The following is a 104,157-nucleotide window of genomic DNA, read 5'->3' as shown; positions in this document are numbered from 1 at the left end:
AAAAACGTCCACAACGGTCAGATCTGAAGCACCTACTCATATAAATAGCTATCTTCTCCATTGGAACAAGTTTCTCAATCATTTGCCAAGTTCATCCACCATTAGAGGCACCTCAAGAAACACAAGATTCACAAGATCTCCTCCTCCAACCATCCAAAGCTCTTGATCTTTGAAGATCCGAAGGAGAAGACCCCGATCTACATCCATCACCGAAGCGATTTGCATTTCCCCCTCATATGCTTGAGGGCCCCTTTGCTAGTGTTCCTCTTTTTAGCAACCCTAGTTGTTTGTAGTTGATATTGTTCTTGTTGTTGTTGTTACAGATTTGGGAGCCTCCAATTTGGTTGTGGATGTGTGCCCCAAGAACCTTGTAAAGGCCCGGTTTCCGCCTCGAGGAAATCCCTTAGTGGAAGTGGGCTAGGCCTTCGTGGCGGTGCTCACAGGAGACCTGAGTGAAGCCTTTGTGGCGTTGGTCTGGCTTTCGTAGCGACCACACTCCTCCGAACGTAGACGTACCTTCTTGCAAAGGAAGGGAACTACGGGAATCAACTCCGTGTCTCCGCGTGCTCCACTCTCGGTTACCTCTATCCTATTATCTCCCCTATATATTGTGTAGCTATATCTTGCTTAGTAGTTGGCATTGTCATATAGGTAAATTCACATAGTTGCATATCTAGATAATTTACCTTTGTGTCAAGCCTAAATTGAATAAGAACTAAAAATTGGTTAGAACCTATTCAACCCCCCCCCCCCCCTCTAGGTGCGGCATACGATCCTTTCAATTGGTATCAGAGCCTCGGCTCTTATTTCAGGCTTAACCGCCTAAGAGTATGTCGTACGATGATGTTATGGGAGGGGCCGCTAAGGCGGTCTCCATGGATGATCTCAAAGTAATGGAAACATCTCTGAGATCCGCCATGGAAGCTCAAATGGAAAGCATGATGAACATGATTTCCGATCATTTGCTGTCGGCTCCCTCCATCATCCCCGTCATAGAGGAAAGGGACAAGAGTGCGTTAGAAAAGGGAGATGCTTTGGGCTCACCCTCTTCTAGCCCACTCTTGGATGAAGATAACTTAGATAAGAATAAAGCCCCCAATGCTTCTCCTAGAGCATCTAGTGCGGATGTGAGCTACCATAATGTGGCCCCACCTTTCCGCTCACCTGACATCCCGGTTCCCCATCCTCATATAAACACTAGGGGCGACCCACCCAAGTTTAATGATAAAGATTTTTCTACTTGGCAATTTGAGTTTCGCTCTCATGCTTGCAGTGCCTCCAATGAACTATGGAGAATCATCTTGGAAGGGTACAAGCCTTACAACCCCAACAAGTTGACTAGAAGAGAAGAGGTTGACAATCAACTCAACTCCATTGCCTTGCACATGATTCAAACTAGTGTGGGGACAAAGGACTTGGCCCTTGTTCGGAACTTCACCACCGCCAAGGAAGCATGGGAGGGTTTGGCCATAAGCTTCATGGGAAGTGAAAGCATGAAGAGAAACAAGTATAGTGCTCTTCAGAATCAAGCCGAAGGATTCATGAGGTTGCCGGATGAAGATCATCAAGTGATGTATAGAAGGCTCATCTCTGTTGCCGATGCATTTCGGAATGTGGGTGCCCAACATATTGATGATTTTTGGATCAAGGACAAGTATATCGATTGCATGATGCCTTTTGAACCCGTTGATGTCAAGAGTCTCCTTGGAAGAGAAAGCTACCTCTCTCTCACCTCTCAACAAGTAGTGCACGAGTTGCAAGCTCTCAAGGTGGCCGAACAAAACTCTCATGATTCTCGCAATCGTTCCATTGGAATGTCTAGAGGTACAAACCTTGCTTTGACGGTCAATACCGTGGAAGAGGTGAACTCTCAAGAACCATATAGGACATCCTGGAGTATGTCCTATCCGGATGATTTGGAATACCACTAAAATGACCACATGGCATTCCATGCAAAAACCTTTTGGGTTGATCCATCCAAGGCCAAGGAAGACAACATCAAGAGAAACAACTCAAGTGGGTTCAAGGGTTTGGGCTCAAAAACAAGATCGTGCTACAATTGTGGTGACAAGAATCATTTCATCGCCCAATGCCCCTATGAGCATAGGGAAACTCGCGGTGGAAGGCTCATTCCCAAGGACAAGAGCAAAGATTCAAAGGCTCCCAACAAGAAATTCTACAACAAGGCTAAGAAGGACAAGAGTCCTTCAAGGATTGTGCTAATGACTAAGGAAGAGTATTCTTCCGATGAAGTTGAGAGTGGTAGTGATGAAGAACAAACCTCAAAGGAAGTGACCGCGGATGACCCACAAGTATAGGGGGTGTATCGTAGTACTTTCGATAAATAAGAGTGTCGAACCCAACGAGGAGCAGAAGGTGTTGACAAGCAGTTTCGATGAAGGATTCACTGTAAATGCTCACAGACAAATTTTGAGGGGGGTTTGATATAGCAGATAAATAAAGTACAAGTAAGTAAAATGCGAGAGTAATAATTGCAGCGAGTGGCCCAATCCTTTTTAGCACAAAGGACAAGCCGGTTTGTTTACTTATGATGACCAAACATTCTTGAGGACACACGGGAATTTAGTCTAGTGCTTTCGCTTCATATAGTTGATTAATCTTCATTGTTTTGATAAGTGTTGTGTGGGTGAACCTATGCTAATGCACCTCCCTTCCTAGGACTAATACATACTTGTGATTAAACCCCTTGCAAGCATCCGCAAATACAAGAAAGTAATTAAGATAAATCTAACCACAGCCTTAAACTCTGAGATCCTGTTATCCCTCATGCATCGATATACTAACGGGGGTTGAGGTTGCTGTCACTCCGGCAACCCCACAATTAGCAAACGAATAAAAGATGCATTCCCCTAGGCCCATAAAGGTGAAGTATCATGTAGTCGACGTTCACATGACACCACTAGAAGAATAACACCACAACTTAAATATCAAACCATTAAATATTACTCAACATAGTTCACTACTAACATTTAGACTTCACCCATGTCCTCAAGAACTAAACGAACTACTCACAAGACATCATATGGAACATGATCAGAGGTGATATGATGGTGAATAACAATCTGAACATAAACCTTGGTTCAATGGTTTCACTCAATAGCATCAATAACAAGGAGTAATTCAATACCGGGAGAGTTTCCCCTATGAAATAATCAAGATTCAACCCTAGATGTTACAGCGGAGACGAGGTGCAGCGGCGGAGATGATAGTGTCGGCGGTGGAGATGATGGTGATGATGATCCCAATGAAGTCCAGCTCGATGGCGGTGACGATGGCGACGATTTCCCCCTCCAGGAGGGAATTTCCCCGGCAGATTTCAGCTTGCTGGAGAGCTCTTTTCTCTCTGGTGTTTTCCGCCCCGCAGAGGCGGCTGTGTCTATTCTCGATGTCCTCCCTCGCCTTAGGGTTCTCGGGAGATGAAGTACGCGAAGGGGAGACAGCCGAGGGGGATCGTGGGCCCCCTCCCCGCAAGGCGGCGCGGCCAGGGTGGAGCCCGCGCCGGCCTATGGGGGGCCCATGGCGGCCCTCCTCGGTCTCCCCTTTTGGTTGGCTCCGTCATCTGGAAAAATAGGAGTTTCGGTGTATTTTCCGTCAATTGTTGATCTTCAGAAATATTGTATCCTGACGGTGCTATTTCCAGCAGAATTCTGACTCCGGTGAGTGATTCTCCAATAATCATGAAACATGCAAAATAGGTGAAATAACATAAGTATCATCTCTAAATATGAAATATATCAATGAATAACAGTAAATTATGATACAAAATAGTGATGCAAAATGGACGTATCAACCGCCATTGCCACCACCAATATTCCCTCTTCATCTCTCTTTGAATCCCCCAACGAGAACCCTCACATCAAGAATGCACATTGCTTCATGACAAGGTCCTCCTTGGACACATCTATTGTGCTATCAACTCAAGAAGAATATACCTCCGGAGATGATGATGATGATGAAGAAGAAGATGAAACTTCGAATGGATTGATTGCTCTTGCTTCCCTCTCCACCAACTCTTCATCACCAAGTGAATTCCCCAATGAAGACAATCACATGGAGGAAGAAAGTTGCCTCATGGCTAAATCTTCCGAGGTATCATCCCCTAACCCCTCAATGCCTAACATATCAAATGATCTAGGGGTTGATCATGCTACTTTAAAAGTGAAACAGGAAATGCTTGATTTTGATGAGTTCATTCTCAACTTGAAAGGTAACACTAAAAACATGTTTCAAATCTCATGGTTCGACTAGCACAACTAGATGATACCATTGATAAAAGGGATTTCTATTTTTGTGCCCTCGGGTCCTTAGTTGTGCTCAGTTTTCCCCAACTCCTTAGTTTTTCCTCAGTTTTCCCCAAGACCTTGTCTGAAACCCGCAGAAGGAGCTCGGACGGAAGGAATCCGTTAAGTTGGCCGTTCCGTGCTGACGAGTGGGGTCGTGTCGTTTGTGGGGCCGCGTCGTGTGGGGCTGGTAGGAAGGAACCGCGTGGGACAGGACGAGACCATGTTTGTGTGGCCGTAGCGTGTGGGGCCGTAGCGTGTGGAGCCGTAGCGTGTGGAGCCGTGTGGGTCCGGGATGTGGGCACGAGTGGTTTCTGTTTCTTTCGCCTAGATTAGCAGTTTTCAATGTACCTTTTTCCTCTCTCTCGCTCGATCTCATTCATATTTGATAGCCCAAATTGGTAGCAAATCTAGAGCAGCTTCTCCTTCTGTTTTTTAACGACATTCATTTCTTTATGCCTTCGTTTTTACCCAATCAGGTAGGAAATCTAGGGCACAAATCCAGAAAAAATATAGGATAAGCTGCATACAGCAGCCAACATAGCATAGATATACGATAGATCCAATAGTAGTACCGATAGAACCCTACAACATAAGCTACATTTTACATGAATTTAAGCTGCTCTACAGATAGAGCAGTCACATACAGAGAGTGCAGTAGGCATGTTCAACGCATCCCCAGGTTGCGCCTGTGACTCGCTTGGAGGTTGTGCAGGTGAATCTCAAGTGCTTTGTGTTTGGCCATGAACGCATGCACGTTCACCGTCGTTCCAACTCTAGCGCCGCATCTGCCAATGGATTCAGCATGGTTCACCAGGCAGTGGAAGTCGGTGGCGCAGAGCTTCCTGTTGCAGAAGGGGCACTTCTAAATGCCTCGAGCAAAGGGGCCATCATAATGGCCGGACTGCAGCCTCCTGAGTACGTGACGAGTCTTGGTGTGGAAGGACTCGTCGTCGTTGTCGACGTCGCTGCTCTGCACCTGTCACGTAGCACCAAAGATCGTGCAAAAAACACAGAGTCAATTGTAACGATGATGGAACAGAGAGTGAACAAAGATCATGCATGATAATATGGGCTCGAAAAAAAGAGGTAGCCTCAGTTACATTGGACACACTTATATCCAGAATTTGAGTCAGTAAACCAAAGATCATGCACAACAAATTTGTACACACCAATTGTTTACTGACCAAACCCTGAATCAATTTGTGCCCAAATATTCATCATCATCGGCACAAATCTTAAACAAAAGCAAATCACAAGCACTAATAACGCAAGATCTAACACAAAAGGATTGAACTAGGGAACAGACGCACCCTAATAACGCTAGATCTAACACAAATGGATTGAACTAGGAACAGACGAACCCTAATAACGCTAGATCTAACACAAAAGAATTGAAATGGGATAAGAACAAGGGATCAAAGGGTTACCTCCGGCTCGTCGTCGACGATGCTGGTGTCGTAGGGGTTCTCCGGCGCGACGTACGTCGCTGGTTCGTACGGGTCTCAAGCGACGGGGGCCTGGACGGTGGCGGCAGCCGATGCGCCGGCGGCTGATGCGCCGGCTGCTACGTTGGAAGCAGCGACAGGGGCCTGGACGGGGGCAGCGGCCGATGCGCCGGCGGCTGATGCACCGACAATGGGCATCTCATTCTTCTCCATCGCCGGCGGTTTTCTTCGGGGTTTTTTCTTCGGTTGTGGAGAAGATGATGGGGCAGGAGAGGCGGTTGCAGTGAGAAAGTGCATCGAGGGAGAGAAAAAGGGCTCTATAAAGACGAAGGTGGCGTGTACCGCAACACGCGTCCGCTATGCACGGCTGCAGCGTGCACCGCGACACGAGTCTAACCCTGGGACGTTTGGTGTACTCAGTTATAACCTCGGGCCTTATACAGAAATTTTATCTGTACTCAGTTTTCCCCTCGAGTACTTAGACTGGCAAGTGCAATATACTCAGTTTTACCCTCAAGTAGCTAGTCAACAGAGAGTCAACAAATGAGATTAACATATCTAATTGAGTCATTTCATGCGCAAAAAAATTCAAAAAAATAAAAACATAGTGGCACCTACTCATGGAGTCTTCCTACGCAACCTGCCACCAAGAAAACCTTAACAAACATATATAAATCAAGTTTTACCACAAATTGCCACTTCTCAGAATCACTAGTGTAGCTATGAAGATGCATGGTTTTCCACTCAAACCCCTTTGCAAAACATCTTCCCCAAAAACATTGTTTGTCTAAATGATGCCATAATTGTCACACTCATGTATATTTGAATTGCAAATAATTTGATGTAGCCCAATATGAATTATATTGTACAAAACACGCATTTTTCATTTTGTAATTCTTTTTGTTTGAATCCCTTAGTCTATTTACTATTTATGTGCCCTTGGATTGTTAGTACTACTCAGTTTTGCCCTCAAGTTCTGTCACAAATGCTCTCAGAAGCCCAAACTTATCCTGATTGGTTGAGCCATTGTCACACGGATCGACTCCACGAACCGTTGATCAACTGATCTAACGGGCAGTATACCCCTCCCCGTCTCTTCGTGGCCACCCCTCTCTCTCTCTCTCTTCGTGGCCACCCCTCTCTCTCTCTCTCTGTCGGTGGATGCATTATTGTCACCCCTCTAACAATTATCAACTATCTTTCGCTTTCCTTTTCTTTTAGGGGATATAGTTTTGGCATATAGTTTTAGTAATTTGAAACGGCCCAAAAGTGGTATAATTTCGGTATAAACATGAGGCATACATATTTGCGGATTTCGGTGAATGCATTATTGTCACCCCTCTAACAATTATCAACTATCTTTCGCTTTCCTTTTTCTTTTAGGGGATATAGTTTTGGCATATAGTTTCGGTAATTTGAAACGGCCCAAAAGTGGTATAATTTCGGTATAAACATGAGGCATACATATTTGCGGATTTCAGTGAATGCATTATTGTCACCCCTCTAACAATTATCAACTATCTTTCGCTTTCCTTTTTCTTTTAGGGGATATAGTTTTGGCATATAGTTTTAGTAATTTGAAACGGCCCAAAAGTGGTATAATTTTTGTATAAACATGAGGCATACATATTTGCGGATTTCGGTGAATAGATTATTGGGAGCCCTAGATTATTTGTCACCCCTCTAACAATTATCAACTTTCTTTAGCATTCCAATATAGTTGGTAATTTCGGTGAATGCACACACTAACTATGAAAACAACTACAAGTACATGTAACTGAATAATGAATTTGTAACAAGGTATCCCTTGTAACAACTTCTAGCGCCTAGTGAGCAATGATAAGAATCCGATCGCAATTATACAACAGAAAAAACAACCAGCCATCAGATTAGCTTGCTTCTTCAACTCGATCAGCTGCCTTAACTGCTTGTTCATTTTCTTCATTTCTCCCTTCACTTCCACCAGTCCTACATTGGGAGCATTAGGCATAATCGGAACGGCTCCTCTCTCCGCCGCATTCTCTACAGCAAGTCCCCCCTCCCAAATTGCGCTCCCCAATAGCGCCAATTGATTCCTGCAATTGAAGCCTCTGAACGTACACATCGATCCACTCGAAATGCCTACAGGGAATCCTAAATCCCAAATTCGAGGGAATAGCAAGAAAATCGAGAGAAAACAGAGAAATTGGAGCGAGATCTAACCTTGTCCCCCTCTCTATATGGCAAGCTCTCGCATGCAAGGAACTCACGTCCACGGTTGCCGTTCTCGTCCGTCTTACAGATCGACCGCTTCAAAGGCTCCTGGCGTGGGCAGTCAGGGCATCTTGTCAAAGGCACGGGTCCATACTGCGGCCATGAAGAACGGGAGGTCGAAGAGAAACTAGACATCACCTGCCTGCCGGAGAAGGGCTGCCGCTGGCGGAGAAGAAGAACAATGGGGCGCGGGGAAAGAAAGGGGAAGCAATGGCACGGGCACGGGCGCGGGGCTGGCTCGGGCTCCCATTTTGCAACGGTCACCTGGGTAAGCTGTGGGTCCGGCTCACTAACGTGGACAAGTTGTGGGTCCCACGATGATCTGGATAAGTGAAGACGTGTCCACTGCGGGGCACCAACAACGGCCCCACTTGCCAGCACCAACCAACGTCAACTAAACGGGATTCCTTCCGTCCGAGCTCCTTCTACGGGTTTCAGACAAGGTCTTGGGGAAAACTGAGGAAAAACTAAGGGGTTGGGGAAAACTGAGCACAACTAAGGATCCAGGGGCACGAAAATAGAAATCCCTTGATAAAAATGTCAAATAGAGAGAGATGATGCGTGTAGTTGACACGTTGTTATCACCAGAATTTGACCGAGTTAGAGGTGGGCCGCGATCAAGATGGGCTTGAAGAATATACATGGAAGAATATACGTGAATCGGCCTTATATGCAAAGTTTGGGCTAGTTTGCCCATGTATCTGTAATATAGTAGGATACGTGTCGGTTAGTTAGAGTTTGGCTCGTGCACGGTTGGGATTATTCCCACGTTAGAAAGTCTACGGACTATAAATATGTATCTAGGGTTTATGAAATAAACAACAATCACGTTCACCACAAACCAATCCAGGCGCATCGCCAACTCCCTTGTCTCGGGGGTTTCTTCCGGGTAAGCATCATGCTGCCTAGATCACATCTTGCGATCTAGGCAGTACAAGTTTATTCGCTGTTCATGCGTTGTTCGTACTGAAGCCTTTTTGATGGCGAGCAGCGTAGTTATCTTAGATGTGTTAGGGTTAGCATTGTTCATCGTATCATATGTTGTCGTCGTGCAACCCTGAGACATCTAGCCGCCCTTACACCTATCTTAGGTGTAGGGGCGGCACCCCGCTTGATCATTATTTAGTAGATCCGATCCGTTATGGTTGCTCCTTGTTCTTCAAGGATTAGTTTAATATCTGCATAGTTAGGCCTTACAAACGGATTGAAGGATCCAGTGGCGCGTAGGGTGTAGTTTGCTAGCCCTAGACAGGATGTTCCGGGGATCAACCTCGTGTTGGTTTTTAGGCCTTGTCTAGGGACGGTTTACGATCACCGTGCGTGGCCGCCAGGCTCAATCACGAGTAGGATGTTCCGATTATGTGGTGAAAACCCTAAATCGTAGTAGATCGTTTTAGCTTTATATTGATCAAGCAGGACCACCATATATTCGTACACCTCGTGCGAATCATGGGTGGATCGGCTCTTTGAGCCGATTCACATGACAACCTGAGAGCCGATCGAGGCTCGTATTTAATGTTTACGTGTATGCCATGCAGGAAACTAAGCGAGGCACATCCATCACCTTCCTGACCAGGTATAGGTCAGGTGGCACGCCCTTGCACCAGCATCGGACGTGCGTGCGGAGGCTGTGCGGGCCGTCGCTCGGAGGGACCAGGGCCAGCCGCGATCTGGGAGCCTCCCGGCTCTCTTGTGTTGCCCGTCGCTGCTCGCCGGTGGGTTTCTCGGCCGCAACACATTCTCGCACGCCCGTTGGGACCGTCTTCGAAATCAAACGCATCGCCATCTACATCCGAGATGGCGGACGGCACCCCGATCACGTACGAGGATCCGACCGAGGAGCTCAAGAAGAAGTATGACGAGGTCAAAGCGATCCTCGAAGCCGACCTCATCGGCTCTTTTCACGTAACCCGCTCACATGGCATCGGGTGGAAAGGGTTCTCACCTGAAGGCGCTCAATGGAGTGGACCTGTCCGCCCCGTCGAAGAACGCACCAGGGTCCTGCGTCGAGAGGTTAACTTCATGGTAGCTCATTCGCTACACCGCCATTACGAGAGCCTGGTGAACACTTTGGAGCGTGTCGCTCTTCGGGTGATCCAGAAATCATGAGGCATCGATACTCTCCGTCGGGACCAGCTCTCGGGACTTACCAAGGAGAGATGCCACTCCGATCCCGTCCGCCGCTGCCATTCGCGTTGGCAGCACCCGGAAGTGCCGAGTTCACCGGCATACGTCGTCTACAAGATCGGTGGTGACCCTAGTGACTACCGGTTCTTGCATGAGGCGCCGAAGGAGATCCCTCACGGATACACGTGCACATACGTGCCAGGCTCGCGAATCGGGCACTCACAAACCAGGCCTGTGACGGGGACCTCTCGGAACAACGGGAGGAACTTCGGGAACAGATCTTGAGAAGCGAGACGTGGCTAGCTAAGTATGCCACTCCGACAAACCTCCGAGCTCAGCTCTGCAGTTGGCTCGAGCTGGAAAAGCAAGTATGGCTGGCTAAGTATGCCACTCCGGCGAATCTTCGAGTTCGACTCCTGCAGCCGGACCGCGGATCGATCGATACCATCCTGAGAGACCAGTTCGGCATGGTGCCGAAAAGGAGGACAATCGGCTATTGCAAGCCGTACCCCAACGAGTACGAGTTGATCCCGCTACCACCCAAATATCGGCTCCCTGATTTCTCCAAGTTTAATGGATCAGATGGTTCCAACTCCATCGAGCATGTGAGCCGGTATTTGGCACAGCTGGGCACGATCTCAGCAGCAGATGAGCTGCGTGTGAGGTTCTTCGCACAGTCCCTCACAGGTTCGGCTTTCGGGTGGTACACATCGCTGCCACCAGACTCAATCCGGACGTGGAAGCAGTTGGAAGAGCAGTTCCACATGCAGTATCACTCAGAGGCTTCCGAGGCCGGCATTGCCGATCTAGCACAAGTACGTGAGAAGCGTGGAGAAGCGTGGCAGAATACGTCCGGCGCTTGAAGCTGTTAGGAACCGATGTTATTCGGCTCGTGTGACTGAAAAAGAAGCAGTCGAGTTGGCAGTGGTGGGCCTTGCATCACCAATCAAGGATATGGCCTCCCAAGCAGACTACCCTTCACTGGCGCACATGGTTCAGAAACTATCGTTATATGAACAACGCCACCCAGACTTGTACCAGGACAAATTCAAGCGTGCGGTAGTCCTGGTGAGGCGGATGAAGACGAAGGCTCTGCGGGAGATCAAGAGGTAGCAGTGGCTGAATGGACTCGGGGGGCAACCCCCGTGTCCTGCAAATGGGTTAAGCCACTAGGTCCGCCCAGAGGGTTTGATTTTGACGTAACTAAAACTGAGCAAATCTTCGACCTCTTACTTAAGGAGAAGCGGTGAAGTTACCGAAGGCCTCAAAATCCCCACGGTACAGGAGCTGAACGGAAAGCCATACTGCAAATGGCATAACTCGTTCTCCCATACCACCAACGACTGCAGGGTGTGGCGTCAGCAGATCCAAGTGGCGATAGAACAAGGACGTCTAATTTTCAACCAGTACGCCATGAAAGTCGACACTCACCCCTTCCCCGCCGTTAACATGGTGGAGTGCTCTTACCCTGGAGGGTGCCAGCCAGGATTCTCGTTCAACATCAACATGGTAGCACCTGGACACCACTCTGGTAAGGACGGAGACGAGGCGCCTGCTCTCGTAGCAAGGACACAGAGGAAGCCGTTCCACGCGATCGGCTCCGTCACGATGGCAAGCGCTACATCACAGAGGGAGAAGTGAGGAACGTGAGATATCAGCGACCTCTCTCTGATCACCTCCTCAACAAGTATGTGAGTCAATATGACCAACGCCGACGACCCAACGACGATGGTGAAAGAGACCATCTGGCTAGCGATGCCAGGAGACATCGTCGGCATGATCGCGATGAGGAGAAGTACGAGCGCCGTGCCAAGGAAAAGTCAAGGGAGCAAGACGACGAGGATAGGCACTGGGACTGTCCCTTCTTCAGACACTGCTGGGATTCAGGAATGAGCCGATTGCCTACCATCGGCAACTGCCCAGAATGTAGACAGAAGAGGAAGGATGCAGCTAACGTGTCCGTGTTCAAACGTCTAGGGCCTCTCCCGCCTCGGTACAAGCACGCTGAGTCCCCTCGGGTGGAAGATCTCGAGGATTTGGAAGACGATGATGAAGAAGAAGAAGAAGACAGGTACCACCGGCCAAGGTGGTGCCCTGATGGACTCAGCCGTTCCCAAAAGCGTAGGGTTCAGCGACTGCGTGGCTTGGAGGAAGCCGAAAGGTTATACCTGCACACGCTAAGGAAGGCGCGGCCTGATCTGGCCGCGAAAATTCAGCGAACCCTGGATGAAGAGGGTCGACCACAAAAAATGGAGTGGCGCCCCAAGCAAAGGAAAGCCGATGATGAAACATCGGCTGGCACAAACATGGTGTTCATCCTTCCGATGGAGTTTAGTGCTCCAGGATTAGACGAAGCACCTGTGGCACAACTTGACTGCGGCCCACGGCCAGTTATCTTTGAGAAGCCACGAGAAAGAAGCTACAGACATCTGAAGGCCCTGTACTTGCGAGGTTATATCAATGGGCAGCCTGTCAACAAGATGCTGGTAGACACCGGAGCGGCAGTCAACATTATGCCATACTCCATGCTACGTCGGTTGGGACGCTCTAGCTCGGATCTGATCAAGACCAATGTGACATTGAGCGATTTCAACGGCCAAGCGTCTGACGCACAAGGTGTTCTGAACGTGGATCTGACCGTAGGAAGGAAAACCATCTCTACGACGTTCTTTATTGTCGATAGCAAGAGCACCTATGCTGTCCTGCTGGGAAGAGATTGGATCCACGCCAACTGTTGCATTCCATCCACGATGCACCAATGCGTAATACAGTGGGATGGAGATGAGGTAGAGGTCGTCCATGCAGATGACTCAGCCGAGATTTCAACGGCTGGCATGAACGCTTGGGAGACAGCAGGCCAAGAGCCACTCTCAGGCATCAATTTGGACGACTGCGAGCGCATCGACGTGACAAAGGATGGGGTTAGGCTGGTCTTATCCACCGGCCCGACCGTATAGCAAGAACAAACCTATGGACAAACGTGGCGAGGCCGACCCTTGGGATCGGCCCCAAAGATCTACGGAGGAATATTGCAAAACCTTCATTGAGCGATTCAATCAACGTGGAGGCCGATTCCAGCAATCGGCCAAAATTATCCTCACCACACATTCTGCCTGTGTTCAACGTCTATCTAATGGGCAGCGGTTTTACGTCGGCTGATGAGCTAAAAAATCAGTATTGGTCCTACTGGAGCCGACGTTCAAATACAGTGCCTTGGCTAACTACAGAGCCGATATCCGCAGTTACCTGGCAGATTCGGCTCGGGGGGCACCTAGTCAGACGAACATGTGCAGATGAACATGTGTGCAGTGAAATATTGGGGGCCGATAGAAAAATCGGCCAGTAAAAAAAATATTCATGGTATACAGCCGATGCACGGACATCGACTTTAGAGCTAAGAAACAAAGCCGATGCACAGCCATCGACTCTAGTACAAATTACACGAGATCTACCAGCGGCGTGTTCAAGACACGGATTTCGACCAAGTCGGTTTTCAGTTCAGCCTCAAGGCCAACCTCCAACTTTTTACTCATTAGGCCGTCGGTGTTTCGTCTGCAATATCGGCTTTCAAAGGAAGAAAAGGTGATCGGCTCCGGTGTATCTACCGTCGGCCTGGCTAAGTTGGCCACTTTCTCAGCTACGCTCGTAGGAATGACTAGGACCTCTGCATGGTGGCTGTCTCAATTGCCTCGCCACTGTTCTCACCTTAACTGAGGCTCGGGGGGCAGCTGATTTGGTAGACACTCTGTTTTTGGGAGCCGATTGGAGTTGCATCGGCTGACCCTGCATCATAACCTTCTTCGAGAGCGGTGAGGTGTTGCAGAAGAAGACTACTAGAGCTGCGGAAAGGAGCCTGAAAGGGAAGCCGTCGTCATCTACAGGGTTTGGACCGTCCTGTTGCTGCAAGAAAATGAAGGAGACTGGATTCTCAAAACAGCCGATGAACAGCCATCGGCTATAGGATTGCAAAGTATTATGGTCAGATATCAAATTACAGTCTGAATTTGAGAGGTGCTTGACTGACGGTCTAATTGGTATCTGAGTCTGGCTTCATGGGCGTCTGAGGCGAAAAGTCCGATATGTTGCTATCGGTCTTGGTGCGGCAAATGGAAGACTTGAAATTGGATTAATTGAGAGTCAAATTGGAAGAACAATTCTTATTTATTCAAAGGAGCGGCTTTACAAGAAAGAGCCGATGGCTCTCAAAAGGGGGATCCGATGCCTAGTGTACTGCTACTACTAGTCCTACGCTAATTGGCCCCTGTTCTAGGGGTCGTCGCTGTCCTCATCGTCGCCATTGTAGCTACCGTCGGCGCTGCTTCCAGAGAGTTCCTCGTCGCTGCTGCCCCAGCCCTCGGCCGGAGCCTCTTCTTCCTCGTCATCATCATCATCCTCGCTGTCCGCCCAAGCGCGGAAGCGCTTCACCGGCGGATACCCGGCGGAGGAGGAGGAATCATCCTCCTCCTCTTCCTCTTCTTCCTCTGCTTCTTCTTCCTCCTCCTCCTCGTCGGAGGAGGTGGAGTTCGCCCAGGAATGGAGGTCGTCTTCGCTCTCGCTCTTCAGTTCCCCTTCGATGAGGAACTCGAGGTCGTCTTCCCCATCGGTCAGAGGTAAGTCACCATCTGACCCGACGAGTGCTTCGGGTGGGCCATCTGGCACAGGATCAAAGTTCCACTCCTGCTCGCTCGAAGAGGAAGATTGGAGAGAGAGGCCTGAGGAGATGGAGGAAGAGGAAGACATTGCTACAGGGAAAGAGGGTTTTTTAGGTGCCGATGACCGGAGCAGAGCAAGGGGACGAAGTGGCGAACCGTTCGGCACGGTTAAATAAAGGGGGTATAGTGGAGATTTAATGCCACAGCAGTTTCCGAGGAAGTGGTGCCCAACAAAAAAGTTTTTGCCAGGTCACGCGGAGAAGTGGAAAAGGCAAGGCATCATGATGAAGGATACTGCGACGGTTCTGCCACGACATGACCCGACGAAGAAAAAAAAGCGGAGTGATTTTGGAATTATCAATTCCAAAACCAGGGGGCATGTGTTATCACCAGAATTTGACCGAGTTAGAGGTGGGCCGCGATCAAGATGGGCTTGAAGAATATACATGGAAGAATATACGTGAATCGGCCTTATATGCAAAGTTTGGGCTAGTTTGCCCGTGTATCTGTAATATAGTAGGATACGTGTCGGTTAGTTAGAGTTTGGCTCGTGCACGGTTGGGATTATTCCCACGTTAGAAAGTCTACGGACTATAAATATGTATCTAGGGTTTATGAAATAAACAACAATCACGTTCACCACAAACCAATCCAGGCGCATCGCCAACTCCCTTGTCTCGAGGGTTTCTTCCGGGTAAGCATCATGCTGCTATCTTGCGATCTAGGCAGTACAAGTTTATTCGCTGTTCATGCGTTGCTCGTACTGAAGCCTTTTTGATGGCGAGCAGCGTAGTTATCTTAGATGTGTTAGGGTTAGCATTGTTCATCGTATCATATGCTGTCGTCGTGCAACCCTGAGACATCTAGCCGCCCTTACACCTATCTTAGGTGTAGGGGCGGCACCCCGCTTGATCATTATTTAGTAGATCCGATCCGTTATGGTTGCTCCTTGTTCTTCAAGGATTAGTTTAATATCTGCATAGTTAGGCCTTACAAACGGATTGAAGGATCCAGTGGCGCGTAGGGTGTAGTTTGCTAGCCCTAGACAGGATGTTCCGGGGACCAACCTCGTGTTGGTTTTTAGGCCTTGTCTAGGGACGGTTTACGATCACCGTGCGTGGCCGCCAGGCTCAATCACGAGTAGGATGTTCCGATTATGTGGTGAAAACCCTAAATCGTAGTAGATCGTTTTAGCTTTATATTGATCAAGCAGGACCACCATATATTCGTACACCTCGTGCGAATCATGGGTGGATCGGCTCTTTGAGCCGATTCACATGACAACCTGAGAGCCGATCGAGGCTCGTATTTAATGTTTACGTGTATGCCATGCAGGAAACTAAGCGAGGCACATCCATCACCTTCCTGACCAGGTATAGGTCAGGTGGCACGCCCTTGCACCAGCATCGGACGTGCGTGCCGAGTCTTTGCGGGCCGTCGCTCGGAGGGACCAGGGCCAGCCGCAGTCCTGGGAGCCTCCCGGCTCTACTGTGTTGCCCGTCGCTGCTCGCCGGTGGGTTTCTGGCCGCAACACACGTCCGTTGGGAACCCCAAGAGGAAGGTGTGATGCGCACAGTAGCAAGTTTCCCTCAGTAAGAAACCAAGGTTTAATCGAACCAGTAGGAGTCAAGAAGCACATTGAAGGTTGATGGCGGAGGAGTGTAGTGCGGCGCAACACCAGGGATTCCGGCGCCAACGTGGAACCTGCACAACACAATCACAGAACTTTGCCCCAACGTAACAGCGAGGTTGTCAATCTCACCGGCTTGCTGTAAACAAAGGATTAGATGTATAGTGTGGATGATGATGTTTGTTTGCGAAGAATAGTAAAGAACAATTGCAGTAGATTGTATTTCAGATGTAAAGAATAGGACCGGGGTCCACAGTTCACTAGAGGTGTCTCTTCCATAAGATAAATAGCATGTTGGGTGAACAAATTACAGTCGGGCAATTGACAAATAGAGAGGGCATGACCATGCACATACATGATATGATGAGTATAGTGAGATTTAATTGGGCATTACGACAAAGTACATAGACCGCTATCCAGCATGCATCTATGCCTAAAAAGTCCACCTTCAGGTTATCATCCGAACCCCTTCCAGTATTAAGTTGCAAACAACAGACAATTGCATTAAGTATGGTGCGTAATGTAATCACTAACTACATCCTCGGACATAGCATCAATGTTTTATCCCTAGTGGCAACAGCACATCCACAACCTTAGAACTTTATGTCACTGTCCCAGATTTAATGGAGGCATGAACCTACTATCGAGCATAAATACTCCCTCTTGGAGTTAAGAGTAAAAACTTGGCCAGAGCCTCTACTAATAACGGAGAGCATGCAAGATCATAAACAACACATAGGTAATAGATTGATAATCAACATAACATAGTATTCTCTATCCATCGGATCCCGACAAACACAACATATAGCATTACAGATAGATGATCTTGATCATGTTAGGCAGCTCACAAGATCCGACAATGAAGCACATAAGGAGAAGACGACCATCTAGCTACTGCTATGGACCCATAGTCCAGGGGTGAACTACTCACTCATCACTCCGGAGGCGATCATGGCGGTGAAGAGTCCTCCGGGAGATGATTCCCCTCTCTGGCAGGGTGCTGGAGGCGATCTCCTGAATCCCCCGAGATGGGATTGGCGGCAACGGCGTCTCAGTAAGGTTTTCCGTATCGTGGCTCTCGGTACTGGGGGTTTCGCGACGAAGACTATATGTAGGCGGAAGGGCAGGTCAGGGGGCCACACGAGGGCCCCACACAACAGGCCGGTGCGGCCAAGGCTTGGGCCGCGCCGCCCTAGTGTGGTGCCACCTCGTGGCCCCACTTCGTAAGTCCTCCGGTCTTCTGGAAGCTTCGTGGAAAAATAGGCCCCTGGGCGTTGATTTCGTCCAATTCCGAGAATATTTCCTTACTAGGATTTCTGAAACCAAAAACAGCAAAACTTGACAAGCGGCTCTTCGGCATCTCGTTAATAGGTTAGTGCCGGAAAATGCATAAATATGACATAAAGTATGCATAAAACATGTAGATATCATCAATAATGTGGCATGGAACATAAGAAATTATCGATACGTCGGAGACGTATCAAGAGAGGACTCTTGAAATACACGCTCTTAAAAATGCTCTTGAGGAAGGACAAGAAACTATAGCTTCTCTTGAAGAGAAGCTAGAAATTCTTGAAGAGCCTCAAGATGAAATTAATAAGCTTACTAAAGATAGAGATCTTGCTAGGGCTAAGGTAAAAGTGCTTAAAAAGGAAAAAAGCCAAATTTGGTATTGATCATGAGAAACTTGTGAAGGATCTAGATGAACTAGACAAGGCTCACAAAGCTTTGAAGAGTGAAAACTCTCTCCTCTCCAAGTCTAATGAGAAACTTCAAATTAGGCTTGCTAAATATGACGTGCCTAGTTCCTCTACCCCCTCTTGTGATCATGCAAATCTTGTTGAGGAAAATTCTAGGTTGAAGGATGAACTTGCTATGGCCTCCTCTCCCCAAAGTAAACTTTCTTTGGATGACCTTTTGAGTAAGCAAAGATCAAACAATGGGAAGGAGGGCATTGGCTTTAATGCCAAGGCAAATAAGGCAAACAAGAAGATGGCCAAGCCCGCACAAGAAAAGAATAAAGTTATCACTAATGGTGAAGCCTCCAAAGGCAAAACTATTAATGATGATAATGCGGGAATTGCTAACCCTCACTATGTTTTATTTAAAGATTATTATGGTTATGTGTATGCAAAATATGTTGGCCCTTATGATGGTTATGTTGCTTGGTCTATTTGGGTCCCTTTATTATCCGTTTCAGCCCTTGGCAAGATGGGTTTCGCCGTCTTTATTGATAATGATATTGTGGTCCTCTTGTGGAGCAAGACTCTAAAAGTCGCTTTCGTTGGGTATCGCGAACACAACTTGTATGTGGTGGACTTCTCGGGGGCCACCACCTCAAGTGCGATGTGCCTATTCGAAAAGGCGGATGTGGGTTGGTTGTGGCATCACCGCTTGGCCCATGTCAACATGAGAACTTTGCAAAGTCTTCACAAGGGGAAACATATTGTGGGACTAATGGAAAATATTTCTTTTGCCAAAGATCGTGTTTGTAGGGCTTGTGTTGAAGGCAAAATGCATGACTCTCCGCACTCAAGCAAGACTATCATCTCTTCCAAGAGGATCTTGGAGCTCCTTCATGTGGATCTCTTTGGTCCTACCACTCATGCAAGTCTTGGTGCCACTACAAGAAGACCCCCTCTACAGCAACAGATTAATGCGTATCTAAATGTCCATATAGGCGTTGCTAGGGACTCTACCAACGAATAAAAATGCGTTGCGTTTTTGGGTGTTGCAAAGGTACAATGCAACGCATATACGGGCGTTGGTAACCAATGAGATAGGCGTTGTAAAATAGCTACAGAATCAAAGCAACAACCGTATGCGTTGGTAGAGTTATCTAGTATGTAGAAAATTCCGTTTCACATAAATATTGGTCTGGTCGCTCTAAAAGATGGCAAATCATTTTTCTCAACATGCCACATCACATACCAAGATGCACAAATCAGATAATATGACAACATTGCATCACATAAAATAAATCACTGTATTTATTATTTTAACACAATTCCCATACACGAAATCATAGTAGACAATTTACATTCTTGCATCAACTAATATATTGCCTTTTTGGAACCGAATCAAATACATAGATAATTTACAATTTTGCATCAACACGATATTGTACCTAATCTATATATGTTATTTCTAAATTTTGGTCGAACATATCCAGAGCTGATATCCAAATAGCAAGTCTTGCTGATGTTTGTGACCTGCAAATGAATTTTGTTTTCAGTACAAAAGTGGTGAAAAGAGTCTGAAGGGTATAGTGGATTCTACCAAGTAATTACTTAAAAAATTGTAGGTATACCGACCTTGATGGCATGCCAAAGCTAAGTCAGCATTTTACACATTTTTTATATCATGCGCATTTAGATCATCCGACCAACATGTTGGAGTGGGTTACGGATAGACTGAAATACAAACAAAACTAGATTGTCCATCTAACAGCATATCAAAGTTATTAATTAACCGAGAAAGACAATGGTCAATCACAGTATCAGTACCAAACTGATGTTTGTTACCTGCAAATAAATTTTGTTTTCAGTATCAATGTGGTGAAAAGAGTCTGAAGGGTATAGTGAATTCTACCAAGTACTTAAAAAATTGTAGGTATACTGACCTTGATGGCATGCCAAAGCTAAGTCAGCTTTTTACACATTTTTGATATCCTGTGCATTTAGATCATCCGACCAATATGTTGCAGTGGGTTACACACAGACTGAAATGCAAGCAAAACTAGATGGTCCATCTAACAACAGATCAAAATTCATAATTAACTGAGAAATAAAATGGTCAATCATTGTATCATAAAGCAAAACAGTTAATCTAAGGAGCATAAGTAGAAGTTCATACAGTCTTGGAATATTACAGGAGTACGTACTAGCTAAAGGTCAAGAATATGGACAATACATAAATAATTGTGCACTGGTTGACTGCAGTTTGCATCAAGAGAAACAGAGGCACAATATGATTTAGGGATACAAAGTATTTATCATGTTGCTAGTATGATCGATCATGCACTAATAATATTGAGAGAGACAAAGACATGGGAGGTAGTGCTTGGCAATCAACGTGACAGCTTTATCTGACATCCTTGGGTCATTCCCAATGTCCAGTGCGGCCAAAGTTTTGTTGATGGCAGACTCCCGCACCGCAGTGAAGCTATGCCAGTGTTGCCGATCCTTCTTCAGCCTATTAATCACAGGGAAGATATTTGATGATTTCCATTACTAAGTGTCCATAAATCTGCATCGGTAATGTTAGGTTTAGCACTATCCAATATCGTTAACTTGGAAAGCTGCAAGATGGAAACCAAGCTAGAGTCTGCAATGCTCCTAAGGCATCTATCCAACCCAAACAAGCAATATATAGCTGCACGACAGGAATCGGCACGGATGTTAAAAAAAAACTGGAAAACTGAAGAACACAGGTCAAGGCAATGGAAAACGAGAGAGGGGTCTGAAGTCTGATAGGGGAAAGAGAAATTGTGCCTGAACCCTGAACCTCTGACGTCCCAATTCTCTGCCGCAACCCCCGTGCTCCAACTCGCGGCCGTCGCTCTTTCAGAAACCACTGCCTCGTGGAGTTTCCCAAATACATCTTGCCTGCACAGGTAGCGTTTCACAGATTTAGGGGATTACTTGGTACACGAAAGCGAATTTGTGATCGATTAATCCATTCGGCACATCCTCGATCTGAATCCCTATCTATCAGAAGATGGAAGGGCGATGTTGCTGCATGAGCCGGATCACCAGCGATGGATGCCCTGCTCGCCAATTGCGCCTTGAGGGAGAGGAGGGAGGCGGCTAGGTTAGGGGAGGGGAGGAGCGGAACTGTAGGTGTGGTGAGGTTAAATGATGAGACGTGCTTTAGTGGGCTGGGCTCATAAGGCTTTTTCTATCCATTGCAATTAGTAAAATCGACAACGGAATTAGATTGCAACGCGTACATGCGTATCTACCACAATATTTTACAACGAATATTGAAGGCGTTGCTAAGTATGTATTGCTTTAGGGGGGTTCTTGTAGTAGTGTGCGAAAAAATATTGCTTGGTAATTGTTGATGACTATTCAAGATACACTTGGGTCTACTTTCTCAAGAAGAAAGATGAGACTCAACAAATCTTCATTGACTTTGCTACCGTGGTGCAACGTCAACACAACCTCCTTATAATGGCAATAAGTAGTGACAACGGCTCCAAGTTTAAGAACTACAAACTCAATGATTTTCTTAGTGATGAGGGGATAAGACATCAATATTCCGCTGCATACACCCCTCAACAAAATGGTGTTGCGGAGAGGAAGAACCAGACTCTTATGGATATGGCAAGATCTATGATGGCGGAATATAAATCCCGCTATAATTTTTGGGCCGAAGCCATTTCCACCGCTTGCCACTCTTCTAACCGGATCTATCTCCGTAATGGCTTGAACAAGACTCCATATGAAATACTCACCGGCAACAAGCCTAATATCTCATACTTAAGGTGTTCGGGTGTAAGTGTTTCTATAAAATCAAAGGAGTTCGTTTATCTAAATTTGCTCCTAAAGCTTTGGAGGGTATATTTGTTGGTTACAGTGCCGAATCTCACACTTATAGAGTCTTTGATATATCTTCTAAGATTATCATTGAATCTTGTAGTGTGAAGTTCGAGGAAAATGATGGCTCCCAAGTGGGGCAAGTTGATGTTTGTGCAGGTGATGAAATACCTCAAGATGCCATAGTAATAATGGGTGTGGGATTTTTCCGCCCATTGAGGGACACGGTGTGGCATCTCGGGAAGGACTATGCTCTACCATGGTGGAGCCCTCATCTTCTCAACATCAACAAACTCCATCTGTTGAAGCTAATGATGCACCAACACAAGAACAAGAACAAGACCCTCCCTCTAGTGTGCAAGTCAAGGACAAGATCAATCTAGGATTCATGATGGATCCGATGAGTATCAATTCAATATTCTCCTCTCACCGAATAATGTACAAGATTAAGCACATTATGTTGAGCACTCTCAAGAAATTGAGGAAGCTCAAGTTGAAGGTCAAGACGGGTACCCAAATGATCAAGTTGATCAAGTGATACCTCCAAGGCCAAGAAGAACCAAGGAGGAGATCGAGATCCGTTGTCTAGCAAGAAGAGATAGGAACTTGGAAATTCTTGAACACACTCATGAGAAGGTCCTAAGAGATGTAAGAGGAAGATTTTCCACAAGAAGGCAATTGGCTAACTTTAGCAATCATCATGCTTATATCTCCTTAGTAGAACCCAAGAAAGTATTTGAAGCTCTTGAAGATTCGGATTGGTTTGAAGCTATGCACGATGAACTCAACAACTTCAAGTGCAATAAAGTATGGTCTTTAGTAGAGAAGCCAAAGGAGTGCCGCAATGTTATAGGCACTAAATGGATTTTCAAGAACAAGCAAGATGAGTTTGGAAATGTTGTGAGGAACAAGGCAAGATTGGTGGCTCAAGGTTTCTCTCAAATTGAAGGAATTGACTTTGGAGAAACTTATGCTCCCGTGGCTCGCCTTGAGTCCATCAGTATCCTTCTTGCTTATGCATCACATCATAACTTTAAGTTACAACAAATGGATGTAAAAAGTGCATTTCTTAATGGTCCTTTGCATGAAGAGGTTTATGTTAAGCAACCCCCGGGGTTTTAGGATCCCAACTTTCCTAACCATGTCTATAAGCTTGATAAAGCACTTTTTACTAGAGCTTGGTACGAGCACCTTAAAGAATTGTTGATAGACCGTGAGTTTGATGTTGGGCTAATCGATCCCACTCTTTTTACTAAGAGGGTCAATGGGGAGCTTTTTGTTTGCCAATTATATGTTGATGATATTATCTTTGGCTCTACTAACAAAGCTTTCAATGATGAATTCTCAAAGCTTATGACCGATAGGTTTGAGATGTCTATGATGGGAGAGATGAGGTTCTTTCTTGGTTTCGAGATCAAGCAATTGAGAGAAGGGACTTTCATCAATCAAGCAAAAAATCTCCAAGACATGCTCAAGAGGTTCAAGATGACGGAGATGAAGGGAGTAGCCACTCCAATGGTTACTAAATGCCATCTTGCACTTGGTCCCAATGGTAAAGAGGTGGATCAAAAGGTATATCGCTCCATGATTGGATCCTTGATTTACCTTTGTGCATCTAGATCGGACATAGTGTTGAGTGTTGGTGTGTGTGTAAGGTATCAAGATTCTCCTAAGGAGAGTCACATGATGGCTCACAAAAGAATCTTTTGATATTTAGTTGATACCCCAAGATATGGTCTTTGGTATCCTAAAGGCTCAAGTTTCTTTCTCAATGGATACACCGATGCGGATTGGGCGGGAGACAAGGATGATAGGAAATCAACCTCCGGGGTTTGCCAATTCCTTGGTAGGTCCTTGGTGTGTTGGTCTTCTAAGAAGCAAAATTGTATATCTCTCTCCACCGCCGAAGCCGAATATGTTGCCGCCGCAAGTGGATGCACTCAATTGTTGCGGATGAGGAAAACTTTAAAGGAATACGGTGTCACTTGTGACAAAGTACCTCTTTTGTGTGACAATCAAAGTGTCATCAAGATTGCTTATAATCCGGTGCAACATTCAAGAACGAAGCATATTGAGATTCGGAATCATTTTATTAGGGATCATGTTGCCCGTGGTTATAATGAGCTATGCTATGTTCCTACCAAAGATCAACTTGCCGATATATTCACAAAGCCTCTTGATGAAGCAAGGTTTTGCTATTTGAGGAATGAGCTAAATATCATTGATTCAAGGAGTATAGCTTGACCATCTTGCAAACACACCTTCGACTCAAAACTTTATTTGGTTTAGATGTACGCATGAAAATAGGGGGAGTGCGGTTTAAACTATTGAGCTATCCCTCCCCCCATAATTCCAATAGTAAGAAATCATTCTCTTTATATCATATGTTGATATGTGAGCTTCAATGACGAGTATTGGTTTTGGACCCAAGATATATCTTCGCGGTGCCATACCATAACACTCAAACATGGTGGCCTTGGCCACCACACTCTTCTTTATGAAGAGTTGGTGTTATTTGAATCTTATGGATCTTTATTTGCCATCTACATGTTCTTATGGGAAATCGCTCATTTTTTGTCTTCATTTGCATTGCTTGCAAAAATGAGTGATCATGTACCTTCCTACAGTTTGGATCATTTGTCCTAAGCCTATCGCATCTAAGCCCTATCCTTTCCTACTCCGAAAGCACACAGTTCTCTTCAAGTTTCCTATTCTGGCCCAGTTTTCTGCTTCACCGGAAGTTCCGGTCGCTCTGGTCGGTACTTTCGGCTGGATTCCCCTGGCCAGCATCTGGTTCCCGCGATGCTGTTTTGTCGGTGGGCTCGTTCCGCTGGGACCGGAAGTTCCGGCCCCAGCGAGCGGAACTTCCGCTCGTACCGTTTCCCACATATTGGGTCGGGAACGGGGAGACAGTTTTGTCTCCCCACTTGTCCCCCAAATCATCTTATGTTCGTGGCCTCCCTCCACCTGTGGTGCCGGCGGCTCCCCCGGCCGGATCTCCCTCCTCCGGTGACCTCCGCCGGATCGGCTTCGTGGATCTGCATCCTCTCCCTCTCCTCCACCATGGCTCCCCCCCCCCGGTTTGTGCTCTTTCCCTCTCTAGGTGTGGGTTGACCTCACTAGATGAAATTTAGGGCATATTTCTAGGCCAAGCCTTGGTAGATTCTTTCTATATGCATATCCCCTGCTAGATCTAGTCTAGAACGTTGGTGTAGAGCGGTTCACCTCGCCATTACCGCGAATCCGAAGGGAAAATTGTGCTGTCTTCGTGCAGCCAGAAGTTCCAGCGCAAGCCACCGGAACTTCCGCCCGGGCGGAACTTCCGCCCGTTCCCTGCGGAACTTTCGGCCTGGCTTGTTTACTGTTCTGTACTCAGGGTTCTGTCCAGGTTCTGGTTTTGGCCTCCTCTTGTTTGTGTGCACTCATTTATCTTCTACCATCTTCATATATGTATCTCATGTGGTTCCAAGAAGAGAGGCAAGGGGCATGTTGAAGATGAAGTAGAAGAGCTTGAGCTTACTCGTCCATCCAAGCTCACGGCCCGCCAACTGGCGGCACAAAAGAATGTCAAGTCACCCGCAATACGTGGCAAGAGGGTTCATGTGTCAGTCAAGAACATGCCATATCTTGAGTACAAGGAGCTGCGGCAAGGGAACCCTTATCTCATCCCTCAGAACAATAGGGTTGCGGATAAGCGCTTCCACAATAATTCCCAAGAAGAAATCTTTTATGAGATCTATTCGACCTTCAAAAAGGCTATAATCACTCAACACTCAATTGACACCGCCAAGATGGCCGCCACAAGGTACTTTGATGAAGCCTATGCATTGTGTGGAGAGTTTGGGCTCTATCCCATTATGGAGCTCAACAAGGACTTCGACATTAGGTTGATCCAACAGTTCTATGCCACCGTTCACTTTCAACAAGATGAAGCCAGAACTTTCCGGTGGATGACACATGAGACTCTTCTTGAAGCCAACTTGGCAAGCTTTGGTGAAGCACTTGGATACCCCTCGATCTCCGGTTATGAATGCAAATGGATGGCGGTCTCATGATAGCTCGTTTGCTCTCACCAAGGATGCGTTGGAACCTCTCTATATTAAGGGATGGGGTATTCCGGGCAAGAGTGCGGATTTTCTCCCTACTTGGGACATCATGCTTCGTGTCTACCGGGAAACAATTGGACCCAAGGGTGCCAACCTTGATGAATTGCATACCTATGAAGTGGATCTTATGGCAAACTGTCATGCTAAGAAGGGCACCGGTGAGAAGCTCGATGTGATGGACTACATCTACAATGAGATGTGGTCATGTGTGATGGAGAAGAAGCTTCCTCTCTTTGCTCCTTTCATCATGAAGCTCATTGAAGACACTTGGATATCTACCCGTCAGGCTCCTCTCGCTCACTCCATTCCTCTCAACATCACAGCTCATGAAGTGAAGAGCCTCCGGGTCAAGCGTCACAATTCGCCCATAGAAGATGTTACTCCCGTTCATGAGAAGCCACCAAGTTGGGTCTCCAAGCTTGCCCACCGCATGCAACAGATCTTTTGTCTCACCTCAGCTGTCAACCACCGTCAGTATCAACAGCATTTTGAGGCCAAGAAGTCTCGGGTTCGTCAGAAGAGCATCATGAGGGCTCTCAATGTGGACGTGTCTCCTCCCGGATCCGAGGAGAACATCACTCCGGAGGCTGAGTGGGTTTCTCAGCATGGCATTCCTCTCCCAGAAGATGGTCTCGAGATCGAGTCCCCTCCTCATACTCCACCTCACCCCGGCGCTCTATCTGATCTCCCTCCCGGCTGGGCTAACGCCGACCCTTGGGACGCGTAGTTTCTCCTGTCCCTTTTTTGTGCCTTGGTGCCAAAGGGGGAGAGTGATCCCTTATTAGGTTGCTCTCCGTTGGGTATTTGCATGGGGGAGTCACAAGCTCGTGTGTTCTTTGATTTCTATCGCTTGTGATTCCATTTTATTCTCTATTTGGTGTCGAACTCTGTTTCTAGATATTATGTGGTGTGTGAACCTTATCTATGTGTATGGTAAACTCCGTATGTGAGTCTTCTATGGTTATCTATGTGTGTATGATCTGTCTATCTATATGCTTATCACTATGTTTATTGTTAACCCATCGAAGATAGATGCAAGATATAGGGGGAGCTTTGTTTCATATATGTGTACCTTCGCTTTCGGAGAAATTTTCTTCGTACATGCTCATATCTAGGGGGAGCTCTTATATATCTCTCACATACTTGTTGTTTACTTTGATTATTCCTTCCAAATACTTGTGTTGTCATCAAACACCAAAAAGGGGAGATTGAAAGAACATTTCCCGCCCTTTTGGGTTTTGTGTGTTTGATATCAACAATAGGTACCTATTTATGTGTGTTGATGTAGACAGGTACATGGTTTCATTATACATACATGGCTGGTGAAATGGATTGACAAATCTGGAGACAATGCTGCCTTTTTGCTCCAGGCGGAAGTTCCGGCTCCTGCAGGCGGAAGTTCCGCCCAGATGCTCCTGTCAGCAGAATCTCAGCGCCTCACACGGTGAAGCTCATCGGAAGTAGGCCGAAAGTTCCGGTCAGCGGAACTTCCGCTCTACTTCCGGGCAAGTTCCGAAATCAGCGTTTTTTACTCACAGTATGTTCCAGTATGGTTTTCGCGCAATTCCGGAAGTAGGCCGGAACTTCCGGTCGCCGGAAGTTCCGTCCTAGTTCCGCCTACTCTCAGTCCATTAGCTTCTCATGTGCAAAGGGATCCAGCCGGAACTTCCGGCCCCTGTGGCCGGAACTTCCGGTGTTACACAAAAACATCCACAACGGTCATATCTTAAGCACCTACTCATATAAATAGCTATCTTCTCCATTGGAACAAGTTGCTCAATCATTTGCCAAGTTCATCCACCATTAGAGGCACCTCAAGAAACACAAGATTCACAAGATCTCCTCCTCCAACCATCCAAAGCTCTTGATCTTTGGAGATCCGAAGGAGAAGACCCCGATCTACATCCTCACCGAAGCGATTTGCATTTCCCCCTCATATGCTTGAGGGCCCCTTTGCTAGTGTTCCTCTTTCGAGCAGTCCTAGCTGTTTGTAGTTGATATTGTTCTTGTTGTTGTTGTTACAGATTTGGGAGCCTCCAATTTGGTTGTGGATGTGTGCCCCAAGAACCTTGTAAAGGCCCGGTTCCGCCTCGAGGAAATCCCTTAGTGGAAGTGGGCTAGGCCTTCGTGGCGGTGCTCACAGGAGACCTGAGTGAAGCCTTCGTGGCGTTGGTCTGGCTTTCGTACCGACCACACTCCTCCGAACGTAGACGTACCTTCTTGCAAAGGAAGGGAACTACGGGATTCAACTCCGTGTCTCCGCGTGCTCCACTATCGGTTACCTCTATCCTATTATCTCCCCTATATATTACGTAGCTATATCTTGCTTAGTAGTTGGCCTTGTCATATAGGTAAATTCACATAGTTGCATATCTAGAGAATTTACCATTGTGTCAAGCCTAAATTGAAAAAGAACTAAAAATTGGTTAGCACCTATTCACCCCCCTTCTAGGTGCGGCATACGATCCTTTCAAGTTCACAAAGCGGAATTCATGATTGCTTACCATACGACGAGATCACTTGATCCCACCTCATACAACATATATGCTTTGTGTGTTGGTCAACTTGAACCCACTCTTTGAATTTTTGTGTTGATCTCAAACTTGTACCATTTCTTATTTCTTCATTATGATCATGTCTTGAATGTAAATATGAATTCTATCAGAATCTTTTTCAGAATATACTTGTTCTAGGATCAACTCTATGTTAACCAATCTTTGGACCACCCCTTGAATAACACCCTGGTCATCACTTGATCTTCAAGCAATTCCTATTGAAAACCATTCAAGTACAACTCAATGCAAACATTAGTTATTTCGTAGGGATCATTAATTGGCAAAACCACACACAGGGGCTCCATGCACTTTCAGATGTTGGATACTGGTGAATATCACCAAAAAAATATTATCTTTGCTTGCCATATTAGCTCCAACATATTTCATTAGAGAATTATCTTATTTTTTCTACACCCAACAAATTAAACAAGATTATCCACAACCACCATTGAAAAGAAACAAGATAAATCAAAATCCACATACGCGCACTCTTCTTCAAACTAGAGTCAAACTTCTCATTTCTCATGCAAGTCAGCGACTATCTTACATGCCACACCAAACAAAGCATGATGTCACTACAGTCTTAAAATGACATTCATGATAGTTTGAAAAACACCGAGTACAAAGCCATATCAAGACTAGAGTAATGATTCTGAAGATTGATGATGTAACCACATTTGTTGTCAACTACTACATTGTCTATCATGAAAGAAAATTCCAATTTTGGTGAGACGCACACAAGACTGAAAAATCGACATTTCCATCCTCAGTAAGTCGAGGACAATTGTCTATAGTAAGTGCTAACCAGTCGGGCATCATCTTGTTTTTTCAACTACCAATAACATAACTAGTTGTTGCAAAAAACCATGCATTTTCAGAAAACACTAACAACAAAATTTGAGACAAAAAGTATCACCTATTGAACAATAATTCAAAGGAAAATAATAAGGGTTGATTCTATTTCAATAGAAATATTTATCCTAATTAAACATGACTGGGTTATAGCATTTTTTAATTTTTCTGTTTTATACCCTGCATAAAGAGGTTTGCATATAACTATGTTGTGCAGATTTATATTTTAAGAGTCGAGGGGACCTTTACCACTTAGTTCGAGATATCTTCTTAACAACATTGAGTACATGAGTCAGAAATTAGCCGTCCAAGTTGATATTGAGATTGGTTCAAATGTTGATGTTTGTTTTGGCTTGCAATATCCATTGTATATGATCAAGTAGGGGCGAATGATTCTCCTATCTGTTGTCTAGTTGACTTATAAAGGATCCCTATGTGTATTATATTGTGTTCTACATACTGCAAATGTGTGTTTGCCTAGTTTATATGCTTGCACACTTTTTATTCGTGGAAGTAAAATAAGATATGATATGTGATGAGCAATATCAACTGACAATTAATTTCATTCTTTTGAATTGTAGCATAACTTGCATCTCCAAACTAACATCTATGCTCTCATCCAAATCACAAGAGCACAAATTTTGCAACTCCTAAATGAAATATGGGCCCAAAAGAATGTTTGATGTGATATGTCTTATACTACAATGCCTTTTTTATGGTGGGAGTTGAGTGCTAACTTGTCCATTGTGAATCTGTTTCCAAATGCATTTGACCGGTGTGTCGATGTATATCTACGTCTGCACACGAAAATAAAATTATATAGCATGATACAATTAGGAAGAATATCGATAAATATTGCTAACTTTTGCTAACATTGTTACCATATCACTTTGAGGAGAGAATTATATTCTTTGACTGTGTCTAGCAAATTAATAAGCATGATCAGACTCCATTGATTATCTTTGTATTATAGTGGTAGAGGTGATTTCTTCCTTGAACTCTCACCAAAATTTACCATGGATATAACTTTTTGTTTACCGTGCATCTCATATCCTCGTCTTTGCTCACTCTTTTGAAGTCATACTCCTCATTCAGTCAATTGTCACTATATTGTGTGACACAACAAAGGAAACCATGGATGTTAGTTCAGTCTTACATTTGGCATTGATGATCGTTTTCGCAAGCACCAAGTGTAAACGTGCATGATGTCTTCCTCTCCCCGCCACTCTTTCTCGAACGCAAAGAAACACCCACACAACGCTAGATAAAGGTCGGGGTCGTGAAGCTCCATGATTGACTAGGACACCATGTCGCATGCCAACAACTACTCGTCTCACAAGTCACAAGAAATCCAACGAGACACATACCACGCTAAATCAAAACTTTCCTTCTCGGTAACCCAGACTAACTATCATTTGTCTTGGTTTTCAAATTTCAAGGATTGAACAATATGACTAGTTTCCTCCAAGAAAAAACCCAGCATCATTAAAACACACTGGCACAAAAAAAAAAACAGAGAAAAAAATCCCATCCAGATAAACTCGGATCTTTTCTTACCTCTGACCAGGAGGAAGGTGAAACAGAACGATATCCGAAAGACCCCGGAATCACGGAAATACCCTCCGCCTCCACGTCATCGCCTACACTTCATCCTCTTCCTCCTCCGCCCCGGTTATAAAACCTCCCACTCCTCACACCTCCGCTCCTCTCCCCTCTCCCTCCTCCCTCCTCCCGTGCGCTCGCAGCAGTTCCGTCAGACAAATCCTAGCGCGGTTCTGGTCTCGCCGGCGGCGATGTCTGCGTCGGTGATCCTGCCGGACCTGGCCACGCAGGTCGTGGTCCCCGTGGCGGCCGCGGTCGGCATCGCCTTCGCGCTGCTGCAGTGGTTCTTGGTCTCCCAGGTCAAGGTCACCGGGGAGGGGGGCTCCGCGGGGAAGGGCGGCGCCAGCGAGGCCCTCATCGAGGAGGAGGAGGGCCTCAACGACCACAACGTCGTCCTCAAGTGCGCCGAGATCCAGACCGCCATCTCCGAAGGTGAGCGGCACCAGGGCTCTCTGCCCGTGGTTTACTTACAGTTAGCTTGTGAATCTGAGGGTGGCTTGGTCCTAGATCTCGGCTGTTTCGGTTGGTTCGGAATTGGGCGCTAATTTTTGACTGGTTTCGTTTGTTTTTCTTCATTTGCGGCGTGGAACCCTGCCAGGAACTCTGCTCTCTGAATTCGCTCCGGCGCGTAGCGTGTACCGTAGTGGAACGCGAGGGATTAGATTCCTCTCTTCTGTTTCTTATTAAGCATTTCGTGCTAAAAATCGGCGCTCTTGATCAAACAAGCCGAGCTTGGTAGAATTATCGGTAATTATATGCGTGATTTGTTAGCTTAGTGTAATGGGTTTCATGATTTTTTTTTTCTGAATTTGTTATGCATATCAACTGCTTGTATTAGTCCTACGCTTCATCTGGATCTACCCAAACATTATAATATCGATGTTCCCGCTTTGTGCAGCACATGTTATAATACTCCGTAATTCTTGGTTCAGCCTGGGCTAATAGCAGTTATTTAATTATTCATCCGTCGCGCGCGCGCAGATTTTTTTTTTTTTTTGGAGATATTTCTTGTGGGGAATGGGTAACAGTAGATCCGAGGTGCTCTTCTAAAAAAATCTAGAACTGGAAGTTCTTGCTTCTTGCTTGAGGAGGCGGTCCCATAAAGCCCAGCAGTGACCACGCTGCTGCAGCGATAGATAGGATATAAGTTAACTGCGTGAAGAGGGACAAGTTGTTATTGCACCTGTGGTCCTCCCTGCCGCTCGTTTAAGATAAGACGACAAATTTTCTGCGTGCCTGCATTATTGTAGCGGGTAGGAATTAGTTGCATCCTCACATGCATGCATATGCTTAACTTGGAAGGGATCCTAGGAACACACATGGACCATACTGCTGATTGGCGTTTCCTGTGATACAGTTGGGCTGTTGGGGAGGAATGTTACTCCGATTGTTCTGCTGATTTAGTACTCTTGGTCTTGCATGAGGCCCTTGTGTTGTTGTTGTTAGTTTATATTCTTAGTGGTATTGGTTAGTTGTAAGATGTTGCTGGAGATTTAGATAATGTAAGAATGTGTGTTGGGTCAGAATTTGTTGCTGAGATAATTAGAGATTGCTGTATGACCCGCAACACCTCAGACCTGTTGAGCTGATGTGCACAGCTGTACATTGTTATTACTTCTAGCTTTGGTGCTTCATATCGGTGCTGACGTTTTATTAGTTGGGAAATTCTTAGTGTCCACTTTTCTGTATGTCCATTCGTGGTCTGAATACTCTTGCATTTGCTGTAAACAGGAGCAACTTCCTTCCTTTACACCGAGTACAAGTATGCTGGAGGATTCATGACCGTTTTTGCTGTTCTGATCTTCGTCTTCCTTGGGTCCATCGAGGGTTTCAGCACAAAGAGTCAGCCTTGCCATTACAGCGTGGGCAAGACATGCAAGCCTGCTCTTGCTAATGCCGCGTTCAGCACGATTGCTTTCGTGCTAGGAGCAGTCACCTCTCTTGTATCTGGGTTTCTCGGGATGAAGATTGCAACCTATGCAAATGCTAGGACAACCCTTGAGGCAAGGAAGGGTGTTGGGAAGGCATTCATCGTTGCTTTCCGCTCTGGTGCTGTGATGGGCTTCCTTCTTGCTGCCAGTGGCCTTTTTGTTCTTTACATTATAATCAACTTGTTTGGAATCTATTACGGTGATGACTGGGAAGGTCTTTTCGAGGCTATCACCGGTTATGGTCTTGGCGGTTCTTCGATGGCTCTTTTTGGCCGTGTTGGTGGTGGGATTTACACTAAAGCTGCTGATGTTGGTGCTGATCTTGTTGGGAAAGTAGAAAGGAACATCCCTGAAGATGACCCGAGGAACCCAGCTGTAAGTGTTTATTCTTTTTTGTTGATGATTGTATTCATATTTTGGTAGGATTTTTATCTACACGTGAGAATGATCATTCCTTCCTTGATGCAGGTCATTGCCGACAATGTTGGTGACAATGTGGGAGATATTGCTGGAATGGGATCAGATCTGTTTGGTTCCTATGCTGAGTCATCTTGTGCTGCTCTTGTTGTTGCGTCAATCTCTTCCTTTGGAATTAACCATGAATTCACCCCTATGATGTTCCCACTCCTAATTAGCTCTGTGGGTATAATAGCTTGTTTGATAACAACTCTCTTTGCAACCGATTTCTTTGAGGTCAAGGCTGTCGATCAAATCGAGCCTGCCCTAAAAAAACAGCTTATAATTTCCACTGCTGTGATGACCGTTGGCATTGCACTGGTCAGTTGGTTAGGCCTCCCCTATACCTTCACAATATTCAACTTTGGTGCCCAGAAGACAGTGCACAGCTGGTATTGCCGTCTTTATAATTCGAATTTCCATATTTTTGTGCATTTCTTGCTCGTTCGTCATCTCAGTTTGCTTTAAATTTTGCAGGCAACTATTTTTATGTGTGGCTGTTGGTCTCTGGGCCGGCCTAGTCATCGGATTTATTACAGAGTACTACACAAGCAATGCATACAGGTACTTGCAATTTTGGCCATTCATTTAATTGTGCTTGTAATCTACACAGTTGTTTCAAGTTCCTGACGATTCGACCCCTTCAGTCCTGTGCAGGATGTTGCTGATTCCTGCAGAACTGGAGCTGCTACCAATGTCATCTTTGGGCTTGCTCTTGGATACAAATCAGTTATTATCCCCATCTTCGCTATCGCCTTCAGTATTTTCCTCAGCTTCAGCCTTGCCGCGATGTATGGTGTTGCTGTGGCTGCTCTTGGAATGCTAAGCACAATAGCCACTGGTCTTGCCATTGATGCCTATGGCCCTATCAGCGACAACGCTGGAGGCATTGCTGAAATGGCTGGCATGAGCCATAGAATCCGTGAGAGAACTGATGCTCTTGATGCTGCAGGAAACACTACTGCTGCCATTGGGAAGGTACACATGCTTATCTTGAGTTTGATGCCTTTCACTTAAAGAGTTAAATGACCCTGAATCACATTTAGATCACATTTAATAGAGTGCATTTCATTGCAATTGCAACTGTATGGATGTTTCTTCGTTTTTCTTTTTCTTTCAACAAACTTCATTTCAAACTATTGAACTCCATTAACCATGCCTAATACTTGTAGGGTTTTGCCATTGGCTCCGCTGCCTTGGTGTCCCTTGCTCTCTTTGGTGCCTTTGTGAGCCGTGCTGGGATCACAACAGTTGATGTTTTGACGCCCAATGTTTTCATTGGACTGCTTGTTGGTGCTATGCTCCCATACTGGTTCTCTGCAATGACCATGAAGAGTGTTGGCAGTGCGGCTCTCAAGATGGTGGAGGAAGTGCGGAGACAGTTCAACACCATCCCTGGGCTCATGGAGGGCACTGCCAAGCCTGACTATGCGACATGTGTGAAGATATCCACTGATGCATCCATCAAGGAGATGATCCCCCCGGGTGCTCTTGTCATGCTCACACCTCTTATTGTTGGGACCTTCTTTGGTGTTGAGACCCTATCTGGAGTCCTTGCGGGTGCTCTTGTTTCCGGTGTTCAGGTTGGTGGAACATTATTTTTTGGGGGATTATACTGCAGCTTTGTATTTTCGTACCATGTTGTGTTCATAAATTTGTAATGTTCCATCCATAACTATGTTGTTTTTATTCAGATCGCCATTTCAGCATCGAACACTGGTGGTGCCTGGGACAACGCGAAGAAGTACATCGAGGTAAAAATCACTAGCACCCATCGGCCATGAGGCTTATTGTCCCCCACATTTGCCGCACGTTATTAACTGTAGTTTCACTTGGTTTCAGGCTGGCGTATCTGACCATGCAAAATCCCTGGGGCCAAAAGGCTCAGACTGCCACAAGGCTGCTGTGATTGGTGACACCATCGGGGATCCTCTCAAGGACACCTCAGGCCCCTCGCTCAACATCCTCATCAAGCTCATGGCGGTTGAGTCCCTCGTGTTCGCCCCCTTCTTCGCCACCTATGGAGGCATCCTCTTCAAATATATTTAGACGCGGAAGATCCAAGATATGATCGATTGTTTAATTTTGCTGGTCAGAAGCGTGCTACTTCATCTTTATGTCGCCGAGCTCCTTCACGACCCATTGCGCGCCCTCTTTATGTTTTCCATTTAGTTGTCCCTGATCTTCCACCATCATGTTGAACTTGTCTAGTTTTCGTTCTGTTAGCTGTAGAGGTAGCAGAGGGTGGCAAAATCAACGGCCAGTGGTTTGGGCAAAGTGTGTCTTGGAGAGTTCTATTTTGCCTCTTGATGGATGATGACGATGACGATGATGAGTCTTGTATGAAACTGGGGAATGTTTGTCTGAATTTGGGTAATGTTTTATCTGAAATTGGGTAATGTTCTTTCTCTGGCTGTGCTTTTGTTGTGACCCCCAACTGTTCGCTTCCACAGCCGACTATTTGTTGTGACCCCACAAGTTTGCCATTATCAGATTAGTATTAAATAGTGCAAGTCAGTAAATTCGTCATAGATGGACATCATGTACACAGCAATAATCTCATGCCTTATCAGAGCTTACCTACGACAAGAATTCCCCTACGACATAATATGCTCACATGAAGCTGTTAATTTTCACTACGGAAGCGCCAACAATACTGAAAAGCAAATATGAACCAACTCATGATGAATTCTGAGATGAACTAATTGGTTGTTGTTGAAGAATAAAAATACGGGGTAACCTATCTTGTATGTCCCTTCATTAATTTCTGTCTCTCAGCATGCTTGTGGAAGATTAAAAAATTCAAATCAAATTGCAAACAATGAAATAAAAGGAAAACATATATCATACAAAGAGAGAAAATTGAAATATATAAATACATTCCATGTATTCAACCGGGCCTGTCACTGCATAAACCCATCAAATCTATCTATCTGTGGCAACGAGAGGGGAACAAACACTCAAAACAGGCGAATGAAAATGGTGCACTGGGAGGAAAGCTGAGGAGTGTTCATACCTCGTGGGAGTGCAACATCAACTGCTGATGGTTTCGTTGAAACCTCTTATGAACAGTTGTGTTATTTTCCAATGCACAAACAATTGCAAAAATATCTCCCTAGACATTGTAAAACAGTTTTAGCAGCTGAGTGTCAAACAGTTGATATGGCATACACCAAAGAATGAGGAATGACTGAAAACGTGAAACAAGTAATGCTTAATAGTTGATAACTATATATTAATTAATAAGAATATATTTTGTATACTCTTTTCACTTGCACACTTAAGATATATCACAAAAAGTATACTATTGTTAACTTCTTTTGAATATGAATCCAATGGTATATTTTTTTTGGCACATATCTCATATTTTGTTGATCAAAATAGTGGTCAATTTTTTTCTCAAAGTGTGTAATACCACCAACCGGTATGGTACCCTATCCGAAAATGATGTAGTGGCATGGGCGGAGCTTTATCCCGGCATCCTCGGGAAGCTGCCCGAGCTCCGCTTCGTCGGGTAGGCAGGAAACATCGGGTGATTAGGTGTAAATTCTGGATTATATTTCTATCATCTGTTCATCTCCTTGATCAACTTTTACGAAATTATAAAGTTGACTACCATTAGCTAACCTTTAGATCTCATAGATGTAATGCAAGTATGGTGAACGTTCTTGTGGTGTACCCTTAATAGTCAATAGAAGCAGGGTAAAATATGAATCAATGATGACCGGAAGTTGGTTATGTTGAAGAGATAGAACCAGACCTTCAACATTGCAAGACTCTAAAAATCTGCATGCCGAGAAGATAAAATTGCCCATCTCATCGCGGAGACACATGTCTATCCCAGCTGTACCATCCTCCGTACAAAAAGAACCATCAACTGCATGCTTGACATAACCAGTCGTAGAGTTTTTGCAGGATTTTTTTAGAAAATTTCTTTACGTAACTCTCCTTGACCTGATCACCAGTGTCGATCAGCGAATGTTTACCTTTGAAAATTTGATTAGTTGGCACATTCTTGATGTCACGGGGAGTCTTGATGTAGCTACACAAAAATCTCTTTGAATCTCCTGAACTCCTTGTACATGTGCACGACGGCTGCAGTAGCGGGGAGCGGACGCGCGCACATGCAGAGGCAGGCAGGGCCGCAGCGGCAAGAATGCATAAAGGTGAGGTCCGCATACTGGCTAGCTGCAGGTTAGGACAACGACCTGCGTTTCCTGCTCGCCATCGCAGCGGTAATTGTAGTATGCAAGTTGTTGACATAACACCAATAAAACACCGTTTAACTAGTATTATCATTTAAAGTGGTACAACTGAAGGTCCAAGATATGTCTATAGAAGTACAATAAGGTAAAATTACAAATAAAACTCCATAAGAATAACTTGTTGACTAAATTTATCAGTAGCTCTACCTATTGAGTTACTTGGCATGCTAAAAAAACTATAATTGAACTCTAGCTATTTAGGGTCTAGGAGTAAGGAATTGGTTTCCTCCCACTCTTAGTCTAAGTTTTCACCATCATTGATGTAGAAGTTGACTTCATTGACTTTGCTGATCGAGCACTTATAATAGTTGACTCCTTCATCTTTGAGTTCCCCTTCACCGATCTCCTAATCTAAGCAAGGAATTTAAGAGGGAACATATGAGTACTCAACAAGTTTAATATATATGAATAGGTGTTTTATGCACTAACTACATCCATGGACCAAGAAGTCCTAGGCTAACACATGTTTTTTCTAAACATTTTTTCAATTTTTTCATTTTATTATGAAAAGCTATGTTTGTCAGCTTTCACAGGGTATGCAGTACTTCATAGAGTTTCCTTCATGCCACGTTCATAGTTCCTTCCTGGAACAAAAGTGACAAGCCACAGTTTATACACTAGGCGGTTACTTTATCCATAAGAGAATTCATCCTTGTTGCCAATCAGGTTTGGTATTTCCGTTCACACTTCCTTGGTACGAGATCTAATATAAGATCCAAGCCAACTTCTGCCCTTCTCTGTGATCCCGCATACCCATCCCTTTGTAGCCATGACTGAGTTTAGGTTCTACCTTCACCTTGGTCGCTTACCACTGAACTGAGCTTAGGATTTAATTCATTTGCTGATCCAATATTCATTTGTATTCTTTCCCACTTGTAATATTCAATTGTAAGATTGCAATATATGCAAGTTCTTATTTGGTAAAGACCTGTAACATTCAATTCACATTTGTCATAATTATTCCTACGTGATTTGGATTGTAATTGATGTATGGTGTATGGTTTCTTTGAAAATTTTAACTTGCCAAGTTCGGATTCTACTTTGAAGTGCTAACAATTTAGAGTTTGATTCTTGAAGGCTGTTATCATATTAGGTAACTAAAATGTTTAACTTTATCGTAAGTTTTGCACGTATATAATATAAGATTATAACACGCAATCGCATGTCAAACAAGCAAGGTTTGCTTGAAAAAAATTGAATTCCCCATTTTATTAGATGCAATTATGCGCAATCAGCTCTCCTAAAACTATTTATCTTGTGCTACTAAAAAACCTCATGATTGATCCAATCTGTTAAAACTATTTAAAAAGTTCATTTAGATCAAACCTGTACGCTTTATAATCTGATGACGAAATTCCACATTCAGTCCCCTTCTGGCCTTGTCACCATCCTTCCTTCCCTCTCGTTCTCCGCCCGCCGGCCCCCACCCCACCAGAGAGGAGACCGGACCAGCTCGCGGTCGCCGGCGAAGTAGCCGCCGCCACCACCTCCACCCCCGCCCAGTCAACCCCTCCAACCTCTCCTCCTTCCCTGCGCCAGGACGCAAGCCAAGCTCTCCCTCCCTATCCCCACCTCCCAAAACCCCCGCCCCGATCCCCACCGCACCCATGGCCTCGGAGATCGAGGTGCTCGAGGACACCACCACAACCACCGCCACCGCGGCATCGCCGCCGCCGCCTCTGGCGCCAGCGGAGGAGGACGCGCTCAAGGACGACGTGTACACGGCGGCGGCCTACGGCGATCTGGAGAAGCTGCAGCGGCTGGTGGAGGCCGAGGGCCGCCCCGTCGCCGACCCCGACGGCAGCGGCTACCACGCGCTCCAGTGGGCCGCCCTCAACAACCGCGTCGCCGCCGCGCAGTACATCCTCGAGGTTCGCTTCGATTCTGCCTGCGGGGACTCGAGATACGCGGTTGGTAGGTAGGTAGGCAGTTGCGGCGTGGAGCGTCAATGTGCGTGCCTCTGGTTTCTGAGCTACGCTTCGTATGTCAAGAGCGGTGGGTTGCTTGCTGCCGAGCTTGCTTAGTGTTTGTTTGTTGGGGATGAAGCTCTGGGTGGTTTTGTCAATGGTCTGTGGATGACGCCTCCTGGTGCGTGGACAATTATGCGGCTGTGGGCTGTGAACTGAGTGCTCATCGTTTTTCAGGGCCTCAGGGGAGTAGGTTTTAGAGTTTGGTGTTGCTTCGTGTAGAGATATTTGGGTTCATGTAGGTTGAGTGTCACAGTTTGATTTTCAGTAGTTAGTACTGGGTAGATATGGGCAGCCATGGTAACAATGAGTTGACGGCCAGTAGCGAGTACTGAATTTTCTTGAGCCCTTATGCTTCAGTTGGTTTGCTGCATCGAATTGTTGCTTGTGGAATCGTTTTGGACATCAGCTCGCTGATTTGGCATTCACCATTTGTTCCTGTTTAACCCTCTACAGTTTCTGGTTTAAGCGTATGAAGTATGGTATAGGCTTGAGATAGTGTTTGCCCGTACACTGTTGTGGACACCGAGATGATCGATAGTATGCATTTTACCTACTTAAGTGCGTGAACGGGTTTTCTTGTGCAGTTCTTGTACTGTGACGGTACCGAGTATGTCTATTTTGATATTCATAGTAGACAGTCAATACGTTATTGTTTTCGGATAGTTGTACTTGAGACATGTATAGCTGGTTTTGTTTGGTGGCTCCTGGTGCTGCCAACCGCATTCTGTGAACGCACTTTGTTTGGCTGGGTGGTGATTTTGTGCTCTTTGTACAGCATGGTGCAGATGTAAATGCCGTGGATCACACTGGGCAGACAGCACTTCACTGGAGTTCTGTACGTGGTCACGTGCAAGTTGCTGAACTACTTCTGAAAGAAGGAGCTAAGGTGGATGCTGCTGATTTATATGGCTATCAGGTCTGTATACTGACCTCTCTTCTTTGTCTTTTGACCCCCCTGTGTTTACTTTTGGGTCTCCAACGTTGGTTCACAACTGATAAAACTATGTATTGTTGAATATTTCATATTTGTCTGCCCAATTGATCAATTATTATCATCTTGTCATCTGCGAGTTACAGGAGATTTGCAATAAACTTAATTTGACATACAATTTTTCTTTAATAAAACGTGTGTCGTGTGGCATCGATTTTTTTACAATTTGTTAAATCAAAGTACTGCTCTTTGTAGGCTACACATGTTGCAGCTCAGTATGGACAGACCACATTTATTTATCATGTTGTTGCAAAATGGAATGCCAATCCAGATGTCCCTGACAACGATGGAAGAAGTCCATTGCACTGGTTTGTAACATGTGCTCTTGTATTGCTCATTGGCGTATTGATAATTTCTGCTGATGCATATGTAGCCTATGGCAGCAACGGAACTTCGGCATCTCCTTTTACACTTACATTTTTGTATGTATTACCTAATTTCCTGGCAGGGCTGCTTACAAGGGGTTTGCAGATTCTATACGTCTCCTTTTGTATTTGGATGCTTACAGGGTGCGGCAGGATAAGGAAGGTATGTGCTAAATTTAATCACTACTCTTATTGTCTGCACATTCACGGATTCGGCCACACCCATACCCAGTTACCCACATGCGCATGCACACAGACCCCAACTGTATTGGTTCACTCTGGAGCTTGGGATTTATTTCATTATTACAAATTACCCTAGGTTGTACTCCTTTACATTGGGCTGCTATTCGGGGGAATCTGGAGGCGTGCACTGTGCTAGTTCAGGCTGGTAAAAAGGAGGACTTGATGGTGAAAGACAAAACTGGTTTAACTCCGGGACAACTTGCTGCTGATAAGAGTCATCGGCAAGTTGCATTTTTTCTTGTAAGTGACATGGACTACGGGATCTATATTTTCTAGTCTACTTGAGCTATTTGTTTGCAGCACCTCAGAGTCTCAGTGCACTAATAATATCATCTAATAAGAACTCTTCGTAGGTAGATTTGCATAAATACTTACTAATGGGAAATACTTATTTGCATCATTGCAGATTTTTTATGCCTGCTCTCTAATTAGTTGAAACTGATAAGGAAGAATTGAGTTCGTGAATTTATTGAATGAGGCATACATATGATCCATAGACCTGGTAATTTACAATTTTGCATGTAAACTCGATATAAGTACAGTCAAATGACGTGGATATACTTGCAACAAAAGGTAGGTAGGAGTACTATTTTGTCCAGAAAACACCACAAACCAGTACAAGCACATACATAGATGTAACCAAGGAGGAAAAATACTTCCCTTTGTTGTGACCTTTCTGATATTTAAATGCTCTTACATATATTTTGTAGATGAGCGAGCTAACTGTGTGTGATGGTTATGATTGCCCTGTAGATTAATATCTCCTCAGTCTAGTATTTTACAATTTTCCTTGTAGAGAAATGCTGTTTCACTATGTATATTCCTGCAATAGAGTGATCATGTTGACCTTGAACTGAAAGAACTTGTGTTGCTATTGTTTGGACTGGGAATACCTGTCTTGAACTTGATTTTTTTTTTGTTTTCGAAAAATAGGACTTGATTTGCTTGAGTCCTTACAGGACAATGCTAGAAGGGTATATGACAGAGGATGTAATGGGAATGCGACTTTTGTAAAGCTATCAAAATTAGGGCTTGCTCCTCTTCTTTGGTGTATTGCTATTGTCTTGCTTACTACATATATACACTCTGTTATAGCAGGTAAGTAGCACTCTTAACGTCTTTTCACTCACTCCGCTCTTCCGTAGTGTGGTGCTTACTATATCTTGTTTTTCAGGACAATATATGATAGGTATGACAGCATCATTTGGGCTGTTTGCGTGGTCAGGAGTTTTCCTTGCAACTGCTGGGTTGGTCATGTTCTATAAATGTAGCAGGTACTTCTGAAAAAAAAATCATTTGGCTAATAGTCATGAAAAAACTATTCTTGCCACATTGTTCATTTGTATATTCTAAGATGGGAATCCATTTTATGAGAACAATCCGTATTCAAATCATAAATAAGTCTGACACCCCACTTTTACACGACATCTATATTGGTACTATGTCCGTCCTGGTCCTGTCCTGATCAGTGACTTCGACTCGGGTCCTAGTCTTTTCGTGTAAGGCTTAGCTTAAAAAGACGAGTGTGTTTTTGCCTTGCTGCGTCATACCCAATCTCTTTTCCGTTTCCACGCTCTGAAATCAGAGCTGTAGCCTTCGCCATTGGTGGAAAAAGGTCTTGCATTGGTGGAACAGAGCAGAGGGTTGCCACCTTTGTCCACATATTACCTTCGAGAGAACCAAACTATGCGCAAGGACATATTGCCAGCATGTTGATCCTTGCCAGTTAGTACTTGACAATATTTTGAGATAGTAACGCAGTTTATTGTGTCTTCTGGCATATTTGTATAGATTTGTGTCATCTGACCTCCTGTTTATCCCACCTCTTATATGTGTTAGATACATTACAAGTTATTTAAATCATTATGCTGTTGCTATTGCCATGTATATGTGTTGAAATTTGCTCTTTTAAACTGCTTCTACTCTGTTTTACCACCCAGTTCGAGATATGCAGCATAATTATCATTTAGCAACACCATACTGATATGAAATTGGCTTTTCCATTCTACAGGAAAGATCCTGGCTACATAGGTATGAATATACGAGACTCACAGAATCAAAGGGATGATGTAAGTTTGAAATATTAGCAGAGTTAATTTTTTTTCTGCAAAGCACCTTTATCTTCATTTTTTATTTTGCCGATTCTAGATCAATGCGTTTCCGACCTTAATGTTGAAACATCATTAAAAATTTGCAATCCTAATCATGATCACTTTGCCTTTAGGAACCTTTGTTGAAGACGGAGTTAGACAATCCTGCACTTCTGGCTGGTAACTGGTCACAACTTTGTATAACATGCAAAGTAAGTAGTACATCATACTGTTTATTTGTCCTCTCTTTCCTATAATCATATTCTTAGACCTCCGATTTCTAAATTTTCCTTATACAGATTGTCAGACCTGTTCGTTCAAAACATTGCTCTACATGTGATCGCTGTGTTGAGCAGTTTGACCATCACTGCCCCTGGGTATCTAATTGCATCGGCAAGGTACTTGGATGTTCAGTTATTTTATATGTGCTTACTTATGATCCAATGTAGTTATCAACTCACTATCTCTTCTGGAATTGCGTAGTTTATGTTGTTTGATGATTTTATTCAGATAGAAGGTTTATAGCATCTCTCTTGTACGAAAGTAACGCTATGAAGAGCCTCCTAACTTGCTGATCTTTTTATATTTACCTTTTGTTTGAATTTTTCTCTCTTGAATATCTGCTTGTTCTTCAGTCTGATCTATAGTGGAATGTGATTGCAGAAGAACAAATGGGAATTCTTCATGTTCATCACTCTAGAAGTTCTTGCAATGATCATTACTGGTTCTGCTGCCATTATAAGTATTGTCTAAGTCTTTTGTGGCTTTTCCTTATAACGTGGACAGGAACTTTTTTCATAAGATTCGTTGCTGTTTTTGTCGCAGGGACTGTAAGAGACACAGCATCTCCAGCATCCTTTGGCGATTGGCTTGGCTATTCTGTTGTTTACCATACTGGGGCTGTTGCTTTTTTCATGATGGACCTTTTCATTTTCTTTGGTGTTGCATGTCTAGCAGTAGTTCAAGCATCTCAGGTATTTAAAGTTTGATATTTTAAAATTTTTTTTTTTACCTGAGAAAACCAATTTATTTTATACCAAGTCCTGATGTCACCGAAATGCTTGTGTATTGTGTGTTCAAGCACAATATTCAACAACGTTTGATTGCTAACTACACTAAAACATAAATTTTTATAAAGTACTCTGAACTTTAAAAAAGGGAAAAATACGCTACCGCAGTAATGCCTTTACTAGGGTTTACCCAGATATTTGCGCGATTGCGCCTTGCTAGATCCTATTTTTATAGAAATTGCTAGATCTGTCAAATTTGCAATTTGTTGTCAGCTCATTCATGAGTATGTATGTCCTAGCAAGTATCAACATAACATTATAAGCTAGGTAATAAAATTAAACACCAGTCAGTAAATTGCACCATGTTTGGAAAGTTTAGAATCAAACTACTTAACAGAGCTAAAATCAAGGGTGGATGTGAAATTGTCTGCTTATTTGATTTATTAAGCTATATCTCTGACACTTGTGTGTGGGAAATGTTTTCCATCCAGTAGCTATAGCCTTTCTCGCTATATGAGGGGGACATGTTTATCTTACCATGCATTCTTCTCTCCCTTATAGATAGCAAGGAACATCACAACAAACGAGATGGCAAACTCCATGAGATACAGCTATCTAAGAGGTCCAGGTGGCAGATTCAGAAACCCGTTTGACCATGGGGTGCGTAAGAACTGCTCAGACTTCTTGTTGAATGGATACCATGAGGACGTCGAGCGGCTCCAGCATGCATCACACGCTGATGAGGAAATAGGAATGATACAGATGACAAGTGCAGTCACTCAGAATGGCGAGGGCCATTCACATCATGGTAATGGCACTGACCATGCCTGTGTTGATTCACATGCCAGTTCAAACTCTCAGAATCAAGCAGGTTCCTCTCAGTGCTGTGACCACAGTAAGAAGAATGATAAGACACCGTTTGGCCTAGGGATGGGCCTTGGACGAAACAGCGCTTCCCGGCAGTATATTCGATCTCTTCTCCCGTTGTGATTCCATCAGTTCATGTGAATTTTCACTGTGTACTGTACGTGTTCAGTGCTCAGGCTCCATCGATTGTTTAGCTGCTTGTGGCACAATTGTACACTATAGCCTTCACTAGTTTGTGTTCATATCGTTTAGCGCCAGCTATGGAGGAGTCGGATCTGTTCAGCCCCCAGTATTTTTTTGTGGTGAATACATAGGAGATGGATGTAGCAACGGGGCCACGCATATCCGCTGATCTGCATTTTGGAAAAGTCACCCAGATACCTGCTGGAAAGATGTACAGCCATGTCTCTGCAGATGCAGGTATGCAGCAGCATGATGTGTCTTCAGCTGTCACCATGCCTGTGGGCGGGAGTCCAGTTGTTCAGCACCAGACTGCTTTGAAAAATTGCAGCGGTAATTTGTAAATTCAGAGAAACTGTAAATTGAGTAGTAGCTTCACTGTGGCATTAGTGACCTTTTATCTTCTTTGCTGTTTCTCATTCAATTTTCTTAGGATATTCTTACAGACCAAGTAGGTGTTTGTAAAGATTACAATTGTTTGAGTGCGTCAGCGTTCATATATACACTTGTTAGGGTGTGTGCTTCAGAATGGCAATATGATGCTATGTAATTGAACTTCTGGACTGGTGATGGTGACCGAGGAAAGTTGATTTTGTAATGAAATATCTCTACTCGTGTGTTGTTACTTGTACCTCAGCCCTCAGGAATCATTCTTGGCAATATGTGCATGTGACTAATTAATTGGGATACATGTGAGTCAGTGAGTGACATAGGCATCCCCAATGGGCCTGCCAGAGATAGTACCCGGGGTTTACTGAAGGCCCAATACCCGAAGAATAAGAAGACTCGGAAGCCCAAAGATGTTGTTAAGGAAAGCTAGAGTTGTAATAAGAAGTGTTGTATGTAATCTTGCGGGACGAGTTAGAAACCTCCCCGAACTCTGTAACTTGTACAATACGAATCCCTCGGCTCCGCCTCATATATAAGGGGAGGTCGAGGGACGAGAAAGATCATCGAATCATTGTTGAGCAAACCCTAGTTTTATTTCGTCGGGTACTTTTCGGCTGATAACCTTCGAGATCTACTTGCCCTCTACATTACACGAAACCCTAGTCTACTACTTGTAGGCATTGACAAGTTAATACCTTGTCAATTGGCGCCGTCTGTGGGATTTAGAGGAGACAAGGAGCTGATCTCGATGGCACGTTCAGAATCGTCGACTTCATCGGCAGCAAGCAACATCATGGATAGAGGTAAACAGATCGAAACTGGTCTCGTTGATTTTGTGCCTCACCCGCCCTCCCGTTTGGATGCATATACATATCCGGAGGAGCCCATGGAGATGACGTTCGGGAGGTTCCACTTTCGCGTCGGAAAGGAAGGAAGTTATCGTCTCGAAGTTCCGACCTTCCCGAGGTTTCCTGTGGAGCATACTGAATCTTCGAGCTCGGCGTCATCGATCGAGTCAGGCGACGAAGAAACATCTTCGCCACGCTTTGTCGGCATCAATGCAAGCGAAACACTCGCCAAGATCTTCAGTGACATGTCTTTCAAGTCGTCTGCAGACTCCTATATAAGCAGCGATTTTGAAAGCGTCGACAGCTTCGACTTCATCGACAAATCTATCACCATTGGAAAGGTCTTCACCAATCTCTATGATGGTGTCACCGAATCCAGCAAGGCGCAGAATTCAAAATATCATCAAGTCTACGTCATCGGAGAAGCAAGTCGTGACCAGGATGAAACGTCGGAGGCTTTCGACGATTTGGGAAACCCATACGTCGATCCCTCTGACTTAAGGCAAGGATTGGGCAACAAATACGTCGGGCCTACACCACGTATGAGAGTTCAGTTGCCGCAAACAGCGTGGGACAGAGCCGCAAGAGCTATGGATGGTTCAGAACCAATGGCGACAACCGCCACGGTCGAAGAATTGCAAGCATACCAATACAGACTTGCTCGAGCTGGAAGAGAATTAGAAAAACAAACAGAGGCTCTGAACAAAAGAAGGGAGGCAGCCTCTGCGTCAAGCAGGCGAAGGGCAGACCTCAGTCGGCATTCAGGAACTTCGGGAGATAGTCACAGAGAAGCTCGGAACAGGGCAAGGTCAAGGTTGCAAAACATACCTGAAGCAGAAAGAGAGAATCTAGTTCAAAACCTCGACATGTCCTTTATGTCGATAGACACAAGAGGAAACATTATCCCCAAAACACCGGAAGCTGGGTACATGGCGACACAAGCCTATATCCTCGCCTCCAGGCCACCTCCTGGAGATCCAAGGGAAGCACTGTACAACATGGCCATGGCAGGTGTTGGAGCCATGGGAACAGCGTTTGCATCAACGCCTCCCGAAGGATCAGCAAGGCAAAATAGTCCACGACCTGCGGTTGTAGCAGCAGCTCCCGAGAGAACAGGCGACGCAAGGGACGCAGAAACCCAGGCAAGGGTAGACAGGGCACGACAACAGAGAAGGGAACATCGACACTCTCCAGACTTAGCTGAGGAGGATATGTGCGGGTTACCATGCTTTACCAGAAGGATCCGAAAAACTCGGGTACCCTCAGGGTTTAAGCTACCCGACAATTTCAAAAAATTCGACGGACTGCAGGATCCCGAGGATTGGTTGGTAGATTACCTCGAGACAGTAAAGCTAATCGGCGGTACAAGGGCGACGGCAATGCAGAGCATTCAGGTGCACTTGAGTGGAGCCGCAAGATCTTGGATAAAGAAGCTCCCAGTAGGCTCCATCGACAACTGGACTGATTTCGAGGAGATATTCATCAAAAACTTTCGGTCTACTTGCAAAAAGCCTGCAACACTCGAGGAATTGAGATCATGTCGACAAAAACATGATGAATCAATGAGGAAGTATATCCAAAGATGGAATATTATCAAAAACTCGGCAGAAAACATATCTGACGAGAGAGCCATAGATGCGTTCGTTGCAGGAGTCCGGCGAGGAGATTTCGTGGAGGATCTGGGAAGAACTAACCCAAGAACAGTGTCAGCATTGATGGAGATAGCAAACAAGTGGGCAGATGGTGAAGACGCTGTGCACAACAAGCGACACAGGTCACCAGAGGATGACCGCAGCCGAAACTATCAAGGCAGGCGAAGATTTTCTCGATTCTCGAGTTATGATCCACCTGGCCAAATTTCGGCTGGGTTTCGGTCAGGCGCTGGAGGAGGCAATAGAGATAATTATCAACGAAGCAACGAGCAGCGAAGCGACAACAGAGATGATTCACGAAATAGCAGACCAAACAATGGACCTAGGAGGCCCTTTGTGACCCCTGAGGATATGATGAACGGCCCATGCCAGATGCACTTTTTCGTCGACAACAATGGGGTAAGGCAGTCAGGACATCTACAGAAGGACTGTCAAAATTTTCAAGCAATGATGAGGGTTGCCGCGCAAGCCCACGCTCAGGCAGCAAGTCGAAACCCCCAAGGACCCAGGAGTGAGATCCACCTACCACCTCCTCCCGCAATTACGGAAGAAAATCGGCACCAGCTCAGAATTGCGGCAGCACCAGCACCACCACCATATGTCGATCCCAACTCACATGGAGCGGTCTCGATGATTCAGAAAGGAAGACCATCCAATAGAGCTCAGAAGGTAATCTCGCGACAGGTGTTCATGGCAGAAGAAGATGCCTCCACCAACGATCGAGTATCTCAATTGGTCGGGGACGGGACATCGGTTTCACAATTGCGGATCACCCCAGCAAGTTCCTCGACTGTGGCAGCCAAGACTTATTCTCGCCTCGCAGAATTGCGTGGATTCGACGTGTCTCGAGTTTTTATCGACGGAGGAAGCAGTCTAAACCTTATGTATGCAGATACATTAAGGAAGATGAACATATCCTTGGCAAACCTCAAGCCAACGGATACACGTTTTCACGGCATCACACCAGACAAGCCAAGTTACCCATTGGGGAAGATCAACCTCGACGTTCAGTTTGGCACCCGAGAAAACTACAGGATCGAGAGGTTGGAGTTCGAAGTCGTGGATTTCCCATCACAGTACCATGCTCTGTTGGGACGCCCAGCGTACGCTAGATTCATGGCAGTACCACACTACACATACCTGTTGTGGAGGATGCCTGGACCAAAGGGGCCAATCACGATCAAAGGAAGCTTTTCGCTTGCCGATAAATGCGATAAGGATTTCCATCGACTATCAGAAACCTTCGGGATGCAGGCAGAGTACATGGAGTCCAAGCTCACGACAGACTACGACGTACTACCAGATGTAGGGAGGCCCAGCAACGACTCAACCTTCAACACAGCAAAGGATTCCAAGGAAGTACAGATCCACCCAACAGACCCGAAGAAAACGACGTCCATCGCAAATAACATGGACCTCGCATAGGAAAGCGCGCTCGTCGAGTTCCTCCGTGAGCACTGGAAAATCTTCGCATGGTGTCCAGCTGACATGCCAGGAGTACCCAGGGAACTTGCCGAGCACCACCTACACTTGGATCCAATCGCGAAACCAATCAGACAACCTTTGCGACGTTTTTTGGAACCAAACCGCAAGGCTATGCTGTCAGAAATCAACAGACTCAGAGAAGCAGGTTTTATCAAAGAAATACATACAGAGGCCACATGGGTAGCTAACCCAGTGTTGGTGCCGAAGAAAAACACGAAGGTCCTTCGCATGTGCGTCGACTTCACGTGTCTCAATAAACATTGTCCAAAGGATCACTTTCCCCTCCCAAGGATCGATCAAATCATCGACTCCACGGCAGGATGCGAACGTCTTTCCTTCCTGGATGCTTATTCTGGTTATAACCAGATTCGATTGAAAGAAGATGACGAAGTGAAAACAGCGTTCATCACCCCTTATGGCGTGTTCTGCTATCGAACAATGCCCTTCGGGTTGAAAAACGCAGGAGCAACGTACCAGCGGATGATGCAGAAGTGCCTAGCAGAGCAAATAGGAAAAAATGTACAAGTATACATTGACGATGTCGTCATAACATCCAAAAAAGGCGACACCCTAATTGAGGACCTGAAGGAAACTTTCGACAACCTCGACAAGTTTTGCCTTAAGCTGAACCCGACAAAGTGCTCTTTCGGTGTTCCTGCAGGGGAACTTCTTGGGTTCCTAGTATCAGCAAGAGGGATTGAAGCAAACCCTGAGAAAATACAGGCCATCGTAACGATGAGGAAGCCGACAAAATTAAAAGAAGTACGACGGTGACCAGGGCGAGTCGCGACTTTAAGCGTATCGTCGCCAGGCTAGGAGAAAAGGCGTTACCATTTTACGCCTTGATCAAACAGGGAGACAAGTTCCAGTGGAACGAAGAAGCGGACAGAGCTTTTGAGGATCTTAAGCGCAAAATCTCGACACCACCAATCTTGGTGGCGCCAAAGGAGAAGGAGCCGCTGTTGCTCTATATCGCGGCCACACCCCAGGTGGTAAGCACGGTACTTGTCGTCGAAAGGGAGGAAGAAGGAAAACTCCATGGAGTACAAAGGCCAGTATACTTCGTTAGCGAAGTTTTATCGCCTTCAAAACAGAGGTACCCTCAGTACCAAAAGCTAGCATATGGAGTGTTCACAACCGCACGAAAATTGCGACACTATTTTTCGGCACATCCGATCATAGTGGTCAATGAGGCTCCTTTGTCAAACATACTCAACAATCCAGAAGCTACAGGTCGTGTCTCCCTTTGGGGAATAGAACTTTCCCCTCGGGACATCACGTATGAAAAAAGAAAAGCAATCAAATCACAGATCTTACCATACTTCATCGCAGAGTGGATGGAGCTGCAAAATACAGGACCACCAGATTTATCGAGAACTTGGACCATGAACTTCGACGGGTCCAAGAGATTGGAAGGAGCTGGTGCAGGCGTGATACTGATATCACCTGAAGGCGACAAATTAAAGTACGTCCTGAGGATGACTCGCGGACTCGCGGTGCTGCAATATAGCAAAGATAGTTGAGACATGCATTTCCTCAGCAGGCTCGGGGGCTCACGCCTCAGACTTGCAAAGAATATTCCTGACAAAATCTCGCCTTGGTATAAAATACCTCGCGAAATAAACGTTCTCCACAATTTTTTCGCCTTGGTATAAAATACCTCGCGAAATAAACGAAGACAAAAATAGCAATCAAAAAAGGCACGGGGGCTAACACCCGCAAATATGGCATGCTCATCACTTCGACGCTTTGGTTTAAAAACCTCGCGCATACAATAAATAAAGTCAACACCAAGATACTTGAAGTATCAACGAAGAAAGAACAGTTTATTCGCTATACAATATAGAAAGTGATCTCAATACACACAAGAATTCTGAGAAAAAAATCAAGGAAAAAATTAATGACGACCTAGTATGTTATCTATGTTCAGTCGATTTGAAGAGCGAGTACTATGTTCAGCATAGCTGCCCTTAACGAAGAATTCGGAGTCCATCCGAAGAAGCTCATCCATCATATCTTCGGCAACGGGAGTCACATGATCATCAATTTTTCCGACGTCCCTTTTCTTCTTCGCCATCTTGGCCAAACACTTGGAAACAATTTGGCTCATGTCAAATTTGGGATGGCAGATCTTGATCATCATCATAGCAAATCTAGCGCCAGCAGAAAGTTGTGCCCGAACAAATCCATGGATTTTGGGAGCATCTCGAAATTTCTCCATCAAACCGAGAAGTGTATCAGGTGCTTCGTTGCGAGGAAACATCGTCTTGTAAACAAGAGACAAGGTCCTAGTGCAGAAGTCCAAGAAGTCGCGAATCTGGGAAGCGCGGTCCTGAAACCTGACAATTTGTCGGGTCCGTTCTGGGGTAGCCCAGAACAAAGAACCATGGTCAAGGGAAAGGTTAACAAGGAGGTTAGTCCTAGCATTTACCCTTTCCTCTTCAGAAGCAGAGTCAAGAAAGGAACCTATCAAAGAAACAGTGTACGAGCTTTAAAGACAGAAGAAATGGCGAAAGGACAGAAGGCGTCGTGAACATCTAAAGAGTGGCAGCAAACATACCCGACATATCTGCGCTGGCCTCATTCATCAACTCCAGCATAAGATTTTCTCGAGCGGTCGCTTTTCCAACTTCAGCAAGGGCGGTCTCTTTAGCATCCAAGGCTTCTTGAGCTTGTTGAAGTGCAGTTTTCTCGGCTTCTAATGCTTTGCGAGACTGCTCCATCATCACAAGCGTTTGTCTCTTCGCATACTGAAGCTGCTGCCGAAGATCATCCAATTCTTGCGACAAGGAACCTTCGACAGGTTCAGCATCAGCAAGATTTTTCCTCAAGCAAGAAGGAGAAGGCAAAACATCGAGAGGAGCAGGAGACGGAGTATAGTTATCAAACACCAACTGAAAGTTAACAGAGAGTCGACATCAATCAACAGGAAAGACAGGATTTTCATTGATTGTTCATCATATTTACAAGGCATTACAGGTGGAGCTAGTGAGATAGGTGTCACCAAAAAGCTACTTCGGCGACAGCATCAAAATAATAAAGAAAAAATAAAAGAAGAAGCTTTCGACTAGACCTCCGGCCTTGATGAGCTGGGAGTCGGAGCTGGCTTGATCCCGAGATAAGCCAGGATTTTCTTCGCATTGGGCTTGGCTGCCTTGATCAACGAACGCCATTTCGTTTGTTCTATTTGCTCGGTGGCGCCAACTTTCGTCCAGTCAACAGTTTGTTGGCTGTCCGCGACCAAGGCAACAGTGCTCTCGACAGCAACCTTCATATTCTCCTGGCGCATCTTCAGTCCAAGATCTTCCGATGAATCAAATTCTTTGGCAAGAGCAAGAAACATTTTGGGTTCCTCTTTCCTGGGGAAGAAGTAAGGGAACAACTTCGAGAAACCCGCGTCAGCATGTTCTATGCCCTCGCGAGCTTCAGTTCCGTGGAACTCCAGGATAGAAAGAGCGTCTAGGAGAGGATCATTATCGGGATCTTCAAGCTCAAATTCTTGATGCGTCTTGGCTGCCGAGGACAACAAATGTTGGTTGACAGCAGGAAGGAAAAATTAATCATAAAAAAGAAAAATATAGAAGGTTACGGTAAAATTACCGATAAAGCGCCGATTCTGCGCGAGTAAGCGCTTGGTGATTGCCTTTTCGCGAGCAGCTTGGGAGGCCTTGTGTTCATTTAAAGCAGCTTCGGCATCAGCCAGCCTCTTCTGTAGATCTTCGACACCAGAAGCTTTGGCTATGGCCTCCTCAGCCTCTGCTTTAGCTCGGCTAGCATCAAGATCAGCCTTCTTGCGAGCCATTTCACTCTGCTCTAGCTTCTGAGCAAGAGCGTCGGCAAGCTTGTTGGCTTCAGCAAGTTTTTCTGCCACAATAGTCAAGAAGTCGTTAAAAAGCACAAACAAAGCAGGAACAGGAAATCGAGGAAAAATGAGGTGTCATAAAAAAAAGTACTACCTTCAGTCTTGCTAGCATACTCACGATACCCGACAAATTGGGCACCGATTCGAAGAAGTTCTTTGACCATAGGCTGTCAAAGAAAGAAAAAGGAAAGGAAAACGTCGATACGGGGAAAAAATTAAAGATATTGCAGCGAGAATCAAGAGGGAATATAGATGAGCAAATTTAGAACTTACGTCATCCAAAAGAGAATTGGAGGAGCTACCCAATTCAAGGGTAGGCTCCACGATCGTTTCTACTCTTGTCCTTTTTGGTGAAGGGACAAGAGGGCTTGAAGGTGGAGTGGGAGCGTCAACATTCAGGAGAGGAGGCGAAGATTTCTCTCCTTCAGCTGGCGTCTCCGAAACAACTAAAGTACGCGACGAGCTCGTTCGAGCAGCCACGTCAAGAGTTGGTGGTTCTTCCTCATCATCACTGTAAATAAAAAGACGACAGCATAAAAAGCAAGACAGACAAACAAAACTTCGAGTACAAAGATAAGGGAAAATAAAAACTTACGAGCTGATGAGGGATGAAAGGTATGGATCATAAGCTGCCTTTTGACGTGAAGGATCAACGTCTTCGGCTTTGGAAGTGCCGGAATCTTCGGCGTCAGTCCTTTTCCTTTTGTTCCTTGGAGAAACAGCAGGAGGAGGAGATTGCGCCGACGTAGTATCCTCGGAGGCAGCTTCCTTTTCAGAGGAACCCGCAGATTTTTGAGAATCCACGGGGTCATTTACAGAAGAGGGGGCGTCTTGGATGTCATCGGTGAAAACAGCCCTTTCCTCGACTTCTCCACCTTCAGGAAGGGGAGGAAGCGAGACGAGGTTTGGATGGTTCTATAAAAGGAAAAAGCAGAGGAGGATGTTAAAAAAATATAAAGTCAACAAAACAATAGTAAACCAAGTAAAGAAGCTAACCTTGGGAAGTGGATTGGTGGCACTGAATGGTTTCACGCGGCAAGAAGAAGGGACAGGATCTTTTTTGCTGAGAGACGAGATTTTTCGGACAAGCTTTTCCAAATCCTTGACCTCTAAATCCGTCGACAACCGATCAGAGTCCGTGTCGCCAGAATATTTCCAGAGAGGGCGTTTGCGAGCTTGGAGAGGCTGCACTCTGGTCCTTAGAAAATAGGCTGTGATTTGGATGCCTGATAATTCTTGGCCACGAGTATTTTGCAACTCGTGGATGCGAGTCATCAGGGCCTCAGTCGCAATCCTTTCTTCTTCGGTAGCCTCTGCGTCCCAGGAGCGGCGGCGAAGAATTCTCTCGGCACCATCAAAAGGAGGGATATTGTCCTCAGCACATCCGTCGTTTTCTTCCTGAATGTACAGCCACTTCTTGCGCCATCCTTGAACTGAATCAGGAAGCTTGACGTCGAAGTAGTCGACAGTGGGGTGAACAGAAATTACAACGCCGCCTATATTGTAGGCGACGTTGGGAGAGCCATTGCGGCGACAAAAGAAAATGCGCTTCCATAGCGCCCAGTTAGGCTGGACGCCGAGGAAGGCTTCGCAGAGGGTGATGAAGATGGAAATATGGAGGATAGAATTGGGGGTCAAGTGGTGAAGTTGCAGACCATATACAAAAAGCAGTCCGCGAAGGAAAGGATGAATGGGAGCGGAAAGTCCGCGGATGAGATGGTCAATGAAACTTACCCGGTACCCCATTGGAGGGGTTGGGTAGCTCTCTTCATGAGGAAAGCGCAGTGAGTCGGGCTTCTTGTTGAGCCCTAGCTTCTTAAGGAGGTTGATGTCCTGAGTGGAAAGCTTGGATCTTTCCCACTCCGAAGCTCCCAGATCCGCAGCGGCCATGGAGGATTCTGGTGTGTTGTGCCTGGTCAAGCGGCGCGGAGGCATTCACAATGGCGCGGGAATGCAAAGCTTGGAGAATTGGGGAAGTGCAGGAGGATTTGCGGAGGAGAGTACAGCAACGGCGCGAGCGGAGGTGTCCGAGGAGGAAGAAGGAGATCTTATATAGGGGTGCGGCGAAACGGCGGACCATTGGATCAAAAAATGCGTCGCAGATGATAAGCCACGTGGAAGCAAGGGTAAAAAAGTATTTTAACATTGAGGAGTTATGGTACGTGCGCCAGGAAAAGCGGAGAACGTGTGTCCCCCACTTGCACGACGAGTCAACGTGGTGAAAACAGAGGACCCACAAGGCAGAAAAATTACGACTATTAACAGCAGCAAAGTAACTTTGGCCAAGGGAGAAAATGTCGACAAGAAAAATAAAAGAAGATTGGCGACAGAAGAAGTTATTGAATATTTCGGGAGCCTTTGATCAAATACAAGTTTTTGCCCAAATGCTCGGGGGCTACTTCGAAAAAAGTAAATTGCGGGTATGACAATATAGAAATTGCGGGAGCCTATGATCAAATGCAAGCTTTTGTTCATAGCCTCGGGGGCTACTCCCATCGGGAGCGCTGTTCGCGCACCCGAGAGATAAAAAGAAGAAAATATCGACAAGAATGACAATATAGCGACAAGGTGCACTAGAATGTTGAGCCTACAACCAAGCACAAGTCCTTGGTTGTAGCCTCGGGGGCTACTCCCATCGGGAACGCTGTTCGCGTGCCCGATGAAAATTATCAAGAAGAAAAAAGAGAAAGAAGGAAAGAAAAAGAAGAAGGAGCATATTTCGAGTTATAAAGATAACTCTACATATACTCCCATCGGGAGAACAATATAAGTCAGAAATTGACTCGAGAAAAGGTGCTATTCCAACAGCCGAATAAGCACTCGACAATATATTCTCAGAACGCCAAAAGTTGCGAATTCTGAATGCCGCAAAACATTGCGAAGGTAAGACCCCAGATCCGTTCTGTGTGGCGTGGCATCGCCAAAGACTGCGCTCTGCTACTTTTTTCCACATCAACAGATGTGAAGAAATATCCCAGCGGACGCGCTGTGGACTCGATAAAAATGACTGGGACTTGCCAGAATGGTAAGACCTTAAGCGGCACCTGTCGAAGTTTACACCAGTATCACCGAGATCATGTCCAGGGACGTGATCTTGAAGTAGGTTTTTGCGGATTGCCACTAGAGCAGTTAACTAGTACCTGATCCGTCAGATGAACTAGCCCCAACTACCGTTATCCCTGCACAAGTATAGAAATTCATGTGAAAAATATAGACAAGTTAAAGTTGTTGAGTAAAAATAAAACAGGGGAGATTTTCCCTGACTCTACGATTCAAGCAAAATCTCGGGGGCTACTGACATAGGCATCCCCAATGGGCCTGCCAGAGATAGTACCTGGGGTTTACTGAAGGCCCAATACCCGAAGAATAAGAAGACTCGGAAGCCCAAAGATGTTGTTAAGAAAAGCTAGAGTTGTAATAAGAAGTGTTGTATGTAATCTTGCGGGACGAGTTAGAAACCTCCCCGAACTCTGTAACTTGTACAATACGAATCCCTCGGCTCCGCCTCATATATAAGGGGAGGTCGAGGGACGAGAAAGATCATCGAATCATTGTTGAGCAAACCCTAGTTTTATTTCGTCGAGTACTTTTCGGCTGATAACCTTCGAGATCTACTTGCCCTCTACATTACACGAAACCCTAGTCTACTACTTGTAGGCATTGACAAGTTAATACCTTGTCAGTGAGTGTGTTTCTAGTGCACAAATGACCATTCGTTAGGCTATGGACATATATGTGGGATTTGACGCTGTCTCTAGGTTAGGCGGATGGGGTTATCTAAACGGGATGTGTTTGATTGAAGAGATAGATGAAGTGAAATGTGTTAATATTTACTCCCTTGGTCTCATAATATAAGACGTCATTATACCCAATATACTCCTATATTGCTTGTAACAACATTTATAATGTTGGACAGAGGGAGTACAACATGAAATATATAGCATGAAATATATTTTGTGATAGATAATGAAACTAATTTGATTTATAGAGTTGATAAAGAAAGTTTTTGTAAATTTGGTTTAACATTTAAATATTGACTTATGGCAAAGCTAAAACTTTAATTAATATGGAACGGAACGAGTATACTAATTAAAAGCTCATCCAACCTTTTGCAATCTTAGGGAGTCGATTTTTTTTGATTAACATGAACATCTAGTATAACACTAAATTCATAGTAAATAGATCCTTTATAGATATGGGAAGTAACCTGTGATTGGATGGTTAAGAAGGCAGTGGAACCAAGGAAAAAAATAGTGCGGCCTTCCAAAATACGCTATGCACGCTATAACTTGCTAATAGCGCACTATTTTACAAAGTAGCGCTTCGCAAAAAAATACAAAAAATAACAAATATACTAGAGTTTCATGTCAATGTTATTTGCTCTCAGGAATTATTTCTATGCACATATTCACTCCATTTAGTAACTACTAACTACAACAAAGATCCATAGCTGAGTAGCTCCCGATGAAATCTTCCTCTTCATTAGTTCTCGCGGGCCAAACCAGCCAAGAGCCTACCGGCAAGCAGCAACACCAAGCAATGAAAACTTCTGAAGTCCTCTAACACCTAGAAAAAGATGTGTCGAATCGATACTTGGCACTGTGACAACTGGCAAGATGAGGCAGATTAGCAAGAGGCGGTGGCTCGGCAGCAAGAGGCAGCCGGCCGTTGCTGGAGTAGACGAGGGGGGTGCCAACCTGGGTGCGTGTCTAGGTTAGAAATAGGGTTTTGGTGTCTCGTGGGCCGAAATAGGTAGTGGGCTCGCTTTTTTTTTTACAAAAAATTTAGCGTCGTTATGACGTAACGTCAAATAGCGCCGCTAATAGCGGGCTTAGCATCGTAGCGCGCTATTATTTTCGTTGTTGAACCCCTAACCCACTAAAGTTAAAATTCAGATTTAATACTTTGACTAGTTGAATGCCCGTGCGTTGCTACGGACCCTATTTTTCTTCACGGTATGTTAATATAATAGATGCCAAAACTCATGTATATGAAAAAGAGTGTCACACGATATTCTAAAAATCCATAAAATTCTACCTCGTTTTAAGTAAAAAAATATTACCAACATATTTGACATCGTTTAAATATAAAATAAGCACTCAACACACTATTTTTCATTAAAAAATATGTACTCCTTGATGCTCCATAGATATTGTTGTACAATGCTAGAGATATATTCTTCAGCTTTATATTCATGGTACTTGAGCAAGCCTACCAAAAAATCTTCCTCATCCCGTAAACATCCTACATAACTATACTTGTCATTAGCATATATAATTCACGTGGCAAACTTTCACCGTAGAATACCCATCATGCATATTGGATTTACCACTTCTTTACCATTCCATGAGAGAATAATGTAAATATAAACTAACCAGATATTCGTCTAGATGAATGCCTTATCCTTATGCTAAATAGTAAAGAAATGTTAATAAAACATTTTTAGAGATATTCACCTGTATGGACTTTCTGAAGTACCAACCCGTGGTCTAGTTGAATGTTCGTGTATTGCTACCAAAAATAAATATTCAAAAGCAACTATATTTTTATTAGAAAATATTCATGGAAAAATATGTAACACCAATATAATGATGTGCTAAATACGACTATTATGGATTTCATCATCTAAGAGTGAAATCCATCATTGGCTAGCTATGTGTACGACAGTAAGCTGCATGATCCAGCTTGCTCTAAATCCATTATGTACTCCAATATCATGAAGTTAGACATTTCATAAAAAGAAAACTATAATTCAAAAAGTATATAGAGATTCAATTGAATAGATACTTACCTTTACAAACAACAAGAGCAAGTGGACCGCCACATGAATTTCCGTCACGAAACAAAAAGCTCTACGAGGGACTAAATTCGTCCACAAACAATTTGCATATAGATAATGTAATAAAATCACTCACAAATAAGTTGTGTTGTCTACACATAAAATTAATAAAAAGATATTGGTATTGTACTTTTTTAATCTGACAACCAATTGAGTTGGTTCCTATCTGGTTATGTAGACAACTCAATCTAAATTTGCACAAATATCTCAGACAATTCAGTCTTTGGAGTGTTAACTGCTGCATAGACCACTTCTTAAATGACCGTCGTACTTTTAAATTATTAACAACCCAAACCGCATCCTCTTTCTGGCGCCGCAAGAGCAACCACAGATTCATCGCATCCTTCTCCACCACCTTACCTGTGGCCTCCCTTTGCTTTGGTGCCACTGCTCGAGACCAGCTTCTCTTTGTCCTTCCACACAGAGCGAGTCCATCACTCCACGGAGGCCTTCCAGGTGCATAGAATTTTGCTTCCGCTGTAAATGCATTCGCCATTATGTTGTATACCACTTCGGTTCTCAAGCAAGAAATTCTTCCGTGCATATAGAGTATAGACATAGACAATGCAACAACAATCGGAGTGATGTTTTGGAACATGGGAGCATATGCTCCCTATATTTTGAAATGCTTCTTACACATATTTTAAATTTCAAAAAAATTGAAACAAAAAATTCGCACGTACGTCTTCATGTGCTACGCGCTGACAAAGTTGTTTCATAAAAAATGAACTTATCATGTGACGTGTGTAAAAAAGACAAAATTCAGTGCTAAAAACAATGCTTTTCACAGGATAAGTTTTCTCTTTTTTACATAGGCCACAAAAAATATTATTTTGTTGTGAAACTTGACGCATACACATATATTATGGAGATATACATGTAGAATTTTTGGTCAAAAATTTTCCACACTTCGAAATATGTTTTGTTGGTAGAGGGAGCATACGCACCCGGGAGCCGAATTGAATTTCTGACAATGTAATTTCTAGTTAGTCTATAACATTCTTCCAACAAAGTATCAAACTTAACTGCATATTGTCATATCAAATATATTCGAGATACCTGTCAGGCCACCACTGTATACAAGTTGGTCCTCCTTTTCGTATATGATGTTATCCTCATAAACATTTTACAAGTGGTATATACAAAGAGAGGAACATGATCCTTATGTGGCATGCATTTCTGGCATGCATAAATATCATAAATTGCTAGCAAATGTTCGGTTTCTTTGAAATTATCGATTATGTATGGTGCAAAAAATTTCCCTATTCGAAGAAATATTCTTATAGATGTGCATCGACCTACCCATTTTCTGTGCTCCAGTAATAGCCCCTAATCATTTTCTCTGCTCCAGCAGTAGCTCGGCCTAGTCTTCCGTGGAGCCCATCTAAGTGAGATGTTTTTCTTTCACCTAATAATTGACGAGAGTAAGAACCCCAAGATAATACAATGGCAAATAAATAACTCTGCATATAAAATCTTGAAGAGAAATCAGAGATATAAACATGTTATGATAGGTACATACGTGCAAATGAATCGCAAAAGCATGAATATGTGTGGAAGGCAAAAAATGTTAAACTTTGTAAATATCTTTTGTATCAACCAGGAATTGTGCTCCTCAACACTGATTTTCCATCAGACCAGTAGTCAAGAAATGTCAAAGGATCTTCGATCTTCAGAAGAAGATATAGTTAGAATACTTCCCAAAATCTATACTACCCTACAGTAATCTACAACACTTCACAGAGCTGAAATTCATAACATTTGTAGTTACACATGTGAGAGAACAACATGAGTAAACTGAATCTGAGCAGAGATTATATCGATATGTGCGAAATCAAATCAAAAAATCAACCAGAGAAGATTTATGCAAAGAATAAAAAATTTGCCAGCAACACAAGCATTATCAATTATACATATACATATTCTATAGTTTACTCCAATTCGCTGAAGTGGTAAGAATCAAAGATACATCTCCTATGCCCATACAATGGTTGCACCATCTTATATTAGTGAACAAAGAAATTAACTTTTTTAGAGGATTAATAACTCATTGTACCCATTCTCATATATACTTTAGTTTGCCTAGAACTTCCACACTTGGTAAGATCAAACTTTTAGAAAAAATAACAACTAAATTAGACACGGGTCCTTGAAACTAATAATTGATAAGCTGACTCGTATTTTCCTATATTGGGAGTTCAATCCACAAACAATTATATTGTCCAAAGGAGAACATCAAATTGCTTTACCAATGACAACCCTGAAATTGTACCTTTGCTTCATCGGGAAAGTGCAAGCAATGAAAAATCTCACTCCAACATCAGGCTCACATGCATCAGCTCATTTGGTAGTGTGCACACCTGCTATAGCACATATCTGCAGTTACTTATTAGTTAATTGGACAAAGATCATCTAGAAATCCATCCACGATCTTACTCAATATTCAGGGTGTTCATTTCATGAGCAAACAAAAAAAATGGAAAATAGAGATCCGACATTTAATCTGTTATCATCTGCCGTGTTTGGCTTGGAAAAAATAGAAGCAGACGGGAGTGGAGAAGGGGAAGAACTTGGATAAATAAATTCAGCCAATTGGAATCCTGCAACGTATTCCCTGGGCTTGGTCGATCAAGAACAAGATCCAGAACATAAAAGGTAGGACTGTGCATGAACTTGTGTACCTAAAAAACGGATCTTACCATAAGCAAAATGCCCTTATGAAGAACGTCATCCAGAATATCTTTGCGCGTGACCAAAAGTTGGAATTGTCATCTATACAGGATCAGATCAAGAATAAAAGAAGTACAATATCAAAGATACACAAATCCCTATCGAAGAACCACCCTGATCTCCATCCCCATGCATCCAGGAAAACCCTACAAGAAGAAATGAATGAAGAACATCCATCCAGGCCATCACCTAAATTCCCGTCGCCGGCTGCCGGCTCATGCTTTCCCTTGAGTAGTGCGGCTGCCGCGTCGAGGAGCAGCCGGTGCTTGTGGTGTTGCGCTGCTTCACCGGTCGCCCGGCGCTGGTAGAGGTGTTTCCTCGCTGGCCTAGACGCTGGATCGACAGTGGCTTGGGGAGGTGGCGGCGATCGCATCTAGATGGAACTCAGGCTCGATGGTGGGGTGTCGCAGGTATGTATGTGCGTGGCTCCTGGGGTGGGTTGTACTGATTGACCCAATTGGATGAGGGATGGAGCACAACTTTGTTTAGGTAAGTAGAGATTTGTATTGATTCGGATTTAATAGGTGATTTAGTGGTAATAAGGTAAGATGGAGGAGCGATTTACCTTGAAAGTGATCAGAGGCCGTAAGATTAAATTGGACGGTCCGGATTGTTTTAATGACGATCACCAAAGTGCGTTGAGTGTCAAACGACCAACTCCCATTTAATAGTAAAGATGTCTAATTTAAAAGTAGAATATTCGGAGGCGATGTTCCTGTCGATAACAAGATGCCCGTGGTGATTTCGTCAATCTCAAGGCCCGCCAGATCAATTCTTGGACTCGGTTTGTCGGAGGGGCAGGATGTGCATGCGTGCGTTTATAGAAGTGAGTGTATGTACGTATGTGTAAGCGTCTACGCTATGCACGCTATAACTTGCTAATAGCGCACTATTTTACAAAGTAGCGTTTCGCAAAAAAATAAAAAAAATAACAAATATACTAGAGTTTCATGTCAATGTTATTTGCTCTCAGGAATTATTTCTATGCACATATTCACTCCACTTAGTAACTACTAACTACAACAAAGATCCATAGCTGAGTAGCTCCCGATGAAATCTTCCTCTTCACTAGTTCTCGCGGGCCAAACCAGCCAAGAGCCTACCGGCAAGCAGCAACACCAAGCAATGAAAACTTCTGAAGTCCTCTAACACCTAGAAAAAGATGTGTCGAATCGATACTTGGCACTGTGACAACTGGCAAGATGAGGCGGATTGGCAAGAGGCGGTGGCTCGGCAGCAAGAGGCAGCCGGCCGTTGCTGGAGTAGACGAGGGGGGTGCCAACCTGGGTGCGTGTCTAGGTTAGAAATAGGATTTTGGTGTCTCGTGGGCCGAAATAGGTAGTGGGCTCGCTTTTTTTTACAAAAAATTTAGCGTCGCTATGACGTAACGTCAAATAGCGCCGCTAATAGCGGGCTTAGCATCGTAGCGCGCTATTATTTTCGTTGTTGAACCCCTAACCCACTAAAGTTAAAATTCAGATTTAATACTTTGATGTCTAATTTAAAAGTAGAATATTCGGAGGCGATGTTCCTGTCGATAACAAGACGCCCGTGGTGATTTCGTCAATCTCAAGGCCCGCCAGATCAATTCTTGGACTCGGTTTGTCGGAGGGGCAGGATGTGCATGCGTGCGTTTATAGAAGTGAGTGTATGTACGTATGTGTAAGCGTCTACGCTATGCACGCTATAACTTGCTAATAGCGCACTATTTTACAAAGTAGCGTTTCGCAAAAAAATAAAAAAAATAACAAATATACTAGAGCTTCATGTCAATGTTATTTGCTCTCAGGAATTATTTCTATGCACATATTCACTCCATTTAGTAACTACTAACTACAACAAAGATCCATAGCTGAGTAGCTCCCGATGAAATCTTCCTCTTCACTAGTTCTCGCGGGCCAAACCAGCCAAGAGCCTACCGGCAAGCAGCAACACCAAACAATGAAAACTTCTGAAGTCCTCTAACACCTAGAAAAAGATGCGTCGAATCGATACTTGGCACTGTGGCAACTGGCAAGATGAGGCGGATTAGCAAGAGGCGGTGGCTCGGTAGCAAGAGGCAGCCGGCCGTTGCTGGAGTAGACGAGGGGGTGCCAACCTGGGTGCGTGTCTAGGTTAGAAATAGGGTTTTGGTGTCTCATGGGCCGAAATAGGTAGTGGGCTCGATTTTTTTTTACAAAAAATTTAGCGTCGCTATGACGTAACGTCAAATAGCGCCGCTAATAGCGGGCTTAGCACCGTAGCGCGCTATTATTTTCGTTGTGGAACCCCTAACCCACTAAAGTTAAAATTCAGATTTAATACTTTGATGTCTCATTTAAAAGTAGAATATTCGGAGGCGATGTTCCTGTCGATAACAAGACGCCCGTGGTGATTTCGTCAATCTCAAGGCCCGCCAGATCAATTCTTGGACTCGGTTTGTCGGAGGGGCAGGATGTGCATGCGTGCGTTTATAGAAGTGAGTGTATGTACGTATGTGTAAGCGTCTATGTCTGTACTGTGTTTCGGAAAAAGTTCCCTTTATATATATATACCTTTGCAATGTATTTTTATTTAAAACAATATTTTCCGTCAAAAACTGATGAGTATCTCAACCTGAAAGAGAGAAACCTTTAGTATAGCAAATAAAAAGAGAGAAACCTTTTTTTTGCATGGTGCGTCTTGTAAGAGCATCTCCACTCGTTTGCCCTCCCCACGCCGAAATCCGGGGAAATTTACGTCCGGATTGGACGTAAATTTGGCGTGGGGAGGAGTAGTTTCCCAGCCGCGTGCTCAGGCGAAGACGGCGATCTAAATTTGAAAAACGGAAACTTAACAAAATACGGCAAAAACGATTGGATTTAGACTAAATTTAATGGTATTTACTATATAGAGGGCGAAGTTCATACATAGAGGCCGAATTCGACTATATTTCGATTCGGCTAGGGGAATACAACTGTAAATATTAAAACACGGCGCTCTACATGCCGAAATGGCGGTAGAACACCGTGTAGTCGTCGTCGTCACCGACGCCATCGTCGTCGGAGCCGTCGTCGTCGAACTGCGGCGGCGCCGAAGCCGCCTGGCTGCTGCCTTGGCCGGTGTCTCCCCACCGGCCACTGGTGCGAGGCGGGGACGGCGATGGCTTGTACCAGTCGTCGTCGGACGCCTCGAGGTCGACGACGGGGACGACGGCGCCGGATGGAGGAGTCGCAGGCCGGCGGTAGCGAGCGACGTCCTCGAGGAGGCTCGCATGCCGCTCGGCCTCCTCCTTCTCGCACTGCTCCCTCGACCAGGCGCAGGCCTGGTCGAGGGGCATGGCGTTCTCGGCGGGGATGAGGTCCTGGAGGGACCTCGCGATGACGGCCTCGAGGATGACGGCGTCCTCGGCGCTTTCGGCCTCCTCCACCTTCACCTTGCGCTTCCGCTCGCCGGAGGTGCCGTGCTCGCGCTTGGGGTGGAGCAGTCATTGTGCCGTTGAGGGCTCGCGGATGACGCCACCGCCGCGCGCGCGGTTGCTCGGTGGGGAAGCCGCCTCCTTTTTCACCGGCGCCAAGGATGGCGCCGACCTGGAGAGCGACCTCGACGCCGATCCGGAAGACGACGAGCTGGCAGCCATGCGCCGTGGCTGCCAGCTGTTTCCCCGGCGGCGGTTGGCCGATGCCCTCGATGGAGGGGGCATCGTCAGCACTGGGAAGTTGCCGCCCTCGATGTGCTCGAGGACGTTCTCCAGCGTCCTATTCGGCGCGCTCCACCAACGTCGGCGACCCGCGGCGTTGTTGCGTGGAGGTGGAGGCGGCGGGCCGTCGTAGGCCGCCAGCTCCCGCTCCCACCGCCGGAGGAAGAACGAGTTCCAGCTCGTGTAGTTGTCGGGGTGGTGCCGCGGGTCGGCGCGCTCTTCGTCCGTCATCGTCATCCGAGCCTCCTCGATGGCGACGTCGAGGGCGTGGCCCCGGGGCGGCGGCGGGATTGGTACGCCGCCAGCACTTAGCCGCCACCCGCCGCCGGGAGGCCTCTTGTCCGGCGGGCAGGGGTACCCCGCCTGGTGGAGGAGGTGCCCCTCCCTCGCGTGGAGCGACCGGCGGGGGAAGCCATTGTTGGCTGCGCCGCCTTCGTCGTTGAACGCCATGGATCGGGAGAGTGGAACGGGGATACGCGTCGCGGCGAGTGGAGCGGGGTATATAGGCGCGGCTGGTGCCGACGATTAAATGCTGCGTGGAATGCGATGCGTCCGCGGCGAGCTGATCGGCGACAGCCTTTAGTGCGCACGGAAGACGATACGCGCGGAAGACGATGCGCGTGTTGCTGACCGGTCGGGTCCACCTCCGCGGCGAAGACGAAGCGAAAAGCGCGGGAGAAAGGTCGGTCCCCGAGCGCTCCCCGGAAGGCCGGGGTTGGCGTGGGCTCGCCGGATGGATGAAAGCCCAAATCCGACGAAAAACGAGGAACCGGGGACGTGGCTGGACCATTTTTCGCCGTCCGGATGAAAAAAAGGCACGCCAGGAGCGTGTTCGTGGCGACGAGTGGAGATACAAACATCCGAACGGACAGTCGGTCCGGTCCAAACATCTGGATGGACTGGACCCGATAAATCTGGACCCGACCCACGCCGCAGCCCAGCCCACAGACAAAAACCAAACTGACCTATACCACCACTACGGCCTCCTGACCCTTTCCTTCCTCCTCGCGCCGCCGCTCCAAACCCGCTCCAAAACCCTCGCCGCCGGCGCGCCCCCGGGAAACCCTAGAAGACGCGCCGAGGGCGGGATGGGCATCTTCGAGCCGTTCCGCGCGATCGGCTACATCACCACCGGCGGCGTGCCCTTCTCCCTGCAGCGCCTCGGCACCGAGACCTTCGTCACCGTCAGCGTCGGCAAGGCCTTCCACGTCTACAACGTGAGCCACAGCCACCCACCCCCACCCTCTCGTCTTCTAGCAGCTGCTTATCGTTGTAGGGAGCTCGCAGGAGCGGAGCCTGCTGCTCATTTTCTCTGCCGGTATTTAGGTAGTATCATGCATTAGAAGCAGTAGTGAGTGTTGTAGCTTGTGCTTGGAGCTCATGGGGATTTCAGTGCTGAATCGCCGATTGCAGTACCGGGGTTAACCCAATTTGCCTCTGAACTTGCCTGGCCTGCGTCGAGTCAGTAGAGCTTACGGTCCAGACCGCCTTGTTCTGCCCGTATTTTACTGCTTTTCCATTTGCGTCTACTAATAACATGTTTTTGCGCTCTTATCGTGCAGTGCGCCAAGCTGAATCTGGTCCTTGCTGGTGAGCCCGCTACATGGTATCGCTTGGTCCCTCATGTTCATTGCGTTTTTTTTTATGCTCACGTTGCGTGAACTTTGTATGTGATCCAAGGACCTCAACTGCCCAAGAAGATCCGTGCTCTCGCATCCTTCAAGGAGTACACGTTCGCTGCGTATGGAAGTGATATAGCGGTCTTCAAAAGGACCGATCTGGTATGGGAATTTCTGTGCCTCAGATTGCTGAATTAGTCTTACCAGGGCATGTTAGTTAACGGTTAAGGCTTTCTTCCGTGCCCTCATAACCTTGAAACTTTGTAGCTACAAGATACAGTGGATGATTTGCATGCATCAGTTAGTTCGGTACCTGCTGAATGAACTTATTTCAGACTTCCCAAATAGAGTTCCAGATCAGCAAATACCTTGTCTTGGGTGTATTTTTAGCTCTCTTGTCAAATCAGGTGTAGATTGTGGAATAATAGGTGCAATTGTAATACATATTGCAAAAAAAATGTCTATTTGTGTGCTGTACAGGAAAAAAGACAAATTATGGACACCTCATGTTGCTATCTTAGCTAGCTCTACTTCCCTTGTTTTTTCAGCACTCAAAAGGACATGTTTTTTTTCAACTGCACGCATCAATCTTGAATTGACATATATAACTGTTTCTTACTTTTGAGACTTTGTGAATGCTTGTTTGGAAAAGAAACCTGGGAGCAAATACACCGAGAAGGAAAATATCCGCTCTTGATTCAGACCTCCACTATATCATGTCCATCGACTGCAACAGAGGGTTCTTATTTACGTTTTCTCTTAAAAATTCAGGTGGTTACCTGGACTAGACATGAAGAAAAGGTCAACAAGTTGTACCTGTTTGGAGAATACATTCTCAGTGCAGATGCTAAAGGTGATATATTTATCTGGGCCTTCAGAGGAGCTGACCCAAGCAGTGATCCTGTTGGTAACATATCATTGGGAGAAAAGTTCACTCCAACCTGCATCATGCATCCGGATACTTACCTAAATAAGGTGCCTGAAATTATTGATTCATTTGGAGATAGTTTACGTTCCAAACTTCTTGTGCGTTAACATGTCTGATTATTGTCAATGCATCAGGTCATTATTGGTAGTGAAGAAGGACCCTTGCAGCTGTGGAATATCAGCACGAAGAAAAAGTTATATGATTTCAAGGGTTGGGAGTCACCGGTACGTTGCTGTGTTTCTTCACCTGCTCTGGATATGGTTGCAGTCGGTTGCTCCGATGGAACAATTCATGTTCACAATATACGATATGATGAAGAGTTGATGTCTTTCAACCATCAAATTCGTGGTGCTGTAACTGCCCTGTCATTTCGAACAGGTGATTTGCTCTAACATGCCATACACTATTTTTTTATAAAGTTGATGTTTGCTCATCCTGTGGCTAATAGGCATCCAAAAAACATCATGGTTGATTTAAGTCCTTAACTTCGGTTCTTGGTTATTAATATATCAGGTTTATGGTGTCAAGTCCGTTATTTTGAGATCCAGTTCAGAAAATTAGCTGACACATTCTTTTTGGCTTATGAATTTTCCTTGCATGATATCTTTTGGAGTTTCAACTTGACAATAAAAACTGTACTGAGGAGTGTTTCCTAATTCAAACAAAATAACCATTATATTTTGTTATGCGTGAATAAAATTGTACAGCTTGTGTAATTTGTTGTGGAAATATGGATATGGAGCTGGATTTTATTTCCAGTTGGTAGATATTTTATTGCCACCAAGGTGTTCTTCATGGTTATAGATAACTTTGTCTCTCTTTGTTAGAAACAAGAGGTGCATTATTTTCATTCCAATAATAAACATTGCCACGCTTCTACTTGTCAACCTGATTTTTTTTTGCTTTGTCTGCCAGATGGGCAGCCCCTTCTAGCTTCTGGAGGTTCCTCGGGTGTTATTAGCATTTGGAATCTTGAGAAAAGAAGGCTGCACTCTGTGATTAGGGAGGCCCATGATGGTTCTATAGTATCACTTCATTTTTTCGCCAATGAACCTATTTTGATGAGCTCAGCAGCTGATAATTCAATCAAAGTAAGTGTTGTTTTCTTGTCTTCTTTTCTCATATTATGATGGTGACGGACAAAACAGTGGAGCTTAGAGCATCTCCACTCGTCCCCCCGACGAGGCCCCCGGCGAGCGTTTTTTCCATCCGGACGGCGTAATTCGGCCCAGTCGCGCCCCCGGTTCCTCGTTTTCGTCCGGATTTGGGCCTAAATCCATCCGGCGATCCCACGCCATCCCCGGCCCCCCGGGGAGCGCTCGGGGACTCCGGACGAAACGAAAGCGCGCGTGGCCCCAACTTGTCGGCGACAATGGCCTCCGATCTACGGCAAAACCCTCGTCTTCCCGATCTACGGCAAAACCCTCGTCTTCCCGATCTACGGCAATACCCTCGTCGAACGAAAGCTTTGAACTCTCAAGTGGTGCAACATAGATAGATTATATATATATTTCGAATATAATTCGAATAAACATAAAAATTACATATAAAAACTTTAAAACTAAACTACTTCTTCTTCTTAGAAGGCCCCGCCTCATCGTCGTCGCGGCGACGCTTCCGGCTCGTCACCTCCTCGTCGGAGGAAGTTGAGTCCTCCTCGTCGTCGTCCTCATCAGCCTCTTCGTCCTCCTCCTCCTGCTCCTCCTCCTGCTCCTGCTCCTGCTCCTCCTCCTCTTCCTCGGCCTGCTCCACGGCCTCTTCGTCCTCCTCCTCGTCGTCCCACTCGTCCTCGCTGGCCGGCGGGGGGGAATCGTCGCTGCTGGACGATGCAGCTGGATCCCACCAATGGCGCCATCCAGGCGGCTTCCCCTCGCTGTCGGTGTCCGATGGCCAAGAGATATCGCTCATGGTTGACGGAGATGGTTGACGGAGGATGGTGACGAGAGAACAGATGAATGGCGTCGCCCGTCGAAAACCGTATATGTAGGTCTCTCGACGAAAGAGAGCGGCGGTTGCTCTTCCGCGGAGTTCGTGCTCCATTACGGCGGTTCTCGCATCGAGGCCACTTCGACCGTTCCCGACGAGTCGTTTCGGCTCTCCAGTCCACCTCGCGACGGTTCAATGCGTCGAGGGAACTCCGACGATTGCCCTTCCCGGTGACTGCGCCGTCGCTATGCACGCGGTGGGTGCGCGTCCATGGGCTCGCGGCTGGAAAAATGGGCCTCCCCAGGCCAAAAACTACATCCATCCGGCGCTAAATTTCGCCGGATTTGGGCGTGGGGAGCCCAAACGAGTGGGGATGCTCTTATAGCTTTTGGCCAGTAACATATGAAAGGTCAAAAACTGCTGCTTCCCATGCCTTTGTTATGAGCCTTTTATATAAGACACCATCTCCCTTTTTTCACTACATTCCCTTTTTGGGGAAACATATATGTCTCTACCAGCAAAAAAAGAACTCTCCTAGTGAAAATTGAGCTTTACGGCAAGCTAACAATTAACAAATCAATACTGCATTACTGGTATGATTTCTCGAAAAATAAGTAATAAATCAGCCAAGAAAAACCAAGCCAATACTGATGTGAGATGATATTTGCTTTGAGAACCAGATTAAGTTAGCTGTGACACGTTATTTCAGTTTACATTTGAAAGCTCGCAATCTAATATACTTTATGCCAGATGTGGATATTTGATAATAATGAAGGAGATGCCCGTCTGTTACGATTTCGAAGTGGACATAGTGCTCCACCTCGGTGCATAAGGTAACAGATGCCCTCCAAGTGTGTTGTGAGTTATTTTCATTTTGGTTGTGTTTTAATGAGTAAGCCTATTTTGTTGTTAGATTCTATGGCAATGGAAAATCCATCTTATCTGCTGGTCAAGATCGTGCCTTTCGTCTTTTCTCTGTTGTTCAGGTAACTCATAATCTTGGTAACATTAATTTCTAAAGACATGCACTAGCTCGTCTGTTATGGTTTCAGGCATGTTTGTCCTGATAAATTGCTATTTGAGTAATGTGCGCATGCTGCATGGTTGTATTTTGTCAGGTTTTTTCTCCTTTTTCAGCAGAATGACTTAATGTGTTCACTGTTTAGTCGTACTGATCTTTTTTTGGACAGGATCAACAAAGCAGAGAGCTTTCTCAACGGCATGTGTCAAAAAGAGCAAAAAAGCTCAAAGTAAAGGTAAAATTTTGATTACTGTTCCTTTATCCCCCCTGTTTCATCATTTCCTTATTACTGTGTTACATTTCTTTTCTTTTCTGCAGGAGGCAGAGATCAAGCTAAAACCAGTTATTGCATTTGATTGTGGTAATTCTCAGGTCTTTGCAATATTTTTTCTGCTTTTCTCGTTAAATATCTTCTAGAAGTTGTAGCAAAGAATGATACTTGGCATCAAAGGGCACAATAACTATTTCCATGTTAACACATAATAAACCATTGACCAGTATCTTAGAGATCTTTAGTAGTGTCAAAAAGAAACTACAAATATGTTAATCTTGTTCAGAAAAAAATTCTTACTTACCACTGTAATCAACTGTTGTTCAGCTGAGATACGAGCTCGTGATTGGTGTAATGTTGTTACATGCCACGTGGATACTCCAAAGGCATATGTATGGCGTCTTCAGAATTTTGTTATAGGCGAACATATTCTGACACCATCATCAGGCTCGCAGTCGCCGATTAAGGTAATGCTTGTTTTTGTAATCATAATGTATTCAATTCTCATTGTGGACTGGATCAGAACAAGCTTTCTTGGGACTACCAAGACTCAGACGTTAAATGCTAGAATTTTTTTTCTACCTCTTCATTAATAAATTTATTTTCTTTTTGGCAGGCTTGTGCGATAAGTGCATGTGGTAATTTTACTGTTTTGGGCACCGAAGGTGGTTGGATTGAAAAATTTAACCTTCAATCTGGGATAAGTCGTGCTAGTTACATTGATGGCTCGCTGGCATTGCAATCTGCACATGAGGGTGAAGTTGTTGGATTAGCTTGTGATGCTACAAATGGCTCTCTGATTAGTGCTGGATACCGTGGTGATATTAAGGTTTGATGATGCTGTTGCATGTTAATTCAGTTACATTTTATTTTAGCGCATTTACTTCAGGCAATGGTAATGTACATTTCATTTCATCATCCATGCTCTTATATCAACTGGTTAAAGTACTATTCCTCTTCTAATCCCACAACCAAGAATACATGTGTATTCAACCTCCAGCTCTCACTATTGAACTTTTCTTTGCCAACTATGGTTTAACTTTTCACCATGATACCATTACTCAGGTATTTACTTGTCTCCTGCAGGTGTGGGATTTTAAAAGTTGCAAGCTAAAATCCAAGTTCAATGTTGGTAAATCTGTAACTAAGATTGCATATCACCGGGCAAATGGTACTATTCAACATGTTTTGTTGTTCCCTTGTAGTATGCCATTGGTGATTAATAACCTTTTTGCTTTTTTTTTTTTTTATGTCAGGTCTTCTTGCTACTGTAGCGGATGATATGGTACTTGTATTGTTCGATACAGTGTCGTTGAAAATGGTTCGCAGATTTGAAGGACATACAGACCGTATCACTGATCTGTGTTTCAGTGAGGATGGAAAATGGCTGATCTCGTCAAGTATGGATGGGACACTCAGAATATGGGATATCAGTTTAGCAAGACAGATAGATGCGATGCATGTTGATGTATCTATAACATCTGTCTCGATGTCTCCTAATATGGATGTGCTGGCAACTACCCATGTTGATCAAAATGGCGTGTATCTTTGGTAGGCTTTCCTTGTTCCTTTCTTGTGCTCACCCTGTACATTTGCATACCTTTGGTAGCTACATATTTGATATTTCATGGCGCATCTCATTTAGGCAATTATTGTGCACCTTTTATCAATGTAAATAACTAAAATTCCGCACCACAGACTCATATAAGTCAAGATAATCCCTGGACTAACACTTTCTTTGTTTTTGAAATGTTTATTTCTGTTCTATTGATAACTATATGCTAAAGCTTAAGAGTATGGTAACCACACCTCATAAGGTCAACTTAATGATGCACATTTAAGGCTTTGCTTTCGGTCAAGTTGAATGCCCTGTCCCTAACAAACAAAGAGTTGAATGCAAGCAGAGGCAACTTTCAATATTTAAATTAATATTGTTTTTAGGCTCACTTCTGTGATTTTTCTACTTCATATTCTTCTACCGTTATGGATAACAAGCATAGTATATTGGTTTTCTGTAGTTTATTCTTTAGTTTGCATATAAAACTCATACTTTTCTTAATAAATTTGACAGGATCAATCAAGCTTTGTTCTCACCCTCGACAAATGTTGATAGCTATGCAAGTGGTAAACATGTCCGGAATGTGCTTTTGCCAACTGTTTCATCTGCCGAAAGATCTGAGGAAGAAGAATCCATTCAAAATTCTCAAGATGCGAACCAATCTAACATTAAACCTTTTGTCATAACAAATCATCAAATACCAAATATGATCACACTGTCATTGCTCCCAAGGAGTCAATGGCAAAGTTTGACAAATCTTGACATTATAAAGGTAATTGTACTCTTGTCTCCGTCTATTTATTTTGTAAATCTACTGCAAATTAGCGATTGTGTGACCTGTATGAACTATGCTAATTCTCTGAGTTGGAATTAGGCAGTGTATATATCATAGAATTAGAATGTGTCATGAACTATTTTAGTAACTTTGACTTACAATAATTTGATGAACATTTAGTGCATCCACACAAAAACGATAGTAAGTTTCTATCAAAATATGTTTGTTAGTACTGTAACTATTATTAAGTTTGACAAATATACTACAATAGGAAGTGATGGTCAAAGTTATCTTTTGTTGACTGTAAATGTACATTATGACATTTATTTGTGACCGAGGGTGTACTCTTTTAAGTAATATTTTTGTTTAGTGCACATGCCCAACTAGATTTGCTCATCGTCACATTTCTGTGTCTTTAGGTTCGAAACAAGCCGGTCGAGCCACCTAAGAAACCCGAGAAGGCGCCTTTTTTCTTGCCCTCAGTTCCATCCCTTTCTGGGGATATATTGTTTGACCCCCCTGCCAGTAAAGAAACAGATGACAGCACTACCGATGGCACTAGTCATAAAACGATGGCTGATCTCTCCTCACACTTCAGTCAACTTTTACAATCATGTGGGGAACTTCAAAACTGTAAGTATTTAGGCAAAAAAAATACCTGAATGAAATTCTGATATTTTGGTTCATTGTATATTGACGAAACTGTAAGAAGCTGCAATATTCGTCATGGTAATCTCTGACTTGGAATCTGTTTCGCAGATTCAGCGTTTACTGACTACCTAAAAGGCCTATCCCCATCATCTCTAGACATGGAACTACGAATGCTACAGATAATAGATGACGATGACGACGACGACGAGATGGAAGATGAGGAGGAACCAAGGCCTGAGCTTGAATCCATTTCACTGCTGTTGGACTACTTCATTCATGAGCTTTCCTGCAGGAACAACTTCGAGTTTGTTCAAGCTGTTCTGAAATTGTTTCTGAAGGTTCGTGACATGTGGATGCCACCTGATCTTTAACGGGTTAACCCATCAATTCCGTGCTTAAAATATATTCATCTTCCTTGGATGCAGATACATGGCGAGACAATACGGCGCCGCTCGATGCTTCAGGACAAAGTGAAGAAAATTCTAGATGTCCAGAGCTTAGTTTGGCAGAAGATTGACAAGATGTTTCAGAGCACACGGTGCATGGTCACATTCCTCAGCAACTCACAGTTTTAGTTGCAGGTACTTTCTTCAATTCTCTAACACTGATGTTACCTAGTTCAGTTTTTCGGTTACGTGTTGCTGTAGGGAAGGATTTCTTCCGAAGCTTCGTCTTACCTCTTGAATGACTAAAAATCTCTTGTTTCTTTATTGTCCACAGGCCCAAGTTTCTTAAACCATTGCACACTTCGGAGTCTATGTGGCTGTTGTACCATTCTACACTGTACCTTACCATCTTGTTGCCATTGTAAAAGCTGCAAGGCATATAGGTCGTGGTGTTAACAGCGATAACCACAGATAGAGCTCCTTATGATGATGTAACAGTTTTGTAGTATTGTTCTCAGTATTCTTCTGTAACATACTGATGTATGGACACCTCCGCGAGAAATATTCGGGAATGTTACAGTTGCTATGTGGGCGAGATTTATTCAGCATTTTATCTTGAGTTATTGTCCTCGTGTTTATCTTTGGTGTATGAGTTCTAAAATCTCACACACCTGGGTGAGATTATCAGTCTTGACAAACAAACGGATTTCAAGCCAGGGCTGACATTTTGGATCAGGCAGGTGTTGGGAGAGGCTTAAAATAGTTATTTTTTTCCTTCCCCAGTTTATTCCTCTACTACCAAAATGAACTACTAGAAAAAGAGCAATAGTGGCTAGTGTCAAACATAAATTTTCTGAATTCAACGTTCGTCAAATCATGCAGATAGATGGATTTTCGGGTGCACCCAGACTGGTGCCCTGTCTAGAAACCCTTTTTTTTTTTCGAGAGCACGCGGAAAGCGTGCCTTATCTTTATAGAAGAAGCCCGACTGGTGCCTGTCTAGAAACCCATCCATGATCATCTCATTATCCAAGACAAGCAATTCCTGTACACTGCTCTGGACAAATACCTTCGGATTCCAAACTGAAAGGCCTGGAACGAGCTGCTCACAGATTCTCTTTTTGGAGCAACCTGCTGCCAACATCGTCAAACAAACCCACATTATTGAAAGCAATGAGCAGGACTCATATGCTGGGATTTTAACTCACAAATTGCTTACAAGCTACAGTTGCAGGAGCAGGGAGAGACTCTCCCAAGACACAGAATCTCCACTCAAACAGGTTTTGGCGAAATAAGCATATGGTGCCTGTAGACCGTAGTGCAAATTTTTTGCTTGGAGAGTTCTTATGAGAGCAATCCCAACAGGTAAATATGAGAGCATATTAGTACTCTCCGTTCCAGGTGCTACATGGAGAGGTTTGGGAATCTACTTTCGGTACTGCTTGATCTAGAGGCCGCGAGCAAACAACAACGTTATGAGCAAGGCTTCTACCTCCAAAGCCCTCTTCGCCATTGCAAGCTGAAACTTCTCCCCTCATCAGGCTCCAACGTTATGAGAATTTTGTTATAGGCGAACATATTCTGACACCATCATCAGGCTCGCAGTCGCCGATTAAGGTAATGCTTGTTTTTGTAATCATAATGTATTCAATTCTCATTGTGGACTGGATCAGAACAAGCTTTCTTGGGACTACCAAGACTCAGACGTTAAATGCTAGAATTTTTTCTCTACCTCTTCATTAATAAATTTATTTTCTTTTTGGCAGGCTTGTGCGATAAGTGCATGTGGTAATTTTACTGTTTTGGGCACCGAAGGTGGTTGGATTGAAAAATTTAACCTTCAATCTGGGATAAGTCGTGCTAGTTACATTGATGGCTCGCTGGCATTGCAATCTGCACATGAGGGTGAAGTTGTTGGATTAGCTTGTGATGCTACAAATGGCTCTCTGATTAGTGCTGGATACCGTGGTGATATTAAGGTTTGATGATGCTGTTGCATGTTAATTCAGTTACATTTTATTTTAGCGCATTTACTTCAGGCAATGGTAATGTACATTTCATTTCATCATCCATGCTCTTATATCAACTGGTTAAAGTACTGTTCCTCTTCTAATCCCACAACCAAGAATACATGTGTATTCAACCTCCAGCTCTCACTATTGAACTTTTCTTTGCCAACTATGGTTTAACTTTTCACCATGATACCATTACTCAGGTATTTACTTGTCTCCTGCAGGTGTGGGATTTTAAAAGTTGCAAGCTAAAATCCAAGTTCAATGTTGGTAAATCTGTAACTAAGATTGCATATCACCGGGCAAATGGTACTATTCAACATGTTTTGTTGTTCCCTTGTAGTATGCCATTGGTGATTAATAACCTTTTTGCTTTTTTTTTTATGTCAGGTCTTCTTGCTACTGTAGCGGATGATATGGTACTTGTATTGTTCGATACAGTGTCGTTGAAAATGGTTCGCAGATTTGAAGGACATACAGACCGTATCACTGATCTGTGTTTCAGTGAGGATGGAAAATGGCTGATCTCGTCAAGTATGGATGGGACACTCAGAATATGGGATATCAGTTTAGCAAGACAGATAGATGCGATGCATGTTGATGTATCTATAACATCTGTCTCGATGTCTCCTAATATGGATGTGCTGGCAACTACCCATGTTGATCAAAATGGCGTGTATCTTTGGTAGGCTTTCCTTGTTCCTTTCTTGTGCTCACCCTGTACATTTGCATACCTTTGGTAGCTACATATTTGATATTTCATGGCGCATCTCATTTAGGCAATTATTGTGCACCTTTTATCAATGTAAATAACTAAAATTCCGCACCACAGACTCATATAAGTCAAGATAATCCCTGGACTAACACTTTCTTTGTTTTTGAAATGTTTATTTCTGTTCTATTGATAACTATATGCTAAAGCTTAAGAGTATGGTAACCACACCTCATAAGGTCAACTTAATGATGCACATTTAAGGCTTTGCTTTCGGTCAAGTTGAATGCCCTGTCCCTAACAAACAAAGAGTTGAATGCAAGCAGAGGCAACTTTCAATATTTAAATTAATATTGTTTTTAGGCTCACTTCTGTGATTTTTCTACTTCATATTCTTCTACCGTTATGGATAACAAGCATAGTATATTGGTTTTCTGTAGTTTATTCTTTAGTTTGCATATAAAACTCATACTTTTCTTAATAAATTTGACAGGATCAATCAAGCTTTGTTCTCACCCTCGACAAATGTTGATAGCTATGCAAGTGGTAAACATGTCCGGAATGTGCTTTTGCCAACTGTTTCATCTGCCGAAAGATCTGAGGAAGAAGAATCCATTCAAAATTCTCAAGATGCGAACCAATCTAACATTAAACCTTTTGTCATAACGAATCATCAAATACCAAATATGATCACACTGTCATTGCTCCCAAGGAGTCAATGGCAAAGTTTGACAAATCTTGACATTATAAAGGTAATTGTACTCTTGTCTCCGTCTATTTATTTTGTAAATCTACTGCAAATTAGCGATTGTGTGACCTGTATGAACTATGCTAATTCTCTGAGTTGGAATTAGGCAGTGTATATATCATAGAATTAGAATGTGTCATGAACTATTTTAGTAACTTTGACTTACAATAATTTGATGAACATTTAGTGCATCCACACAAAAACGATAGTAAGTTTCTATCAAAATATGTTTGTTAGTACTGTAACTATTATTAAGTTTGACAAATATACTACAATAGGAAGTGATGGTCAAAGTTATCTTTTGTTGACTGTAAATGTACATTATGACATTTATTTGTGACCGAGGGTGTACTCTTTTAAGTAATATTTTTGTTTAGTGCACATGCCCAACTAGATTTGCTCATCGTCACATTTCTGTGTCTTTAGGTTCGAAACAAGCCGGTCGAGCCACCTAAGAAATCCGAGAAGGCGCCTTTTTTCTTGCCCTCAGTTCCATCCCTTTCTGGGGATATATTGTTTGAGCCCCCTGCCAGTAAAGAAACAGATGACAGCACTACCGATGGCACTAGTCATAAAACGATGGCTGATCTCTCCTCACACTTCAGTCAACTTTTACAATCATGTGGGGAACTTCAAAACTGTAAGTATTTAGGCAAAAAAAATACCTGAATGAAATTCTGATATTTTGGTTCATTGTATATTGACGAAACTGTAAGAAGCTGCAATATTCGTCATGGTAATCTCTGACTTGGAATCTGTTTCGCAGATTCAGCGTTTACTGACTACCTAAAAGGCCTATCCCCATCATCTCTAGACATGGAACTACGAATGCTACAGATAATAGATGACGATGACGACGACGAGATGGAAGATGAGGAGGAACCAAGGCCTGAGCTTGAATCCATTTCACTGCTGTTGGACTACTTCATTCATGAGCTTTCCTGCAGGAACAACTTCGAGTTTGTTCAAGCTGTTCTGAAATTGTTTCTGAAGGTTCGTGACATGTGGATGCCACCTGATCTTTAACGGTTTAACCCATCAATTCCGTGCTTAAAATATATTCATCTTCCTTGGATGCAGATACATGGCGAGACAATACGGCGCCACTCGATGCTTCAGGACAAAGTGAAGAAAATTCTAGATGTCCAGAGCTTAGTTTGGCAGAAGATTGACAAGATGTTTCAGAGCACACGGTGCATGGTCACATTCCTCAGCAACTCACAGTTTTAGTTGCAGGTACTTTCTTCAATTCTCTAACACTGATGTTACCTAGTTCAGTTTTTCGGTTACGTGTTGCTGTAGGGAAGGATTTCTTCCGAAGCTTCGTCTTACCTCTTGAATGACTAAAAATCTCTTGTTTCTTTATTGTCCACAGGCCCAAGTTTCTTAAACCATTGCACACTTCGGAGTCTATGTGGCTGTTGTACCATTCTACACTGTACCTTACCATCTTGTTGCCATTGTAAAAGGTGCAAGGCATATAGGTCGTGGTGTTAACAGCGATAACCACAGATAGAGCTCCTTATGATGATGTAACAGTTTTGTAGTATTGTTCTCAGTATTCTTCTGTAACATACTGATGTATGGACACCTCCGCGAGAAATATTCGGGAATGTTACAGTTGCTATCTGGGCGAGATTTATTCAGCATTTTATCTTGAGTTATTGTCCTCGTGTTTATCTTGGTGTATGAGTTCTAAAATCTCACACACCTTGGTGAGATTATCAGTCTTGACAAACAAACGGATTTCAAGCCAGGGCTGACATTTTGGATCAGGCAGGTTTGGGAGAGGCTTAAAATAGTTATTTTTTTCCTTCCCCAGTTTATTCCTCTACTACCAAAATGAACTACTAGAAAAAGAGCAATAGTGGCTAGTGTCAAAGATAAATTTTCTGAATTCAACTGTCAAATCATGCATATAGATGGATTTTCGGGTGCACCCTGACTAGAAACCCATCCATGATCATCTCATTATCCAAGACAAGCAATTCCTGTACACTGCTCTGGACAAATACCTTCAGATTCCAAACTGAAAGGCCTGGAACGAGCTGCTCACAGATTCTCTTTTTGGAGCAACCAACATCGTCAAACAAACCCACATTATTGAAAGCAATGAGCAGGACCTCATATCCTGGGATTTTAACTCACAAGCTACAGTTGCAGGAGCAGGGAGAGACTCTCCCAAGACACAGAATCTCCACTCAAACAGGTTTTGGCGAAATAAGCATATGGTGCCTGTAGACCGTAGTGCAAATTTTTGCTTGGAAAGTTCTTATGAGAGCAATCCCAACAGGTAAAAGAGCATATTAGTAGTACTCTCCGTTTCAGGTGCTACATGGAGAGGTTTGGGAATCTACTTTCGGTACTGCTTGATCTAGAGGCAGCGAGCAAACAACAACGTTATGAGTAAGGCTTCTACCTCCAAAGCCCTCTTCGCCATTGCAAGCTGAAATTTCTCCCCTCGCTGGCGGCAAAGTTGTCAAGCCTACTGCAGCTTCAGCAGCCAACCTTTCTCAAAGATAAATTTGGGACCTGCAAAGTCATCGAAGAGCATGAACTTTGTGTCATCTCGAATTCACTGGGAAAACAGAAAAGCTGTTGCAGACACCTCATCACAAATACAGATCTTCAGCCAGGAGTCTATCACATTCCCAGGGATCTCAACAGAGATAGCTCACAATTGTGTTCATCAGGTTCTCAGGCCAGACCTGAGGCAACTTGACTTCAACTGTGTAAACTTAGCCCATAGGATTAGTTTATGCCTGGTAGCTGTGATGCTTCAAAATGTCTCTTGGCATGCCTGTGTAATTCATGCTATGCTCTGCACTTGAGCTGAAATGAAATGGTACCATCGGCCACAGCATCTTCGTATAAAATAATATGCAAAAAATCATTATATTGTAGACCAAGGTAGATTTTCTGAATACAGTTTTCATCATATCATGGACAGACAGTAACCTCGGTACAGAGCCAGGTTCATCTGTTGCCTCGATCAAAAAAGTAGACCCAGGATGGATATTCATGTATATCTAAGAATAAACATAAAAATACATCAAAGAATCTGGCTGTTCCAAAGGTACAAAAATGCCCTCCAGTAATGTTTCACCAATTCAAATCTGTAGGTGAACAAATTGTATACTATGAGCTCTGGTCAGCAGCTCAGCTGGTATAGCACCTGCTAACTAGTGTATCCTGACAGTGGTAATGCAATCTTCTGTATAATAATAAGCCTAACAACATGGCTCTCCATCTTGATCCATCAGCCAGACTTGCTCCTCAGGCTGTACACGTTTCCAGCGACGCCGACGACGCTGACAACAATAGCCAGCCCCAGCATTCCAATTGCCAGGATCCTCTCTCCGTGCCCCAGGCACTCCAAACCTTCCTTGTCCAGCTTCAATGCCACAAGGGCCGGGAACATGAAACCCAAGGCCAACCCCGTGGTGGCACCGGTGAACTTGAAGGCCATCCAGATGTTGGGTATCATGGTCGAACCGAGGTAGATGAGGGCCAGGAGCACCGCCGTCAACAAAAGCATCTTCTTCCTGCTGTGGGGTGCCGACTCGCCAAAGACCAGCGCGTCCACTGTCTGCCTCAACGAGAAGTGCACGACCGGGAAGACGAGGACCAGGTGGACAATGTAGCCGATCCTGACAATGTAGTTGAGCACCGAGCTGAACCTGATCCCGAGGTCCTTGTCGAAGTTGGTGAGCACGTCCGACTCGGTGTCGTCGCCGAAGAGGAGGTACCCCGAGACGGCGGTGAGGGCATACACGATGACGCAGAGCACGGTGGAGATCCTCCCGACGTTGTACATGTTGCGGGGCGTCTTCTCCTTGAGCTCGTTGTAGATTGGCTGCACGTTGAAGTGGCAGATGAAGGCGTTGGTCATGATCGGGATGACGACCAGCAGGTCGAGCATCGCCGCTCTCGAGCTGAAGTCCGGCCCCATCCTCGGCGCGCTGATCTTGCCCTCGACGAGCTTCACCGCCGCGATGATGCAAGAGACGGCCACGAAAACAATGGCGAGGGCGACCGACGCGGCGGACGACAGGCTCAGCGACTCGATCCTCTCGAGCGCGCAGAGGGGCGCGAGGAAGACGACGAGGACGAAGAGGATGAGCAGCCTCCGGTTGTCCCACCCGCCGTCGTGGCCGACCAGCTGGTCCACGACGCCGGCGTGCTTGAGCGACCCCGACATGACGTCGCCGATGATGATGAGGTACACGACGAGGATGCCGGCGTTGTTGATGATGACGCACGCCTGCGCGACGACGCTGGCGGGGCGGCCGAGCGCGCGGTGCACGAGCTCGCCGTAGGAGAGCGCGCGGCAGCGCGCCGAGAAGCGCACCAGCAGCTCGATGGTGACCTCGGAGAGCACCCCCATGACGAGGATGGAGACGAGCCCGACGGCGACGCCCAGGACCTTCATGGTGGCCGGCAGCGCCATGATGCCCGCGCCGATGATGGAGGTGGCCAGGTTGAAGACCGCCCCCGACACGCCCGAGCCCTCCGGCGGACCCGCGGGGCCGTCGGCGCCGATTAGCGGCAGCTCGTCGTGCTCCCCGCCGTTGGAGTCGGCGGCGTCGTCTTCCACCTCGCCCAGGAACGAGTCCTGCTTGGTGAGCTTCTTGGCGTGCACGCCATTGGCGGCGCCGGCGGCGCCGGCGCCAGATTTGGTGGGCGGGTTGCTGGACTGGAGCTCGATGGCGGGGGAGGTCAGCGGGAGCGCCGAGTAGTTCGTGTTCACCATGCTTCTTCCCGGCGCATCCAAGACGAACCAGGCCCAAGATCCAAGGCGCCCGCGGAGAAGAAGAACAAATCGCGCCCAAATCGGGGCACGAACAGAAAAATGGAAATCTCCGCCGAATCTACACGGGGTCGCGCAGAGAGGGAGCAAGAACCCCTTTTCCCTCCACACCGATCAGAGAGATCTCACAACAAATCGGCAGGCATTGTCAACTGGCGAATGCCTGCCGCCGCCCGAGGTTCTCGGGAGAAAGAAAGAAATTTGCTGGCGAGATTTGGGTGGAGAAACAACCGGAGCGGGATTCACCGGAGCATGAGCGGAATGGAGCAGAAAGATCTTGAGTGGCTAGGTCGATATTCACTGGATCCAGGAAGAAGAGATCTGGGAGGCTTCTCTGTCTCCTTCCTCCTCTGTTCTTGCTTCTCTCTGAGAAAGAAAGAGTACGCGTGTTTACTAGTCAATTTACGTTAATTCCTAGCTAGTACGGTTTGCCGCACCAACCCGTGGGACCCGTATGTTCACTGACATGTGGGTAACAGCTGCACATCTCTTCGGCGTGACCCACTGTCAGTGAGACACAAATCTCCCCAATTTTAGGGAATCACGTCATAAGTTTATCTAAATTAAATTTTTAGATACATCTAAATTTAGATAAATCTTTAACACCTTTGAAGAATTCTTGCATCTTTGAAAACATTAAACATAGGGTATGCAACCTTGTAAAAAGAATTCTTTGAAAGCATTGAGAGCATCTCCAGTCGCATCCCCAAACGACGTCCGGCAAAAGCACCGGATTGATCGTTTGGGGGACGTTCGGACCAAATTCGTGTTTGGAGAAGGTTCTTTTCCTAGCCACGTCCCCCAAACGCGACCTCTAAACAAAAAGCAAGTGTAAAAGTCGTGTCCGCGTCCCTGATAGAACGTCTATACACAGGGGATGAGCTAGGGACGCCCCATTTTCTACATGTATGGTTCCTTTTCTTAATTTTCCAAAACTTAACTAAATAATTTCCTCAACCTGCAAAGCAGCGGAGAAGCAGTCTACACGTTTACGGAAGGCCTAACACGTTTCGTCTAGTGCTCTGGTTTGACCAAGAAATATAGTACTGTAGTAGCATGTTCATTGAACAATCAAATCTTCCATTGACCAAGCACAGCTCGAAGCTACCAATGAAGTAGGCAGGATGACCTGTACATGTCGATTTCAGATTCTCTCTCTCTCTTAAATATATGCTGTGTTTCGTCGTCTACGTCCTTGAGTGGCATGGCGAGGAAAATTTCCAGTTAAAAACCCGCATTAGCCCTGTTCGAGTACCAGGTTGAAATCCATCCTCAACAATTTTTTTTGAGAGCACGCGTAAAGGGTGTTTTATCTTTATAGAAGGTAGCAAAACATTTATAAGGACAGCCGAACTGTGCATACAACAGGGCTAGAACACACTCACACCGGACCCCTCCCGTCCTCAACGATTCAAATCATCTTTGATAACATTCTTATATATTGGCCTGACATTTCTTCAGCGTCATGCAACAACACATGTGCAGAGATTTGTGTAGAGATACTCCACTATGACCCGGACTTACTCCACTACTACTATCTTACAAACGCCAAACCACATGCTTCGTGGCTTGCCATGGCATCCATGTTGCCTTTGATCGGTACTCATCAGAAGCAACTATCTTTGCAGGTTTGCTCCAACCTTACAAAACATCTTTTTTATTCTTCATTCAGTCCACAACAATATATGTGGCGATATTTGAGTTCCCTGTATCAGTTTTCTGTTGGGGTTGAAAAACGGGCACGACTGCCAAGCTCGGCTCGTCTCAACTCACTGAACTCATAGTTGACAAGCAAACATCACTCGAATTGTTAGCTTGGGGCGAATTCAAAATCTTGGCTCGACTAGATTCAATAAAACTTGCGTTGGCTAGGCTAGATTCGATAGAATTCGAGTTGGCTCATTATGCTTGATACACCACGTAACAAGTTATCATGGTAATAAAATCCTAAATCTAAGGAAACATGTTGATATCATAGCAAGACCAAGTAATGCATAGTGAGACATCTTTACACAAATGTTTCCGGTACGGCATCGCCAACAAGTAGCCCTAAAGATGTTGCCCCGCATGTCCAGCTCGGGTGACACCCTACATGTGTCAGGGCAGTGGGGAAGTTAGCGTATGAATAGCGGGTGTACAGAGTGCCCTAAAATTCACAAGTTTACTCATGTTTCTCCTATTTATTTGATGTATATTTCTCTTTATGTGAATTAGACATAGATATAAAGCTAATGCAAAAAATGTGGAATGTATACCCATGTATTGATCTGGCTCCGCCCATGTGTCAGGGGATGCATCCTTTGCGGCCAAAAAAATGAGGAGAGGAAGAGAGATGAGGGAGAAAGAGAAAACCCAAGGCAAAGAATTGTTGCTTTTATGGCCCATTAACTTTTGGGATTGGGATAGAAAACAGAACACCTGCCTCCCCTCCCCATGCACCGAGTTGGATGCATCGGGGGTTGCCCCCGTAGTTCATGTCCTAAGTTGTATTGCCGTGACAAAATGGTCTTCATGATGCACAACATCATTATTTTGCATGACCTTACAGGCTAATTGATTAACGAGTATGGTAACTATCATGAAACTCCTTAACTCACCAAGTTGAAAATCATAACTCAACACGACTCGTTAATGTTTGAGCTCGAGCAAAGATTTCAAGTACTCGTTAAGTTCAGGAGTTTTGAGTTTTTGTTCCACCCTACTAGGTGTATAGTAGGGGCCTCTTTAGATCAAAGCAATGGAGAAAAATACATGATCACAATTTTAACAAAAAAATCATATTCCTATCATTTCGTTCATATTATCCCTCCAAATAATTTGGGTATGGACTAAGCATGAGGTATAACCTTGCAAATTTTTTGGAAAGTTTCAATACATATGGTGTCTTTCCTTTTGGTTTGATCTCTTGCACTTCTTCACATCTGGATCAAAAGAGTGGATCTTTCGGATGTAGGTAATTAATGAAACATTTGAAAACTTAATTAGGAAGGGTTAAAATTTTCATGTTTCAATAATTTATCTAACTCTTCAGGTTATGTGTGAAGTTACAAAATGAAACAAGTCACGTAGCTCATTCCGTAGCATTTCGTCATATAACTGAATATGTGTGAAGACTGTTTTCAGAAATACATGAGAATAAGCTCCAACCCATTCTCTACATGAATAAGCTCCAACACGTTCTCCCTTCGCAAAAAAAAAAAAGCTCCAACACGTTCTCAGTTTATACTAAACTTTTATATATGCTTACTTATAGCATGCTACCATCTTAACAAGTATATTTTTTTGTTACTTATTTGGCGTACGTAACTAAATATTTGGTAACGTTGCTAAATATCAATTGTATTGTTCTTTGGTATATTTTTGTAATTTATTATTGAAAAATACTCTTGTGTTGTGATAAATTTAAATTGTATTCGTAACACAAGCTCTTTTAAAGCATTTTTGATAATTTCATAATCTGTATAGTGCATATGTATTTATATATGCCAAGATCTCTAAAATGCACGGTCTAACAATTGTTGTAATAGCAGTTTCTAGCACATGATTTGGTAAGCATTTTTATATAACTTCTAGAGTGTAAAATGAACCATTAACGTAATTATTTACTATCCTTTGGTGGTCAAATGTGTCTTGCGAGTTGCAATGAATTTAATAACAAGCTGATAATGTGTGTGGAATGACATCTACACATCTAAGTAGGTTTTGGTGTTATTGACATATGCATTAAGGGACTAATAATTTTTTTATCCTTATTATTATGTATTAGTGGCGTGCAACAATGTGCATTATGGTAGGAGACCAGCCCAAAGAAAGAGTGAAAAGGAGGCTAACTGAAAGGGCATTTTCCCCTCTATTTTGTTGTTGTTTAATGACAACATATTTGTGATGATTACAACTTCAATACAGAATACAACATATTTGTGGAATAACCATGTGCTTAAGTTATATAGGATTATTCTATGAATGCCACAAGATGGTTGGATTCCACTTAAAAGCAAAAAAGAGAGAATATGATTTGCTAGTATTTTTCATTTATTTCGATCGCGGGAAAATACTAATATCAAGAAGGGGTCCATGTTGGAAGATATAGGTGGAGTCAAATCACATACAAGTAACATATATTACACACACTAATCCTTCCTATTTTAGTGTGATACATTCTCTAAAATCAAGATGTTGGAGTACTTTGGCTGGACGCAACATCCGCCAACCTCCGGCCCCAGCACCTGAACCTATGGTTGTCAGGGTTATGACGAATTGGGTATACCACGGTAGGAGCCAAGTATACCAAGCCTGGGTGGACCATTTCGGTGGTTAAGATATCGGTCTAGCCGGGCGGCCGAGTTGCTAGAAGATGGAGGCCCAACCGACTAAGGAGGTCCAAGACGGGTTCTAGAAGATTCAGGAAGACGGAAGACTTGAAGTAAAACAAACGACATACTTGACGACATAGACTAGGAATCCATAGTCGGTTAGGTCTTAACCTCCATAAAACCCTATGTTTTGGCGTCTTTATAAGACAGCCATGGAACAACCTTTAGGGAAACGATTCAATACCGTACATACACCACATTAATATGTACTTTATACCATACTGAATTTTTAGCGGGAAGTAGCGACTCTCCACCGAGGGGACATGAACCTGGTAAACCATCGAGTTACACCGTCCCGAGCATCCCGTCATCTATTTCCACTAGTAACCATAGTCGTGAGTACCCCCTTATGGCACTATCATTGAAAAGTCAACAAAAATGGTAAGAGTTTTCCTAAGTGTGACAACTCTATGTGTAGATCCAAAAGTTTGATTGGATGTTGTAAGGGTACATTGCCCCTATGTGTGGTTTTGGTAACTAATGACAATAGCTATGGACTAACGTTTTCATTGAGTTTATATGAAGAAATATTCCATAGGTAATGCTTGTAGCTAGTCCATGTGTTGGATTCAAGTATGGATGCTATGAAGATAAAGATATACCTTGAGTATTGGCATCAAGATCATCGTTTTGAATAGAAGAATATGATATGATCAACATGAAGAAATGAAGATGGAGTTCTTGGGTGAAACTCAATTTTGCCATGCTATAGCTAGCTTATGTCTTAAGCAACGATGATAAAGATCTTGAGAGTTTGAGAAGAATTCAAGATATGGCTTTAAGCCGATGTCATGATAGTCTCATGATCGAGTTGAGCTATGATTGACCAAGGTTTAGTGCATGCAAGCAAATGAAGAGTTCTTTAGGTATCTTTTCATGGGTAGGCGTCAAAAGTAAGATCACATATAGCCCATGAGAGGATGACATCTAGTGGTTATCGTCATCAAGGTTGAGAAGGGCAAGTACAAGATGAGCATCTCGAGAAGATCATATGTTTGAAATTTGTTCGTTCGTGATAATGGACATGTGAAGATGTGCCTTAATGAAGCTACCCCATATTGGTGTATGGGTGAAGCATGTAAAATGCATGCATGAACTTTGTAGTTTGTTGACACATATTCCCACACATTTTCAACATATATGATGTTATATCCATGTTTTATATTTATTTTTGGGGATTCACCAATGATACCCCTTATTTTGGTTATAACCCTGCAGGATAGGAAAACCCTCGTTTGTGTATTTTTAGCTTTCAGGGACCTAAACAAAGTCAAATAGAGCTAGGACTCAGGGGATGTCAATATTTCATCAAGAGAAGCACTTGGACCTCACAAGAAGGGTTGGGAGGGCGAAAAGAGGCCAGGTGGCGATCCTACCTCTTTCCCTCCTCGGATGTCCGATTCGCTTGATTTATTTCGCCCATGGACTCCATCTGACCTAAAAACCTTTATATGAAGGACTCCCTGAGGCTTCATCGAGCGGAGCGCCGCATAAACACCCAGACACCAAAATAGAGCCAGAACCAGCGAAGATTGGAGGGGAAACTCCACCGGAGCCACCGCCGGAGGGATGTCTACCTTCTCCATCGTCTCCACCATCATCACCATGATGAAGAGGGAGTAGTCCACCTCTGGACTATAGGTTTGTGGCAGTAGCTTGATCTATTCCTTTCTTGTTCTTCATAGATCTAGTACCATATGAGCTGCCCAACATGATTATGGTCATGTAATTCCTATGTGGTGGATCTTTATTCGATGCTTTGATATATGAGATTGGAACCTATTATATATATATGGAAGATGTATTAATATATGCATATCATGTAGGGCCCTATCATGTACCCCGTTCTTAAGTACTTGTTCTGATCCAACTTGTATGCAAGAGAATGTGTGGGGATAAGTGTGTATTAGATGAAGTAGCATGGTTGTAGTTATTGAATAGTGACAACAAATTCAAGATCTACTATGGTATTTACCTTTCTTTTGCTGCATCACTAGGGATAAAGTGAATACATGTGCTATGTTTCTCATGTGATATTATGATAATCTTGGTTGTTCAAGGTAGCATATTTGATATTCAAACATTTTGTCATATTTCTTAAGGCTATACTCTGTTGATTCTTAATTCAAGATTGCTTGGAGTTTTCCCTTTCTTGAGGAGTATAAGAGAGATGTTATGCATTATCTCTATGTTAGGATGTGACACCCATATGAATGCTTATCAAACACATTTTGAAGATCCACCAATATTATGCCTTTGAAGAATTGTTTGTGTCCACTACAACTTAAAAGGAGAGTAGATAAGTGAACCCATGAACCCTGGTTCATTTTAAACCATTAGAAACACCTTTCCAAAACAACTATCACACTTATTTTTTGCAATTTATTAATCCTAAAATACAAAAAATACTTTCTTCACTTGTAAACACACACAAAACCCAAAACAACTATCTCTTTATTGCTTTTATCTTGCTTTATTAGTTCGCTTGCTTTATTTTACTTTACTTTATATCGATATTTCATATTACTGATATGAAACCTTGTGCTTGATAACCACACGGTGGAGTTGGGGACACAAGACCAAGACTTTGCTTTGCAGGTTGCTACAAGAGGACAAGAAGAAACAACCTCTTTGCCAATTCCCCAAGAGTTCGATATAAATCCTCGAGTGATCCTTGTGGGGAAAAGACGCTTGCTACAACACTCTACACTTGGAGTCCCAACTAGTTGGTACACACGGAGTTGTTTCCATCAATGGGGGAGAAAATTATGAGTCTTCACGAAGATACAATGATCAAATGAAGCATTCTGGCTTGAATGAAGCATGAAGCGTCATCACCAAGATCAAACGGGATGCGCAAGGAAAATGTATGACCTTGCTAGGTTCTATTTTTACCAGTCTCAAGGTGGCCATTGAGAGACCGGGTTATAGGATAGATAATCACACTATCAAGAGGGGCTTTCGGTTGGGTAACTTGATCACATCGTCTTAGGGAGCTCAATCTTTTGCATACTTTTTATTCCCTAACTATTGTTGCTTCTTTGTATTTCTCTATGTGAGGTTCTTGAGCTTGTTGCAATCTTCTCAACAAGCCCAAGTTCACTGAAAACGGAATTCGTATGCATCTTCTATTGCGTTTTCAAGGTTGGAGGTTTGATTGGTTCTTTGTTTTGGGAGTTTCACTGCTTCCCAATTCTGAAATTTATTTTCTTGCTCCTTCTTGGGTTTTATGGTCTCCATTGTATAGATCCTGTTCTTAGCTTTTTTCAAAAAGCCCAAGTTTGCTAAAATCATAGTCTGGATGCCAAAGATATCGCGTTTTTCGTAAGAACATTTTCTGCCGGTAGTACACTTGGTCTAACGGGTCCAGGACCGGAAATCTCGTTTTTTGCGGCAGTAGTTGCCCGGTTCTGGGTCCAGTTGGACCGGGTAAGCTAGCGGGCTGCCTGTTTTGGCCCCAAACGGTTATATTAGTTTTGCCTATAAAATGGGCTTCGTTCCCAATTGTTTTATAGAGTTCTTGAGTTTATTTTCTCTCACCATTGTTGATAAGAACGTCGACTGCCTATTGGCCGGGCGAATCGAAGGTCTTCTTGAGCTTGCTTCCTCTCCCGTCTTTACTATGATTCTTGCATCTTTTTGATGGTTTTGAAAGAGGAGATCTAGATCTACAACCTACACCAATCCATTCCTCCTCTAAGTGAGGGAAACCCTTGGGATCTAAATCTTGGAGTCATTGGTTAACCCACCATTGTTCTTCCTCTTTAATTCCTCCTAACACTTGTTGCTTTCGTGGAATTTGAGTGTGAAGGATTTGACCACCTTTGGTGTTCTTGCTTTGCATATTTTCATAGCGTTGAGCTTTCTATTATGATTAGTTCGAGTGAGAAGTTGTCCCGGAACTTCCGGCCACTTACCCTGGAACTTTTGGGCGTGCGAATCTGCCCCAACGGTTAGATATGGAGGCCAAATATACAAGGTATGCTTCTTATCCAAGAGGACGCTGCCATTTTCTTTTGTCTCTCTCCTCCATTATTGCCAATAACCTCCTTATATCTCTCATTGTAGCCAATCAATCTCTTTATACTTAGGGTTTGGATGAGATGACCTAGATCTATAGTTTCACCGAAGAAAGTTTGATTCCCTTTAAATCCATCGTGGATCTTGCTATTCTTGGGTGTTTGGTCACCATATACATAAGTGGTCATCGTGGAGCTCAATCAGAGTGGTCTAAAGTTTTGCGGTATTCTTGGGAGCCTCCAATTGAGTCGTGGAGATTGCCCTAAACTTGTTGAATGTCCATTTGCCTCCTCCGAGGGAACCGTTTACTGGATCGTGGCACCTTACGTCGTCGTGTGAGGGCAGGAGGATAATAAGGTGAGCCGTTATATCTATTGGTGGGTATTGTGTCGCCACACCTCTACAACAGTGACATAGCACCCCCAAAGGAGTGAATTGTGGGATACATCATCATATCATCCTTCACTTACTTGTTGTAGCTTTCTTAAATTGCTTATCTTGGTTGCTTGTTTGTATCATTTTCATATAGGTTGTTCACCTGGTTGCATAATATATACAACTTATATTTCAAATTATCCGTAATTGGAAAATAAATTAAAAATTGGTAGCCACCTATTTGTTGGAGATATGCCCGAGAGGCAATAATAAATTAGTTATTGTTATATCTTAGTGTTCATGATAAATGTTTACATCCCATGCTATAATTGTATTAACCGAAACATTGATACATGTGTGTTATGTAAACAACAAGGAGTCACTAGTAAGCCTCTTGTATAACTAGCTTGTTGATTAATAGATGATCATGGTTTCGTGATCATGAATATTGGATGTTGTTAATAACAAGGTTATGTCATTGGGTGAATGATATAATGGACACACACCCAAATAAGCGTAGCACAAGATCAAGTCATTAAGTTCATCTTGCTATAAGCTTTCGATACATAGTTACCTAGTCCTTCGACCATGAGATCATGTAAATCACTTACACCGGAAGGGTACTTTGATTACATCAAATGCCATTGCGTAAATGGGTGGTTATAAAGATGGGATTGAGTATTCGGAAAGTATGAGTTGAGGCATATGGATCAAGAGTGGGATTTGTCCATCCCGATGACGGATAGATATACTCTGGGCCCTCTCGATGGAATATCATCTAATTAGCTTGCAAGCATGTGACAAGGTCACAAGAGATGACATACCACGGTACGAGTAAAGAGTACTTGTCGGTAACGAGGTTGAACTAGGTATGGAGATACCAATGATCGAACTTCGGACAAGTAAAGTATCGCATGACAAAGGGAATCAGTATCGTATGTTAATGGTTCAATCGATCACTAAGTTATCGTTGAATATGTGGGAGCTATTATGGATCTCCAGGTCCCGCTATTGGTTATTGATCGGAGAGGAGTCTCGATCATGTCCGCATAGTTCACGAACCGTAGGGTGACGCGCTTAAGGTTCAATGTTGTATAGTAGCTTTGGAATATGAGATGGAGACCTAATGTTGTTCGGAGTCTCGGATGGGATCCAGGACATCACGAGGAGGTCCGGAGAATAAGATTCATATAAGGGAAGTTGATTTCTAGGTTTCGGAAAAGTTCGGGATTTTTCCGGTGGAAGACCGGGAAGGTTATAGAAGGTTCCCGGGGGTCCACCAAGGGGCCCACGACCCTAGGAGGGCCAACATGGGCCGAGGGGGTGCAGCCTAGCCCTAATGGGCTAGGGGCACATGCCCCTCAAGGCCCAAGTCGGCCAGCCCACTAGGGTTCCCCAAAACCTTAGGGGGGATCAACTTGGGGGGGGGGGGGGGGGGGAGAAAACTCCCCCCCTCCTTTGGCCGCCGGCCCTAGATGGGTTTGGGGAGTTGGGGGGCCACCCAAACCGACCTCCCCCCCTATATAAAGAGGGGAGGGGGCAGGGGGCGCACCACCTTGAAACCCTAACCCTGGCCGCCCCTCTCTCCTCCATCACGACTCTGTACCAGGTTGGCGAAGCCCTGCAGTTTTTCTCCTCCACCACCACCACCACGCCGTTGTGCTGCTAGGATTTCGAGGGGACCTACCACACCTCCGCTACCCGCTGGAACGGGGAGAGGAAGGACTTCATCGACACCGTACGCGCGACCGAGTATGAAAGTGCTACCGGATTGCAGCACCGGAACGATCGACTACATCAACCATGAGATCTGATCTCGTAAGGCTTTGGATCTTTGAGGGTTAGTCTCTCATCTCTCTCGTTGCTCCGATCTTCATAGATTAGATCTTACCTTCTCCTAGATTGGATCTTGGATTTGTTCTTATTCGCGGTAGAATTTTTTTTTTGTTTTGCATGCAACGAACCCATCACTATTTACCCCTTACCCCGCTTAGTAGACCGTCTCGATCCTATCGCTAAGGATTTTATTTATGCTTTAATTTATATTCATGTTAGGACGTAGGAGATAGTCCTATCAAGAGTAGTTACTCTTTGGACTCATGTGGAAATCAATTTTTTTTTTGTCACATATACACTTCCACAAACACACCATGTTAAAGATTGCTCCAAAGCCAAGCCCCAAAGGTGGACTTTTGACCCACTAGGTATGGACAAAAAGTCCAAACTGTTCGGGATCGTGTATGGGCTTGTCCAGTTGTCAGGATAGTCATCGGACATGCCACGGACGTGCTGACAGTGACACCTGGACGTCCAGACAAGAAGCCTAGGTTGTCAGCAAGTTTTAAAAGTCAACTCAACTCAAATCATTAATGTCCTAGCTCAACCTGAGTTGGCAAAGTTTTTGAGTACTCGTTGTGAGTTTTGGGGTTTCTCCGGGTCGAAGCAATGGCCAATACCACATGATAAGGGATGTAAGAAAAAAGATCATATTCACCTTTAGATCCTAGTATTGTCCAAAAAAACATTTTAAGTATGGACTAAGCGTGAGGAAAAACCTTGCAAAAAATAGTTTCCAAAGTTCCAATACATATGAGGTCGGCAATTGAAACCAATGAAAACTTAGCAAGAACATAATTTATGTTTTGATAATTTATGAAATAAATCATACATGTAGAGACTTGGCGCATACTTGTACTGTTATACATGTAAGTTTCCATAAACATTTACAATCATTTGCGTTATGCGAGAAAATTACAAGAAGAAGAGCATTTTGTTCTGTAATTGTATTTGTGTTTTTTTTTCTTTTTCATGGCTCGCAAATGGTCATATTTCTTTCCAGAAAATACACAAGATTAAACTCTAACCCATTCCCTACATGTGTGATTTTCTTCCCGGAGATATCCAAAACTTACGATGTAGTTTCCTTAACCTGTACCGAAGAAATATCATAGTTTTCTCACTGAACAATCAAATCTTCAGTTGACCAAGCAGAGCTCAAAGCTACCAAATTGGCAACCGAAAACTATGAAAACAAATTGGAAAGAGGAAACAACAAAAAAATGTCACAGTTGCATTTTTAGTACTACTCTGGAACAGAATAATTAGTTGCAGTACATCATTTAATCTCAAAGTGTGTATGGTCGGGTTCTCATGAACGCTCTTACATTTTGTGTTTCTGCGTCTATGTGCTTGCGTGGAGGAAAAAATAGAGCGAAAGAACCCAAGGAAAAGGGTTTAGCCTTGTTTGACTAGCAGATTGCCTTGTAGCCCACCCTCAAAGGGGCAAAAATCAACATTGGTGATCATTTTATATATCGGCCTGGCATTTCGGGTTTAGCTTGTTTGACTAGCAGATTGCCTTGAAGCCCACCCTCGAAGGTGCAAAAATCAACCTTGTTAATCATTTCATATATCGGCATGGCATTTCTTCAACGCTGTGTAACATGATATTTTTTAGTTTTCTTTACTCTTTTTTAGCTGTGTGCATCCGTACTGCCACTAGGGTGGAGCGTTGTTGTAGAGACTGGGTGTAATTGGTATCTTTTGATATTAATATATTCTTTTTATCAAAAAAAACTAGTACAATATTTTTCTAAGCACTGAACCACATACTTCTTGGGCCTGGCATGGCAATCCTATTATTAATCAACTCGTGTTCTGGACTAAGAAGCAACTACCTTTGTAGCTGTGTTCCAATATTACACAAGATTAATCATGTAGTACTCCCAGGATCAATAACTATGCTTTGTAAAGAATTATTTAAAGAAAAAAAACAGCCTCCCAAGATGACTCTGGATTATCATTTCCAAACATTTGAAGCCTGGCACTGCATCTGAAATATGTCATCTTCTAAATTTATACTATAGTACGGAAAGACACTCTTCGCTCTTCATATATTCCTGTATGATCAGTGATTCAGTGCTAGCCTGAAAAATTCTACCTGCTTCAGATGAAAGGAGATATCTGCTCAAATAGCAGCAGCAGCATGTACTACAAAATTACGTTCAGAAAAAAACATTTCAAATGATGAGGGTGCTGCTCAGTTGCCGACTTGTCACTGATTGTACCTCCAAAACATCGATTTCTTCAGCTGAAGAGCGTAGCTGATTGGCAGGTACTGTAATTAGGTAGCATATGCTGCGTATTTATGCAATTCGTCTGGATCAGGAATGATAGAAATTTGAGCTTCCTTTGGAAGAGAATCTTCATCTTCAGTGGTTTCAACTTCAGTAACCAATTTACCCGTAAAAAACAAAGAAAAGCTTGAGCAGCCAACTCGTTGTAGTGGATGAAGAAGGTTTATCGTATTCGTATACCTACGGAAGTCAAACCCTGGCCGGAGAGAAAATACGTACGGGATTCTGAGATAACAAGGTCTTCTGCTTGGAGACGGACTACGACGCGTCGGTCGGTTGGCAAACTCTTGCGGTCGTGCGATCTCCGACTACACGATTCAGCATGACCGAGCAGCACGGCGACAAGACGCGCTGCCGCCGCCGGCGAGGCGCGGCTTCCCCTCCCGGCGCCCCGCCCACCAGTGGCGACATCCTCTGGGAGATCTTCCTCCGCCTGCCCCCACTACCCTCCCCCCTCCTGCGCGTCTCCCTCGTATGCAAGCGGTGGCGCCGCCTCGTTGGAGACCCAGAGTTCCTCCTCCGCTTCCGCGCCCGCCACCGGAAGGCGCCCCTCCTCGGGCTCTTCAGCGAGGACGGCGGGTGGCTCGCTTTCACCCCCGTCGTCGACCCTCCTGACCGCATACCTCCTCAGCGCCTCTCCATGCAGATCGACACCAACGCCGGCACCTACCCCTTCCAGTGCAAGCTCCTAGGGTGCCGCCACGGGCGCGTACTCGTCCTCCACCCAAGATGCCGTGAGGTCCTCGTGTGCGACCCCATTACCGGGGACCAACTCCGCATTGCTCTTCCGCCGGAGTTCGACAAAGGTTACATTCGCACCTACATGACCGAAGGGGCCGTGCTCTGTGCTGACCGCGTCCAGGGGCACGTGCATGGGGGCTGCCACGCGAGCCCCTTCAAGGTGGTTTTGGTGCACATCCTCCTCAAAGGTTTTCGAGCTACTGCCCGCGTTTACTCGTCGGAGACCGGCACGTGGAGCAATCTCATCTCAGCGCCGGAACAATGTAGAAGCATTATTGTTAATTTCCATCGTCCTTCCACCCTTGTTGGCGGCTCCCTCTACTGGTGGCTTTATTCCTCGGACGACGACATGGAAATCCTCGAGTTTGCTATTGGTAGCCAGACCCTAATGGTGATCGACAGGCCTCCTGTTCAAAAGCTTAGCACATATCGCAGTCAGATCATCCAGGGAGAGGATGGCGGCGTTGGAGTCGCCGTACTGTCATACCTCAGCCTCCAGACGTGGGATCGGAAAGTCGGTTTTGGTGGTGAAGTTGCTACGACATGGGTTCTGCGGAAGACCGTTAATCTTCAGCTGGTGCCGAATATGAGGGCTACTCAAAGTGAAATAGTGGGGTACGTGGAGGAGGAAGATGCAATTCTTGTAAGGTTCAGCAAGAATGTCTTCATCGTTCGGCTTGATTCAACCAAGGCAAACAAACTTTGTGAATACATTGACATGAACAGTTATCATCCTTTCACCAGTTTCTACTCTTCCGGCAGTAGCTCAGTCGTTTCATTGGTGTAGCAGCCTTGATCCTGTCATTTGTCGTCGCAATATGCTGCTACAGTGCTATACCTTTGCTGTTTTCACTGGCATTTTTTTTATACCTTGTAGTCATTTGGTCGAGCAGGTTGCGCGCGCTGATATGTGTTGTGGTCGATGGCGCCACTGGTGGTGGACGAGGCCGACCGCTAGCTGGCGCCTGCGGCAGGGTTCGACGCTCCGACTAGCGGTCATCTTCGCTGGTTTCGGCTTTTGGACACCCACCACTGGGCGCTTGAGGGCTCCGGCCCTTCCACTACTAGGAAAAGTTTTATAGATGGATCTTATTTCTGTGGCGCACTAGCCGAATATGCGCCACAGTAATTGTTTCTGTGGCGCACCACAAACCAATGCGCCACAGAAATAAGGTTGGGACCACACCCAATCATTGGTTTCGCTATTTCTGTGGCGCACGGTACCATGTGCGCCATAGAAATAAGACATTTTGTGGCGCATAGGACAAGTGCGCCATAAAATTAAGTCATTCTGTGGCGCACGTGGGTTCTGTGGCGCACGTGGGATGGTGCGCCACAGAAACTACACATTTTTGTGGCGCACATGAGCTTTATGCGCCACAGAAGACTATTTTGCTCCCCACACAACTCCACCCCCTCCCCTGTGGATCGCCTTTTTGACCTCTGTACAAAATAAAAGAAATAGATAGAAATTACAAAAAATAAAATCCTTCAAGATGCACATGTACTATGTCATCTAGCACCACTGAAAATTAACAAACATGAATTTCAACTTTTTTTTTGCAAATTTGCGTTGCAAAATCATCAAACTGGATTTCTGGTTGCATACGAACTCGAAAAAAAAACGCATAATATATCAAAATGTTCCAACGAAAAATCTACATATGAATTCAATGGGGCTTGCCCGGTTGGATAATTTTTAGAATCTCCAAATTCGAAAAGAGTAAAAAGTTACGGCAAAATAAAGATTTTTTGCTGCAAAATAAAAAATTTGATTTTTTTTTGTGGCGCACCAAGTGCCATGCACCACAGAATTAACGTGCGAAAATTGAATTTTCTGCCGCCCTCCTCCACTTCTCCTCCACTTCTCCTCACTTCTCCTCCACTTCTCCTCACTTCTCGTCCTTAGATGCAAACTTCTCCTCCTCCTCTCCTCCTCCACCACCACCACCAACACCACCACCACCACCACCACCTCTCCTCCGGCCGGCCTCCTCCTCCTACTACTCCGGCGACCACCTCCTCCTCTGGCGACCACCACCTTCTCCTCCTCCTCCGGCAACCACCTCCACCTCCTCCGGCGACCTCCACCTCCTCCTCCGGCGACCTTCACCTCCTCCTCCACCACCACCACCACCTCCTCCTCTTCCACCACCACCACCACCTCCTCCGGCCGGCCTCCACCACCACCTCCTCCGGTCAGCCTCCTATCCACCCACCCACCCACCCAACCACCCACCTCCGGCGACCTTCCAGGTAAATTTCAAAAAAAAATCGGCGGCCCCAGATCTAGATCTAGATCTAGATCTGGCCACCATTTTTAAAAAAAATTCAAAAAAAATCGATGGACAAACCTTTTTAACATACAAAAAATTAACTCTATTTTTTGTACTTACCACCATCACCTCTAGCAATTTAATACTCTCTCCTTGCCAAAATGTAGTGTGTATTAGAAATTTTAAAAGTCAAACCATGTAAAGTTTGACCAACTATGTAATAAAAAAGATAAATATCTAGAATACCAAATCAACACAATTAGATTCCTCACGATGTATATTTTCATATGGTATACTTTTGGTATGGTAGATGTAGATATTTTTATCAAAAAGCTTGATCAAAGTTAATATAATTTAACTTTTTTAAAATCTAATATGCACCATATTGTGGCAAGGAGGGAGTACTTCTTCCGTCTCATGAAACCTATCTAAGGTTTATTAAAATTTGGATGACAATTTCGATGAAACGAAGGGAGTAGTAAAGATTGAGTATTCTCCAAATTGAATGAAAATGATACAGTACAATTGAATTGATTGCTACCAACTAATAAGATTCAGTAACTCGTACGAGCCCCATGATGTATCCACAGTTTAATTAGTACTGAAAAACATACACAATGAATCAATTGCTGAAATCTTGCGTAAGTGTTAAACACTCACGTAGGAGGAGGAGGAGGAGGAGGGCCGCTCTAGGATACCGGCATGAGTACGTAGCGCCCAGAGATGGGTCATGAACTCCCTGCCGGCGGCGAGCATCTCTGCGTGGATGTCGGCATTGTCCGATGGTGCCAGGAAGAGTTTGAACTCCCCCCCCCCCCCCCCCAGAAGTCAGCCAGCACCTTCCAGCGCCGTTTGGGAACCATGTCCATGAGTTCTCTTCCAAGATTGGCTCCCATATCCAAAATCGTGCCGTCGACGCCGTGCAATCCCGTCATCAGCTTCTCACAGTTTCGCATCCTGCAAGGCGCTGCCAAGCCTCCATGACCACAGCGTCGAAGATGCGCCGTGTGTCGTAGCCAAGACCAGGCAGCATGTCCGGACTAATACCACTTCAACTCTCTTCCAACTAGCAATGTGGGACTAAACTTTAGCCCCACTAGTGCTGCCACTGATTTTTGGAATGAGCCATGTGAGTTTCAGAATTTGATAATGAGCCATGGACCAAAGGCCGAATGCCCAAAAATTTCAGCAATCCCCCACAAACTCTCATTGACACATCTTATCAATAAGTTTCCAGAACATTATTTTATATACCGGTATGTCGTGGAGACTGTTAAGTTGAACTTCCACTTAAAGCTTCATATTACACTAGATTGCAACTTGGATAGTGGACTATGCCTTGAACTAAAAGTTTTCTGCGCACTAGCTTCATTCAAAGCCTAGACCGATACTAGGCTAGCGAGGCTTCCTCGCGGTTTGGAGCTTATACGTCATACTCTAGGGTCTTTCATGAGTTTACTAGAGAGCACCCAACTCTCATAGATTGCGACGTTTCACAATCAGACTCATATAGGTGTGTTTTTCAAAAGATGTTCTGCAGGACAACATCTCTGCTAAAATAAGCCACTTAGAACACATTAAGATAATTATCAACCTGCCATGCAGATTAGGATAGTATTGCATGTTACGGAGTGGTAAAATTGCTATAGGGATATATACTCTCCTCCCAGTTGACCAACAGCTTGTCTCCCAGCTCTAATTCACGGGATCTCCAATCACATAGAGTGGGTTACCGCCGCGGGCAGCTCATAGTGTGGGTCTCATACCCATCTCTCTCGATGCATTTTCTATCACATTTCGTGATAGTCCCTTTGTGAAGGGGTCTGCCAGGTTTCTAGACGTATGGATATAATCCAACGCTATAACTCCGGAGTTTCTCATTTTCCTGACAGTTTTCAGTCTCCTCTTCACATGCCTTGATGACTTCATATTATCCTTAGAACTATTTACTTTAACGATCACACTTTGATTATCACAGTTCATAGGAATAGCGGGTATTGGTTTCTCAACCACAGGTAAGTCCATCAAGAGTTCACGAAGCCACTCTGCTTTAACAGTGGATGTGTCTAATGTTGTGAGTTCTACTTCCATAGTTGACCTCGTAATGATGGTCTCTTGCAAGACTTCCAGGAAACCGCGCCACCTCCAAGTGTAAACAAATAACCACTTGGGGCCTTAGTCTCATCAGCATCAGATATCCAATTTGCATCACTCTAACCCTCAAGTACCCTTGGATACCCAGTATAGTGAATGCCATAACTCGCAGTGTCTTTCAAATAGCGCAAAACTCTCTCAAGAGCATGCCAATGAACATCTCCAGGTCTAGACACAAAATGGCTGAGTTTACTTACAGCAAAGGAGATGTCAGGCCTCGTGGCGCTGGCTAAATACATAAGCGAGCCAACGATCTGCGAATATCGGAAATGATCTCTAGCAATTCTTTTATTCTTACGAATTATCACACTAGGATCATAAGGCGTTGGAGAAGATTTGCAGTCGCTATACCCGAAGCGACTCAGGATCGTTTTCACATAGTGGGACCGAAGCAATGTAATCCCACCATCGTCATCCTTCAGCAGCTTGATGTTTAAGATCACATCAGCTACTCCCAAGTCCTTCATCTCAAAACAACGAGATATGAACTCCTTGACCTCCTTAATCACAGTAAGGTTGGTCCCAAATATCAATATGTCATCTACATAGAGACAAATAATAACTCCCTCGCCCCCACCATGGTGATAGTATACACACTTTGTCAGCTTCGTTTACAACAAAGCCTTCAGCGATTAAAGTTCTTTCAAACTTCTCATGCCACTGCTTAGGCGCTTGCTTAAACCCATACAAATACTTCAACAACTTACACACATTTCCTTCTTGATCATCTACTAAAAATTCATCAGGCTGCTCCATATAAATTTCCTCATCGAGCTCTCCATTTAGGAAAGCTGTCTTAACATCCATTTGATGAACGAGAAGACCATGGGAGGCAGCCAAGGAAAGTAGTACTCGAATAGTGGTCAGTCGAGCTACAGGTGAGTATGTATCAAAGAAGTCTTCGCCTTCTTTCTGAGTATAACCCTTGGCCACAAGTCGTGCCTTGTACTTTTTAATAGTACCATCGGCCTAAGCTTTTTCTTGAACACCCACTTTTATTCTACAGGTTTGCACCCATAAGGACGATCAGTAACCTCCCAAGTTCCATTAGCTAAGATGGAATCCATCTCGCTACGGACAGCTTCCTTCCAGTAGTCAACATCCTGAGATGCATAGGCTTCTGAAATAGAAGTGGGAGTATCATTCACGAGGTACACAATGAAATCTGACCAAAGGACTTTGCAGTCCTCTGTCTCTTGCTCCTTTTGGGAGATTCATTGTCGTCCTCCACAGGATTATCATACTGTTCCATCGCAATGGTAGGTTCAGGAATTGTAATTAACTCGTGACTTGATGAACTAGGCATCTCCTGATTTGATGAGCTAGACTTGTCTTTCATGGGAAAGATGTCCTCAAAGAAAGTCGCATCATTCGACTCCATAATTATACCAACATGCATGTCGGATACCTCAGGTTTTACTATCAAAAATCTGTAGCCAATGCTATGAAATGCATATCCCAGAAGGACACAATCCGTGTTTTTTGATCCAAGCTTGCGCTTCTTGGGTATCGGCACATTTACTTTCGCCATACAGCCCCAAGTTCGTAGGTAAGAGAGTTTCAACCTTTTCCTTTCCCATTCCTCAAAAGGGGTAATGGTTTTTTTCTTTGTGGGGACACGGTTTAGGACATGACATGCAGTCAATATCGCCTCCCCCCACCATGCCTTGGATAGACCCGATGTATCTAACATGGCGTTAACCAAATCAGTTAGAATACGGTTCTTTCTTTCGGCCACCACATTTGACTGAGGTGAGTAGGGAGGCGTCCTCTCATGGATAATACCATGTTCCGCCCAAAAGGAATCAAACTCGTTGGAAAAATACTCTCCACCACGATCAGACCTTAGCCGCTTGATCTTTCGATCATGTTGGTTTTCTACTTCAGCTTTGAAGATTTTGAAGTGATTAAGAGCTTCATTTTTTAGATTTCAGGAGGTACACATAACAATATCGAGTAGAGTCATCAATTACAGTCATGAAGTATCTTTTCCCTCGTTTTGTCAATTCACCATTCATTTCACAAAGATCCGAATGTATAAGCTCCAGCGGTGCCAAGTCTCTTGCCTCCGCAGTCTTGTGAGACTTACGTGGTTGCTTAGCTTGCACACATACTTGGCACTTGAATTTCTTGACAATAGCAAATTTCGGAATTATATTCATATTCGCTAGCCGCGTCATGCACCCAAAATTAATATGATAAAGTCGTGAATGCCAAATATCAGACTCACTGTCATTGCAAACATGATTAATAATTTGAGTACATAAGTCTGTCAAAGATAAGCGGAACAAGCCTCCGCACACATTACCCTTTCCAAAACACACTTGTACAACTTTATTGGACTCAAAAACCAAGTTAAAACCATCTCGACATAGAAGCGATCCGCTAACAAGATTCTTATTAATGGAGGGAACGTGCTGCACATTCTTCAGCTGGATGGTCTTTCCCGAAGTAAACTTCAGATCCACCGTACCAACACCGCGAACAGAAGCACGTGAGCCGTTTCCCATCAGCACGGAGGAAGTCCTTGCGACCTGATAAGAAGAAAACATAGAAACATCAGAACATACATATGTATTGGCTCCGGTGTCTATCCACCAATCAGCAGAATTACATACTGAAAGGACAGTAGGAGAAATACCGTACCCAACGTCCTTCATCTCAGTATCAACGCCAATAACAACATTTGCAGACTTGCCGCTATTCCCACGCCGATCATGGAGTTCTGGGCAATCAGGAGCCCAATGTCCAGAAGCGCCACAAACAT

At 44.5% G+C, this 104,157-nt stretch overlaps 6 protein-coding genes and 2 long non-coding RNA genes across 10 annotated transcripts; 5 read left to right on the top strand and 3 right to left on the bottom strand.

The window, feature by feature from the left end:
- Nucleotides 1-31,168: 31,168 nt before the first annotated feature.
- On the top strand, nucleotides 31,169-35,861 carry LOC127316833 (pyrophosphate-energized vacuolar membrane proton pump 1). Its single transcript, XM_051347297.2, has 8 exons — nucleotides 31,169-31,498; nucleotides 32,798-33,372; nucleotides 33,466-33,845; nucleotides 33,931-34,017; nucleotides 34,101-34,431; nucleotides 34,626-35,036; nucleotides 35,148-35,207; nucleotides 35,296-35,861. The coding sequence occupies exons 1-8, from the start codon at nucleotides 31,258-31,260 to the stop codon at nucleotides 35,500-35,502; spliced, it is 2,292 nt and encodes a 763-aa protein (XP_051203257.1). The 5' UTR covers nucleotides 31,169-31,257; the 3' UTR covers nucleotides 35,503-35,861.
- A 1,862-nt stretch (nucleotides 35,862-37,723) lies between these two features.
- On the bottom strand, nucleotides 37,724-39,167 carry LOC127316838 (uncharacterized). Its single transcript, XR_007860669.2, has 2 exons — nucleotides 39,045-39,167; nucleotides 37,724-38,069 (listed from the first exon to the last, which is right to left on the bottom strand). It is a non-coding gene; the product is annotated as an uncharacterized lncRNA (long non-coding RNA).
- On the top strand, nucleotides 39,149-46,070 carry LOC127316837 (protein S-acyltransferase 24). The gene is made up of 13 exons (XM_051347301.2): nucleotides 39,149-39,589; nucleotides 40,464-40,604; nucleotides 40,875-40,987; nucleotides 41,128-41,207; nucleotides 41,364-41,527; nucleotides 42,247-42,385; nucleotides 42,462-42,561; nucleotides 43,299-43,356; nucleotides 43,512-43,589; nucleotides 43,677-43,775; nucleotides 44,041-44,119; nucleotides 44,203-44,351; nucleotides 44,949-46,070. The coding sequence occupies exons 1-13, from the start codon at nucleotides 39,326-39,328 to the stop codon at nucleotides 45,375-45,377; spliced, it is 1,893 nt and encodes a 630-aa protein (XP_051203261.1). The 5' UTR covers nucleotides 39,149-39,325; the 3' UTR covers nucleotides 45,378-46,070.
- Nucleotides 46,071-59,570: 13,500 nt separating this feature from the next.
- On the bottom strand, nucleotides 59,571-62,865 carry LOC127316839 (uncharacterized). Of its 3 annotated transcripts, none has more exons than XR_007860672.2 (4): nucleotides 62,210-62,865; nucleotides 61,783-61,886; nucleotides 60,813-60,918; nucleotides 59,571-59,987 (listed from the first exon to the last, which is right to left on the bottom strand). It is a non-coding gene; the product is annotated as an uncharacterized lncRNA (long non-coding RNA). The 3 variants fall into 3 exon arrangements; XR_007860671.2 differs by having other exon boundaries at nucleotides 61,783-61,873; nucleotides 62,210-62,856; XR_007860670.2 differs by having other exon boundaries at nucleotides 61,783-62,837.
- Nucleotides 62,866-66,861: 3,996 nt separating this feature from the next.
- LOC127316841 (U3 small nucleolar RNA-associated protein 21 homolog) lies at nucleotides 66,862-75,656 on the top strand. Its single transcript, XM_051347303.2, has 19 exons — nucleotides 66,862-67,115; nucleotides 67,461-67,488; nucleotides 67,579-67,679; nucleotides 68,289-68,492; nucleotides 68,580-68,823; nucleotides 69,361-69,536; nucleotides 71,122-71,204; nucleotides 71,285-71,357; nucleotides 71,562-71,627; nucleotides 71,711-71,753; nucleotides 71,991-72,130; nucleotides 72,280-72,492; nucleotides 72,750-72,834; nucleotides 72,920-73,214; nucleotides 73,735-73,993; nucleotides 74,416-74,629; nucleotides 74,756-74,985; nucleotides 75,073-75,228; nucleotides 75,368-75,656. The coding sequence occupies exons 1-18, from the start codon at nucleotides 66,987-66,989 to the stop codon at nucleotides 75,220-75,222; spliced, it is 2,733 nt and encodes a 910-aa protein (XP_051203263.1). The 5' UTR covers nucleotides 66,862-66,986; the 3' UTR covers nucleotides 75,223-75,228; nucleotides 75,368-75,656.
- Nucleotides 75,657-76,441: 785 nt separating this feature from the next.
- On the top strand, nucleotides 76,442-80,169 carry LOC139834050 (U3 small nucleolar RNA-associated protein 21 homolog). Its single transcript, XM_071824431.1, has 10 exons — nucleotides 76,442-76,449; nucleotides 76,575-76,650; nucleotides 76,800-77,012; nucleotides 77,270-77,354; nucleotides 77,436-77,730; nucleotides 78,251-78,509; nucleotides 78,932-79,145; nucleotides 79,272-79,498; nucleotides 79,586-79,741; nucleotides 79,881-80,169. Exons 1-9 carry the CDS (start codon nucleotides 76,442-76,444, stop codon nucleotides 79,733-79,735), a joined length of 1,527 nt encoding a protein of 508 aa, XP_071680532.1. The 3' UTR covers nucleotides 79,736-79,741; nucleotides 79,881-80,169.
- A 1,201-nt stretch (nucleotides 80,170-81,370) lies between these two features.
- On the bottom strand, nucleotides 81,371-83,698 carry LOC127316843 (amino acid transporter AVT6E). The gene has a single exon (XM_051347313.2). It carries the CDS (start codon nucleotides 83,256-83,258, stop codon nucleotides 81,765-81,767), a length of 1,494 nt encoding a protein of 497 aa, XP_051203273.1. The 5' UTR covers nucleotides 83,259-83,698; the 3' UTR covers nucleotides 81,371-81,764.
- A 12,843-nt stretch (nucleotides 83,699-96,541) lies between these two features.
- LOC127314975 (uncharacterized) lies at nucleotides 96,542-97,747 on the top strand. Its single transcript, XM_051345517.1, has one exon. It carries the CDS (start codon nucleotides 96,542-96,544, stop codon nucleotides 97,745-97,747), a length of 1,206 nt encoding a protein of 401 aa, XP_051201477.1.
- Nucleotides 97,748-104,157: the final 6,410 nt, after the last annotated feature.

Source organism: Lolium perenne, chromosome 7 (assembly GCF_019359855.2).
Source record: "Lolium perenne isolate Kyuss_39 chromosome 7, Kyuss_2.0, whole genome shotgun sequence".
NCBI lineage: Eukaryota > Viridiplantae > Streptophyta > Magnoliopsida > Poales > Poaceae > Lolium > Lolium perenne.
The sequence above is the reverse complement of the archived record's forward strand: the minus strand, read 5'-3'. Positions and strand labels throughout refer to the sequence as shown.

Bases quoted from the DNA above. Each gene is read 5' to 3' on its own strand.
- LOC127316843 (XM_051347313.2), bottom strand. From the start codon at position 83,258: ATGGTGAACACGAACTACTCGGCGCTCCCGCTGACCTCCCCCGCCATC.
- LOC139834050 (XM_071824431.1), top strand. The intron at 77,013-77,269 runs GTTTGATGATGC...TGTCTCCTGCAG, and splicing joins GATACCGTGGTGATATTAAG to GTGTGGGATTTTAAAAGTTG. The intron at 78,510-78,931 runs GTAATTGTACTC...CTGTGTCTTTAG, and splicing joins CAAATCTTGACATTATAAAG to GTTCGAAACAAGCCGGTCGA.
- LOC127316837 (XM_051347301.2), top strand. From the start codon at position 39,326: ATGGCCTCGGAGATCGAGGTGCTCGAGGACACCACCACAACCACCGCC. The intron at 42,386-42,461 runs GTAAGTAGCACT...CTTGTTTTTCAG, and splicing joins TATACACTCTGTTATAGCAG to GACAATATATGATAGGTATG. The intron at 44,352-44,948 runs GTATTTAAAGTT...TCTCCCTTATAG, and splicing joins CAGTAGTTCAAGCATCTCAG to ATAGCAAGGAACATCACAAC.
- LOC127316841 (XM_051347303.2), top strand. From the start codon at position 66,987: ATGGGCATCTTCGAGCCGTTCCGCGCGATCGGCTACATCACCACCGGC. The intron at 71,358-71,561 runs GTAACTCATAAT...TTTTTTGGACAG, and splicing joins GTCTTTTCTCTGTTGTTCAG to GATCAACAAAGCAGAGAGCT. The intron at 72,131-72,279 runs GTAATGCTTGTT...TCTTTTTGGCAG, and splicing joins GCTCGCAGTCGCCGATTAAG to GCTTGTGCGATAAGTGCATG.
- LOC127314975 (XM_051345517.1), top strand. From the start codon at position 96,542: ATGACCGAGCAGCACGGCGACAAGACGCGCTGCCGCCGCCGGCGAGGC.
- LOC127316833 (XM_051347297.2), top strand. From the start codon at position 31,258: ATGTCTGCGTCGGTGATCCTGCCGGACCTGGCCACGCAGGTCGTGGTC. The intron at 33,846-33,930 runs GTATTGCCGTCT...TAAATTTTGCAG, and splicing joins CAGAAGACAGTGCACAGCTG to GCAACTATTTTTATGTGTGG. The intron at 34,432-34,625 runs GTACACATGCTT...TAATACTTGTAG, and splicing joins CTACTGCTGCCATTGGGAAG to GGTTTTGCCATTGGCTCCGC.